The sequence below is a fragment of the Eucalyptus grandis genome, chromosome 10 (genome assembly GCF_016545825.1).
Source record: "Eucalyptus grandis isolate ANBG69807.140 chromosome 10, ASM1654582v1, whole genome shotgun sequence".
Classification (NCBI taxonomy): Eukaryota; Viridiplantae; Streptophyta; class Magnoliopsida; order Myrtales; family Myrtaceae; genus Eucalyptus; species Eucalyptus grandis.
The window spans coordinates 13,341,556-13,481,463 of NC_052621.1; the positions used below are offsets into that span (position 1 = coordinate 13,341,556).

At 40.3% G+C, this 139,908-nt stretch overlaps 14 protein-coding genes and 1 pseudogene across 24 annotated transcripts in view; 12 read left to right on the plus strand and 3 right to left on the minus strand.

Annotated features, from left to right (window-relative positions):
• Positions 1-5,071: 5,071 nt before the first annotated feature.
• Positions 5,072-8,282, plus strand: LOC104421869 (protein NRT1/ PTR FAMILY 5.4). Its single transcript, XM_010033999.3, has 6 exons — positions 5,072-5,307; positions 5,424-5,641; positions 5,969-6,220; positions 6,668-6,939; positions 7,149-7,563; positions 7,667-8,282. Exons 1-6 carry the CDS (start codon positions 5,199-5,201, stop codon positions 8,090-8,092), a joined length of 1,692 nt encoding a protein of 563 aa, XP_010032301.2. The 5' UTR covers positions 5,072-5,198; the 3' UTR covers positions 8,093-8,282.
• A 1,491-nt stretch (positions 8,283-9,773) lies between these two features.
• LOC104421870 (PH, RCC1 and FYVE domains-containing protein 1) lies at positions 9,774-18,010 on the plus strand. 2 transcript variants are annotated; one of them, XM_018864184.2, is made up of 9 exons: positions 9,774-10,438; positions 11,061-11,147; positions 11,962-12,051; positions 12,817-12,897; positions 13,043-13,234; positions 13,317-15,431; positions 16,029-16,175; positions 16,902-17,275; positions 17,542-18,010. In XM_018864184.2, exons 1-9 carry the CDS (start codon positions 10,367-10,369, stop codon positions 17,672-17,674), a joined length of 3,291 nt encoding a protein of 1,096 aa, XP_018719729.2. In that variant the 5' UTR covers positions 9,774-10,366; the 3' UTR covers positions 17,675-18,010. The 2 variants fall into 2 exon arrangements, with proteins under 2 accessions (XP_018719729.2, XP_010032304.2); XM_010034002.3 differs by having other exon boundaries at positions 9,775-10,438; positions 13,311-15,431.
• Positions 18,011-18,425: 415 nt separating this feature from the next.
• On the minus strand, positions 18,426-25,882 carry LOC104421871 (F-box protein At3g54460). The gene is given in 9 exon segments (XM_010034003.3): positions 18,426-18,788; positions 19,418-19,532; positions 20,681-20,711; positions 20,714-20,810; positions 21,430-21,489; positions 21,575-21,862; positions 21,959-22,166; positions 22,264-24,747; positions 24,948-25,882. Coding segments are annotated over 9 exon segments (4,173 nt in total). The 5' UTR covers positions 25,691-25,882; the 3' UTR covers positions 18,426-18,641.
• Positions 25,883-27,110: 1,228 nt separating this feature from the next.
• Positions 27,111-30,603, plus strand: LOC104421872 (reactive oxygen species modulator 1). Its single transcript, XM_010034005.3, has 3 exons — positions 27,111-27,322; positions 28,383-28,420; positions 30,244-30,603. The coding sequence occupies exons 1-3, from the start codon at positions 27,250-27,252 to the stop codon at positions 30,355-30,357; spliced, it is 225 nt and encodes a 74-aa protein (XP_010032307.1). The 5' UTR covers positions 27,111-27,249; the 3' UTR covers positions 30,358-30,603.
• Positions 30,604-33,538: 2,935 nt separating this feature from the next.
• On the plus strand, positions 33,539-35,087 carry LOC104421873 (uncharacterized protein At5g39865). Its single transcript, XM_010034006.3, has one exon. The coding sequence runs from the start codon at positions 33,895-33,897 to the stop codon at positions 34,711-34,713; it is 819 nt and encodes a 272-aa protein (XP_010032308.2). The 5' UTR covers positions 33,539-33,894; the 3' UTR covers positions 34,714-35,087.
• A 4,205-nt stretch (positions 35,088-39,292) lies between these two features.
• On the minus strand, positions 39,293-44,348 carry LOC104421874 (probable ADP-ribosylation factor GTPase-activating protein AGD11). Its single transcript, XM_010034007.3, has 10 exons — positions 43,913-44,348; positions 43,662-43,784; positions 42,450-42,533; positions 41,946-42,030; positions 41,491-41,566; positions 41,198-41,361; positions 40,877-41,114; positions 40,475-40,591; positions 40,265-40,360; positions 39,293-39,738 (listed from the first exon to the last, which is right to left on the minus strand). Exons 2-10 carry the CDS (start codon positions 43,714-43,716, stop codon positions 39,457-39,459), a joined length of 1,197 nt encoding a protein of 398 aa, XP_010032309.2. The 5' UTR covers positions 43,717-43,784; positions 43,913-44,348; the 3' UTR covers positions 39,293-39,456.
• Positions 44,349-45,378: 1,030 nt separating this feature from the next.
• LOC104421875 (protein LNK2) lies at positions 45,379-51,183 on the minus strand. Of its 3 annotated transcripts, XM_039303278.1 has the most exons (9): positions 50,927-51,183; positions 49,476-49,788; positions 49,259-49,388; positions 48,381-48,693; positions 48,210-48,296; positions 46,912-47,622; positions 46,679-46,833; positions 46,072-46,446; positions 45,381-45,975 (listed from the first exon to the last, which is right to left on the minus strand). In XM_039303278.1, the coding sequence occupies exons 1-8, from the start codon at positions 50,948-50,950 to the stop codon at positions 46,095-46,097; spliced, it is 2,085 nt and encodes a 694-aa protein (XP_039159212.1). In that variant the 5' UTR covers positions 50,951-51,183; the 3' UTR covers positions 45,381-45,975; positions 46,072-46,094. The 3 variants fall into 3 exon arrangements, with proteins under 3 accessions (XP_018719638.2, XP_018719639.2, XP_039159212.1); XM_018864093.2 differs by having other exon boundaries at positions 45,379-46,446; XM_018864094.2 differs by having other exon boundaries at positions 45,379-46,446; positions 49,259-49,385; positions 50,927-51,182.
• Positions 51,184-55,960: 4,777 nt separating this feature from the next.
• On the plus strand, positions 55,961-58,138 carry LOC104421877 (annexin-like protein RJ4). The gene is made up of 6 exons (XM_010034018.2): positions 55,961-56,173; positions 56,301-56,446; positions 56,956-57,174; positions 57,270-57,482; positions 57,604-57,693; positions 57,773-58,138. Exons 1-6 carry the CDS (start codon positions 56,041-56,043, stop codon positions 57,974-57,976), a joined length of 1,005 nt encoding a protein of 334 aa, XP_010032320.2. The 5' UTR covers positions 55,961-56,040; the 3' UTR covers positions 57,977-58,138.
• A 3,103-nt stretch (positions 58,139-61,241) lies between these two features.
• On the plus strand, positions 61,242-65,081 carry LOC104421876 (annexin-like protein RJ4). Of its 2 annotated transcripts, XM_010034015.3 has the most exons (7): positions 61,242-61,408; positions 62,910-63,011; positions 63,158-63,303; positions 63,768-63,986; positions 64,189-64,401; positions 64,574-64,663; positions 64,739-65,081. In XM_010034015.3, the coding sequence occupies exons 1-7, from the start codon at positions 61,336-61,338 to the stop codon at positions 64,940-64,942; spliced, it is 1,047 nt and encodes a 348-aa protein (XP_010032317.2). In that variant the 5' UTR covers positions 61,242-61,335; the 3' UTR covers positions 64,943-65,081. The 2 variants fall into 2 exon arrangements, with proteins under 2 accessions (XP_010032317.2, XP_010032319.2); XM_010034017.3 differs by lacking the exon at positions 62,910-63,011 and having other exon boundaries at positions 61,252-61,408.
• Positions 65,082-66,524: 1,443 nt separating this feature from the next.
• LOC104421882 lies at positions 66,525-70,142 on the plus strand. Of its 4 annotated transcripts, none has more exons than XM_010034024.3 (8): positions 66,525-66,982; positions 67,339-67,682; positions 68,442-68,594; positions 68,751-68,843; positions 68,973-69,031; positions 69,241-69,334; positions 69,447-69,576; positions 69,851-70,142. In XM_010034024.3, exons 1-8 carry the CDS (start codon positions 66,616-66,618, stop codon positions 69,895-69,897), a joined length of 1,287 nt encoding a protein of 428 aa, XP_010032326.1. In that variant the 5' UTR covers positions 66,525-66,615; the 3' UTR covers positions 69,898-70,142. The 4 variants fall into 4 exon arrangements, with proteins under 4 accessions (XP_010032326.1, XP_039159206.1, XP_039159207.1 ...); XM_039303272.1 differs by having other exon boundaries at positions 69,854-70,142; XM_039303273.1 differs by having other exon boundaries at positions 69,735-69,928.
• Positions 70,143-71,372: 1,230 nt separating this feature from the next.
• LOC104421881 (nucleotide pyrophosphatase/phosphodiesterase) lies at positions 71,373-77,255 on the plus strand. Of its 2 annotated transcripts, none has more exons than XM_010034020.3 (13): positions 71,373-71,856; positions 71,961-72,048; positions 73,343-73,609; positions 73,836-73,944; positions 74,078-74,195; positions 74,700-74,832; positions 75,136-75,323; positions 75,448-75,634; positions 75,723-75,790; positions 75,918-76,005; positions 76,092-76,280; positions 76,652-76,732; positions 76,995-77,255. In XM_010034020.3, the coding sequence occupies exons 1-13, from the start codon at positions 71,513-71,515 to the stop codon at positions 77,046-77,048; spliced, it is 1,914 nt and encodes a 637-aa protein (XP_010032322.1). In that variant the 5' UTR covers positions 71,373-71,512; the 3' UTR covers positions 77,049-77,255. The 2 variants fall into 2 exon arrangements, with proteins under 2 accessions (XP_010032322.1, XP_010032323.1); XM_010034021.3 differs by having other exon boundaries at positions 74,081-74,195.
• A 25,608-nt stretch (positions 77,256-102,863) lies between these two features.
• Positions 102,864-108,533, plus strand: LOC120288712 (annotated as a pseudogene).
• A 13,948-nt stretch (positions 108,534-122,481) lies between these two features.
• On the plus strand, positions 122,482-128,197 carry LOC120288713 (probable inactive purple acid phosphatase 27). The gene is made up of 13 exons (XM_039302825.1): positions 122,482-122,828; positions 122,933-123,020; positions 124,298-124,564; positions 124,791-124,899; positions 125,033-125,150; positions 125,656-125,788; positions 126,094-126,281; positions 126,394-126,580; positions 126,669-126,736; positions 126,861-126,948; positions 127,035-127,223; positions 127,595-127,675; positions 127,938-128,197. Exons 1-13 carry the CDS (start codon positions 122,482-122,484, stop codon positions 127,989-127,991), a joined length of 1,917 nt encoding a protein of 638 aa, XP_039158759.1. The 3' UTR covers positions 127,992-128,197.
• Positions 128,198-130,963: 2,766 nt separating this feature from the next.
• On the plus strand, positions 130,964-136,508 carry LOC104423571. 3 transcript variants are annotated; one of them, XM_039303231.1, is made up of 7 exons: positions 130,964-131,351; positions 134,797-134,949; positions 135,074-135,198; positions 135,329-135,387; positions 135,597-135,690; positions 135,804-135,933; positions 136,208-136,508. In XM_039303231.1, exons 3-7 carry the CDS (start codon positions 135,130-135,132, stop codon positions 136,315-136,317), a joined length of 462 nt encoding a protein of 153 aa, XP_039159165.1. In that variant the 5' UTR covers positions 130,964-131,351; positions 134,797-134,949; positions 135,074-135,129; the 3' UTR covers positions 136,318-136,508. The 3 variants fall into 3 exon arrangements, with proteins under 3 accessions (XP_039159165.1, XP_039159163.1, XP_039159164.1); XM_039303229.1 differs by having other exon boundaries at positions 135,106-135,198; XM_039303230.1 differs by having other exon boundaries at positions 135,106-135,198; positions 136,211-136,508.
• Positions 136,509-137,827: 1,319 nt separating this feature from the next.
• Positions 137,828-139,908, plus strand: part of LOC104421879 (probable inactive purple acid phosphatase 27) — a 5,765-nt gene continuing 3,684 nt past the window's right edge. Inside the window, exons 1-3 of the mRNA XM_039303228.1 lie at positions 137,828-138,229; positions 138,334-138,421; positions 139,670-139,908. The exon at positions 139,670-139,908 is cut by the window's right edge and continues 28 nt beyond it. Coding sequence (XP_039159162.1) covers positions 137,880-138,229; positions 138,334-138,421; positions 139,670-139,908 — 677 coding nt within the window. The 5' untranslated portion in view covers positions 137,828-137,879. The remainder of the gene's footprint in view (positions 138,230-138,333; positions 138,422-139,669) is intronic.

The following is a 139,908-nucleotide window of genomic DNA, read 5'->3' on the forward strand; positions in this document are numbered from 1 at the left end:
TGACCACATCAACTCGAGAATCCCATTTTCAATCGGGATCCAAACTCATGTATTCTCAAAGAATTGACACTTAGTGGCCACAACATCCAGCCTCAAATACAATTGGTCATTACAAATGCAACCCTACATGTGATTTACGTAAGCAGAGGATTGAACTCTGTAAAGCTTCAGACAAAAGTGGAGGTTGAGTCGCGATTGGCATCATCAGGGGGTGGGGAACGTCGGTATACTTACCCAATTCACTTAACATAAGTCAGTGCGCCACAATAATTTTAAAAAACACAAAGTCGGCATAAAGAGAAGATGATGAAGAGGGAGACTTTTTTTATTCTTGAAACCGAACGTGGAAGATAAAAAGGGAGAGAGGATTGACACAGGTACATTCGCATGAATCAAAATAGAATATTGTAGGATTGGCTTCGTTCGTCCTTGGTCAGTGTATCATGTTGATGACGACTTTGGTGGCGAGCAGCACCAAGCTAACACAGCTCATGGCAGCAGTACTTGATCTTGATACGTGCATTGAATCGTGGAATCTTATGTCATCCAGGGTATGAAAGAGCTCTATGGTGATCCTTCCTTCTTTTTTTGTTCCTTTTGGCTAAATCGAATCCTTTCAGCTTTGGTAATTAGCAAGTGTATCCCCCCCAACCAAAAAAAAAAAACCTTTGGTGTTAAGTATGATCGCGCATCGTTTGATAATGCAATTGCAACGTGCCTCATATATGTATAGCCTCCTTTCACCCATTGTTTGGAACTCTTGGATTGAACATTTTACATAATATCATAACATAGATTACAAGCATAGATTACAAGTTCGAATCTCAACGATCCATTCTCAAACTCTTTGCTCACACTATAGGAGGTGTGCCCGTTTCACAAGATGAGCCAATAAAATCAAGCATGACATACAAGGTAGTGGCTTACATATCGCTTGAATAAGCGATCGTAATGCGTCTTATGTATATATAATCTTCTTCCCATATACTGATATAAGTTTTTGGATCGAACATTCTTATAGTTTGTAATTTAAAGTTGGAATAATAGTTGAAGTGGCAAGACCCATGTTTGCCGTGTAAAACATCGTCTCCAATACATAGTCTAGGCTATGTTTGTATCACAGAAAATCAATGATTTTTCTAAAAATAATTGCTTAAAAAACAAATAAATGAACAATGTTTTTTGAGTCCACGAAAACTATTAGGTTTAAATTGCTATCGATAGTGAAAAAAATTTCACTAACTAATCATTTCAATCGATAAAGTCAATAATTTTTAAAATAATGTTTTCAAAATCATTCATTTTTCACGAAACAAACGAGCCTTAATTAGATATGACCATATTAGTGAAATATATAATTCAATCTTTCTTGTGGTTAGAAACATGGCCAAGAAGGATAAGTCAAGATTTGTTTAGTAACATGCTTCAAAGTATATCCAAAGATAAGCATATTTCTTTTTCCATAGATTTTTTTTTTGGTCGAAAGAAAGATACCATTCATTTATCATACTTGAGAGGAACATAGAAAACTTTCAAATCTAATGAATCTCAAATAGTTGCATAACAAATCAAAAGCCAAAAAGTGAATAACGAAGCACAATTAGTAGCAAGAAGCATATTCTTATCTCTCAAAAGCATATCTAACACTATAAACAATCGGTGACCATTCAATGATGAGCATACGCCGATATCTTTCCCCCTTTTGCAATGGCTTCCAATGTGCATCTAGATTCAACGTCCTCATCACCATCCCCATATGGAGACACCAACATCAAAATGTTGAAAAAACACAGATCAAATACCTGTAATAAACTCCTGGTTCTATATTTAGATCTAGTTCAAGAGAGTGAAACCCTCAAAACTTGACCTAAATCTAAATCGGTATAGGAGAGCGGCCTAATTTTGAAGAGATTGTGCAATCGCGTTATGAATATCCTTAGTGACTGTCGAATGGACGAATGACTAAATTGGTCATTATGTTCACCCAAAATTAGCTGTAGAAATTAATTCGCATGCAAACTCTTAGAATAGATTGGGAGAGGAAAAAAGATGAAAAACTTTAAAAGAGGGAAGAGGAAGAGGAGAGGAGGGCTCCCTCCCCCTCCCCCTCAGTTTTCTCCCTTCCTTAGGGATGACACTCCCTTTCTCCATAGGTGGCAAAGTGATACTCATACCTAAAATAGAACAATTCTCTCCTTAGTTATTTTGTCCGTAGGTATGGCAAATCTCTACCTTTTAGCGATTAAGTTCTAAGATTAACATAAAGTAAATATCTTATGTGGAATTTATTATGAGCAAAACTATGTTATAATCATCCATGTCGATAGTGATGGAGGTGACGCTTGAGCTATAAATAGATTAAATAGACCATGTACCAAACGAAAACCCATATTTCAACCCTGAAAACGAGATAGTTACGTGACCTTGTTCACAATCGGGGGTACGGAACTAGCCTATGGTTGTGAACAGTGCTGTAAGGCATGCTAACTTCATAGTGGGCTTTTCACCCACCTCTACTCACCCTAGGCACGGGTGGTTATTATACCAGCCTACTAGAGTGTGCAAGCACATCATGACATGGAATCTACCTTCCTTACCGTAGGGCCTACTAATCTTCTGTCTATTTTTGTCTTCTCAACAAAGAGGGGATACGGAGGATAGCACGGGATCTCCCACCCCATGGCGGTTCTTCGCCTATTTCCTCCTTAGGCCTTTTAAGGACTTACCCAAGTCCATTCTGTGGAATTTCTTCTGAGCAAAACTATGCTATAATCATCCATGTCGATAGCGATGGGGATGACGCTTGAGCTATAAACACGTTAAATAGACCACGCACCAAACGAAAACCCTTATTTCAACCCTAACAATGAGAGAGTTACACAGACTCGCGTTCTTTCAGCTAGCGTTTGCAATTGTCGAAGTAAGCAAATTGCATATAACTCCCGTGACGCACAGAAACTATTTCCTCACGTTTTTGGAGGAACAGGTCAGATCAGGCTGTTGCATGCAGTCCGCAATTCATGAATACACAGCCTTGATGAAGAAAGGGGCTGTGCTGGAGATTTAAGTATTTGTTTTGTCTCTTGGCATGGTGGGAAACGATTCAGCAACTACCTCTCATCCTTATCACAATGCATGCAATTTATGGGCATAATGACAAATGAAGAACATTTTCATGCGTTTTTCCAGGAGCACAAGGACAAATAAGTATATAAAAAGGATTGGATCCTATGAAATTCTGTATGGTTTCACATTTCATAAGTTAATTTCCATTTCGTGACTGCTCTACTAAACATACACATTTGTATAAATGAAAACCTCAAACCATAGTACTTTCTATTTGTCGGTACATTTTCTTTGGATTGCTATTTCCACTCTTGACTCGTCATGGTCCATTAAATGATTTCATAATAGTTGTTTAAGTTGACAAAGTTGAATACCACTTGTCGCATACTATGCACTCCACTTTTTCACTTTTCTAGTAAAAAAATGGAGAGGGATGGCCGACGCTATCGACCTCTTCTAGACTTTGTCATAAGGGTCCCATATGTACAAAGATGTTCAAGTTGAGAACTACTTCGCATTACCAATAACCTGAAGATTCGAGATTGACAAGCTCATCACCGCAATTCCATCAAAATCTTAGTAAATGGAAAGTTACTCTGCACGCGATATGGCGTAGCTAGGCAGCAACAACAACAACTATTTAGAGATTCGTTCGTGATGTGAATCGAATTTATGATATCATGAAAAACAAGTGACCCATTTACTATTAAGCCAACTATATCGTGATTATTACGCATTCAGCTTAGTTTGATGATAACAATTCACTTTTGGGTGGGTAGGCGACGGTACACCCTATAGGCTAGACTTACTCAAACTACCAAAGATTTTGAAGAGAAGTGGGGGATCGATCGTGTCATTTTCATGGAGTTGAATCCATGTAACTTTCATCCACAATTGCCTTTTGTTGCCTAAAGAACTAATTCTACCTACCAAAATTTACCGACAAACAGTAGAGCCAGAATCTCTCCATAGTACAAAGCAAACCAGGCACTGCATTCGATCCCCCAAACTTCAACTAAAGAGTTCTCTACAATGCGCATTAACTGGTTCGAATGGTTTCACACAAGGCAGTTCATACAGATTGAAGAAATTCGAGGTTTTTTTTTTTCTTGAGGTTCCACACAAAAGTGACAGGTCTACTATAACATCTAAGATGTGACGAAGTCTAGATATTCTCTATAGTTCCTCATATTTATTGGACGAGGTATCAAGCACAGAGAAAGCCTGCACTACGTGTATGCTTCTCTAGGGGAATCCTATGATTCTCGGGTTGAGGTCCACACGACCTTTTTAAAGGAGAGGACTTGATGGAAAGAGATGACCATATTGGAATATTGGAATCATAATCCCAAACCCACCCTTTTTCAGAATTAGGAAATGCCAAATGTTATGTGAACCCGATAAGAAAATAATTGAGATTCATCCTGTCGTGGCTAAAATTTTACTCAATTAGTCTTGAACCCATTATACGGATACCAATATAGTTTTAAAATTTTCAATTATACTAATTTAGAATTTTCACCCAGAAATCACTGATGTGGCAATCCAGTCATTGTCGGAACTACCACACGTTAACAATTTCCGTTAAAGATTGATCAGAAGAACTACATTAAAATTTTGAGTAATGATTTATGATTGAATTAACATAATTGAAAAATTTATGATTGCATAGATGTAAAGACTCATTGGGCAATTATGCTCCGTTCCTTCGTGCATATCCACATAAAGGAAACAAATCATGGGCCACTAATTATTGATTAACCTAACCAAGAAACAAATAGTCAAAAGGGCTGTGCTGGCATGCTTGAGCTGCCACTTCGCTCGATCTCATTGATATTGGGTGGACCATGAAGCTTCCCCTTCATTAGACGAGGGCGTTCTCTCTCTCTCTCTCTCTCTCTCTCTCTCTCTCTTATCCGAGAGTTGACTCGGCTGGACGCAACGCAATCAAAAGCCAAGAAAATAAGAGCAACTAGCAAGTGACGGGCAGCAGTATTAAAAGCTGACCCCCGCTGGACACGTCCATAGTCACGTTTTTGCGCTATACACGAGGGCGGCCCCTATAAAAACGGATCCCCGCAGATCAAACCTCTCCCTGCGTGTGCCGTTCTTTCTTCTTCTTTTCTGAAACGATGGATCGCGGTGCAGTTCCTGCTGCTGTCATCGGGAATGGCCACGAAGCTGCGAAGGTCCCTTCCAGAACCGGGAGAGGAGCCTGGCGTGCTGCCATTTTCATCATCTGTAAGCCGCTTGTTTGTTCGAACGATTCGTCCCATCTCGAGAATTCTCCCTCTTTCTTTCGTCGAACCTCTTCTTCTTCTCCTTCTTTTTAATTTTTTTTTTTTTGGAGATTGCAGTCGTGGAGGTCGCCGAGAGATTCGCATACTATGGGCTGGCCGGTAATCTGATGATGTACCTCACCAACCATCTCGGCGAGTCCCTGGCCGGCGCCGCTCAGGACGTGAACATGTGGGTCGGCGTGTCGGCCATCTTCCCGCTGGTCGGAGCATTCGTGGCCGACTCTTACATGGGTCGGCTCAGGACCATCATCATATCCTCTCTGATTTACCTCGTGGTATGTGGTCTGGACACTAATCAGCGTCCCTTTTTCGACGCCTTATTTTCGTTTTCTCCTCTCAAAGTTTGAAATTTTCCATCTATTTTCAAGCTCAAAAGCCTCGATCTTTTTTTTTTTAATCGGACCGTCCTACGTCCAAACCGAGTCTCTTAAAGCATCCGACTAAAATCAGTAGGTCAATATATAAATGCTCAATAACAGTGGAGTGCACAGTAAGCAGCTATAGAAGTTGCTTCAATGGATTATCAGCTTAGTGATTTCCAGGAATTTCTTTCTTTCTGCACCAACTAATCCATCTTTCCGTGGTTCTTTTGAATTGTACAGGGCATGATCTTCCTGACATTGTCGGTGTCTGTAATCCCGATAAGCCACCGCAAATCCACCTTCTTCACGGCGTTGTACATAATAGCGGTCGGAGAAGGCGGGCACAAGCCTTGCGTGCAAACCTTTGCCGCTGACCAGTTCGATGAGGACTTGCCGGACGAGAAGATGGCCAAGAGCTCCTTCTTCAACTGGTGGTACCTGGGCATCACTGCCGGCGCCACAACTGCCGTCTTCCTCATCCCTTATCTGCAGGTAGCTAGGGGAGCGCTTTGTGCGCGCTGCTCGGGTGCATTCCGGCATTTTCCACAACTTCATAGATAAAATTAATCTCAAAGATAAAAAGAATAGCTTACACCTACCATTCCGTACAACTCCAGTAATTTTCCATAAGAGTAATTGCAAAGATAATCGGTACAGATATCAGTATTTATGAACCCTGAATTTGGTCTGTTCATTGATGCAGATAGTCCATCCAAAGGAGCAGTCTTCTTTGATTTATAGCCGCTCTCTAATCAATTTTTCCTTCATTTGGTGGAGACGATGACTTCTCTCCACGACTTTTTTTTTTTTTGACCAACTCTCCACGATTTCTTTTTTCTTTTGGACTAAAACTCTCCACGATTTCGTAGAGTGGAAATTATGTGCATTTATTGTCGATTTTGACTATGACAACTCATGAAAGATCTTGCTTGCATAAAGGAACATGTTGCGTGGAGCGTGGGCTTTGGGTTGCTGGCCGGAATGGTGGCAATGGGGCTGGTGATTTTCCTGATGGGCCTGAAAATTTACCGGAGGCAGGGCCCCCTCGGGAGCCCGTTCACGAGGGTCGCACAGGTGTTCGTGGCAGCGGCTCGGAAGTGGCACGTGGAGAAGGAGGCAGGCGAAGGCCGCGGCAGCGACATGTATTACAACGGCGAGGATGAGCAGAGAACGGCTGGAGGCCGGTGCTTGGTTCACACTCCGCAATTCAGGTACGTGGGGCTTTCGATTTCCTTTTCGTGGTTAGAGGGTGGGCTTTCACGTGCATCAGTTGAGGATGGATCAGCAAGCATGGCCCAGGGAATAGATGTGACAGCATCAATTGCTCAAGTTGCGTCTTGGAAAGCTGTGGTTTTGGTAAGATGAACGGAGATGATGAACAAGTCTCGCGTAAGTGTGTCTGAACGCTTTGAACATGCAGGGCGTTGGACAAGGCGGCGGTGATCGACGCGGTCGATGCGGCGAGCAAGACTAGGAATCCATGGCGGCTGTGCACCGTGACCCAGGTCGAAGAAGCCAAGCTGATCCTACGCCTCACCCCGATCTGGTTCTTCTGCCTGATGTTCACGGTGGTCCAGGCCCAGATGCACACCTTCTTCACCAAGCAAGCCTCCTCCATGTCCTGGTCCCACTTCCGCCTCTCCCCGGCCTCGCTCCAGGGCCTCGTCGGCCTCACCATCCTCGTCTCCGTCCCGCTCTACGACCGGGTCTTCGTGCCCCTCGCTCGTAAGGTCACCAAGCACCCCTCGGGAATCAGCATGCTGCAGAGAATCGGGTTCGGCCTGTTCTTGTCGATCCTCAACATGGTAGTCTCGGCGATCGTTGAAGGCAAAAGGGTAACGCCAGCAACATCTCCACAACTGTATACTTATCTCGACCACAAAAGCGTCCGTTTGAATTTTTTTCCATTTTCCGGTTCGGAACGTCCTGATCCTGCAGGTGCAAGTAGCAATCGAGCATGGCCTAGCGAGCTCCCCCAAAACGCCGGTGCCCATGAGCGTGTGGTGGCTGCTTCCGCAGTACGTGCTGTGCGGGATATCTGATGTGTTCGCCATCGTGGGGCTCCAGGAGCTGTTCTACGACCAGATGCCGGAGGAGATGAGGAGCATCGGGGCGGGTTTATTCATAAGCGTGGTGGGGTTCGGGAGCTTCGTGAGCACCGCCATCATAAGCGTCGTTCAGGCGACGAGCTCGAGAGCCGGGAACGAGTGGCTGGGCAACAACATCAACATGGCGCACCTCAACCACTACTACTGGGTCTTGGCCGGGCTGAGCGGGTTGAACTTGTGCGCTTATGCGGTGGTTGCCAGCAGGTTCGTGTACAAGAGAGTCAGCGATAGCTTGGGTTTCAAAGGAGATGTGTGAAGGCAAATGTTGGTTTGATAAAAGAGCATGAAAATGTAGAACCCTATATATGTTCTAGCTGTTGTAGAGTAAAGAAATGGAGCATTGAGTCCCTCGCACATGTCTGGTCATTTGATCCCCAAATCCACAACTAGACTCTCTCCAAGGCAACAAGATATGCAAGCTCAGATTCCAACTTTTTTTCTGAATACCCGTTTGTGCAAAAAGTTTGAGCTACGACCCACCTTTTTTTTTTTTTTTTTTTTTTTTTGAGGATTGGTAAGCTACGACCCACTTAGCCATCATGGATTCACAACATCTGCTAGCGCACATCCATAATAATTTTTACTTGGACTTGATTTGGTGATGCTGCTTGGATCTTATATGTTAAGAAGAGTAAGATCTTAAAGTTCGATTTGATATCTTGAAAGCACGGAGATAAGAAACTAATTTCCTATCAAGTTATTTTACACTGGTGTGAATGGTTTATCTTTTATTATGGCTGTAGAGTTAAGCTCATATGGTCAACTGAAAATGGCATAAATCATTTTACCGCGATCAAGACGAGAGAGAAAAGACATTTTTCACGCACGATCTTATCTTTAGAAAAAAGTGAAGATTATGCCAAAACAAAGGTAATGATATTTAAAGGACAGGACATCTCAAAATTTTGGTCAAAGTAGAAACTAGATTATTCTAGTCACTTTTGGGTGGGCGACAATGACAATTAGGGGTGAGTATCTTCTAACTAGGAATCAGCCTGTTCTAGTTAGTTTCCAATTTCTAAAACTTAAAGTCAGAAGTTTCCAATCTAGTCCTCGATTCTAGGTGCAGAATTAAACCTATTAGGCGAATTGATATGTTTTTCGTCTATTTATAATTCTTTTTCTTTTAAAGAGTAAAGATACTTGAGTTGCATTTCTTTTCAACCTCTAGTGGAAATTGGAAAATGACTACAAATATGTTGGTCCATATATAATATTTTATTATTCAACATATATTAATAGGATACTACGCAATAGATTAATGACTACATAATCTAATGTAAGACTAGTCAATTATCAATTAGTGCCGCACCCTCAATCATGAAAACATTTATTGAATGTAAAATTGAAAATAATTCTTCTTATTTTCTTTTAACGTTGGACAACTCTCACTTGTGAATCTTTAACCAAGGAGAAGCATATATAAGGGGCAAACAAAAAACTGACGCGGAAAAGAACAAAATGGAAGGTGAAACCTTTTGAATTCATACTGCGGGTGGAATCATTCCAGCAGATAGTGGAAGCAACATCACCAAATGCAAACAAAAGACAACATCAAACTTTTGGAGTTCAAGACACGGGGTAAAAACAAAACGAAAAAAGAGGAAATACTCATTACAGGATTGGTCCTGGAATCGAATCAGGCCAACTCTTAATTCCACAAGTCAAAGACAATCCTATCAGTAATCGGTCAATTTTGAGGTTTTCGGATGGGCGCTGACTATTCCAAGACCGATCACCCCATTCGACGATCTAACGGAGGGTGCGGGCCCACACACGGGAGATCCGATGACGTGGCGTGGCAGCGGTGGGCGTTTTGACTCCGGGGCGTCACAGTCAACAAGTCAACGGAGACGCCAGGGAGAGAGAGAGAGAGAGCCAAGAACCCTATAATCTCGCTTCCCTTCGCTTCCCCTCTGCTTCAACTTTCTCGCTCTTTTCTCTCTCTCTCTCTATCAGTATCAATCATTTTCACTTTGCCTTTTTCCCCCCGCTCTTTAATTTTCCTCCTTTGCTGCCTCCTGTCCTCGGCATCCATCCTACATTCACTCTGTCCCTCCCTCCCTCCCTCTGTGATTTTCTCTCTCTATTTTCCCGCATTTTCCCTCACTTTCTCCCGGCATTTTCCCCCCTCGCTTTCTCGCACCTCCTTGGACTGAACGGACTGCGGGAGGAATCTTTGTAAACGTCAATCTCGCTTGTCTTATTTTCCCTCGCGATTTTTTGCTTCCCGTAGTCGGCGCTTGCTTAGGTTTCCTCGGATTCCGTGGCCGCGGGGTTGAGGAGCCGCGATCGGCATTCTCCTCCGCAGCTGCGCTTTGGAGCCGCGCGATTTCTCGATCTCGACGGCGGAGTTCGCGCGCGCGGGGCCGGGGCCGGGGCGGGGCTCTGGCAATGTGGAGAGGCTGATTGGTCGGAGCGGCTCGAGTTCGGGGGGCGTGGTTTGGAGAGACGGACGAGTGGAGATGGTGGAGCGGAGTGTTGGTTTTGGTCGCTGCGTCGGTGTTTTGGAGAGGTGGCCTTGAGATTCATGCGCGCGGCGATGAGGATGACGGCCGCGGATCAGTCCAAGGTGGGGCCGCTGGAGAGAGATGTTGAGCTGGTGAGTTGTTAGATTGTTGAAGTCGTCGGAGTTTGGTGCCGCGTGCTTAATCTGTGGTCGTCCAGCACTCGTAGTGATTTTTTCTCTTTGGTCGATGACTTCAGTCATTGGTTCGTGGAAACGACGCTTTGACCTTTTTTTGTTTGTTTGTTTAGTAACAGTTGCCATGTGCAGTCATTTCCTTCTAGATTGTTAGAAGAAGATTGAATCATGGAGGCCTAGTGATTTGGAAGAAAGAACTGGTTGTCCGGTATCTCTGCTAAAGAAAACTATATCTGTTCTCCAATTTTCCTATAATTGCCAATGGTGAACTCTTTTGCCGATGAGAAGTTGAAGCGCGATTGAGGAGCTCCGGCTTTACTGCTCGTGCCTAACGGAATTGATTGTTTCGAATTTGTGAACATCACCTACTGCTCTACATCTCCTAAATGAACATAGGATGGCATTGGCTCGTGCTAGCACGAAATTAGTAACGATATTTTGGTTCTGCATCCAACCGAGATTTTTTGTGCCGTATTCTCCTATATCGAACAAAGCTCTATGCAGTTTTGTTTCGGTGCTATTTTAGACTATCAGAGATTTCTATGAACTTGATTAGGAATACTTGTTTGCCATACAACAGGCAATTACCGCATTGAAAAAAGGTGCATGTCTGCTCAAGTATGGACGCAGAGGGAAGCCCAAATTTTGTCCCTTCAGGCTGGCCAATGTAAGATTACGCCTTTCCTTTTTCTTCCTTGATATCTGACATTGACCTTGCTCTGCTAAAAAAAAAAAAAATAAAAATAAAAATTAGCTGGTGTTCCATGTATGTTTCTCAATGGAACTTCTGAACATGAATCAGGCTATCTATAGGAGTATTGCAGACCTCCCTCTGCAAAGTTGCCTTGGGAAATTACATGCATATTACCGACTTCTTTTTTTGCATTATTCTTAGATGTTCCCATGCTAGTACATGGTGATTTATCTTGGATCCTGTTATGTGTCATGATTCAAGTTCACAGCCTGGGGTGAAATGCAGGTGGGTGGAAACTATGTAGACTTTTAAGGTATATCTGATACATTGACCACACACTGTAGAATAGCTAGGACTTAGATGGTGGCTCCTATATGCAGAAAAGTTCTATGCATGCTGGGTACATCTCTGCATCACATTGAATTTAGATCCATTCAGAAATCCTATGTTCAGTGATGAAACTTCTACACTTGTTACCTCTGATTGATTCACTGGAATTAGACCCACACCTCCACGGGACTTCTTCTGGGCTTCTCCATTTGCCATAATTCATATCTAAAAGGGGTGCTTCTAACCTATATTTACATTGGAATGCATATAATTAAGTATTGTTGACATCACATCTCTACGTATACATACACATGTAGTCTCTTGATGTACAATCACTGGAATCATGCCATGCCTTCCAAATTATCCAGCCAATTATAAAATCTTCCAGAGATGAGTTATATCTAGGTTGTACTCTTTTGTGGCTTCTGAAACTGTCTACATTCATAAATCTTTGCAGGATGAATCTGTTTTAATATGGCTCTCAGGCAAAGAAGAGAAGCATCTAAAGATAAATCACATCTCCAAAATAATACCAGGGCAGCGCACTGTAAGTTTCTTCTTAGGTTCTCTTAATATTTGCACAATCAATGTTGATAATATATCTTGTCAGCAATGAGGAGAAGAATAAGGGGAATGAAATTCAAGGTCTAAAATTGCATCTATCACTCCAAAATTTAGCCTGGGCAATGAATGTTGTGTCAAAATTTGGAGCTTCAGTTCAGTCCAATACCTTAGATAAGTTTGATACAACTAGGAAAATTATGCGATTTGCATAAATTTCTCCAAGTAAAATAATCTTTTTGTCAAATTGACCGAGGTTGTCAATGCTTCCTTGCATCATGCAGATTCTTCCAGCACCCCAGAAAAGTCCTTTGTAGTTTTTGTTTTGTTTGTTTTTTTTTTTTTTTTTTTGAGTAGTTCTTCAGATCTATACATGTATGTTTTTTTTGTGATTCTCTTTCTCAAGGTCTTTTCCACCATTTTTTGCCTGTGAGTTGGCAAACATATTTTGCTGAAGTTCTTAGATTTTTTAATAGATTAGCCAGATGCTCATAGTTTCATGTATGTGTTTTCATGAGAAAGCCATATCATGCTTTCGGTCCTATTGGATTGCGTTTCTCCATGTACCAAGAACTAATAAAGAATGTTCATTTGTTAATTAATTGGCATCCCCTTGATGCGGTTTCACTAATTGCCTTTACTGGTTGAACAAAAAGCTGATGTAGGATCTCAGTGCCACCTTCACATTGAAAGAATGCTCTTCTCTACTTTGTGATATACATACTAATTACTCATCATCTTGTTCTGACAGCCAATATTTCAGAGATATCCGCAACCTGAGAAGGAATATCAATCATTTTCACTCATATATGATGACAGATCTTTAGATTTGGTAATTTTATTTATTATGTTAATCTTTGTTCTCATGTGTCTTTTTTTGAATCTTTAATTCCATCCTTCTATCCATTGAATTAATAATTTGACTTTAAAGCTGACATTTGTTCGTCTTTTAACGTTTTCTTGATAATCTCCATCAGATTTGCAAGGATAAAGATGAAGCTGAAGTTTGGTTCACCGGTCTGAAAGCATTAATAACACGTCGCAATCATCAGAAGGTGAGAGGAGGATCAAGAAGTGGAGTTTCATCTGAAGCAACTAGTCCAAGAGCACAGGGGCAAAGTAGTTCAGCATTTAGCTCACCATTTGCTAGTGGTGATAGTTCGCAGAAGGTGCATTACTTTCTGCAAGTTTTGTGCATATCTAGACAGTTTTGCATGGTGATAAAACTTTATTTTTTGGTTCTAGGATCAGACCGACAATTCTTGCCTACATACACCAGTTGAAAGTCCAACAAAAATTGGTTTATCAAATGGATTGTCAGATGTGTCCTTATGTGCTCTTCCTCCCAAGATTTTCTATCCTTCAGAAACTGCATCTAGCTCTATTCACTCTCGCTCATCAGGAGGATCAGATGGAATGACTGGACGCATAAATGGAAACAATGTGGATGCATTTAGAGTGAGCTTATCAAGTGCTGTCAGTTCATCAAGCCATGGATCTGGTCATGATGAGGGTGATGCTTTGGGGGATGTTTTTCTCTGGGGGGAAGGCACTGGAGATGGCATTATGGGGGGTGGCATCCATAGGATTGGTAGTTCTTCTGGGACTAAGGTGGATTCCTTGTTTCCCAAAGCCTTGGAATCTGCTGTAGTCCTCGATGTTCAGAATATAGCTTGTGGTAGACAGCACGCTGCTTTAGTTACCAAGCAAGGAGAGGTTTTCTCCTGGGGGAAGGAAATAGGAGGCGGACTTGGACATGGTGTAGATTCTGACGTTGCACATCCAAAGCTTATAGAGGGACTGAAGAATGTGAATGTCGAGCTTGTTGCCTGTGGAGAGTACCATTCTTGTGCCGTTACCCTTGGCGGTGATCTATACACATGGGGTGGAAATTCTAGCAATTTTGGGGTCCTTGGACATGGAAGCAAATCAAGTCAGTGGATTCCCAAAAAGTTAAATGGACCCTTGGAAGGAATACATGTCTCATCTGTTTCATGTGGACCATGGCATACAGCGGTTGTAACTTCTGCAGGCCAATTGTTTACTTTTGGTGATGGAACTTTTGGTGTATTGGGACATGGAGATCGGACTAGCGTGTCAGTACCCAGGGAAGTGGAGTCCCTCAAGGGTCTTCGCACTGTCCGGGCAGCATGCGGTGCTTGGCACACGGCTGCTGTTGTTGAAGTTATGGTTGGGTCTTCAAGTTCCAGTAACTGCTCTTCTGGGAAGCTTTTTACCTGGGGTGATGGGGATAAAGGTCGACTTGGACATGGCGATAGGGAGACAAAACTAGTGCCCACTTGTGTTGCAGCACTCGTTGATCCAAACTTCTGTCAGGTGGCTTGTGGTCACAGCCTAACTGTTGCACTAACCACGACTGGCCATGTTTACACCATGGGAAGCCCTGTTTATGGTCAGCTAGGAAATCCACAAGCTGACGGAAAGCTTCCTAACCGAGTTGATGGAAAACTTTTAAAGAACTTTGTTGAAGAAATAGCATGTGGTGCTCATCATGTTGTGGTTTTAACTTCAAGAACGGAGGTTTATACTTGGGGAAAGGGCTTGAATGGTCGATTAGGTCACGGGGATACAGATGACAAGAATATGCCGACTCTTGTAGAGGCTTTAAAAGATAAACAAGTGAAAAGTGTAGTCTGTGGTGCTAATTTCACTGCAGCTATATGTCTTCACAAATGGGTCTCAGGTGTTGATCAATCAATGTGCTCAGGTTGCCGTCTTCCATTTAATTTCAAAAGAAAACGTCACAATTGTTACAATTGTGGACTTGTCTTTTGTCACTCATGCAGTGGTAAAAAGTCGCTCAAAGCTTCCATGGCACCAAATCCTAACAAAGCATATCGTGTGTGTGATAGTTGTTTTGGAAAACTTACTAGATCCCCTGACACTGACTCATCGTCTCATTCATCTCTGAGTAGGAGAGGAAGTATGAATCAGGGGCTAAATGGACTTATTGAAAGGAATGATAAATCTCATATTATGGTTGGAAGTAATTTTTCTGTAGATTTGAGTAAGAAAGTGGAGACAGAACCTTCCAGTAGGTACAAGAAGCTGGATGTTAATGTAGGTCGTGTCTCACCCGTTCCAAATGGGGTTATGAACAATGGATTATTGAACAGCTCAAGGTCTTGGAATCCAGTGTTTGGAACGTCCAAGAAGTTTTTCTCTGTTTCTCTTCCTGGATCAAGAATTGTTTCTCGAGCAACATCGCCAACGTCCCGACGTTCAAGCCCACCCCGTGCTGCAACACCAACTCATTCAGTTCTTACGCCATCAAAGGCTGTTGATGATGATGCCAAAAAGACAAATAGTAGCCTGAGTGAAGAAGTTCTTAAGCTAAGGTCTCAGGTATGGAAATCTTTTTTAACTTCAATCTGTGTGGGGAACCTTTCCAACTGTTCTTAGTTATATGGACTTCATTTTAGCTTGAAAGCAAGAGCTTGCCATTTTTATGGACATGGTTTGTTTATACCTTGCCATGTTACTCATATTAGAGTCTTCTGTGAAATAGGAGAAAGGGTGCATTGGCAGAAACAACTGACTTGTAGTTGCAAGTATTGTGTTTTCTACTGATGACACCTAAGGTTCTGTGAGATTGGAGATTTCTTTCAATGCAATTTCTCACCTGGGTTGTCTGGCTTGTTTTATCAATGGGTCTATGACCCTGTAGTGATGGGACAGGAACCAAAGACAAGAAAGGTCATAATTATTAGGACCTGGGAATTTGCTAGCTCAATACGACATGGAAGGCACTTGCATGACGGGATAACATTGGCTTTTGCATTTGCCCCTTCTTTGTTTTGTTGTGAGCATAACTCTTTTGCTCCATATATATATATATGCTAGTGTAACATAGAGACAGTTTATGAGATTAGTGTTTAAAAGTGCACTGTACTTTAGCTTTGAGAGATATCCTTTTATAATTTGCCTATGATTGTGATGCAGGTTGAAGATCTCAATCGGAAAGCACAACTTCAAGAAGTTGAGCTGGAACAAACTAGAAAAGAGCTGCAAGAGGCTATGAGGATAGCTGGGGAAGAAAGTGCAAAGTGTAAGGCAGCTAAGGAAGTAATTAAGTCCCTGACAGCCCAAGTAAGCAAATGCCTTGAAGTCTTTGATCAGTTTATGACATTTCAGAGGGTGCAGCATCTTTTGTTAGAATCAATTTGGGTTTTGGTTAAAATAGGAAACTCAAGCAGGATGATTTTCATGACTTTAGTTCTCTACCATCTTTTTGTTATAACAACTCAGAATACTTTTTCCCTCAGTTCTCTTGACAACTCTGGAAGGTTGAAACGAGCAAGTTTGAATCTAAAAGAAGGAAATAAAAGAAGGAAACATAAAATTTTTCTTTTGACTTTTTTGGACATCAATTATTATGGAGGTATTACTAGATTGAATTCAGATAAATCAGGCAGTCAGAGCCTTGTGTGCCTTTTTTTTTTTTTTCATATATATATAAATTTCCTTTTCAAATTAAATCTCTTCGACATTATTGAATATTAAAATATTGATAAGCTTTTTTATTCAATGATGTCGAAATTTTGATAAGCTTAGTGAGATATTATGATGTTAGCAATGTACTGTCCATAAGGTATCGGTGCAGCTCCACTTTTCCCACGTTTTTTGCAATTGCCGTCAACTTTTGAGATCATGCAGCAACATCTCCGTGGTTTTTCCTGGGTATTTACTGAAAGCTTAGAAAACAGCTGTCCTTGACAAACATCACTGACTATAATAACTCCAGTTGCTGTTGTCACTGACCTCTGGTGGGTAAGTGACGCAAACTAAATGCAAATTTACTCTTTTCTTATGCAGTTGAAGGACATGGCTGAAAGGTTACCTATGGGAACCGCAAGAAATTCACCTCCCTCCGGTTTGTCTAGTGTCATTCTTCCCAATGATGACAAGTTCAGTGGAGCTAGTGAGCACGCGAGCTATACTGTTAGTTGCCATGAACCAGATGAGAATGTATCAAATGGGCTTGTGATGCCTGACCCCTCAAGTGACAATGGTAACTCCATTTCAAAGCACACTGACCAGGCATTAGAAGCAATGGCGAGGAACAAAACTAGAGGGTTAAAAGCTGAACCTGGGAATGGAGATTGGGTTGAGCAAGACGAGCCAGGTGTTTACATCACCTTTGTGTTGCTACCCGGAGGCATCAAGGATCTTAAGCGTGTCCGTTTCAGGTATATTGAACTGATAAACCAACACTACCCTGCAAACCCCTCTCTCTCTCTCTCTCTCACACACACACACACACACACACACACACACTCTTAGGATCATGTTTGCAAACTGAAAACAGAGCTTCTAGGTCACAATTGACTGGATTTTCTCATATCAACTGGAGAGCATTGTATGTTTGATCTTTTACTGTCTTTACCTAGGATTTACACTGCCCGTTTGTGCTGGCAATTGCTAATTGTTTCCGATTTTCTTCTTCCTGCTCTAGCCGGAAGCGCTTTACCGAGAAACAAGCAGAACAATGGTGGGCAGCTAACAGGAGTAGAGTTTATCAGCAATACAATGTTCCGATGGCAGACAAGTCCTCCACTGTTTTTGGGAAGGAAATGCTTGCTCACTGATATGAGGTGGATGGAGGCTTCGGAAGAAACCCGAAGTTAAATGATCCTCCAAGGTCGTTTCATCTCGAGGAAAAAGAATTAATCTCTTCAATTTTTGTTTCTTGAGCGAGTGATGGCGTGTTTGTTTTTTCCTCCCCCCATCCGCCTCGTGCCCGTTCCGTCCATTTGCCCGTCCTCTCTGCCACGAAATTGACCCCTTTGCTATAGGAAATCGGAATTTGTAAATTCTTTGTAAGTAGGCCTGTGCACTTAACTCAGAACGCTTAATTGTAAATTCGTCACATGAATCCCAATCTTTTTGATCTAATTCCTCGTTTGGATGTTGGTTGTGCCTGAAGAAGCTCTTGGTCGGTCGGATGAACTTCAGCTGATTTTGTTGTGGATAATATGTTCTAAGTTTCCACTGGTCAGACTTCGTAGATTTAATTGGATTTCTGTTTTTCTTCATTCGGTACATTAATCTTTTCTCCTTGACGTCCCTAAGTGGCCACGAATTCATGCATCGAATGGAACCACGCTGACGTAACATCTTCTGATGACAGTGAACTTAATAACATCTAAAATAGCAACTTCGGGGTTAAGCAATAGTAGACGGGAGACCTGTTTGGAACCACGCTGACGTAACATCTTCTGATGACAGTGAACTTAATAACATCTAAAATAGCAACTTCGGGGTTATTTCTTCCGTTAAGCAATAGTAGACGGGAGACCTGTTTGAGAAGTCTCAACATTGACTTGGCGAGGTACAGTAACAATTCGTAAAAGAAATTAGAATATAAGATCAACCCTTCGTGTTTTGAAGCAGATAAGCACAAAGAATATCAACAAAAAGTATCAACAGCTTGAAGCCAAAATAATTGCCTATGATTCCTAGAGAAAAGAATGATAACGATCTACCCAATGCTAGAAGCTAAAACACAAGGGTTGCTTTGAATGAGGTGAACCAATTAAAACTCTCTAAGTTAGTTCATAAGTCAGGCTTTGTCCGAACACATTTAAGACGCAATAAATAATTGCTTCCAGCAAAGTCGTGCAAGGTACGATGAGCTCGTGGTCCCTCTTGATCAGAGTTACATGCTTGCTCTTTCAAGAATCTTCCACATGAATCTGCATCCTGAAGGATCATGAGCGACCACAGGAAACGGGTGACAAATCAGTGCATAATTGGAGAAAAGTGTCTGATAATTAAAATGGAAACAAGCAGACAGGCGAACTATTCTACATGGACCACCGCTCAAAAGAAGATATCGAAATGGAAGTAGAATATAAGAAACTAAGATGCGGTATATGGCCCTGGTTCCTGATGAATGGCCATGAAGAAGATTCATAGACCTACGTGGAAACATAGAAGGTACGTGTGTGGTCAACATCTCTGCCAGAGTAGTCTCACGTACAAATACGCACGCATTCCATGCAAAAGATATGTCGTGAACAAATCATACACTAAACTATTCAGACGAACACTTTCAAATGTGAAGACAATATGATTCGACACAATTGGCTCATGAAAAATCCAATAGAGTAGGTCTCTTCCAATGTTACTAGCATAAACTTCATGTCCCCAGGCTCATCCCTCCCTCTCTCCTCTTACATCATCCTGTCAGCCACCACTACTTCCGAAGATCAAGCAGAGATTCTTCCCAAAGGAATAACTACATCTCATCCAAATAAAGTAGACCACCATTTCCGGTCAAGTCAAACAAAAGAATACCTGTAAAAATTTCAAGTCAAACAAAAGAATACCTGTAAAAATTCCAACATTTGTTGTTCGATAGTGCCACACATTGTCAAAGTTTCCACGTAAATAGGACGAGTAGCACCCATTCGATGAGCACGACTGATAACTTGCTCTTCCATGCTGGGAGAGTTCAAAGAGAGGATAAGTCCCATTTCCACCAGTAAAATTTAGTTATAAGGGACTGGAATAAATGAGGGTAATCATTTGTCTATTCGGATTATGAAGGTAAAAACGTAATCAGAACTACAGGGGCAACTTGAAGGGCACCGCCAGAACTTGTATAAATGCAATATCAGTAGAGATTGGTCTATGGATATGTTGCATCTTGGCATATTCAATAGTGTTTGGATTCTGCCTAAATAATTGATTACCAAAGTCAAGTGAAACTTGATGAGTTTAAAGAGACATACAAAAGACAAAAAATAGAGCTGACAACCAGTTCACTACCATTCAGAATTCTCACGCACTTCTTGCTAGGATCTGTCAAATGGGTGGGTCGGATCGGATCGGATCGGGACGAAAATGATCCAACCCAAATAGACCTATCTTATCTGTTTGGACCCATTTACATGCAATGCAAATATGATGATCCATATCCAACCCAACCTGTACCAAACTCATATTTTACCGGTCCTACATTATTAAAACACTTCCGTATTTAATCCAATCTAGAAAAATTCATACCCAAACTAGGGTGAGAGTGCGGGGTGAGCAAACATGAGATCAAGTGAGGGCGAAAGAGAATGAAAAGAGAGTCATAGAAGTGGATTGGCTCTAAGTAAGTTGTAAACTCATATTAAAACCCATATTATGCTGGGATTTACCATTTTAAACTCATTTATAACCCATTTACCTAAGCTAACTAACCCACATAACAACTCAACCAATCATATATAGGTTAAGAAATGGGTCTATGACCTATTTTAATAGTTTTACTTCTTGCACAATGATTAGAGAAACCGACATTTTAAGCGTCTGTCAAAGTGGTAAGTGAATATTTGTATCCAGAGTAAAAAATGGAGTCATGCTTATATCAAGCTTGTGGCATAAGGGCCAGTGTGTGTTTTTTCTTCCCCATGCTCAGGAAAAGAAATTTTAACTTTTTGAACCACCAAATTTCAGCAGCAGTTGAAGTGCATCGACATCTTGTTTCACTTGAAAGACAATACTCGATGCAGGGAGTGTTCAAGAATGGAATAGGTGATAAGCAATAAAAGAATAACAGATGAGTACCAACTGACAAGGGCAAGATAATTCACATGATGTACCTCTTGTCCCAGATAGGTTCCATTAGAAAACATGTGTCACGAAACTCAAGTCTAGACCCAGTGCAGCACTTCCATCCATTAAGAGGGCCATGCAGCTCGCATCATGTTGGAATTTTGCCAGTGCCTTCATCTGAATAAGTAAAGAGTACATTAGTTTCACTGCATCAAATACAGTTTGACCGCATCAGATATTTTTGTCCGTTTGAAGTGGCATTTTTTACTTTCAGTATATCACGAGGAGCCCGCACATGAATTTTTGGAAACACAAAATGCTTGAAAATAAAAAATACTTAAAACTGACGTAAATTTGCATATAATTTTTTTTTTTAATAATTTCTAAAAAATTTCAATGCTTCTGTTAGCAAAGTGAAAATTTTGCTTTTAGCTTTTCTTTTAGCCAAAACAAACACTCCTGAATAAGTAATTGCAATATTGCTATTCTGTATAGACCACAACAAATTACTCTAAAAGCTTAACATTCCCCCTCATGTGTAGGCATGATGTAATATATAAATACTATAACATTGTCCCCCACGTGTAGGTTGGATTTTCACCTAAGACTAAAGCGTGAAAATATACAATGGGGAGGAAAACAAGAGGCCTGAAAAGATTTGAACTCAAAATTTCACGCTCTGACACCATGTAAAATTTTGTGGAATTACTGAAATCTGTTTTTAAAGCTTAGGCCATCAGATGAAAGTATTATTTAACCTTTGAATACTCCAACAATTACTGAAAGAAGAGCTTACCTTGTTGCTCGCGTGCATTGGACTATACATGCCAGCAAAGCTGATACCAGCAAGCATCAACTGGTCAAAGAAATAAAGCATGTGGTAATCACTAATATGTGGAAAATCATAGTCATTAATGTATGACCGTGCAAATGATAAGTACCTGCTGCTCAATTACATGTATATGCTCCAGAAACTGAGAGAAAATTATAACCTTCTCTGTGGTTATCCTGTGAGAATCTGTCATAGAACCGGACTGATCATCCTGCGTTAATGATACCTTTGAGCTATTCGAAATTGAAGGGGTTGCTTGCTCCTGAATGTTCACAGCACTCAAGTTGTCACTTGCAAATTGACAACTTCCAGTGGCACCTTGCAACCTTCTCAATTTCTCCAGCAGATAAGCAACTTTACTGCTTGATGTTGACTGCCAATCTGAATCCCAGTCATCCTGGATACCAACACACACGATGTATCAGCAGATATCATTCATGGAACAAATAAATAAGCACATGCAAAACTACTTTTCAAAAAAAAGACAGCCTGCCTGTTTGTAAGAAGGTTGTAACTCAATAAGATCTTTGGGCACAGGCCACTTCGGGTTTGGATTTTCTCGCCGGGCTTCAGGAGTCTCCATATCATATGAGTAACCACACCCAGGAGCAGTACATCTTTCACTGCTCAAAGCAACACAATCAAGGCAAAGGAGATGCCTACATGGGGTAATAATAGGTAGTCTACACCACTCCTTGCATCTAATGGGGGAGTAAAACAGAGGAGTCCAGGTCAGTAATCTATATTGCAATGACACAATTCACAAAGCCACGTGAAAAGGCAAAAGCAGAAATTTACCTGAGGCAATCACCACCATGGATGAGATAATATTTTAGCAGAGCGTACTCTTCGGAGAGAGGATCCAGACCATATTCCACTAGGAGATCCATTGTCTCTTGAATATCCTGGCCGGCATCCATCACCTTAACGTGTCCAGCAACACAGCAAGACAGCCTCACATTCCTAATGGTGTTAATACGGAGCTTCCATTGCTTTGGATTCAACAAGCTCTCAACATGTGACGGATCATTCCAGTCAGCCATTAGTATATTGCGACGGACAGTAACTACCAATTCATTGTAACTTTTAGCGTGTTGCTCAGTGAAGTTAAGAAATGTAACTTTCTTTACGCAAGGTGGAATGGCCAGCAAATCTTTCTTTCTTGCACTTATCATGCATCGACGAAGTATTTCCACCAAGCGTGATCGACCCTCCTCCATCTCTGCTTCAAATGGCCTGAGGATGCCCATTTCCCATGATTTCTGATTTTGCCCATATGCTTCCTCATGAAGGAACCTCAACATTATTTGAAGATGTGACAACTGACTGCTGGGTGTGTTCGGGGTGGGAGTTCCAGTCAGTATCCAACGACTGCAAGCCATCAATGATATAGCCATTTGCAGTTTATTTGTTAAATTAAGACTTGACCCCAGAGTGTGTCCCTCGTCCAACATGATCCTAAGCCAATGCACTTCCTTCAGTGCACTTCTCTTATGAGGAGCCCATTCTGCACTTAAACGGTTGAAGGTAGTTATAACAACGTCATAGTCCCACGCAAGGTTATGCGGAGAAATCCTTCTTCGGTCAGTCAAGACATAGACCCTTAGTTGGGTAGGTCTAACATGCTTCTGGATTTGAGTTTTCCAGTGGTCAACCAGATTCCGCGGAACAACTATGAGTGTAGCTCTGGACAAATATAACCTGACAGAATTCAATGGTTCAGAGAGAGCAGTTTTTAGAGCATGCACATCAAATTCCAAATGCTCGAGACCCTTTGGATAGTGCCACCTGCAAACACTCTTTTCCACCCTCCTCAAAAGGCCAAATGATTGGAATATTTGGTGGTAACCAGAAGCAAATTGAATAGATACTGTACAAGGGCTTCTTAGACCGATAGTCTCCATTTGTGATAGCTTGTCCTGAGATAGATTAGCCAACCAATGGAGAGCTTTTCTAGTGTGGGAATCTATCAACGTATAGTGATCCTTAAGCATGCTTTTGAAGAAACATATATTTTCATCCTTGCCCACTGTTGTCCCTTTCGAACAAAAACCTCTTAAGTCAGTAATCGGTTGGGAATTATCCCAAGTTTCTTCTGGAATGCTACAACTCTGATACATTGGGTCAACATTCATACTGCAAAACCATGCTGTACCCGCTTCAGCTACAAATTTCTCTGCAGCCTTGCGCCACTTGTGACAAGAATCGCACTGGATCCATGTGTCGGTGAATATTGGAGAATCCATCATAACATCAGCCGGCCTCTTGCGACCACGTGGCGGCACTAATGGAGTACTGTCTAGCTTTTCATCAGAACTACAACTACCAGCATCTTTGGCAGCACAGTCCATTTGACTTGAGTATTGGCAATGATTTCTCTCTTCAAATTGTTCTTCATATCTTGAAATCAGATTTTTCCGAATGCGATTCAAGTTCCTGGTGCAGCTGTTCACACCATCAGCATGCTCTGAATGCACAACCGGAGGTGTAGACCTTAGATTGTCAAAAGCCATCGACCAGGCTCTTTTAGGTGAAGGACCACCCGCATAACTACCACGAAGTTCATAATAACCGCACCTCTGATCTCCATTATGCTTACACCAAATCACCTGCTCCCCATCAGGTGGATCTGATAGCGTTCCCTGTGTTTTCAGAATAAGGGAAAGTGATGTTACGGTCTTGCCTAGACCTGGTTCATCGCAGAACATTCCCCCTCGGAAATCCTTAATTGTGGGTGCTTTCTCGGTTATGACTTCACCAGAAGCGGTATTCACAGAGAAAGTAAATCCATCTTCTGTTGAAAATTCTTTGTACAGAGGATGCGGCAGGGACTCTGCATTCCGTTCACGCTGTAACATCCACTCAACTGCAGCCTGCTGATGGGGAAAGAGTTTAAGTTTTGCACATGGCATGATAGACATGGCCAAGGACCTCAAATGTCGGCAAGTTGCAGCGGCCCTAATAAGGTCTAACGGGGCTAATACTGTCAATATACCAACAATAACGTCATCAGGCAATTCCCAAATACCAGATCCAAGAGAAGAATTTTCTGGTTGTATCCTTGAAGAATCAAGACCTCCTCTTTTGGCCAGACTAGGCAAACTCTTGAAAATTTCATGAAGATCAAATAGCCTTTTCTTTGAAGATTCAGGGATAAGAGTATGCAGGTTGCATCCAAGAACATGACAATCGGGGAGATTCCAGATGCTCTTGTCGTGCGAACAGGCCCCGTCAGAGTAATCTCCATTACAAAGCAAGGTACTCCTCTCTCCCCAGTCACACCTGCACAAAGGCATCTTTAATTTTTGCTAACGAGATGCTAAATTATTGATTAAAAGATAGACAAGCGTATGCATGAATGAATCAAAATGCAATGCCAAAAAAAAACTAACAGCTTTAGCAGCTTTTCTCTTGACTGAGTCTACTCGTTTCCGAGGCACCTATGAGTTCTCTAAGAAACATAAAGTAATCCAGGTAGAAACCTCAAATGTCGGAAAAGAGCACCCGCTATGGATCTCGAACGTGGGAACTGCCATCCGGACAGAACTGCCAGTGGTAGGTAAACATCGACCAAGACTACGACTCTCGTCTCCCCGTGGCCATCCACCACAGCCCGGACCACCCGTGCCATTACATTCAAGCACTTACCATTTGACAGCGCGTGAATCTGGCGGATTACGCTCATGCTCCCATGTACCAATCCAACTCTACTCGCTCTCCTGCTCCTTAAACCCCCGCTCTCCCTCTCGAAAGCCTCGGGTTTCACCGATCCTCCAGCCATCCGTTCCACGTCCATCCACGCCTCCGCATTCGAATTACAACTCCTCCCCCGCTCGGGAGGCACACTGCCGCCGCAATCTTCGCGCGGCGCGTCGGCGCTCCCGCTCCCCGGAGTGGAAATCTCACCGCCGACCGACGCTTCCCCAGTCACATTCCCCTCGCATTGCCGCGGCCGGCGACACTCGCCCGGCTCCTGGCCGGACACGTCGCGACTGGACCACTCCAGCCCCCGCCGCTTCGAATCGATCCCCCACAGCACGACGCCGCCCTCGGTCAGGAAGCCGACCTCGTCGCCCTCCCCGGAGAGGAAGCAGCGGGCGCCGCGAGGCAGGGCTACGGCGGGGTCGGCGGCGGCGGCGGCGGCGGCGGCGCCGTGCGGGGGTTCGGCTCGGAGGACGGCGCAGAAGAAGCCGCAGAGCTTGTGGTCGCTCAACCAATCGTCCATCGGGGAGAACTTCAGACGGACGGAATCAGAGAGCGGGGCTCACTCGTCGGAGAGAGTCGGTCCGCCATGCGCTCGATCGACGCCGGAGATCGAAGGTGAGGCGGCGGCGGACGGTGGCGCCGCCGTGGATTTTATCGGGAAGGCGGCTCGGCTCTCGCTTTGGAAATTGAAGGCGAAAGCCGTGTGCGATTTCGGGGGGATAACATAGAAAGAGGAGAGAGGGAGGGAGTTGCTTGTTTAAGAGGCAACGGGATGGGACCGTCCAAAACGGCGGCGTTTATGTGCTCCTCGAATTTGATCGCGTTGACTGCGATATATATTTTTTTTTTAAATTTGGCTTTTATATGACTTTCCAATTTCGTAACTTCCCTTATGGTCAAAACTCTCGAAATTGAACTTTTCTTTTTAATTGCTCTTGTGTTTCCTCTTTTTCTTATTTCTTCTTTTGGGTTTTTGCGAAACTTGATATTTTATCCTTTGCTTTGCAATGTCCGATTAATGTATAAAGATTAAAGAGGGAGATTTTCTCCGCTCCAAATTAATGATGTTAAAATTTTTCATAAATTAATCAAAATCTGTTATCTTCAATTATGAAAGAAAAATAATTTAATTCGATCATCATTGAAAATTTGAAAAAGGTAAAAATCACTAAAAACCTCAAATTTTACTAAGTATGACACATTTAACCTAAATTTATATAGTATGACATATTTGTCCCAAACTTTTTTTATGACACAAAAATTCTAAATTTATATTCACATGACAAATAATTTTGTATAAGTTTGAAGTTTTTGGTATCATAAAAAAAAAAGTTCGGTTCGGCATAAATTTGAAGTAAATATATCACACTTTGCAAAACTTGGTATTTTTTATATCACCAAAAAAAAAAGTTTGGTAAATGTGTCAAAATTAATAAAATTTGAGATTTCTTGTAACTTTTTCACATTTAAAAACCATCCAAAGATTACAATTTGGATCTATATTAATGCATTACATACTTAATTATATTTTTTAATAGATGAGTATCAATAATGGGTTCAAAAACAATGTGATATAACTTGTTTCGGATGTTACCAATTACTTTATGGATTTATAATAATACATCGCACATTCAATTGTATTATCTAATTAAGGAGAATCGACAATAAAAAGTGAGAGATAATGACGGGACTTCGATTCTAACAAACAATTATCAACAAGCAAAATCAATGAATTTTCAGTTATGAAAACTGGAACCGAGAAAATCAAAATTTCAAAGTAAATCCTCAACAAGCATATTCACTTGAGAAAAACAAAAGGAATATCAGAAAAAAAAAAAGAGTTAGAAATTCTCGTTTCGTTAGCATGACTAAAAAAACTCCAATAACAGTCGTAGGTTTTTGTCGAGCTGAAGACCCTTTCTTCCGGATAAGTATAAAGAGTACGGGCACTGGAGGGCATCCAGGTTTAACTCGCGCATCGCATCGGCGGCGTCGAAGCAGAGCTATAAAGAACGACGCGAAGAGCCGCCGACCACGCTCGCGAGGAGAAGGCAGGGACGCCGGCGAGGGTAGCGACCGATGGCGAGGGACAGCTGCTTGGCGCGCGTCGGAGCCGGCGTCGCGGTCGGCGGCGCGATCGGCGGCGCCGTCGGTACTTTCCCCTTCCCCCCCTCCTAACCCTAATCTCTTTCGACTCGACGAACCGTCTCTCGATCGCCTCATTGTCGCGGTGCGCTTTTCGAGGACGCTTGGGCTAAGATAGCCTTTGGAATCGGTGTTGAACTGTCGTCGTCGAAGAGGGTGTGCGGGTGTATAGATGTTCTTGTTCGGGGTCTGCCTCGTGGGTTTATGACTAGGGAGCGGTTTACTGAAATGATGTTTGGGTTTTGCGGGAATCTGGATTTGGAACAGAGCACGGGTTTAGAGCATTGCTGATTAGCAAACCTTAGAGCTAGATAAGGCGCGGCTGTTTCTAGTGTTATTGCCACGGGGAATACGTTTGCTGGTACTGACGATGCAACGCCAGTCTCTCTATGCCCTTTTCTTTTCTTGGGGGGAGAAAGTCTTAATCTTTTGTAGCATCTCTTCCAATCTGAAGGAGTTGAAGTGTTTGGTACCAGAGTTTACTGAATTTCTCCATCTGCAAAGCTTGTACCTTTGCTACAAAAGGCATTAACATTTGTTAGTAGGAACCACTTCCGTATTGGAATTGTTAGTCAGATATTGCTTCCGGGACGATTTAAAAATTGTCAATGCTGGAAAAATGCAATGAATTTGTATTAGTAAAGCTGACAGTCTGACAGGACAGTTATCTGTGTGAAGCTTTTGTTTTTTCTCGTCAGAATATTTGTGCTTATGTTTTATGGACATTGTGTTTCATGGTCGGTATGGTAGAAAGAGAAGATGGGTTTGTTGGGTAGGAGGAGAAAATGATGCTGCCTACGTTTTGCCCAATTTTATTGAGATAATCTCGAGGTAGCCTTAGCGAGCAATGCTTAGAGATATTAAGCAGTCTTTCTCGCTTCTGACTTGGCTTCCATGAGTTTTGGTGTTGGAAACCATTTGTTAGTTTAATGATCTGAACTTTTGTTCATTTTCTTACGTGGGAAGTTTGTGCAGCCGTGTCTTTATTATGTTTTGTGCTCTCTAAATTTGTTTCTATCATTATGGTAAAGATTTGACGTGCTTACAATGCGTGATGGCTGATGCAGGTGCTGTTTACGGGACATATGAGGCTATCCGATACAAGGTATGGTGTTCTATCCTCTTATCTTTCACATAATAATATTATTGCTGAATGGCCAATCTCTCCTTGTAGTCCTTTCCTCTATTTGGAACTCGGAAGATTAAATTTTTTTGTTCCTTAGACAAATTTCAGACTTTCATTCGAAGTCATAAATGTGAGAAAGCAACTGTTATTGGTTTTACCGTGCCTTTTCAGCTTACCTTCTAACTTGGGATTTGGAAGAAGGTGGCAATGCCTTCCCAACTCATGATGGTTATGAGCTTATTTTGGGCCTTTTGTATTAGCAATAATGACAATTACTCTTCTATACTAAGAAAAAGCACTCTTCATTTCAGCTTTGTTTGTTTTGCAAATAATGATCAATTTGGAAAACATTTTCCTAAAAATAATTGTTTACATACAAGAATGAATGAATGAAAATATATTTTCACCATCTACGAAAATGTTTAGACATAAATTGTTGTTGATAATGAAAACATGTTTCATCGACTAATTATTAAGCAAAATCAAGCAATTGTTTTTAGGAATATGTTCCAAATCATTTATTTTTTGGGAACAAGCTCACTCTGCATATGAGGGGGATCTGTTTTTATGTATACATGTATATGCTTTTTTTTTTTTTTTTTGCCTTTGCATTCCATAAATTCAGTTCACTTGTTCTGAAATATTGATACTGAGGAATATTGATATCCGGTTTCCTTTGTCCGATAGAGTTATTAACTTGTGGCTGTCTTTGAAATAATCATCTACATAGAATGTCATACTTGGTATGCTTTGTCTATGCTCAGCGACATGGAAATCTGCATCTAATAGTTTTACGCTCCTTTGCCCCAATGTCAACATCAGCCTGCCACTGAAGAAGGATAAGAAGAGAATATAAAGAGACAAGAAATTTACCCTGAAGAAAAGGAAAATTATACAAACCGTCAGCCCTTTTTTTTCATAGAACTATCAACCACTTGGTTTTCTCCTCCCTCTGAAGTCAATTTCTGGATGCTTTTTCCTCCACTTGTTACAAAAGTCAATGTCTTTCAGATGAGAATTATGAAAGGGTTAATATGATTCTTCTTTCTATAGCCATTCCTGTTAGTGTGTCAAACTAAGCGGTTGTAGCTGAAGCAACACCTCAGTCACCTAGCTAGAGTTTGTCTTATCGGTGATTATGAAATTCTTTCCAGAGGGAATGATTAATCAGAACTTTCTTTCCAAGTTTATTTTATATTATTTATTTTTGGGCATGGTAACAAATCATATATCGCGATATGACTATATTGGGAATGAAAAGCTATCATCTTCTGGGGCAAATTTTGATTTGCTTCGGATCCCCTTCTACTAGGAGGCCATTGCGAATTCGTATTGATGCACATTACGGATGTAGGTGGGTTTATGTCTGTTCCCATTGATTACACTGCCTGTGAGAATGTATACCAGGAGGCTTGGTAACAAATCATATATCATGATATGACTAGATTTGGAATGAAAAGCTATCATCTCCCCAGGGAAATTTTTAGTTGCTTCGTTCCCCTTTCTACTAGGAGGCCACTGTGAGGTCATACTGATGCACATTACAGATGTAGGTGGATTTATGTTTGTACCCATTGTTTTAATCTGCCTGTGAGAATGTATACCAGGAGGCATTGGTTGCGGAAAGTTTATGATTTAACTAAAAGTTATTAGGTAGGCAGACCGTGTTTTATCATTGTTAACTAAGGGTGGTCTTAAGAGTTGAGGTTAGCGTGTCGGAAAAATCAAGTATTTGGCATAAATTTTCTTCCATTTCATTGCAAATAGATTGTCCCTGAAAGATTGCCTTTGTTATTTTGCAGGTCCCGGGAATGATGAAGATTAGGTATGTGGGGCAAACTACACTTGGGAGTGCAGCCATTTTTGGTCTTTTCTTGGGTGCCGGGAGCTTGATACATTGTGGGAAGTCATACTAATTGTTCCTGTTGTTTCGAGGGACCGATGTAATAATAACTTTAATTATCTTGAGGCAGATTCTTTTTTGGCTCTCTCTCTCTCTCTCTCTCTCTCTCTCTCACAGCGGGTGTTTGCGTGTATATGTGTGTGTTGTCGGGTGGGGTATGTGCGTGTACATGAACCCTAATCCTCAGCGTATCCAACTACCGTCGTTAGGCTCCGAATTTGTGCAAGACAGTCGGATTGGACCATGTTATTTTCTTGGACATGACGCATGAGACTGATGGAGCTGGTGAAATCAGGCATATAACTATCATTCCATTGCAAGTGGAAGTCAGTCTCTTACGGCTTACAAGCAATAGCTTCGCAACATATTTTGGCTAAGGCCCGTCTCGTTTTGGGTGCTCCAAAAATTTAAATGCATGCCCCCCTCTTTCTAGCTCAGGCAGTGTATCTATGAGTGCTAAATCCTAGCCACATGAGAGAGAGAGAGAGAGAGCAGGACCAGCTGGTACATTCCATTAGATAAAATATTGCCTTTCCAGGTAGGAGCACGAATAGCCAACGATTTTTGGAAGTATTTGTCCTTGTTTTCTGGCCAGTGTGGCAGCACCCCGATAAATGTGACTCTGCTTATTATAATCATGTATTTGAGAGTGTAAGAAGCAGCATTTTTGAAGGTATATATCCACCTCTACAAGAGCAGATAGGACGTCACATTAGTGAAGGCTTTGTCCAGGCTCAGAACACGAAATTCTCCTCTCTTCTTCTTCATCTCGTGGAAACTTCTCCATCATCAGCAAGAACCCAAATTGTAAGTGGGTTTCCTCTAAAACCTACCTTTGCTAGAGGATCCTCTCCCCCTCTCTCTCTCTCTCTCTCTCTCTCTCTCTCATCCTCAGTTGACAATTTGCAGAAGAAGTGGTTTATCAGTAAATGAAGGGAGGAATGGCCGTGAGAAGCAGCATGATAATTTGGATGGCGATGCAGGTATGGGGAGCTTTTAGTGGATGGTTCTCCACTTGCGTTTTGGTTGCTGATGAGATTGCTCGTTCTCTGGAGACTCAAGAATACCATGTTGTTGTAGACTGAAAAATCATTAGAAAGTCCAGTTGCTCGATCAATCCTGCACGAGTTTGAGTTGAATTTACTGGATCAGAGGCAAAAGAACAGGTTTTTCATTATCTTGTTTGTGTGTATATGTTTCGACATTATTCTCTCAGCAACAGACAATTTCTTGCATCACCCATTTCTTGGCTTAGCAACAAGTGATTGAGAAGACAGAACCTCCATGAGAAATCATATGATTTTCCCCTGTTTTTGTCAAATATCTCTAATTAGTGATTCATTACTCAGGCCGATGATAAATATTCTTGCAATAATTAGTGGTTGGATGTCAGCCTTGATTGATATCTCCCATCTTTCATGAAATAATTGATGACTGTTACGTTTGTCCCTTGTTCGACGGATTCTCTGTTATTTGATGTTCTCTGTGGACGACCTAAAGATATGAAAGATTCAGACAGATTTGAGAAGAGAGACGCTCAACTCCATGCCTCTCAACATATGTCTAGGTCATCAGATCTCATTGGTGCCACCCAATTTGACTATTGCATTGATCAAATTATATGGTTTGAACAATAGCAGATGCACATACCAAGTGTGCACAACTTCTTTTCCTAGAAAGAAGATTCTATGAATCCTTTTTTTTTGGGGTCAGATATGGATCCTATTGAACTTATGATTCTTCATTAATAATCGATACTTTTTAGTAAATGAGGGTGATCTTACATATACGTTAGTAGTTTCATATTAATAACTTCCATCTTTGGGTTACTAACTTTCTCAATGCGCCAATAAATTGCCGATCATAAAATCAATCCTCCTTGAACATATAAATGGCAAGAGAAACATGCAATATATCCTACACTCCATAAAAAAAAGACTCGACTAAATTTGCGTAAAGTTAAGAAACTCACCATATCGTCTAGACATGCTCTTGTGTATAGATAATATCGAGGAGTCGGAATCTAAATTAAATTCCATAATAAATGATGAGGACCCCATATTATTTTGTATGTTGCAATATGATTCTATGCGGCAATTATCAAATGAGTCTCCTATTATTATTTTCAGATATTCTTCTCGTGCTATTTTTGAAATTATTGTAGATTCCTCGACTAGACAACAATTTTTTATGAAGAAAAGATGTAGATGGTTGATGTAATTCGTGGATAGGGACAATTGAATTTCACTGTCCCTTTTTCTACCTAACGAAATAGATGGCTATGAGATAGTGTGGGGGTCACAATAACATCAGTTGGAGAAACCGTTTCTGGCCGGTTGCAGCATATGGGAGAGATACAAGTCATACATTCGTATGCAAAGAACTTTGTTATAATTGAGGATAGGGAAGGGAATTCGGCTATGATGGAAAGCTATCCTTTTTACTAAAGACAACGTCACATTTTACTTATCGTTCTCCAGCAAGTCGAATAATGCTTTTACCGTTTCTCTTGGAAAACCCATCTCTAAGGAAAAATCTTACGTTTGATTAATATGTTTCTTTCACGTCTTATTTAAGAGCCGCGACTTCTTGAAATAACATTCGGCAGGTAGGCAGGGTATAATATATATCTTTATAAAAATGATGAGAAAATGTCTTTTGACTATTAGTTAGAATTTCGAGACGAGTCAATAAATTTCGGTTTCCGACTTTGAATAATAATTTCTACAAAAGTGATTCGGAATATTTTCCATAATATTAGCTATTTCTCAAATATGGTTGTAAACTTAGTAAACCGAATTTATACCATAGCCTTAATGCGCCTACCATTTTTCATGTCTGTAATTACCATAATCATCGGCCCAATAATGCTTATACCAATAAGAGCATTAGCATATATAAAAGCAAATGTTCGTGAACCCACCATGTAATTATGTTAACGAATCGCTAGATGCATCAACAGTCATCTTGCCATCTCCATTCGTGCACCAAATTTTGTCCTGATTTGAGAAGAAGTAGAAAATATAAAATTCTAAGGAGAGAAATGGTGAAAATCTTCACTGTATCTCACGCGCATTGCGAAAGAATTCAAAGGCAAGGAAAATTCAAAGAAGCCATCTTGTAATTTTGTCTTCATCGTTTTATGTTGGAGAAGGATTCAAAAGTTAGGCGGTGCCACTGCCTGCCTCCTCAAAACCTCATCATCATCATCATCATCATATCATTCATCATCTCTCCTCCACCACCCCCACGCCACTCCAAAAGTCTTCTCTCTCCTCTTTCTCTCTCTTCTGGAAGTCATTCGAAAGCTTCGTGCTTTCTCACGGCACAGCACAGCTTCGCTCCTTCAATCACGCCATTTCCGCAAGAAGCCATCTCCATCTCCATCTCCATCTCCATCTTCTTCGCCGATCAGTTGTGGCTACCGTCCCCGATCACCCTGCTTTCCGTGAATTTCGGGGTCGGGTCGCGTCGGGTCGGGTCGAGCATCGGTTCCGGCGGAGCACGGAGCCCGGATTTTTTTGGCCGATCGGCGGTGGGGATCCGGGCAATGGCGGAGGCGGGGAGGGACGAGGAATTGAGCAGCAAGCAGAAGAGCTCGTTCTTCGGTCGGTCTTTCACCATGCAGCAGCCCAAGGCTGTGGTCGATCACCATCCCTCCCTCGAGCGGGCCGGTTCCATCAGGAAGTTGTACAGTTCGATCGAGTCCTTCAAAGGTAAGGTCCTCAAGCTCCGCAATTTCTTCGACTCCCCGAAACCCCGCCCGTCCCCCGCCGCCGCCATCGCCGCCGCCGCCGCCGACATTTTCCATTTGCAAGCGCAATCCCAGCTCCAATCGCAGCTCCTTTCCAGGTTAAAGCCCACGAGATCGCTCGGCTCGAGCTTTAGCAGCAACTCGTCGATTCGGCTGCCCGGTACAGGGGATAGGATCGTAGTGTACTTCACTAGCTTGCATGGCATTCGGAGGACTTATGAGGACTGTTATGCGGTGAGGACGATTTTTAGAGGGTTTAGAGTGTGGGTCGACGAGCGAGACGTTTCGATGGATTTGGCATATAAGAAGGAGCTGCAGAGTGTGTTGGGTGAGAAAAGAGTGAGCTTGCCGCAGGTGTTTATTGGGGGCACGTACGTAGGTGGAGCCGACGCGATCAGACAGATGTATGAAACGGGTGAGTTGGCGAAAATCCTCGAACGTTTTCCCAAGAAAGCGCCGGGATTTGTGTGCGAGGGCTGTGGGGATGAGAGGTTTGTGCCGTGCACGAATTGCGACGGGAGCAGGAAGGTGTTTGATGAAGATGAAGGGGTGCTCGAGAGGTGCTTGGAGTGTAATGAGAATGGGCTGATGCGGTGTCCGGAATGTGGTTCTTGAATTTGGGCAAATAATTTTGGTCATGCTCAAAACTACGTGTTGCCGAGGAGGTTATTTCTTGACGTAAATGATAATCTGCAGGAGGCTGGAGCCGGCGATGATGCATCCCCTTAATGGTTCCAAGGTTGAATTTTTCCAGGATTTTCTGGACTCTTTTAGCAGGGAAGGAATGGTTCATCAACTCCATGAACTGGGTTAGTAAGTTATTGTATGTAAAGTCTAAGTGACAATTTCACTGTTGTTTTTGTATTTATGCAGGAGAGATTTACGCTCCTTGGAATGTACATAAATAATTTGACTTGAGAATGTTTGTGGTTGTTTTTCACAAATTATGATAAGAGGAGAGGGGAAATTGATATTCCTTTTGTGCTCGATATTGTCTATTCTCAGTGATTACCATTCTGAGTTATTTGGGGCAAATTCTGAAGAAGAATGTCGGTCAATGACATGCTAATGTCTATGTTACTTAGATGGACGTCCTATACTTGAGGCTTTTTGTGACTTTGAACTCCAGGTCAAAGTAGGATGAAGCTCATGGCCGACCATTTTTCTGCTAAGTGATATCATGAACAGCTTTACATCTGTATTACAAAGGATAATTTTCAGTAGGATGTTCACTAGATTTTCGAATGTTAATTGGAAGTATTGCTCTGCTTCCTAGGATCAGTCTTTTTCATGTTACAGTTACCATCGCTTAGCTACAATAAATGCAGTAGTTCCTGCAACTGTTCTGGATTTTGCATAACTACTTATGCTGATTGATGCAGAGATATGGTATGTTTAGTCTACATGAATTGTCTGTTAAAAAAAAAAAAAAAAAAAAAAAAAAAAAGTCTACATGAATTGGATTTGTGGTAAGCATCTATTTATTTTCAAAAATTACCTTGACCTGTGTATCATATATAGGTGTAAATGATGCTATTAGGAGAGTAGTGATGCTATTAAATTGCTTTCTTGGTTCTTCATGCTAAATTCTCCAATGGTAACTGGGAGTATGCCTGAAGTTTCAAATTTAGGACCTTTTTCGTCATCTATTTTGAAGATTTGTTAATTGATTCAAGTTACACAACTCTTGAAATTAGAAGGGTTGGGTATCATGATCATGCTAATGCATGCTGTTAGCAACCTGGAAATTTTGCTTCACATGGAGGGTCACTGGGAATTGCTCTTATTTGGGTTCTTTGTTGAATCAGTACGTTTGATAAGAGTTTGCTGATGGGGATATGCCTTCTAGTACTGCTACATGAAAGTCATGGGAGTTACTCCTCTGTATGCATTATCTGATGATTCAGGACTGAATCGATCTTGGCTTGTATTTTATGCTTCAATACGGAAATGTTTCAGCAATTTGCTGAGCTAAGTCGATAATGTTCTCAGTGATGGTCTCCTCGTTTTATTATAACAAGACTTAGGTGATCAAGATCTGATAGAATGATGGTGTATGGCTCAATGTTTAGTTCATTGTGATCCCTGGAGATCTATATACTTTCTTGACTAGTGTCGCTACAGGTGGATCAGAGCTACTCAAGTTGCACCGTTGGTATTATTATTTTTTTGGTCATTCTGTGAACATATTACTGTTCATTGTAGCCATTGTTGGTGGCAGAAGGTTGAGATAGTGAGTTATGCTTCGTTTGGATGTAGCAGGTAATCGTGTAAGCTGTTCTTGGATGCGAGGGAAATAAACATAATAAGGAAGACAGAGAGATAATGGCGATTTCTCATTGACTAGCAAGTTCGGTTAAAAGGTTGTGAACATTAACTGAATCTGGGAGATAATGCAGGCTATGGATTTTAAGTATCTTGTACACAACGTGGGGAACGACTGAAGGCCAACTAGTTACCATTCACGAACAATGTCTCGGATAAATTCTACTTGCCTAATGGTGGCTATGGTGCTTGCTTAAATAATGATGTGTAAGGGAGGATGAAGATCACACTGTATTTGAAGGAAATTAAAATTGCTTGGATTTCTAAAGATAATTAGTTGGTCTCCATGTGAATAAACTGTGTCAAAGGCGTTTAGTTGTTAGTCGCTTTGTTCGGACGAGTTAGTGGTGAAGTGCACACTGGTTAAAGAACATTCTCTCATTCAGTTATGTATTACCAAAGATTTGGTGAAGTGCACGTTGGTTCAAGTTAAAAGAAAATTCTCTCCTTCAGTTTTTATATTACCAAAGATTCATGACCTCCAATCAAAGGGTGTGGTAGCTTGTTGCTCCCTATGCAACTCTTCGTTTTTGATGTTCGATGGCCAATCAACCCGATGCTCTTCACTCATCACCAACCATCTTGTAGTCTACCTGCTCCTCTCACACGCTCACTAATTCATATTAGCTGTTGGAATCTGTCACTGTGCCTTGCGTATATTACCGAGTTATTCAGTGTATGCTCTCTACATAATAGCTTAAACTAAAGGAAAAGAAAAGAGAATCAACATCTTTTCATTAGATTTGGAGATAAAGCTGGCTTTCTCCTAGGGATGATCCGTTCCAGGGAAGTGCCCATTAAGGGCTTCCACAAAATAAGAATCGGAACTGCCCACTACTTCTTAGATCCACCTGAAAATTGGACCACTAGTCTAGTTCGATTTTCAGGTGGATCCATGAAATCTATCATGTCTTCGATTGTGGTGAATGTGCACTTTTGATTCGCATTTAAGTTTAAGGGAATTTTCGATTGTGGCGAATGTGCACTTTTGATTCGCATTTAAGTTTAAGGGAATTCTCGCTTGTTCCCGTGGTTTGATGTTGGCTTATAGATAAGCAAAATAAGATGAGATTGATCTAAAATGAAAATGAGTGAGCAAGGACTTAACTGTAGTTTGAATCTCAATGACAAATGTTGGCATGAGATTGTTTAGTGAATGTTTGGGAGTCTGCACCAAACTGCATTATGTGGAAATATGCTCGGAAGAAATAGGAGAAAAGCACAGGATTTCATCTATAGGATGTGTCATCCGGGTCACCCCCGCGACACCTCAACTCACGCCACCACCCGCCACCTAGCCTGCCACCGTGTCACCGCCACGTCGCGTCACTTAATCGCCATGCCATCTAGTGACACCGCGCCACCGCCACCTCTCCACACTGAGTCACCACCAACCCCCCGCCTCAACCGTGCCGCCCAACTCACCGAACGACGCCTCTCTCTAGCTGGCGTCCTTCCTTTGCTGCTGAGTCCAAGCAGCGCCACCTTCAACTCCTTTGGCGCACCATGCTGCTGCAAAGTCAACCACCAGGCAGCAGAGAGATAGAGAGAGAGAGAGAGAGAGAGAGAGAGAGAGAACCGGCAAACATAAATCAGCAAGCCATTCCTCTCCTTCCTCACTTTAGCAGCACCGTGACTCTCTACACTCCCTTTTTTCCTTTCCTGTTTCGCGCAAGACCATGGCCTCACGCCGTTCAACCGTTGGCGACGCCCTTGGCTCAGCTAACGCCGGCGCTGTCCTAGCTGTCTTGCATCATTCTGTGCGGGCTTCCTCGGTTTGTTTTGGACCGCCAAAGAACCAAGTGCAACCTTGGGACTTCTGACCCTGCCAAGTCGTGACAAAGGCTTGGGGACTTGAGGCAAGTGGATATCCTCCGTTCTATTCTATATCGATCGATTTTGTTTGACGAGGATAGTTTCCTAGAAATTTCCATGAACGTTATTTAGATTCCTGTCTAATCGGAAATTTTCACCAAGTGACCCAACTGAAATGTCGCGTTCGTAATAATTGAGTTCGTGGTTGGATCGTAGGAGTACGATATGTTGATATCTAGTGTATGCTAGGACTAGAAATGCCAAAAACTTGAGCTAAACTAGTGAAGGGATCTAAGTCAGGATCGGTTTTAGTCTGACCTTAGTTTTGTTAATTTTGTATTGACTTGTGATGCGAAATCCATAGGGCCTGCTTCAGTAAATTGTCCTTCATTAGCTATTCTATGACATGCTTTGGATTTAAATTTTTCGGGCTTTGCATGACAAAAATATATTTGGAAAACTATCGAGTGTGCAATCTATTTTTACTGCTACTGAACCGACCTTCCTCTGCTTTCCATTTTCAACAGAATTTTTGGGCAAGTACTTTAACTAACAGGAGTTTGAATGGACCTTCACGATTCTCCAGCTTATTTTGCCTCTTGTGCACTTCTACAGTGCATACTTTCTTTGTTAATTACGTTATTTTGGCACAAAAATAAAAAAAAATGGAGTAAACATAAAAGTTTATATATATAAATATATAATGTTTATTGATCCAAGTGAGCGGTTCCACACTCAAAACGGGAACCGGAACAGGAATGGTACTTGAGTACCAATTTATTGGAATTGGGAATTTGACTGATTTCTATAGAAACTAACTAGAATAGGCTAGTTCGGTCCGGTTTGGACGGTTCTTGGTTCTTTCGTTCACACATACTTTGTCTCACGAAATGCAGAAAGACTAATTAAAGGAAAACACACAAAATCTCACTGCGCAAAGTTTAGAAAAGAGAAGTACATTACAATCAAGGGGAGATTCATTGAACAATAATGTCCTTTCTAGTGACCGGACACTGACTTTTCCTTTGTATATTTATTATTCTATTTAGTGTGATTTGGAAAACCAACTCAATTTGTGGCTTCTAATCTCAATCACCAACAAACATTCAAACGAATTCTTCCAAGCAATGAACAAAAAAACCCTAGTAGTATATGTACCAAACAATGTGAAACTCTATTACACTTGTATCACTATAAACCAGTCGGACTAATTTCAAGCTACTGAGTGAGGGGAACACATTCAAGCTCAATATCAAGCTCTCCCCGCTCCACATTCTTCAATCTCAAAGTTATATCCTGTTTTACTTTACCATCCATTAAGCTGATGACACCATCTTTCACTAGGGTATTATCTCTGCTTGCGACCCATTTCCCCAGCTGCATTGACTCGTCAATGGTGGAGCTTTCATATGCTTTGGCGGCAGACAGTAGGGGCTGAATATCTATCTCGGCCTCTCCCATAAAATCATCCTGCTTGAATGTGTCCTTGTCATACACGAGCTGCATTTGCCAAAATACGTTATTCATGACTTTCAAGGCTAAAGCTGGACTTTGCTACATATTGACAGACAGTTTACGGACTCTGGCTAATTTATAACTATCTGTATCTCATGGTTAAAAGCCTGATAGAAACAGAACGTGCAAGAAAACTTCTGTCCACAAAATTATATTCAACTTGACGGCCACATAGAAGCTGAAAAGAGATCCGTGCAAGGCGGAGAATGCTGACATTGTCCTAATCATAAAGCAACAGAAACTCCCAGTTCCATTTCATGGTCATCATGAAAGAGCTTAAAGTGTCAAGGAGGTCCAACCATATAGTATACAATGAACTAACTTGTCTTACTGTTCTAATATTATTGAATGACTTTTCTAAGGGGTCAATCTGCACACGTATGGTGTCAATAGAGTATCAGTGCCAACAACTGTTAAACGACTCCAGAGAACACATGTTCAAATTATTTACTTCCAATGCCTCTCCATTTAATCAAACCGCAATAGGTCTTATAGGAAATAAGCTCCATACCACTTTTAAAGGAGGGACACTTTCCGGAATAGACAGCATCAGCTTCTCATTCCACACTGGATTCAGGTTGTTCTTTATAACACGCGTTTTCACTGACTGCAACAAGCCATTAACAAGACGAAATCAAATAACTCAATGGACTAACAATTTTATAGCTTCATACACTAAACCACAAGACCATTATCAACCAGTTCCAATTAGGAGGCTCACCTGGTGCCCCAAAGCAAGGATCACATAAGGGTCACTGGTCATCACATCCCGAATAACTAGGTTGGTGCCTCTTACCACGTTGACCTTTATTAGACCAACAAATTCAACCATTCCCGCCTATAGAAAAGTAGAAGTGCAAGCTATAAGGTTTTTGCTGCTGGATTCACAATATGTAACGTTGCGGTTCATTGCAACCCTTGGTTCTACCCAATCAATCATTGGGAAATAAATTCTTTCCAAGTAAAACCTCCACTAATTATTATCATTCCTTCCACTTTCAATTCCATTAAGTGCCAACAGAACTTGTTTTGGTGGAGTTGCTCCAACAAATAATCCAGATAACAAATCAAAAGCAGTTGAATTAGCCAGCAAATAAAAGGAGGAAAGACAGACAAATCATACTGATGAGCATTTCTTCTTGTAGGCCTTATGGTCGTTCTCCCTCCTTCCCCAGCTGTTACGAAATGCCTGTCCAATCCGATGCTTCGTTGGTTGTTTTTCAAACTGTCTCTTCTCTTGATTAGCGCTACTGCTAGAAGAGCTACTTTGGGACGACGATGGGTATCGATTATTAGATGATGGGAAGGGGCAGCTCATCTGTTCAGGAGAGTTTAAAAATTGGAGCAGCTCATATTTCCTCCTGAGTATTACAAGTACATTTTGCTTTAGGTTGCTGCAAAGTTCATGTTGAAACTTACTGTAAATTTTGCGCACTAGCATTACCTAATAAAATCAGACCGCTCCTCTATCGAGGAATCCGCTTTTGGTTTTCTGAGGTTACCCGGAATGCAAGCTTCATACTTCAGGTTTACTGCAGTGTTTCCACCCCTCACGACTAATGCTTCGACTTGCTCATCTGTCCACTCATCTAGTTTTACTGATAGAACCTGTTGCACTCGAAAACATAATTAGGGGCTCCTCTTTAAGTCGTGACGCCCAGGAGATACTACTGTTATCTATTATCAATATCGTCAGTAAGATTAGTCCTCAAACTTTAGCTCCAAGAGATGTCATACCTTTGAAATGTGCACTCCAAGGCCTCTGTGAACACCGGAGCACTTAATACATATAAATGCTCCTAGAGTCAAAGATCTGAGATGCACAAAGGAAATGTTCAATCATAATATATCTTCGGAAACATTGAAGGAAAGAACCACCTCTATGCAGTCTATGTATAAAACGATAAAAATAAAGTATGTTTAGAAGTTTGTGCGGTAATGTGGAAAATATAGTGCAGATAACTTCCAGAACTCCTCTTATCCAATCAGATCCATTGGATTTAGGAGTGAGAATTTATATTGATGTGCAGATATTTCATGGGTTAATAGATGGGAGTATTATGCCCATTTGTGGTTATGTTTAATAGTTGCTTTTCCAGAGAGGCTGATTTCTTGTGCCACACAAGTCCTCTTGCTATTGAAGAAAAATATGAAAGATAAAAAGAATGAATTTCTGAGTCTATAGTACTCACACCCATTTTGGATCTGGGGAGCCACAATCTGCACAGAACTCATTACCAGGCTGTGACATTAGTTTCTCCAGCCTTTGCTGTGCTTCTGTTAATGGGTACATAAACATACATGAGAAAATTTCTAATTCAAACCCATGATGACAATTTTGAGACGGCAGAGAACTATTGCTTTGTGCACTACAGATGACATTCAGCATGGATGCTTTCATCAAAGAGACAATTACAAAATAAAACTCAAGGAAGACGTAAAAGAAGTTCACAAGTGAAATAATTAGTCAGGATAATATGAAATGGGAAACTACTATCTCCTACTGTGGTATCTTATTAAATAACATCATGTTGGCAAATGAAAAAAGACTACATTCTGAAACTAAACTACATTATGTTTGGCATTTGCTGAAGTTCAGTAATTGACATGTAAGACTTGTGGAGAAAGAGACAAATATAGTGCCATTTAACCAGTAAAACAGAATAAGGAAAAGATATCACTTAAGCCGAAGATACCGGAATAAGATGTCTTTTTGTCACTTGTGTTTCCCCAACCAGGGTTTTCCGCACGCAAGAGATCAAAGAGGCAAGACCCCGTCCCTGTAAAAGCATTCGGGTATTTACCAAGGAATAGGACTATAAAATATAATCATTATCATGTTGTCAGAGGATCTAAAGTCAAATTAATTAGAAAGAATGCACGGGCCACCAATGTCATTGATCAATAGTGTGGTAATGAATTATCAGAAATTCATCTACAATTGACAGGACTTTTTCAGCAACTAAAGATAAAAGATTAACAAAGGTGATAGGTCTGAGATAGAAATGCTAAAGAGCAAAAGTGAGAGCTCTGTATCTCCCTGGCAACATGAATGAGGAAACACAGCGTTCATACCTCAGTGCCTCATTGTCAAACATATACGACCTATTCAAGGTTACAGACCTCATAGACTAAGCAGATCAAAATAAACAAGGCTGCTTCTCTTTGCAGATCAAGACAATCAGTGCCATGACACGACCTCCAGAGTCAAGGTTATGGCTACAAACTGTTTATTGAAAAAACCAAGAATTCTTAAAACAGCTATCAGTTTTGTGCAGTATCATTACAGTTGAATTAGTGCCAAGTACATTGAGCACCATCATCACAATCCCAATTTTTATTTCAATAACTTCGCAATAGCTAAAAAGAGATTCATATTTCCAATCCTTCAAATTGAGTCGAATCTTTCCATCACTTGGAAACACAACATTATGTATTCTTCCTTGCATTCTCTTCCTCATCACCAGCATCATATGGAAAGACCAACCTTGCCAACGGAACTTACTCTACCATGATAATTACCTAATTGATCTGCTTTTCGGACGCTCAACATAATAAGTTGAAAGGATGAAGGGTTCCATGCTTCATTATAAAGAACCAAAATCCTCTTATCAGACATTTGCCGACGTTGGTACTTGCAATAACAAAAGGGCACACCATCAAATTTCAGATTAAGTTTCTAACTTCACTTGAGCAATCTCAATTTTAACCAGCCAAATCTTAGAGCTTCTTCCAATTCACAGTGGCAATCTCAAAATCGCTGCCTTCATCGGCTTCCTGTTCCCTCCCCCCCCAACACGAAAAAAAAAAAAAAAAAAGGAGAGAGAGAGAGAAGCAGTATCTACATAATGCACTAGCTTCGATTATGTTATTGCGCAAGTAGTTTCGACATATTATCAAGCCATTACCTGAGACATCGCCGGAACCGGAATTATCTTGCTGAATAGACATGTCAGCTTCCATACATAGAATCCAACATACGAAACAATATTTGCTATAATCTGAATATTTCCATACAATCAGCTTCTTCTCTGCATCAAGAAACATGGGTTCGAAATAAAATCCATATCCATGTAATGAAGTGGAAACTAAGCAAAATTGAACAGACCATCCCACGCAAAACGAACCTGCACAAGAAAAAGAGGAAGATAAAACTAACCTTTTAAAAAGGGTCCTCAGAAATATAGATGATCCTCTCAGAACCCGTCGAGACTGATGCAATCTCGACGGAAATTCATCATCTTCATTGATGCTCAAGAACAATTGGACCGGGGAAGAAGGCAAAAGAGAACCCAAATATGTCCACCCAAAAAGAGAAAGAAACCCAGAAGCCGGCTGGAGTTAAAAAATGAGGAGGAAAGAAATCTGAAAATTCTTAGGAGCTAAATAATGATATCATCAAGAACCAATTGGGTGCGGATAGGGCATTGACCCTTTATATGTTTGGGCTGGAATTATTAGAATCAAGCGAGCAGAAGAAACAACTCAGGGCAATGATGACGGATACGATAGCCGAATCCGGGAAAAATGGTGGCTTTTTCCTTGTCTTTCTTCTCTCTTTTTTTCTTTTTCCTTATTCAATGTCTGTTTCTGATTTAATATTTGAATTTTTTTATTTTATTTTTTGAGCGAGAGCAATGAATGATGATGCGTACGGGCATAAAAAAGGCCAAAGGAGGGAAAGTTCGGTTTTGGGGAGAGGGGGAAGGGATGAGAGACCTGTGGGTTGGTGTAGTTAGTTCATCCTCAGAACCTTTGGAGGGAAATTCTCACTCCCACTCGCTTCTTGTCACGCGTGTAATCCACACGAGTGCTATTTTGACATATGCAAATTTTGCATGATGTGTGACAACTATACTTGTCATACCACATGCTCCAAGTTCTCTCATATTTAATTTGAGATCTTCTTGCTTACATATATAATAAAGACAATTGTCTCGCACAATCTTAAACTTTTAGGAATCCATTTTGGAGATAAAGGATCAATAATAGAGGAATGACGACCCCAAGTCCTTCGACTTATAAAATTATGGACATTACCTTCGAGCTATTGTGATGTTATTCAACTTCATTGATTGATCTTGGTGAAGTAAAAGCATTTGAGCTATCTAGATTCATAAAGAGATTTGTCATAACAAGACTAAGAGATAAACCATCCTCCTTGTATGTTCATCTTATTTTGAAAGTTTTAAGCTTGATAGTGTGCTCGAAAAATGAGATGAGGCAAATTTGCTTAACAAGTGGCATCATGCATTTACCCCGGTAAATTAATTTCCTTCCAATAATAAATGTGATCAGTTTTGCATGCCCTCTTCTTTATTCAAAATGTTTATAAACTGCATACATCAAAGACATATCAAAAGGAAAGTAGGGCGCACGTTAGTTTCACTCGCCGAAAGTCCAAAAGTAGTTAGCTCAAAATAAAAATACCGGAATATCCTTGTCCCCCCTTAGAAGCTCCATTTCCTGACGAAGTCAGATTGTAGGTAGATAGAGCTACGCACGTTGTTATGTCGTTTTCCAACGGCGCGGAGTGGGACCCAAAACTAAAGACACCCTTGTCGGCATGTCCGTACAAAACTTCACATTTTCTCATTTTCCTGTCCCAAAATACCCAAAAAGAAATAAGTTGAAGTCCGAATGAAACCGATTCAACATTGCCAAAGTCATTTGTTCTCTGGCTCATCCAAAGCAAGCAGATCATACCAAGCTGACAACACATTGAGTCAGCATAGAAGTCCGCAGGCAAGAAACAGAGGATCAAAAGATCCAAGTACTTCAGGAGAGAGAGATTCTAATCTGTTAAAAAGTTTGGAACCCAAAAAAAAAAAAAAATACTACATGAAAAAGAGTATCCTTCTGAAGATCGACACATCGTCCAGCGCTGCCTTGGTGAAGATGGTGCTAAGAAGCCGACTATCCTGAACTATCTTATTCAGGTTTATTTCAAGCTCATGAGGTCAAATGCAATTCAGAGACTACGAATACACCCATTTGCCCATAACCAGTGACATTGACTAGCTTGGCAATCAAACACAGAGTCGAACTATACAGATCATCTATGTTATGGTTGGAGACACCGCCCTCAGTTGTCAAGATGAAACAGAAAGGATGTCTAGTCATGATAGATAAATGACACTTCTCGCTGACGTGCTGAAAATTTTTCTTCTAGTTGCTTCCCACGTGGAGGATTCTCACTGTCACTTGATGAGATTTACTCGGCTGACAATAAGAGAAACCTCCAAATTACCAGTAGATCCGTATAACTAGCACGATAAATGTACACCTAGGCATCAAAGAGATAAAGGAAGGAATTACCCCTCATGATGTTGGCCTTTTCATCAGTAAGAAGCTTCAACCTCCATAGTTGCATCATCATTATGTCCATTGCTGGAGGTGTTCTCTGAAGCTTCAAACTGACCAGATTTCTGGGGCCCAGTATGCGTCCTTGTAGGAGTCTTTGGACCGTGACAAGGAATAATTTGTCTGGTGTTGGGACCAACTGGCAAGTCTACTCCCTGCAAGTTGCCCAACCCCCCAGCTTTTTGCTCAGAAGAAACATTAGTCGAAATAGATGATTCAGCCAGCCCTGATTGCTTTGATGCAGTTTCCAGAGGTCTGTGGAAAAGAAGATGAGAAACGGCGCGGTCTATTGGATTTGTTTCAGTTTCAGCAGTACCCATTTTAGCCTGCCTGCAGGCCACAGTGCAGATCGCAATTAGTGCATTGCTTGAGATCACACTGCAATTTTTTTTTTTTTTTTTTTTGGGGGGGGGTGTTAACTATGGGAAGGTAGACCAAAAATTTCCCAGCATAATCTGGACTCAATAAAATTTATACCATGGATTGTTCAATCATAAGGATACACAAGGCATAAGTAGTCTTCATTAGACCATTTGAAAAGCAGACCACGACCACCACTTACCTGTCACTAGCATTCACTTCTTTGACAACCATTTCGTGCTGTTGCCTGGTATTTGTTTTGGTTCTGCCAGTCTCACTGGTCTGTTGTCTTTGCATCACACTTTCTGCTAATCGAAACAAGCTATCTCTCATGCAAAGTATAATCCTGCTATCCAACTGCAGCAAGGCATTAGTACCATCGCAGGAAATATACAACATTGACCAGAAAATGAGCCAACTGAAAGTCTAGTATACCTCGGTGATTGCGTCTTGAAGTCGCTGAAGTACGGTATCCTCCACTGAATAGTCATCAACTGCCATAGACATTGAGTCAGAATAATCATATTCCAGCCGTGAGCTTGGATCGAGAGACGCAACAGGGCCCATGTCAGCAACTTCACCATTAGGTTTCTCAAGAGGCGGCACTTGATTCTTCTGGGTGCATTTCTCAGCAACTGAGTGACCAGAGACATGTTGAGTTAACTGCTGTTGCTGTTTCTGAATAGCAAACATTGCTTGTATTTGTTGCCGTCGTCTTAATTTTTCAATCTTTTCTTGGGGCGTCATGCTTAGACTTTTCTCAGGAATATCAACAGCATTGTTTACATGGCTTGCACTTCCAGAGGATTCTTCATAGCCAGACATCAGAGTATTCTTCTTGCATTCTCCGGATAGCGTTGGGGACACCAGGGGCATTAGTGGATAAGGATTCACACTATTCCCAACTGCAAGAGCCATGTAAGCATTTGATACGGGAATGTTATGCAAAGAGTCAGGATTCTGAAACTGTCTTGACCAACTTGAATCTGCTCTGTCATATGGCATTATGCTGGGCGCCAATTGGTGTTCATATGGTCCAGTTACATCTCCAGTAGAATACCAGGCCCCACTGACGTCTTCTAATGGTCTTACTTGGCTTCTTCCCTCCACTGCATCATCCTGGTTGCTTAACAGCCTCTTTTGAGACTACAGCAAGATGGTCATACAATGGGTCAACATTAAGACAAGGAGGGTCGCTGATGCTACAATAAAACAAGGCATGCAGCTCAGTCTAGGAAGAGCGTATGCTAGGCATTATTTTCATCACTGCAATATTGACAAGGTGACTTCTAGGTTGATAAAGTCCTGGCCTACACATGCATATTCTTTTAGAAAACCAATGAAATGTTGGAGGAGCTAAGTAATCCTTTTAATAATCGTTTGGCTCTGTGGATGAAGAAAAAGTAGAGCCCATTATGAAAAGGAAGTTATATCAGGCACCGGAATGTTCCTTTGTCCTACATCTGTTCAAGTTTCTAGTAGAGGATTTTCATAGTCTTGATGGAGGGACTATCGATAACATATTTCATCAGTCAATATGTGTAAAATTATATTATGTAATATTTAGAAACTTCCACAGGAATAATGATGCTTTGCGCCAGAGGTTTGGGTTTTCTATTGTTCTGACTCCTGATCATCTAGCAAAGCCTGTGACCACAGGCTGGAACCAAGCATTACTAATCCAATACAGTATAGCGGTTACAGGTGCATTTTGAATAGTCCCAAATGACTACCTTCTCTGCAGATTGAGCAGGAGTTGAAATATTGACAACAAAGCCAGAGTTCACTGCTGTGGCCTTTTCCTCCATGCCCACATTTGTCTGTTACACAGGACTAATGAGGAACATAATTTTAGCTGATAAACATCTTCATTCACATATAGTTTCCAAGTTGACAGTCGATACCTGATTATCTAGCCCAGCCTTACTCATACCCACGGGATCTTCCACTTTCTTCAGAATCTGTGAGTGCTGCAAGTGGGGGGATGCATGGTCATTCATTTCCTTGTAAGCAAGTCTAACAGAGTGGTCAGGTTGAACATATTCTGCTTTTACTTCTACACCCTCTGATGCACATATTAATGGTTTTGACCGCAGAGTAGGAGAATCCGCACATCCAGAGACTGACTTTATGGGGCTAAAAGTTACATTTTTGCTAGAAGACCATAGCTCATCAGCACTGTCAAGATTCGCACTGCCATATAGTGACTCATCATTGCTGCAAAATTGCCACTGGGGATATTTAGTCAAAAAGTGCCATTGGACATTACGTTTGTCGGCTAACAGAAACAGGGGACAGAGGCAAAACTCACTCAAAAAGAAGAACAGTGACACTTATTCTAATCAAACATTGCCAGGTCGTAATACGGATATTCTAGTAGCAAAATCTTCGGTAGATTGGGGCAATGCTATAAGCACAATAATGAAATCACAAAACAACGTAGATTAAAAAGAAAAAAAGAAAAAAAAAAGCGATGGTCATGCCAATAAGTTCAATATGTGCATTATAGGAAATGTAATTCGTTGGATAAAATTCTGGCAGACAGAATGGCACTAATTAATCCTGTTTGCCTCTTGCTCCATTGCCAATTCATGCTTCATCCAAAAGTCTGGTAAGGAATCGGTGCAATAATGTTGCTAGTGATATGATCAGTCATCTAATCAAGAAAAGAAAGAAACAAAACAAAGAAACAAAGAAACAAAGAAACAAAGAAAGAATGATGATGTAGCCTAACTGGGTAATCAGGGATAAGCCGATCAAACATTAAAACAAAATATATTACCTAAAAATCCGATCAAGATCTTCAAAGCTTCCAATGGTTGCCCAGCCATAGTCAGCAAATTCACCCTGTTCTTTATCTTCATGGGTATTTTTGGAACATCCAGAAGCCTTGTCAGGTTCACCTAGCCCTGCTGATTATGTCAGGAATAATTAGATAATTTAACAAATACTGATGAAATCATTATCTTCTGAGTATAGCAATAAGATGCTTTCACCACCTTTAAAAGAGCCATATCTTGGATCAATGGTTTGTGTATCATTTGTAACAGCATTTGATGGAGATATGTTAGGCCAGGAATCTAAGTCAAATGCAGATACATCTGAACATCTCTTTTTATTGATATTAGCACTACTTCCCGTTTTTGAGTCATTCAAGTCAATTTTCAGCCCAAGGATCTTTTCATCTGTGGGCTTGATTGGAGCATTTTCTTCGTTCCATTCTTTCTTCTTCTGATGATCTTCATTTCCTTCAGGATGGGGAACTATATGGTCATCGGTCTCCTTGGACTCGCCCCATATTATGCTAGCAAGCTGTGAACATCATTTTAAGAACTGCCATGAATATTGAGACAACTAAACTACAAAAGACATTGTGATTATCATAGATTGCAGAAGAACAACAGCATTCCATGCCAAAGATAGTAAAAAGATAGCTAGTCAAGTTGCCGGTAAACAGATGAGCTCCAAGCCAGCATCACCCTTAAGCAACTAGATAATTACCTACTTGTGTCCACAAGACAGCCAACAACTTTGAGTTTTGTAAAAATATTCTTGTATATATGCCTTTGGCTCGGATGACTGCCTAGTGCAAAGCAAATTCCAGCGTTTTGTAAGGTATGAGATGAAATCATGTTATCAGAGATATGTTGCAAATTACTTTATCGGCCTACTGCAAACCAGTATTATACTTTACAAGCTTCTCGGTGGAATTAGGTTTGATGGAAGGGTATGTTAATGAGTTCAGACTTCAGGTCTGACATGTACTGCTCTTTGCATCATTGGTTGCACAACTGTTGTTTAGACCACTTGGTAATATGTCATCGTGGGATATTGGATTTCCATCTCAAACCCCCCGGTAACAAGATATCAGAGTTTCTTCTCCTTACTCCTACACTTTCCATTATCACAACCATTTAAGCACCTCGAAAATCGACAACGCCACCCTTGGACCCCAGAAAGAGCGATTATATATGTACCTCCAATTTGGGTCGAACGTCAACTCTATGTCCAAGTTATATCTTCCCTGTGACATACCCACTTCACCCTTGAAGTGTCACCTCGAAAAACCAACATTTCCTCTCTGCGGAGAGCATGACGCCCTGAGTTGAGATCGCTACAATAACCAACTAGCTCAAGAGTCTCGAGACCGGTTTTTTAGCATCTTCAAATAAACTCGGTCCGGAAAGGCATCATTCTACTAGTAGGGCACAACTCTTAACAACTTAAATAGAGCCTCCCAGGAACTACAAGCAACTCAAAAAGAAGAGAGACCTCGTAAAAGTCGAAAACATTCAGCAAACACTGGACAGAGCCCTGATGAGCACATCCTGTCACGTTCAAGCTAATCCTAGCCATCAAACCACCGCATACAATCGCTCAGACAAACCGAAGAAAACGACGAGCAGTCAAGCAAGCGTGGAAGGAACGCCGGGCTCCCTGCCCGCCTTACCTCCTCGTCGTTCCAGTCAAACATATCTGAAGGAGTCGGAGCGGATCTTCAGGCGACAGCGCAAATCGACGACGCAGGCACGGGTCGCTCCTGGCCACATCCTCCGAGCTTAAACCGAAAACAGCAGGAGAAAGCAGATGATGCGCGATCAATGAGAGCACCGATTCTGCATCGCCCGAAATGGAACGGAACTCGCAGCTAGCAAGAGACGCGCAGAGAGAGAGAGAGGGAGAGAGAGGGTGTGTGACACGTGGGAAACCGGCGTATCCAAAGTAGTGGCTGCGAGCGTCTGGTCGATTGCCGCTCTGTCATCGGCCGGGGTGACGTGTGCAGCTCGCAAGTGGGGGCGCCACTGAGATTTGTGGCGGGAGTTGCTTCGGACGTCGCTTTCCTGTCAGGCTGGCCGAGGTGGGGCCCTCCCCTCCCCCGCAGGTTGCTGTGGCGTCCTCCTTATTATCTGGACTTTTGGATCAGGATGACGTCATTCGTTACGAGGTTTCCAACAAGGTTCTCGGGTCAGTCCCCGACCCGACCAGCCCACTTTCGAATGCGACGTCGAATCTGGGATTCTTTTTTTTGTTCAAGAATTGGGGATTGGAAAAAAAATATTGAATAGCGGAATTCTTATAATTAAGGCGGTGATTCAGCAAATTAAACCATTTTAATTGAAAATCTGCTTGATTTGAAGCTCGATATTATTATATTTTGGGTTCATAACGTGGGATACAATCGAGAATTAAATTAAAAATAAGAAATTATTGTGAATTGTAACTTTTTTTTATTAATTTTCGAAACTTTCTTTTCGTATTGTTTTTAACATTTAATTAAGGCATTGAAAGGGGCTCAAGCCAACTGTGCCCGAACCCGACATAAGGGCTTGGCACAGGAAATTCCTCTGCTTGGCACGATTTGATGGCCGGCCTTTCATCTAGTACTTTTTTTTTCATCAAGTAACTGCCAAATTCACATATCTTTCAGTTTGACGAGTAATACTATACTCCTTGAATGTAAATGCCGAAGGATGACCCGACTAACATGGCTTCTCATACAAACAAATGCACGTCCGTTCTCTGTTTTTTCTTGCCCGCACCTTCGTCTTTCGTCTCTTTCCTCCCTATTCTCCGCCTTGTCTTCTCCTCATCTAATGCGCTCTCTCGCCAAGTGTCTTACAAACATGGAAAAGAGTTCACTTGTTGATTTTTTTTTTTTTATTCTTCATAGCGATCCACCCTTCATTACGCATATTAAGGGTAATCATTTTCAAGATACATATGTTCTAGATCAAGAAGTGGAATCTATCTTATCAGAGTTGTTTTCTAACTTCAAGTAATATAAATATTAGCTTTCTAAGGGGTGAAATTATCAAAAAAAAAAAAAATTAAATCTATCGCAATTATGTCAATTTAATCATAAACTATTTAAATATGTTAATTCGGTCTTAAACATTTTGACGTTTTGCTAATATAATTTTTTTTTGGTCAATTTTGATTGAATAACGTTGACGTGATGGTCTGACCAGGTTGGTTATGCGAGTTGTCTTATGTGGGATGATCGATGTTAGTGTTGACAACTTTTTAAATTTTTTTTTTTTTTTGAATATCTTTCTTCTCTTTTCCTTTTCTTTTGCTTTTTGTAATTTTTTTTTTTTTTTGCTAGTGGCTGGCAAGGTTGCAACCCTTGCCAACAGCCGGTGAGGGTTGCTTGGCCTTCGCTCCCTATAATAAATAAATTAAAGGAAAAGAAAAGAAAAAAAAAATAAAATAATAAATACAAGTTGTAAAAATTATTCACATCATCATAGGCAATAATATAAGATGCTTATCGTCTATGTCAATAATTTCCTATTAAAATTGGTCGGATAGACTACATTGATAAAACTAAAATGTTTATGACTAAATTGTCATAATTGCAATAAGTTTAAACTTTTTTTTTTTTTTTTTTTTTGTAATTTTCCCACTTGATAGGTTCTTAACACATATTCAACATCCACAATTAAAAAAAAAACACACACATATTCAACATATAAAAAAAGAAGATTAAAAACCGGTTCTATGGAGAATCAACCTTAGAATAATCGGTTTACGATATAAAAGAAGGAACCAAACCCGTTAATGGCAACTTCCCAATTTTTTTTACCAAAAAGCTACCTAATCCTTATGAACTAAGATTGTGTTTAGCAGTCATGATAAAATTCAGGATACAATAAGATTGATCATATCTTACGTCTAATGCTTAATTAAGATAAGATAAAGTTAGATATAATGAGGATATAAGTCGGATAAAATTGTCTTATGAGCGAGATAGAATAAAAGTAGATAAGATTTCTAATATCTACAGTAGGAAAGTTAGGCCCTGCATGTTTTCATTTCTCAAATCTGTTTATGAACAGATTTTTTGTTTTTTTGTTCGGGAACAAAAAAGAAGCAGTAAACGCGTTTGGTTGCGTTTCTGTTCTTTTTTTTTTTTTTTGTTTTTTGTTCCCGGAATACAAAAAGAACAGAAGTGAGAAACAAAAAAAAAAAAATTGTTTCTTGTTCCGAAACGATTTTGAAGAAATGATTTTTGTTTCTCCTTTCTTCTTCTTCTCTCTTTCTCTTTTCTTCTTCTTTTCTCGAGGCCGGCGACCGGCCATTGAGGGCCTGGCGATGCCGTCGAGGGTCGGCGACCTTGCGGAGCGTCGCCGGCCCCCGGCGAGGCTCGGCCTCGCCCGCGCGCCGACGCCGAGCCTCGCCTTGGCCGGGCGAGCTCGGGCTCGCCTAGATTCGACGAGGTCGAGCCTCGCCATGGGCGGGCGAGCTCGAGCTCGCCTAGATCCGGCGAGGCTCGGCCTCGCCCAGGGCCGGCAAGCCTCGCCGTGGTTGGTCGAGGCTGCCGAAGAAAAAAAGGAAAAAAGGAAAAAATGAAAAATAAATGAAAAATATTAAAAAATTAAAAGAAACAAAAAAAAAATAAATTTACCAAACGTGTTTCTATTCATTTTTTATTCCCGGAACAAGTTTATCAAACACATCTTTTTGGTCAAAAATTGTTCCCCGGAACAAAAACACTTTTTTCTATTTCTATTCCTAGAACAGTTTTTGAACAAAATGTTACCAAACGCGACCTTAGTTTTCTCAAATTACAAACTTCTTAAATTAGCAAATTTAAAATTATATTTCAATTCTAATATTATATATTCAAAATAAAAATAACAATTTAGATTTTTAATTTAATGTTATTTTTATCTATATATTTGAATTTTATTTTGTTTTATAATATAAATATATATCTATAACATATTTGAGGTGTTTTAGTATTTTAGATATATTAGTACAGTTTTTTATTTAATAAAATTTTATTAGAGAGTGATGGATGCGGAAGAAAGAAATAAAAAAATTAATTAAAAAGAGAGGAAAATAGAATAAAAAAGAAAATAAAATAAAATAAAGTAGATTAGAGTGTCAAGAGATTTTTAACGTCTTCATTTGTAAAATTTGTGATTCATTTTTATTGATATGTTATTTACACCAAATAATATATATATATATAATATAAATATATCATACTTTATTATTGAAATAACTAAATAGTGAATGAAAACAATATAATAAAATCCCTAGATTTCATATTCTATTATATCAAGTTCTATTATAGTTAGAAATCTAGACAACTAAACATAGCCTAATTGGATAAAGCCTATTGAAATCGAACCAATTGCGCACCATTAATGCACATATACAGCGTGCCTCGACCCTAGTTTACTCAATAGAAGTAATGATAGCAGTCATCTTTGAACTTCTATTTACTTGTTCAACGCCGCTTCTTTTTAAAATTTTTCGTTTCAATTCAGTCCTTGATTCGTCTCGTTTTTCGTAGTCCAAGAGAGCACGAAAAGGGCACTTAAGAGGGATTTGTCGGTTCTCTTTCAAAAAGTTTCAACGGGACTTGTGGGAGTAAACAGTAACATACGTTTTTCAAAAACAAGTAACGTTTGCTTGCTTGCTTGCTTAAAAATGTGATCTCTGTGAAGCGGCACTGACACCAACGGTGGGTTTTGCATGTGAGAGACTGCTCTATAAATGGGAGGCTTGTGTGACCAAATTTCACGCCATCAGCTGTCAAAACTGCAATTTTATCCTCAATAGTGAGAAAGAAATGGCTTCTCTAGTTGCCCCTGGTCACTTCTCTCCCACTGAAGATGCTGAGGCTCTCCAAAAGGCGTGTAAAGGTACAACAACAACGTGCTCCCTCTTCATTAGATTAGAGGGTGTATCAAAAAGGAGAGTAAGCATCGACTAAGATGAGTGTTGGGTCCAGAGTGTAAGGGCGAGTCTTTAATCCATATGATTATGTTGTCCGCACGCCTTATAGTCACAGGTGTTTCCAACCTTAATTAGTGTTCATCACACACCGAAAGGTAATTCATAAGTATTGAGCATATACTTACCATTAAGATTTTGAATGAGTTATGAAAAAATAAAATGACTCAATATTTTAAAGAGTACAATGTCTCATACTCGAATTTAACTCAACTTTTGAAAATCCGATCACGAGGAGAGTACCTGGTTTTCTGCTCTCGATGCAAATGTCCTGTCTTTAGCAAAGCAAGTCGGTGAACTAATTTTATACGGGAGAGTTATTAAATCAATTTAGTGCCACCTAAAACCTTTAAAAGGAAAAAAGGAAGAGAAAAGAGAGTGTGATTAAAGAGGCCAAAGTAATGCATTTGTTTTCGTGAGATGTACATGACTCGGAAGTCACGACTTTCGGTGTCAATTATGTCTGAGGTCGAATTAAAATAGGATATCCAGTAGTACGGTTAGGCAATTGTTTTCTTCATGTTCACACCGCATGTTGTATACGTGACTAGCTAGGGAAGGCCACAACAACTACGCAAACGCTTGAGTAGGTTAAACTGCCGCTAAACCCAACCGAAACAACATTTGCTTGATGACTAAGTTGTCTACACGTGGTATTGCGTGTCCCAATATGCTAATTAAGAATAGGATCTGGCTATTTATTTATGACAACGAGCTTTGGGGGGAAATAATTGATTCTTTTAGGGGTCGATGTTTTCGATGTGGTTCTTGGCTTTGGTGCAAAGAGCGTAACGCTGTATAAAACGGGGATGGTGGATGCAATGGTTTTATCTACGTCACACTGCAGAGAGACTAGAAAGAGCGAGAGTGATAGTGATGGCTAGCCTTGTTGTTCCTGACCATTTCTCTGCTACTGAAGACGCAGAAACTCTAAGAAAGGCCTGTCAAGGTCTGAATCTCGCTCTCTGTTTTGATGCATTTGTTCAACTTCTACCGACGTGTTCGTATATTTGTCGAGATTTGCTATGATTTTATGCCGTTGAAAGGCTTGTCAATCGTTCTTTTCCTATTTTTAGGATGGGGAACGAATGAGAAGCTGATCATCAAAGTGCTGGGACACAGAAATGCAGCGCAGAGGAAGCAGATCAGGCAAGCCTATGAGCAACTCTACGAGGAAGATCTCGTCAAGCGCCTTGAGTCTGAGCTCTCCGGAGACTTCGAGGTTCTTTTCATTTTCTTTTTTAAGATATAATCTTCTTGGTAGAAGCGCTTTGAATGTTATATATTTGTTTATAAAGTGGTCGTCAGTTTCATCGAAACAGTTGTCAACTTTCCGTAGATCGATCGCACTTGGCGATTGATGTTGCATGGTTTGGACTCGCATGATGCTACCAAACGTTACCAATGGAAAAGGGTGGCAGCTAGCCTCAAAGGGTGACCCGCTTTTGACTCTATAGCTCATCTATGAAATGTCTTAGGTGACCTAACGAAGCTCAACCAAAACCCTGAATGTTGCGTAGGCTCTTGGGGGATAGCACCCACTCTGCACTGACAAACGTAAGGCGGAAAACGAAATTTGATGGTCTTGATCTTGTCAAGATCAAGCTCAGCTGCAAAAGATTAGATGAAATCATCGGAGAAAGGAAACAAACGATGCAATCTTGATGTTCTTTTTACCAGAGAAAATGATCTGAGAGTTTGATATATGTTTCGATAACTTCTTTTTTGAAGAAAGCGGTGTACCGTTGGATACTGGACCCGGTTGACCGGGATGCTGTGTTAGCCAATGTGGCTCTGAAGAAATCGAATCCTGATTTCCCCGTGATCATAGAGATTTCTTGCGTTCATTCCCCTGATGAGCTCCTGGAGGTCAGAAAAGCCTACAAGCTTCGCTACAAGCGCTCTCTGGAAGAAGATGTTGCTGCACATACCACTGGCGACATCCGCAAGGTACCGCCGAGAATTTGCCTAATATGTCTATGCTTTTGCTTGTGATCTGGAATGCAAATTTGGAGATTATTTTAGGGCTGGCTCTTGTTATGCAGCTCCTGGTTGGCCTAGTGAGTGCGTATAGGTTTGAAGGAGAAGAGATCAACGCGAGATTGGCGAACTCAGAGGCCGATGTTCTTCACAATGCCATAAGAGATAAGGCCTTCAACCATGACGAGGTCATAAGAATCTTGACCACCAGGAGCAAGGCTCAGCTCAGGGCCACTTTCAACCGCTACCGTGATGACCAGGGCACTTCCATCACTAAGGTACCGAATATGTTCATATACGACTTACGTAGCAAATTCCCTAATAAATCTTTTGCAAAAGACCTGCCCAAAATAATAATATTCACGTTGAATTCAATTTTTCTCACATTGTCGGGCTCAGAATATACTGGTTGAACATCCTGATGACTTCTTGGTGGCACTGCGCACGACAATTCGGTGCTTCAATGATCAACAAAAGTACTTTGAAAAGGTTAGAGCAAATTGTGTTACATTGCAATATATGCAATGCAGTATTAAGTAGGTTGATTAACCAACCGTGTCGAGCACAGGTCTTGCGCAATGCAATCAAGAGGGCCGGGACGGATGAGGATGATATCACTCGCGTGATCGTGACTAGGGCGGAGAAGGACCTGAAGGAGATCAAGGAGGAGTATTACAAGAGGAACAGTGCGTCGCTTGACCAAGCAGTGGCCAAGGAGACCTCAGGGGATTACAAGGCCTTCTTGCTTGCTCTCCTGGGCAAGGAAGAGTGATCAACCCGACTATTTTCCCATATGGATGTTTTCGTACTATGAACTTATTAATCAGTTTGAGCTTTGTGCAATTTCGGTCGGACTTTTTATGTGGACAATGCTTGTTACTTTATAATTGGTGTGTCTCAACTATCTATTTATGTGATATTTGTCTTTGCTCAAGCACTTCTTCCATAGAAAGAGCTCCTTCTTTGATCGATCACATGAAACTGCATCAAATTAAATATGAAGTATACCGAAAGGATTGAATACCGTGAGAATCATGGTTTTGGTTGCCGCTTTCGCTAAAAAATGGAATACGTAGAGCTCGGTACTGCAACAGCCTGTCGATTATTTCCCTTTTATTGACGGCTTTCATCTTCTTTTGCAAAGACATTAGAACAGCCATGCACAGAACAGATAGCAGTAGCTGCCAAGTCAACAACTTTGGTTAGCTTTCGATCAATGCCTCACTATATAGTTCTGCAGAGAGCGGAAGACAGCTGATGAGCTACATTGCCTTGAAGTGGCCACCATTGAACTTGGCCGATCTGGTTAGAGTGTCTTGCGCGAGGCGTCGACCCCACTGAGCACTGAAAGTCCATCACATGAAAACATCACATAAGAACACATTCACAGAGAGAAAGAGAGAGAGAGAGAGAGAGAGAGAGAGAGAGAGAGAGGCAGGGGGCAAAGGAAAGGGGACTTGCAAGATTGTTGTCGACAAGCATTGCGGAGACTCAGACACAGAGATTGGTTCTTGAGGTTTTGATAGCTGGTTCGAGCTATAACGTGAATGGATCTTATGGTCTGTCTCGGACTAGTCTTGCACAAACCTCGATCGGATGACTCTGTTTTCACTTTTATGACCAACACCAAGCTTTCCAAATTAAGAAGAAATTCAAGTTATTTTTTTCGCAAACAACAACAATTGGATTCATTGAACTAAGAGAAGCTTGGTATTATTGCTTTTATGATAATCTCACAAAAAATCTTAAACTTTTCCATAAGAGGCTTTTTTTTTCCTCACAAATATTCGAAATTTGTGCCAACAATTTAAAAGTAATTTCCGTTAGGGGCTTTTCCCTATTCAAATATGTTGCTATGTTGGAACTTTAATGGCTATCATGAACGGAATTGTGATGAAACTACTTTTTATCACTGGTACCATTTGGGACTACGGAGAAAATATTCCATAGACTCGACCCTCCACTTCAAATAAAATTCTCTTTACTTGTTGATTATCATGTGTTTGATAAGATTCACGTTTTAGATCTTTTAGAATGCCCTTTCTCAGTTACTTGCTCATTTCCATAAACACCCCTCAACTTTATCTTTATCGGCTTGATAAAATCATCATTGCCAATCTAACCAAAACCAACACTCTCCGCTCAAAACAACATTCTCTCTCTGCTTCATTTCTAAGTAACACTTTTGAATCTTGCTCACATAGACATTTAGTTTTGGCTTCGACCCTCCTCTGTTTCTCCCAATAAGTTCAAGACTTTCACTCCATATAATTTACTTGTTCAACCTCCACCTTTACACCCTCATGCCCACTTGCGTCTCTCAAACAGGCAAGTTGCCGAGATGACGAGCATGTTGTTCCCATCGCGGCCTCCAACTGGATTATATATGTGTATATAGATATTTTTTGAGACGTGTTTACTAGAATACCTAAAATTTATCGTGAAAATACAATTGAATATTAAGATTTTCAAAAATTATAATTAAATCTTAAAACTTATCAGATTGGTGTAATTAAGTTTTTCCGTTAACATCATTAATTTATCTAATGAAAAATGCGGATGTGGTATTTTTAAATTAATTTCTCTCTACTACAAGGCATTTTTTTAATTTTCTTATTCAAATATTATTTAAATTAATTAAAAAAATGCTAAATTAAAAAAAAATGAAAAAAAGCAGAATGAGCCTTGCCAATAGGGCGTCGCCGTCGCCGCTCATGGGCTTGTAAATATAGTTTTAATTAAATAGGAACCGCATCCTCTTTTCTTTCGTTGCATATGATTGCAAAATGTGAATCTTTCTTTTTTGAAATTTTTTAATTTAATTAAAAAATTAAAAGGGGCCGAAGCCAACTGTAAATAGACTTTTAATCAAATAGGAACCGCATCCTCTTTTCTTTCATTGCATATGATTGCAAAATGTGAATCTTTCTTTCTTGAAATTTTTTAATTTAACTACAAAATTAAAAGGGGCCTAACCCAACTGTGCCCGAGCATGACATGCGGGCCCGGCATAGGAAATTCCTATGCTTGGCACGATTCAATGGCCGGCCTTTTATCCGTTACTTTTTTTTTTTCAATAAAGTAACGGTCAAATTCATGTATAGTTGAATTTAGAGAAATGATTGAATTATAGTTTTTAATGTACTGTGAGAATAATAATTTATTCTAAATTATAAAAAATTAAATTACAAATAATTATAAATTATTGTGGAATTCACTTTTTCAAAAATTTGTGGGTCATAATATATTGTTATTTTCGCAGTACTCAAAGAACTATTATGCTAGCAAAACTCTTAAGTTTAACATACACATATCTTTGAGTTTAACGAATAATGTTACACTCCACGCATTCTCTGTCTTGTTCTTACCCGCACCTTCGTCTTTCGTTTTTTTCCTCCCTGTTCTCCACCTTGTCTTCTCATCTAATGCTCCCTCTTGTCAAAAGAGTCTTCCAAACATGAAAAAGAGTTCACTTACTGATTGTTTTCTCTTCGTATGTAAACTACCCATTATCACACATATTAATGGTGATTAATTTCAAGGTGAATAAGTTATACATCAATAACTTGAATCTATCTTTTAGAGTTGGTTTTCTGAGGAACCGGCCTAAAACCTAAAAGCCTGACTTTATCTAATATAAATATTAACTTTCTATGTTCCTGGCCCATCTTCAACATGTCTACATGTTTTTAAACAAAGAAAAGAAAAGAAAACAAAAAACCTAAAAACCGGATCTACATAGAATTGGCTTTAGAGCTACTGGTTTCCGGTATAATATAGAAATATTGATAGCAGTCTTCTTCTTCAGTCTTCTTTTCTTCTTTTTTTTTTTTTCAATTCGGTCCTTTTGATCTCGTCCTTCCTAGGCCTAGAGAGCACGAAAAGGGCACTCGGAATTCTTGTCTGTTCTCTTTCAAAAAGTTTCAACGGGATTTATGGGAGAAAACAGTAACGTACGTTATGGAGTAAGTAACGTTTGCTTGCTTAGGAACGTGATCACTGTGAATCGGCACTGATACCCATGATGGGTTTTGCATGTGAGGGACTGCTCTATAAATTGGAGGCTTGTGAGACCAAATTTTTCACCTTCAGCTGATAAAACTGCATTTTATCCTCAATAGACAGAAAGAAATGGCTTCTCTAGTTGCTCCTGATCACTTCTCTCCCACTGAAGATGCTGCAGCTCTCCAGAAGGCGTGCACAGGTACATAACAACGTGCTCTCTCTTCATTAGATTAGAGAGGATGGATCAAAAAGGAGAGTAAGTAACAACTAAGATCAGTGTTAGGTCCAGAGCGGAAGGGTGAGTCTTTGTCAATCCATATGATTATGCTGACTGCACGATTTACTAGTGTTTCTAACCTTAATTAGTGTTTGTTATGCACCGAAAGGTAATTCATAAGCATTGAGCTGATATCCATTATTAAGATTTGGGTGGATTTTTGGACTTTGAAGAGAAATAAAATGACTATGTATCTTAAAGAGTTTGAAATACCACAGCTCGAACTTCACTCAATCTTTTGGAATTCGATCTTGAGGAAGTAATTTTTCCATGATCTCGTACGCTTTGATGCGAATGTTCAGTCTTTAACTAAAGAAGACAATTTCATTAATTTTGGGCGGAATAACTATGAAATCAATTTAGAGATCACATGAACCCTACAAGAAAAGAGGAATGGGAAAGAGATTCTGAATAAAGAGGCCAAAGTCGTGCATTATTGATGAGACGTAAATGACTTAGACACCATGTTTTTTTTGAGAAAATATTACATACAGCTTTGATTCTATGTCACCTTTGAAAGAGTCCATTGACTGAACGACATATTTCATCAGCGCGGCCTACCATTAGAAATTTTGAAATCCCTCTCTTCCCTCTCTCACACAATGACGCTTTGCTCTCTCCCTCCGTGACGACACTCTGTTCTAGCTCTCTCCCTCCCGACTCATTACCTAGCTCTGATCTCTCTTACCGCCACCAACGCCTACGCCTTTGCCTTGTGTGCCGCCTCCACCTCATTTGCCACCCCCCTCGGGTCCAAGAACAAGCCCAAGCCCCCCGTCGTCATCACCCGTGACTTGAGCCCTCTCTTAGCCATTGCATCATTGAGGTCCCTTGTGGCCTCTATGTCGCCGCCTCCCTCCACAACTTCTAGATCTGGCAACCCCTCGTCGACTATGGGATCGGTGACTATTGTGACACCTTGGCCCGTGACCAGTCGCCGACCACATGCCAAAGGGAAAGAAAGGAAAAAATAATAGAGAGCAAGCGGAGCCATGAAGTAGGGGAGAGAAAGGGCTTTCAAAATTTCTGACTGCGGGCTCTCTAATAAAACATGTCGTTCAATTAATGGACTCTTATAAGGGTGATATGGAATGTATGCAATATTTGCTCACTTCTAATCGGTGTCAATTATGTCTTAGGCTGAATGAAAATAGGATATTAAGTAGTATAGTGAATGACATAACACCTAAGCAAACATAAACTGCTTCAAAAGCCCCACCGGAACCCATTTGCTTAATCGCTAAGTCTAAAACCGGGATTGCCAGCCCAGATGGCAGATATGCTAATTAAGGATAGGATCTGGCTATTCATTTATGACATGGAGCTTTTGGGGAAATAATGGATTCTCTATGGGTTGATCATGAATAATACTGTATAAAATGGGGATGGTGGATGCAAAGTTTTCCTTCCCATCAAACTGCAGAGAGACTAGAAAGAGAGAGAGTGATAGTAATGGCTAGCCTTGTTGTTGCTGACCACTTCTCTGCTACTGAAGATGCAGAAACTATAAGAAAGGCTTTTGAAGGTTTTAATTTCTCTCTCTATCTATCTATTGATACATATGTTCAAGTTCCACCTATGTATTGGTATATCTGTCGAGATTTGCTATGATTTTAAGCTGTCGAAAGGGTTATAAATCATTCTTTTTCCATTTTTATGCAATGACATTAGGATGGGGGACGAATGAGAAGGCGATCATAGAAGTGCTCGGACACAGAAACGCAGCACAGAGGAAGCAGATCAGGCAGGCTTATGAGCAACTCTACGAGGAAGATCTCGTCAAACGCCTCGAGTCTGAGCTCACCAGAGACTTCGAGGTTCTTTTCTTTTACCTTTTTCATTTCCTTTGAGATATAATTGTCTTGTTAGAAGTGTTATGAAATCATAGATTGTTTATAGCGTGGTCGTCATCTTCATCCACGGTCGTGGAATGTCGCATGCAAAGATACGTCCGAACGTTACCAAAGGAAAAGGCTAAGAGCTAGTCTCAAAGACTTGATCTATTAAATGTTTCAGGAGACCTAACCAAAGCTCAACCGAGAACACTGAATGTTGCGTAGGACTCTCTCCTGAGAGCACCAAATCTGTATTAACAAACGTAAGGCGGAAAAAGAAACTGGATGGTCTTGATCTTGTCGAAATTAAGTTAAGGTCGGCTGTAAAAAGTTAGATAAAATCTTTTGAGAAAGAAAATGAATCATGCAATCTCGATCGTTTCTTTATTAAAGAAAATGATCTTTGAACTTTATATATGTTTCCATGACATCTTTTTTTTCTGAAGAAAGCGGTGTACCGTTGGATACTGGATCCGGCTGACCGGGACGCTGTGTTAGCCAATGTGGCTCTGAAGAAATCAAATCCTGATTACCCTGTGATCATAGAGATTTCTTGCATTCGAACCCCTGATGAGCTCCTGGAGGTGAGAAAGGCCTACCAGCTTCGCTACAAGCGCTCCTTGGAAGAAGATGTCGCTGCACATACCACCGGCGACATCCGCAAGGTACGTTATAAAGGTACCATAACATTGAGTACTAATAGGCTACGCATTGTGGTATTTGAATTCGCCTTTACTTGGCCTAGAAAAAATGACGAGGTAACTATCGTTTATGTACCACTGAGAATTTACCTAATACTTTTATACTTTTGCTTGCGATTTGGCATGTGAATTAAGAGATTATCTAATGCTGGCTCTCGTTACGCAGCTCTTGGTTGGTTTAGTGAGTGCGTACAGGTACCAAGGAGAAGAGATCAATGCGAGGTTGGCGAACTCGGAGGCCGATCTTATTCACGATGCCATAAAAGATAAGGCCTTCAGCCATGACGAGGTCATAAGAATCTTGACCACCAGGAGCAAGGCTCAGCTCAGGGCCACTTTCAACCGCTACCAGGAGGACCAGGGCACTTCCATCACTAAGGTACCAGATATGTTCATATTCGACTTATGTAGCAGCAACTTTCCTAATAATCCTTTTGCAAAAAGACTTGCCCAAATTAATAAAATTCACGTGGCTACTTAAGTTACTGTCGATTATGTTTGTGTTTCTGGGGAGTTTTGAATTCAATTTTTCTCACACTGCGTGGTTTCAGAATTTGCTGGTCGAAAACCCTGATGAAATCTTGGTGGCGCTGCGCACGACCATTCGCGGCCTCAATGATCCCAACAAGTACTTTGTAAAGGTTAGAGCAGATCGTGTTACCGTGCAAGATACACACTTCAGTATCACTTGGCTAGTCTAACCGTGTTAAGCACAGGTCTTGAGCAACGGAATCAAGAGGGCCGGGACGGATGAGGATGATCTCACTCGCGTGATCGTGACAAGGGCGGAGAAGGACCTGAAGGAGATCAAGGAGGAGTATTACAAGAAGAACAGTGTGTCGCTTGACCAAGCAGTGGCCAAGGACACTACAGGGGATTACAAGGCCTTCTTGCTCGCTCTCCTGGGCAATGAAGAGTGATCAACCAACTATTTTCCCCATATTTGATATTTTGCGTACTATGAACTTATTAATCAGTATGAGCTTTGTGCGACTTCAGTCGAGACTTTTTTTTTTTTTTGTGGACAATGCTTGTTACTTTATAGTTGGCGGGTCTCAACTATCTATTTATGTGAGGTTTGTCTTTGCACAAACACTTCTTCCATGGAAAGCACTCCTTAATTTGATCAGTCACATGGAACTACGTCAACTGAAATATAGATTGAAAGAGTATGAATTTGAGTTTGATCGCACACACAATCGGTGTTGAGATTTGTATTATATTTATAATATGTACATGACCGGGAAAAATACAATTAAAGATTTCACAAAGATAATCTACAGAATCGGTAAAGATTGTTAAAGATTATTTTATCAACGGAATCGACGGAATTGACACAAATCATAGAAGATCTGTTCAATCGATGAGATTGGTACAGATTGCAGAAGATTGCTGTATCATGAAAGATTTATCATGAAAGATTTGCTTTATCATAGATAGTACACAAAAAGTATCGAACACCATAAGATTCATGATTTTTGTCGCAGTTTAATCGCTAAAAAAGTGAAATCCGTAGAGTTTGGCTCGGCAACAGCCTGTTTTTTATTGATGGCTTTCGCCTTCTTCTGCACAAACATTAGGACAACCGGCGACAGGACAGATGGTAGCAGCTGTATAGTCGACGACTTCCTGTCGACGACTTTGGTTAGCTTTCGATCAATGTCTGACGACATAATCGTACAGCTGCAAAGTGCTTTAACATTGACTCGAAGGAGCTACCCATTGAGCTTGGTCGATCTGGTGATGGTAAATCCAGGAGGTGATGATGATCCATAGAATTGCTCTCTCGTATTGCATAATCATTTATTCGAGATTTTTTTTAAATTTTTTTTTATTAAATTGCATCTTGAGTTAAATAAGTTTCATTTTTTGTGTGGAGGAAATGATAATATTCTATATTTCACGTTTCATTTATTTACTTGCCAAAAAAGCCATCCTCTAGAGAAAACATGATTTTCAATGACTAACATTTTTTTTAATGGAATTTCCCATGTCAATTGTCATTGACCATCATGCAAGTAAAATTAGGCACAAGTAGGGATAAATGGTTTTGAAGTTGGTCCAGATTTCACTTGGAACTTAAAACCTGCGATCTGATCGAGATTGGTTTCTAAGTTTTTGGAAACTATAAACTACTCTATCACATGTTTCAATGTCTACTCAAATTTCACTTATATTCATCATTGAACAATTTCGATGAATAAAGATTTGCTCTAGATTTTAAGTTCCATCTATGGTCGAAACCGATTCCTTAGTTTTTGGAACTTAGGACATACCTTGCATATCTCAAAACTTGGAACCAAACCCATTCCTTCTAATCCAGTTCTTCATTCCCAGTTCTGTCATAAAATCATGCTCGCCCCCTAGTCATAACTGTCAAGGGGGCATCATTTTACAAACAGGAGCTATTTCTGGTTCAATTCCCACAGCGGGCCGGACCGATCCGGGTCGGTCCGCCCATTTGTCACCTCCGTGGGGGAGAAGCGGCTAAACGATCGATACCAAACCATCCACTATCCAGTTAACGGCCTCACTCCCGCCACTAAAAACCGTCAATCCGCCATTCCTCCTCCTCTTCCTGCCTTAACCCATAATGGCCATGGCTTCTCCTCACCCTTCATTCCTCCCTCCCGCCACATTCCTCCTCTCCAAATCCCCCAAAAGATGTCATCTTCCCAAGCCCTTCCTCCTCAGAGTCGCCTCCTCTTCCTCCCCGAACCCGCCCGACTCCGAATCTGCCCCCGAACCCGCGGCTCCCGCGGACCCCGTCAAGCTCGCCTTCGATAAAGCTCGGGCGTACAAGAAGTCGCTGCAGCCCAAGCCGGAGGAGGGTGGATCCGAGGCGAGCGTGGTCGGGAGCCCCGGCGACCCGAGTGGCCGCGGCGATTCGGCCGGCGCCGGTCGAATCGCGACGGCCGAGGCGGCAAAAGAGTACGTCTTGGAAAGCGACGCTGATTCGGGTGAGAGATGTGTCGTTGGGGGGGGAGGGAGGGAGTTCTTCTTGTCTTTCTGTTTCGGTGGTTTGATTTGATTTTAGCTGATTCTGATTGTGGATGATGAGATGATTGTGCGAATTGGAAAGGGAGGGCGATTTTTGTTCCTCTTCTTGTGATAGATTAGCAAAGAACGTGAATTTAAAAGATTGTTAAGCATTCGGCCGAAACTGTGGGCGGATGATTCTGATCGATCTTCTTGCCATTTGCTGAACGCTTGATGTTGCAGAGGGATGATGTCTATTGCCTTGTATATAAAGTTCTTGCTTTTGCAGTTTTTATGGAGCTGAAAGAGTTGACTGTTTTTTGTTTTCTTAAATTAGGCTTGACAGGTAAAAATGGAGGGAAAATTGGTAAAGTAAATTCGGAGGAAAAAACGGATAAGGAACAGCAGCTGGTGGTTTCGAGCATTGATTTTGTGGGGCTCGACTTTGCGGACAAGAAACGGACCAGGGGACTTCCGCCGGGTTTAATTCCAGTGAGTGACCCTTTTCCAGAAGGAGACGTTCCTGAGGTGGAAATCATTCTCGGGGACACCACCAAATTCGATGATGTGACGGCGACGGAGCCTGCCGTCGCACCACCCCAAGAAGATAATTCAGATCTTTACAAACCCAAAGTTTCATCTTGGGGTGTCTTCCCAAGACCGAACAACATATCTGAGACGGTAAGCTGGTTACTGAGAGATCATATGATACAGAAGTTGATTCTTTTTCTGGCTTCTGCTGGTGCAGTTTGTTCTTGTAAAGCTTTTGAGCAATTTAATAGCAGAACAAATATGGCTATACATGCTTAGTAATTTCCACCCAAGATAGTTATTCCTCAAAGGCAGCAGCGGTTTACATTCCAATTGTCCCTAGACGTTTTGCTTGAAGTTTAATAGAACAAGAAATGAAAAATGGTTTTGTTCCTGCTTTAGCATGCTAATGGGATGGCACACCTACCTATCTTGTCTTGGATCTGGGTATTATCATAGCAATAGGACACGAGGTTCATATCATATGATAAATTTGAGCATAGTTTTTGAAATTCCATAATTTTTTTACCAAACAAATGTTATTACTCTTTCATGCTAAGTTGAATCACAGACCGTACTGAGGTGACAGACTTTGCCAGTCTGGGGAGAAACAAATACAACATAAGTTCTACTGGCATATTTTCAATTTTCCCCATGAAGATGATCTTTTATCTTTTTGTTATATCAAATGTTGCGTCTTCTGTTAGGATAATTGGCCCTCTGAAATTTTCATATGCTCTGACTGGACTTATTATCTAGTTGGTTGGTCGTTACATACAGATCTACAGACAGATCAGAAACACATATATATCATGCAGCTGTTATTTTCTGTGCTATCTCTCTGGTGTCTTTCAATGAATCAAATGTCAGGCTAAGCTTTTTTTTTTCATTTTCATTTTTATCGTTCAGTTTGGAGGTGGAAGGACCATTCGCCCGGGGGATGTGCTGGAAACAGCTGAAGATAGGGCTGCTAAAGATGCACGTACTAGAGAACTTGTTGCTGCTTACAAGAAAAAAATGGGCTTAAACATAGATGCAAAGTTGAAATCTGAGTGTGAGAAGGTACCTTCCTAGTAAATTATGTGTGATATGGGGTATAACTAATACTTTTAGACCTAGCCCTTTGTCTTAGTGTTTTTCTTTCTCTGCCTTTCTGTAGAGATTTACGAGACTATTTTTACTGTAGATTTAAAGTCATTGAATTGTTCGCTGTTGAAGGCTCTGAAGGATGGTGACTCTCTGATGGATGTTGGAAAACTAAAGGAAGCTTTACCATTTTATGAAGAGATCATGAATAAGCTGCCATTTCAGGTAACCCTGCCAAAAGTGTAAGAGTTTTTTTCGTTTGAGGGCCAAGTGTTACATGTGCTCTGGTGCGATGGTTGTTTGATTGTGATATTTTGTTTGATGGTTTGATCCCCTAATGATTTGTATATGCAGAGTGAACTTCATGGATTAGCTGCATTGCAGTGGTCCATCTGCCAGGACTCACTTACCAGGTAATTACATTTTTTCATATGGGAAGGAATTCCTAACAATACCAATCTTAATGAAGCTCAGGCAGGGTAAATTAAGGATCTCTGGGAATTAGAGTTGCTTCTGTGACTCCCTTCTTGCATCCCCTCTCGACTGCCACAGTAGGCTAGAGGCTTTGCATTCTTTTCTGTCCCATGCTTGAAAATAATGACATGCTCAACATGATTGGCAGACCAAATGAGGCTCGTATAATGTATGAGAAGCTTCAATCTCATCCAAATGCTAAAGTCGGCAAGAGAGCTATGCAATTCATGTTTAGCTTCCAGGTAATTGTTGATGGGATGTCAAAGGAGGTGTTAAGTACATCACTGTGAATTTGTAGGCTATTTCTAGTTGAAGAGCATCTAAAATGATGGTTATGGTGCAAATACCCTACAGGCCATGGAGATGATGAAGGTAAGAAGCTCAAAGCTTTTGGCAAAGAGCACAGGCTACCAAAACTACTTCGAGGCCTTCATTGACAAAAAAAGCAACTATTCTCTTGACAAGGATGAAGAGCTCGAAGAAGGTGCACTCTCTCAAGCCTTTCCGTACATAGTCTTTCTTCTTTCACCCATATTTGTTGTGCTATTTATTGCTGTCCAAAGAGGAATATAGTCCATGAAGATTATAGGATTACCTTTTGTTTGTCTTTTCCCCTTTTCTTGTTTTGGAGTTCCAATGCAGATTAATTATCCAAGTTGTTACTTCTAGCTGGGTTATTGTTCTGCCCAACCTCTTTGGAGTTCTATATAGAGAATTGGTAAGCACTTTTTGCTGAGATTTTCGTTTTTTTGTCACAGTAGAATTTAAGATGATAGACAGTGGTACTGTTTCCATGGATGCTTAAAGCTATATGAAGATTCTGAGCCAGTGCAAACCCGTGATGAGTACTCTGAAAGTTGTGGCTGATATCTCGAGTTATATACCGAGGATAATGTTCCCAGGAGGCACATTTATTACAGTCATAAGGACGAGAAGAGAAAGAAGTATACCGATATACTAATGGTCCATCCCTTCCAGGGGCTTACGCTTGTTTACAAGAAAAAGGCCGACAAATCAATAATTTACTAATTTCAGGCTGCTGGTAATGAAGAATATATTAGAAGACCTCTTACTAAGAACAAAACTGCTTGGTTTTTTTAATCTGATCATAATCGATCAGAAGCTCAACCTACACGCACTTCTGCTTATTCCCAATATTTTCAGGCACGGACGTGCATCCCCCTCCCAAGTTAGAACCGCGACAAAATGATCAATCCTATAGAAAAGTACTTTTGCTTTTAACGGAGCGTTTTGCAAGTATCCGTGGGGAGAAGCAAATGAAAGCTCAGACAATGACAAAAAATCTAAAGTTTTGCCAATCGAGAAATTATTATAATTTCATCCCAATTCAACTCATGAATCTTGCTAAATAAATTCAAAATAAAATGTGGCAGATTGAAATATCGCAAGCCGAAATTTACCCATAATTATAGGTAGCATGTGACAAGATACTCTATTAGAGCAAGCCCCACAGTGATGAGGACTTATCGGTGATGAGGAATGTGAAAGCAGGCCCGCGAGAATCGGCGGTATTAGCGACAGCCAAAGGCGCCTAGTCGAACACGTAATAAATTGATGATACGCTTGGACCAGCAAATAATAAAATGGACATGAAGCTTTCAAGAGTCCTCTTTTCATCACTCCATTATTCCGGAATCAGCGTCATCAGCACCTATATTTCCAAGAGCATCTAAAAGGAGACATTCGTTTCTTATAAGGTAGCCAGCTGCATTTATTGCACGCTCCTCGTGCATTCATATTAACCCCAATCCCATCATTTGACTTTAACACCACGCTAGGGTGCAAAACAGCCAGGTGGAGGAACCTCGACGAGCTCGTCCATTCAAAGTAACATCAACCATAAACTCAAACTTGTCATCTCTATAGGTTGCTGCTGGAAGCAGATCAAGTTCCCATTGGGCAAAGCTAACAAAATCCGACCTCTGAACTGAGCTTTTCGAAACAACTAAACTCGCTCTTAGTTGATAACAATCTGTTTTTGCGTAGATGTTTATTCTTTTTTGTTTTTGTTTTTGACGAACGTAGATGTTTATTCTATGCATATTAAAATGTGCAACACAAGAAGGACGAGAAACATGAAAAGGGTAAGGGACAGCTGGCGGCATCTGGAGCATCAGCAACTTTGCGTATGTGAACGTCAAGAAACATAGCACCCTCTTCATGTTTATTTATTTATTTATTCTTTAAGGTAAATAACACCCGCCACCTCTATAAAAACCACATATATTTAATGGCTATCCATAGGTATTAGATCCCACACATCCATCTCACACCTCGATGCTTCAAACAGTCCCTCTCTCTCCCCCCCTCTCTCTATACTAAATCCCGCCTCTCTTTCTTGTAAGTATAGAAAGAAAGCCTTCCTTTTTCATCCACCCAAAGCATTTTGCTTCTCCAACATGGAGCTCCACATTCCAACACAACTCGCAATCTTTTCCATTTCCATCATCCTTTTGACTCGCTCTTGCTCTTCTTCTTCTTTGCCGTGGTCGTCACTGTCGAATTTGCACCCGCTGGTGGTTGACTCCGCGCTTGAGCATCTCAACTATACCGCCATATCTGAGTTCCGGTTACTAAACAGAAGGCAAATTCTCCAGTGCCACGACCCAAATAGGTATCTCCAAATCAATGTCAGCGGCGACACCGCCCTTAAGGATGAAGAGTATCTCACGGTTAAGGTGACCGGAGTCTTGGTTCCAGCGGACTCCGACTGGGTTGCCATGATATCTCCATCGAACGCCGAGTATGAATCATCCTAACATCTAGTTTTGAACTGTATTCGTACATGTTAGCGGTTACTCATTCACGTTCCTTCTTTTCCTTTCGTTTTGTTCTTGTGGGGTGCAGTGTCTCAGATTGTCCATCAAATAAGGCTCGATATGCAGAGACCGGTGATCTTAGTAATCTTCCTCTTCTATGCCATTATCCTGTCAAGGTAACCTTATCTAACCTTGAATCATGCCTTGTTGATGACTTATCTTCCTTCTTCTTGATAAGTAATGGAAACATAAAGTAGTGAGGGGCTAAAGAAAAAATACTGGAATTTACAAGGGCCGAAGAGAAAAGCAACTGAAAAAGAACTCATGCGGCACATGCCTTGCTCCTTTTGCCAAGACTTTGGTTCGGTCCTCACAAGTGACCCCCAAAGTCATGTCATGGTGTTCATAGCATTCACGACACTATCATATTTCATTTGGTTAGGGACATTTTGAGTTGCAACATAACCAAAAAATTAATATACTTGATAAGACTCTTCCATGATTGTGTTGTGGTGGTAGATAAAATCGGATTAAAATGATAAAATATGTGAAATTCAGTTTACTTTTCGAAATATTCTATTGATGTTGCATTTTCTCTAAGTACCATTAACCTAATTTAATTAATTCAACTATATATATTTATACCAACCCAACCTCAAGCTTTAATGGTCGTAGCTGCTTTTAAGGTTTAAAGTATTCCTCGTCAAGTCTTCATCTGCCGAAAGAAGCGGAGAAGATAGGAGTCCTTTTTATTTTTATTTTTATTTTTATTTTTATTTTGGTCAAAAGTTTCTCCTTTTGGGTTCAAAAGAGAATCAAAAGAGTCTTTTGTTCAAAAATCTGCTAAAGTTTCAATCAATAAAGTCAGATTTGGTTCTGGTTGAAATATTTTGCGATGTTCTTTATCGAATTCTTTTGTCATTGTTATTTTCATTTAATAAATAAGTAATTGACTTATAGAACCATCCTTCAATAATTTACGTAACTTTTTTAACGAAATTTATGTACTTTTTTCATTGACCATGAAAACTCCAAACTTTGATGAGTACAGAAAATAATGAAAATACTTCTCAGAGTTGGTTTTTTATTAGTCAAATGAAGACATTCCATATGTAACTTAGCTAAAAAAAAAAAAAATTTGAGTAATGCCAGATATTAATGAAGGTTTACAATAGTTTTCTTTCTTTTTGTTGTTGTATTTTTTGGTACATATAAGATGCTGCATGACGCCAGTTACATTGAATATTTAAGTAGGCCCTTTTTTTTTTTATCATTATCAAAATGATTTAAAATTTCATTTATTGCAACCACCCTGGTATTATACCTACATCTTTTATTTTCTCTTTTTGCAACGTCCCAAATTCCCTAAATTTTCTGGTATACCTACCATCACTTGTCTATTTAGTTTTAGAGTAGGAGAAATGTTTCCACTTCAACTTTTTGGTGCACGCTTATGTGCATCATTTTCAGGCACAATACTTGAGCAAGGATGCGGACTATCTGAGCTGCAAGAAGAAGGAGTGCAAGAAATACAAGGACGGTCAATGTGTGGTGACAACATGCGGCGGCACCTTGACGTTTCACGTTGTAAACATCAGAACCGACATTGAGTTTGTGCTGTTCGCCGGGGGTTTTGCAACACCATGTGTATTGAAGAAATCGAACTCTTTGACTTTTGCTAACCCGAACCAACCGCTCTATGGCCATCTCTCCAGCATTGACTCGACTGGGACCTCGGTAAGCACTGAATTGGCTAACAATTGGTGTGTTGAGCTTGCGGGGGTCGTGTCGCCGACATTTGGCTCTATGAATGTCATGACAAATGTCAATTATATCATTAGCCCATGAAGTCGCGGTAACATGCCTGCATAACACACTGCGCCTGAGCGTGGAATAACACTACATAAAACACGCGAAAGCAATGCAGACTGCGACTCGTAATCATACATGCTTTAATCTGCAGATGAGGATTACATGGGTTAGTGGAGACAAAGAGCCCCAAGAGGTGCAATACGGAGATGGGAAATCACAAACTTCCGAAGTTAGTACATTCTCACAAGATGATATGTGCAGTGAGTTAACCTCAAACCCTTACTTGAAAACTCTGTAAATGCACTGGGACTTCCTTGTCACATGCAAAACAATTGAAGTGCCTTATGAAGACTCATTCTTCACTAAATTTAGTTTTGTTGGTCTAATTTTCAGCAGGTAATGTGCTACATAGTCCTGCCAAAGATTTCGGTTGGCATGACCCCGGTTACATTCATTCAGCCGTGATGACAGGACTGCAGCCTTCTACCTCTTATCCTTACAAATATGGAAGGTAGAATCTCCTGACTGAAGCTGTTTTGCTTATGAGACTGATCGGTCTCAGAGCAGCTTGAGGTATTCTTGCTGAGCATATTGCAATATCTCTGGCATTTCTACTTGATGCAGGGTCATCGAATCTGCAGTGAATGTGAATGAATGATATGCAACGGACTTGTTCCTTACAATAATTGATTATGAATTCACGACATTAGGTAGATGACAAAGCACCGGCAAATGCTTCTATATGCCTTAGTTCTTAAAGATGAATTGTAGCTGCATGTCTGATCGAGAGAGGATCAAGTACACGGCTTTCAATAAAAAGGAGCATCTTGTTATCATGACATTAGAGTAATACATCGCATGACACTGCAGATGAATTTCCACAAGTGGAAGTAGATGGAGTGATCTATTTTTCACTGGCTTGAATTAGATGGTTAGAAATTGAATTGATGAGAAACTCTTATATCATTTGTTGGCGTATCCGATTTATTATTGGCGATGGTTTTATGATATCTAGTGATTCAGCGGGTTGGAGTCAACAAGTTCAGTTCAGGACACCGCCAGCAGGAGGATCAAATGAACTCAAGTTTCTTGCATTTGGGGATATGGGAAAAGCCCCTCTCGATGATTCAGTCGAGCACTACATTCAGGTAAACATGCATTCCATAGAATGAAAAATCACATTTCTGATTGCAACATTGAAAAGTTGCTATCCATACTGGACGTACACTAGGAGGAATGTGTATCCTTCAAAATTTTAAGAATGCTGATGGAAGGGACAAAATGCCACGATTTGGGGGGAGTATCATATTGAAAACCGGCTCTCCATGAAACATTATTAGCACGTCACATTCATCTGAATTAACTGTAAAGGCACAGATTAAGCTGTTTGCAAGAATTCAAACTCCTGATTATGATGGTATCCTAAAATGCGACTTTATATAATTCTACAGCCAGGATCAATTTCGGTGGCGAAGGCAGTGTTGGATTATGTAGACTCTGGCAATGTGGACGCCATCTTCCATATTGGAGACATAAGCTACGCCACCGGCTTCTTAGTGGAGTGGGATTTCTTCCTCAACCTCATCAGCCCTTTTGCTTCCCGAGTTTCGTACATGACTGCAATTGGGAACCATGAAAGGTAACTAACTACTGCCAGTCGATATCCACCTCTTCCTGCATATTATGGAAGACTCAGTAAACAGCTGAACCAACATACTTAGCAGCATGCATTGAAGATGATTTATAAGTTTCTTTACATGAAGAGATTATGGGGGCTCTGGATCCATGTACTCAACTCCGGACTCCGGTGGGGAATGCGGTGTTGCTTATGAGACATACTTCCCAATGCCAACCCCAGCGAAGGACAAGCCATGGTATTCCATAGAACAAGCCAGTGTTCATTTTACTGTGATTTCAACCGAACATGACTGGTCCGAGAATTCAGAGCAGGTAAGGGTGATCGAGCTGAACCCTTTTGTTCTCACATTTGCATGTCGATGAGCTGTCATTTTATATCATGGGAATGTCATGTTGTCAGTATCAATGGATGAAAGGGGACATGGCTTCAGTCGACCGATCTAAAACTCCTTGGTTAGTTTTCACGGGGTAAGTACATTTGCTTCTGGGTAATTGTGAGTTTCACCACTTGATTTTGCGTACTCTCAAACGAAAAAAAAAAAAAAAAAAAAATCTCAAGAAAACAGAGATCAAGTGTATCGGTTGCCTCTTGCAGGCACAGGCCCATGTACACTTCTGGTTCTGGAGGAGGTGCTGACCATAAGTTTCTTGATGCTGTAGAACCGTTGCTATTGGACAACAAGGCAACATTCTATTTCTTACTCCGGTTCTCATGTAGAATAATCCGTTTATTTGTGAGATTGTACTCATCAAGCATTTGAAATCACAGGTTGATCTAGTTCTCTTCGGCCACGTTCATAACTATGAAAGAACATGCTCGGTTTACCAAAATGAGTGTAAAGCCATGCCAAAGAAAGATCAAAGCGGGGTTGATACTTATGATCACAGCAATTATAGTGCACCTGTGCAAGTGGTTATTGGTATGGCCGGGTTCAGTCTGGATAACTTCCTAGATGAGGTTAGAGTCCGTTCTCCCTCACACCGTTGTAAATAGTAAACCAACATAGCTTTTTGTCTAAACCTGCACAATTCTTTGGCAATTTCTGAAAATCCGTCCTTGTATTCACCAGTGCTTAATCCCAATTCCATTTCTTGCATTTTCTTTGGCTGAATGTTGCTTAGTCAAACAATGCCGTCTTAACAACACCTTTCCGATTTATGGGCCTTGAAATATCCAGATTCCAGAGATTTTTAGCTCGCTGTTAAGAAATTAAATGCTGATTCTGCTGCTCATATCATTCAACTTGATGCGGTTACATGGGGATTATCATTTATGTTGCTCCCATGAATAAGATCTGTAGAAGTGAAGGCCCGTTGATTTTTTTGCAGCCAAGTGACTGGAGTTTGATAAGGATTTCCAAATTCGGGTATTTCAGAGGACATGCAACTCCAGAAGAGTTACAACTAGAGGTCAGCACTCTCGAATTTTCCGTCGCCCTTCCCACAATCATCATTCGGTTTGGCTTTATGACTGCTTACTCGATTACATATGACTTCATTTATTGAGAAATTGTTCTAGTCTGTTGTGATGCTTTGAAATTAGAAACTATGTACAGTTTCTGATGTCCTGCTCTCTAAGTAGAGTTTGGAACATTAAGCAGCTACATGTTACTGCAATCATGACGACCATGCTTACAAGCTCATTTAACTTCAATCTACATCTTGCCTGCAGTATGTGAATGCCGGCACGAGGAAGGTGGAAGACATCTTCCGCATCACTCGATAACCCGACTTTTCAAGTCAACAGGAAGGCATTGCAGGCAATAACAAGCTGCCATAGCTACATAGTTATACACTTCCACATTGTACTTTACACATTCAAAACAAACAGATAACTTGTGCTGATACACTAGCAATAAATCTTGATTGTCCGTGCGACCTAATTGAATGCTCTTGATTTGTCAAGAAGGAATACAAATTCATGATTTCAGTACTCTTGTGAGCAATCTAACGAGATGTGTTTAATGCAAGAGTGGTCTCTCCTTCCGAGTGAGTTTAGAACCACGAACTCTTGATAGTTATCATAATCTTTCAAAAATTGTTATATATTTATGTAAAATTCAGTTATTTCAAGTCATGAATTTTCGGAATTTTCGTCATGAATGTGATGCAATGTAATAAAATTCAGGAATTGCTTAGTAATCCTAAAAAATTTTGAATTATTTAAGTCACTATCAATAATGAGTAATGACACTCGACCAACCAACCTTGGTCATGAATATGATCAGCAAAAGCATAATCTTCTAAATTAATGTCACTGACCTAATTGACAAAAATATCTCCCCTCTCTCATCCGAAAAACAGCCGTCCAATCCATACATACCACGCTCAACCGTCAATTTGAGAATCGTTGAGTCGCGACATATCACTCTATACCTTTGCTTAAGGATTTACTTCTCATTTGACTTGTCTCACCAATTCACGTAGTTGCAGCTGCAGCCACAACTCAATTACCTAGCTAGACATTTTTCTTATAGGTAATTTTTGAAATTCTTTCCAGCCGGAATGATTTATCACAATTTCCTTTGTGAAGTCGTATTGATGAAGTTCTAAGTAGTATTGACACCAACACATGACACGTGGTACGACACGACAAGCCGACACGTCGTTTGTCAAAAAACAGAGAATTTCGATACGTTGAGACGCTTTGTATATTAAACATATATTTTTTATATACATAATAAATTATCATTTTTATGATTTTTTCAATCAAATTAATTTTATTGAAATTCACAAATAAATAAATAATTAAAAAAGCCTAGAATGAATTTACACTAAAAACATTAATCCACCATTTATTAATATCATTATTGTTTCAATTTGACAAATTCAACTCTATTCAAATAATTCATTAAACTTGGAGAAAAAATAATCAATCGATATTCCGGACTCGCATGTTAGATTTGTTGGAAGAGTAAAAAAAACTTAAGGGGTGAATTGTATATCATGAAAAGTGGGAGTTAAAAGAGAAGAGAAGATTAGGTTTTTCTTCATTCTTCATTTATTTTTATTTTTTATTATTGTATTTCATTTTTTCACATATATACATTTTGACATCTCATTTATTGAAAATTTTTAAAATTGATCTCGATATCGGAATCACATATTAGAAACTTGTATGTTGGAATTCCAACTCGAGTGTCGGAAAGTGTTGGAAACATTGACCAGGTGTCGGATTTTCTGATACGCGTTGACCGAGTGTCGAAGAGTGTTGAACACGTGTCGAAGTGTCTGACACGACACGAAGGCTCTTAGAGAGTGTTGGTGTTTCATAGATGAAGTTTATTGGAACGCTAGCGGCATATTGCCTTTGTTTGACAACTTCAAGCTCTCGTGTTCGAGCCCGACCCACTTCATCCAAGTCCTTCACTACGCTCTACGATCTGTGAAGCACTTTGCGAAATCCATGGTTCGCAAGATGGAGACGGCGAATTGGAAATCGAACAGATCCGAAAATACCGGCTTTGTCCATGGCTGGTCGGTAATGTTGCAATTCACGGAGCATTGTCCATGGCCTCAAAAGTGAAAAAAGAAAAGGAAGAAGATAGTGAGAGGAGAGAGTAACGAGAGAGGGGGTGACCGGGGACAGAGAAAAGATCTGAAAAGTGGGCTCGGATTCACCATGTGTTAATCTCTGGATGGTTCAATGCAAATCCTACTGTGGTGTGTTTAATGCACATAACATTTTCTCGCATTGCGGGGTCCATCTGCCAGGGATTTCGCTTTCGGTGAGTACTTGTTTTCATATGTGAAGGAACTCGACAATATCAAGCTTAAAGAAGCTCGGGCAGGGTAATTTTAGGATATCTGGGGAATGAGAGATGCTTCCGTGACTCCCTTCTTGCGTCCCCTCTCCGCTGCCAGAGTAGTATCTGGTTGAGCTTGAAGCTTCTCGCACATCATTTGGCCTGCCAAAAGTCAGCAAGAGAGCTATGCAATTAATGTACAGCTTCCAGGTAATTGTGAATGAGATGTCAAAGAAGGTGGAAGTACGTCATAGTGAATTTGTAGGCCATTTCTGGCCGAAGAGCATCTAAAATGATGGTTGTGACGTCATGGAGCTGATGGAGGTAAGAAGCTCAAAAGCTCTGCAGAGAGGACAGGCTACCGAAACTACATTGAGCCTTTTTATCGAAGACAAAAGTAACTATCCTCTTGACAAGGATGAAGAATATACAACAAGCAATCGATTGAAGCTGTGGTCTCAAGGGAAGATATCTTTTTCCATCATTCTCTTATCCCTATTGTGACTTTCCCGGAGTTGAGCTAGGAAAGCTAATGAACTACTAAATAGAAACGAAGATTGGTCTCACGAGACAATCACTCCTTTAGCACGGACTATTTCAAACTTTACTAGTCGCTTGAACCCAATTCAACATGCATTTAAACTTATCTCTTAGATCTTCTACTAATCAGTTATTAGTTGATCGGACACCCAAGAAAAATGTAGGAATGCATTTTATTTTTACGAACTAGAGATTTAATAGATTCGTGGACTTGATTTTGTTAGATTAATTTAACGCTTTTTTGATGCATTTTCTTTTTATTTCGGAGATGTTTCTGCATGCAATCTTAATTAATTTTATCTGATGCCATTAACATATGAAGGATGATCATGTGGGTGCGTAATCAAGAACATAATACTCAATAATCAAAATAGTAAATAGATTGCAAAAAAAATTAAAAAAACTAGATGCCCTAAGAAAGCGAAGCGTATCCCTATTCATCACCAAAGATTCCGCCAATTATTACTATAAAAAATATGTAAATAGAATGGACGAATGTTATAATAACGGCTTACTAATATGCAACCTACACTAATTTTTTGTATATTTTATAACTTAATTAACATGTAGGACTTAGAGAACCCGCAACTGCATCCTAAAATTCTATGCGACAGGAATTGACTTACACGCACTAACTAGATTATGAGTTTTTCATGGGTGTTATTGTTGGCACTTCAATTTTATCATTTTATTTAAGACTTAATGTTATAGAAAATTAGGAATTAGTCTTTAACCCCTAAATAAAAATTAATTTTCATCAAATTGCATCACATAGAGATATTAGGAGCATTTACATTACTATCACTAATTAATAAAATTTTTAAAAAATAAAAAAATATCGAAAAAATCGAATTTTTTTAATTAAAAAAAAAAAGGTAGATTGGGCTAGGCCCGGTCCTTTTCCGTTCTCCTCTCCTCTGAATCTTTTTCCGCCTTGGCCCAAGCCCAACCTCATTTTCTTTTCCCCAAGCCCGGCCCCTTCTCTATTTCCTCTCTCCTTCACTCCCTCATGCTGGTCTTGCTTTTGGCAGTAAAGAAACGTACAAACCAAAGGAGGCAAGGAATCGTGAGGGGGAAGATGGCGGCGTGATCTACGGGTCGGCATCAATCTGACCGGCAAGCTGGCGGTGGCAGAAGCCAAGCACCCCGGCTGTGAGAGAGAGGTTTTTTTTTTTTTTTTTAGGTTATGGTTTTTTCTATAGATTTTGGCTCCGAGAGAGCTCGATTTAGAGAGGCAGACTGAGAGAGTGAGCAAGAAGAGAGAGCAAGCAGGCTGGTCCACTCGCACGAAGAAGGAAAAAGGGGCGAGATTTGAGTGTTGGAGAGAGTCGAGGGCGAGCTAGAGAGAGTGTGAGATTGGGAAAGTCCCTGGTCGTTGCCAGAGGCTCGGTCGTCAGTCGCCATCCGTCGCTACATGTCTCATCCAAACCAGGTTGGCCTCCTTGAGCTACATATGTTCATTTTTGAGGCGTCGGGCCGGAGCTCGCGTCCAACCGGTTTGCGCGAGCTCCGATTTGTCAGAAAAGGAGATGAAATTTCGTAAGAGGCGAAGATGAAGAAGAAGAAATTGTCTCCTTTTTTCATTACTTTGATTTCTGTACAACATCATGTATTTAATTACAAAGAAGAAATTAATAAAGGAAGTTAAAATTTTCATATCTTTTCCTATATTTCTAATCCTAAAATATACTTGATTCCCTATTAATACATATCACAAAATCATATCTTCCAACGCTCCCCTTCAAGCTGGTGGCTTGTATATGTCCAAGATGCCTAGCTTGTTTAGAAGATATGTATGTTGTCTTTGGTAAAGAGGTTTAGTAAATATATCAGCGGGTTGCTCCGAGGTCCTGATTCCTCTTGTCTCGACAATTCCTTCTTGAATCTTTTCTTGAGTGAAATGACAATCGACTTCTATATGTTTTATCCTCTCATGCAGTACAGGATTTGCTACAAGCTTGAGTGGTGAATCATTATCATAGAAGAGTAAAGTCGGTCCTTTAACGCGAGCCTCGAGATCCAGAAGTAGACCCCTTAACCAGACTATTTCACAAACAGTCTTGGCCATAGATCGGTATTCGGCTTTAGCTGAAGATAAAGATACAATAAACTGCTTCTTTGTCTTCCATGAAAGTAATAATTCCCCAAATTTGATGCAGAAACCAGTGATAGACCTCCTGCTCATAGGACATGTGGCATAATCTGCATCACAATAGGCCGTCATTTCCATGTTACACTTCCGAGAAAGAAGTATTCCCAAACCTAGACATGTCTTCAAGTATCTCACAATCTTCAAGGCTGCATTCATGTGAGATTACTTCGGACTGTGCATAAATTGACTAAGAGTCTGCACTACATAGCAAATGTTTGGCCTAGTCATGGTGAGATATATTAATTTTCCTACAAGTCTCTAATATCCTGAGGGATCTTGTAATGATGGATCATCCGAAGGAGAGGATACGCCAGTGTCATAGTCGACGGAGGCCAGTTTGGCATTTTGCTCGATAGGAATGACTGATGGTCTACAGCCTGATAATCTTGCTTTTAATATTATCTCCATCACGAATTTCCGCTAGCTTAATGAGATTCCCTGATCTGAACGAGCTGTCTTAATCCCAAGAAAATACTTAGGTGGCCCTAAGTCTTTGATATGGAAAGTAGAATGCAGATACTCTTTAAGTTTCTTTACAGCAGAATCATCATTCCTCATGATAAGGATGTCATCAACATAGATCATCAAGTAAATATATGACATACCTTTTGTCCAGGTGAATAAGGCATAGTCATACTTGGACTGATTGAACCCAGCGGCTATGAGTGCATTGGTAAACTTAGCATACCATTGTCTGGAAGCTTGCTTCAATCCATAAAGAGATTTGCGGAGACGACATACCTTCGACTCCCCCTGTTTCCGTAATCCTGGTGGAAGCTCTATGTATATTTCTTCATCCAGATTACCATGCAGGAAGGCATTATGGACATCCATTTGATGTAATGGTCAGTCACGAAAAGTAGCAATAGATAGAAAAGTACGAACCATGACATCCTTTGCTACGGGTGAAAAAGTTTCATGATAGTCGAAACATTCTCGCTGGGTGAAGTCTTTTGCCACCAACCGGGCTTTGTATTGTTCCACAGAGCCATATGCTCTGTATTTTATCTTATATACCTATTTGCATCCAATAGGTTTGCGATGATCAGGTAATGATACAACATCCCAAGTATGATTGTCTATCTGGGCATGTAATTCAAATTCCATGGCCTTCTGCCAACGAGGATCATCTTTTGCCTCATTATAACTAGAAGGTTCTTGATCTTCAGAAATACGGCTTATGCAACATAGGTGTTCCGATGAAAATCTATCAAATGAGACATAAGATGAGATAGGGTAACGAGTACTTGATGATCTTGAAGAACCGCATATATAATCTTTCGTCCAAGTTGGTGGTCGAGTAGCTCGATGAGAACGCCGCTAAGGCTCCTGTGGTGTTGTGGATAATTCTTTAGTAGTTATTGTTTCTGAAGTATCCCCCAGCTGTGCTGGTTCTTCATGCGATGACTCTTCTATATGGGGCTGCTCAATGGAATCTTCAATGGTATTCTCAAAAGGTGTTGGAGGCAAGATATCGACTTCTCTTGAAGGGGAAGTAATAATGAATGCTCCTCCAGAAGATGAATCTTCTTCCAACAAGAATTGCCCATTTGTCTTCTCATCTTCAGATAAAGATGTTAATGAAAAAGGAAAAACATCTTCATGAAAAACAATATCCCTATTGACAAAGAAATCTCCTGTAGATGGTGCATAAAGCTGATACTCCTTTTGCAATGTTGGATAGCCCATGAATATGCATTGTTTAGCATGCAGTGCCATCTTATCTCTATGGCCTACTGTAGTTACATAACATAAACACCCAAAAACTCTGAGATGACTCAGATCCGGTTTTCTCCCATATAATAACTCAAAAGGTACCTTTCCCTTTAGGATGCGTGATGGCATGCGATTGATCAGATATATTGCAGTGACCACACAATCTCCCCAAAATTTTTCAGGAATAGAAGTTTGAAATTTAAGTGCACATGCCACTTCTAAAAGATGGCGATGCTTTCTCTCAACAACTCCATTCTGCTGGGGTGTGTAAGTACAAGAACTTTCATGCAATGTCCCATTTACAGAGAACAAGGAAGCACATTCAGCATTGAAAAATTCTTTTCCATTATCAGTGCGTATCCGACGGATTGGTTTTTGAAATTGAGTTTTGGATAAGGAAAGAAAGGTCTTTAAATGAGAAAAGACCTGATTTTTGGATTGCATGAAGAAAATCCATGTAACACGAGTGTAGTTATCCACGATTGTGAGGAAGAACCTAGACCCATCATGATTTAAAGTATGATAAGGCCCCCAAACATCAGCATGAATTAGAGAAAGAATGTCATTTGCTCGAGAAGTGCTATTCTGGAAAGGAGCACGTGTTTGCTTAGCCATGGGACAAATGGGACATTTAGGACAAGGAAATGATGCATAGTGGTCCAATCTTTTATGATTAAGAAATTTCATACCATTGGTAGTAGCATTACACTGAGAATTATTGAATTCAACAGGAGATAATTTAAAAAGATGCGAAAAATCCACCCAAAAATATAGCACTTGGTTGACTCTACCCAAGCCCATCGGTTTGCCAGTCGAAAGGGCCTGAAAGAAACATTTATCATAATAGAAAAGAATGTGATATGAATTTTCTTCACAGGCTCAAGCAATTGAGATTAGACTGAAATGGAAATCAGGTACGTAGAGCACATTTTGAAGAGTAACAAGGGAACTAAGCTTTACAGTCCCAGTCATGGTGACTTTGGTGGTATTTCCATTTGGAAGTTGTACTGATATGGAGAAAGATAATTTTGTAATGTCTGAAAGAAAAACCTTATCACAGACTATGTGGTCACTAGCACCTGAATCAATAATTCATGCATCCTTTGAAATTGAGTTAATCAAACAATAGGATGTACCTATGAAGCTGCCTCCTTTATTAGAGGGATCCAATTTCTTCAAGGTTTCCATCAGCTCGTGATATTGTTCATGGGTAATTGATTTTCCCATTGGTTGACCCGATACTTGAAAAATTGAGGAGAATTTCCCTTTTTCTTTTTCTCCTGGCTTTCCATGCAATTTCCAGCAATTCTCAATTATATGGTGCGGGCGCTTACAATAATCACAATACATTTTACCTTTTCCTCTTGGCCCATTATTTTTTGCATTTGATGTGGGCCTAATGGTGGATTGAAAAGCTTGGGCCGAAATGGGCCCACATAGGTCGTCGGATCCTACAAAGAACGGGCCCTGCGAGCCATCCAGCCCATGAATGTTGGGTGATCGTGAGCTGTCTGATCCAATTAGATAGGTGCCACGCGAGCCGTCGGATGTGGTTAGATGGATGCCACGCTAGCCGTCGGATGCGGTTGGATGGATGCCACGTGAGCCGTCCGTCTAGTCGGTCCCTGGAAGAGGTGTGATCCGTCCGATTGGTGGAAGTAATCTCCACCATCCGTTCCTCTCCTTAAAACTGACCTAGGGTTTTCATTTTCGAAAAACCCTAGATCTACCTCTCTTCTCCCCGTGCTCCTCTGTGATGAGCGGAAATGGCTCCTGGCCGCTAGGACCATTATATCTCCTCCCTTGCCGTGGTCCACCGTCCTCTGTTGGCTCTCCTCCTATATGGCGAGTTGGTAGATACGGCTGAGACTTGGCAGAGGCTCCATGGTCAGTATTTGAGAGCGGAATGACAGGTATGCCTTGTTGAGAATGAGGAGGAACCTCGTCGCCTTCTCCCTTTCTCACATTTGTTTGTATTATTGTTGGATATGGTCGGGCTAGTCAAACTTTTCCTCGGCTGCCTCTAATTCATTCCATAGACCCGAAATTTTGTTGTACACCGTTGTGATGGTCATGTTCCCTTGTTTCAGATATAAAAATTTGTTGTATGAGAGAATTTTTTTTAACTTAATCGAGTTTTCCGTACATCTCCCTTATGTTTTCCAACATCTTTTTTGGATCCTTCATCAGGGGAAGCTTGGCTGCGACCTCGGGCGCGATGCAGTTTCCAATCTAGGTCCTAACTAGTTGGCTGCATCTCCTCCAGAGCCATGCCATTCTCTTGTCGAACGGAATCGGAAACGATCCGTCGATGAAAACCTCTTTGTCTTTCGTTACAAGTGCTTGCCGGAATTCGCGCGACCAACTTGAATAATTATCTTCACTTGTTAGTTGCTGACTTATGATCTTCAGTTCTGGTTCGTTGCTGTTTGTTGTATACAACGAATTGCTAGGTTCCGGCTGGCCACTGGTAGCGAGGATCTGGTATGGGAAGAAACCTGGTGCAGGAGTCGGGTAGGGATTTGTGCCCTGACCCGAATCGCCCAAGCCAAATCCGTGATCTGCATTTTAAAAACCCGGGTAGGGATTCGTTCCCATACCTGGTCCAGTCGACCTGCCTGTCTGCTTCGGGCCGATGGTAGGATTTGCCCCATCATTGGTTGGTAGACCTCCATCGGCTTGCACATTGTTGTGGTAGCCAGGCGATGATGTATTGGGGATAGACCCAGGATACCATGGATACGGTATCCATTGGTAGGGGTAGCCCGTGAATGGTTGCCTTGCATTAGCCTGAGCCTGCTGTTGCTACTGCACGTGCGGATGTTGGGTCTGGATTTGCCTTTCTTGTTGTTTTGATGTAGGGACTACAGTAGGCGAATCTTGGTCTCCCAAGGCTTGTATTGAAGCTTCTGTTGCAGATTGATCAATGGTAGTGGAGGTAAGATCTTGTGGTCTTGTCATGTTGGAAAAAAAAATTTGATTCCTCTATTAACTCCTTTTGCAGACGAGGTTCCTTTAGGCAATTAGACACTTTGATTCCTTCGGCAACACTGCTATGGAACTTGGAGTTTGCTTATGAGGTAATCGGAGCGGAAGCAAAGAAATTAGTTCAGAACCATAGATGGCTCTGATACCATGTCAGAAAAGGAGATGAAGAAATTTCGTAAGAGGCAGAAGACGAAGAAGAAGAAATTGTCTCCTTTTTTCATTACTTTGATTTCTGTACAACATAATGTATTTAATTACAAAGAAGAAATTAATAAAGGAAGTTAAATATTTTCCTATCTTTCTAATCCTAAAATATACTTGATTCCCTATCAATACATAACACAAAATCATATCTTCCAACAAGGTTTCATTGGTCCTCGGGTTGTGGCCGAAGCTGTTTGTCCTTCCTTCGTATCTATTCCAAATGCGACCAACTAGCCTCTAAGTTGATCTTGAACGTTTCTCGCGCATGTTGTGTTGATGTTTGCCTCGAATGAGTCTGCGTTTCTTGTTGGCCGTTGCATCCCAAGTGTTTGATAAAATGCTCGAAAGAGAACAGAAAGAATATTTCACGTTTTGACATGGGATCGATTTGTTCTTGCTCTTATATACGCAAAATTATATTTGTTTTGCTTGCTTCCATTGAGTTTTTGTACGTTTATCGTGAAAGAATCATGTATCGTCGAGTGGTCGTGTTTCTTTGTTCTGGCAAATGGGTTAATGGTTGCCAGAGTTCGTGGCCGACGGTGGTTGGTGCCGGTTGGAATGGACGACCGGTAGATGGTGGTGGTTCGGCGGTGGAACGCCAATTGCTTCGGTCGGTGTTGCCGTTTGGATGGGCTTCGGTGAGGAACAATATCTCGGTGAAGAAGGGGCTTCGAGCGTGCAGAGAACCCACAAAGAAGGAGAAGGCTAGAAGAAGAAAAGAAAAGATTAAAGGAAAAAGAAAAATGAAAAGAAGAATTAAAAATTAATATTGATATAAAAATGAAAAAGAAAACAAAAAAAAGGGTTTTATGAAATAGTTTTTGTCCGTCTTAGGTTATGTTCGGGTTGTTGGACCGGGCTTGCGGGTCGAATTGGGTTTATCTGGTCCGAACCCGTTTATCTGAACATAATAATGTTAAATATTAAAAATATATTAAAAAATTTCAAAATTCAAAAAATTTCAAAGAAATAAAAAATTTCAAAAAATTTCCGAAAATTCAAAAACTCTCTAAGAACATTAAAAAAATTCAAAAAAAAAACTTTCAAAAAATATTAAAGAATTCGATTTTTTTCAAATTTAAAAAATTAGAAAATTCAAAAAATTCAAAAAATTCAAAAATGTCAGAAAATTCAAAATTTCATTAAAAATTACAAAATCCCATTCCTTAAAAATAAGAAAAAAAGACTTTTGAGCTATTTTTTTTTTTTTTTTTACAAAAATAGAAGCTCCTTAACTCTAAAATTGTGCTAAAAAATTAAGTAAACTCTTAAGGATTTACTTTAGGGTTTTAATTGTCCCTAAAGACAATTACTCTTGTTTGCATGCTTTTGCTATTTGTGGCTCCCTTTAGTTACAATCAACATTTATCTTTTCCTTAACATTAAGTTCTAGCTATCCCATGAAATGTATTTGTCGCGATCAATTTTTCGGGTGTGGACCACCTAGGTTTTGGCTAATGGATTTAAGCCTAGACTTAACTCGGGCTCTCCCAAGCCCATATCAATTCGCGACTTAAGTTCAAGTTTTTTAACATGCAAATAGATTTTATCTAGGAGTCGCCACTAATTAGTTTACGGTAGGTCGATTAGACACCTACGTAAAATAATGGGATGATTATTTTACTCCTACGAACCAGAGACTTCAAAAATGTTACACTAGACTTTGAGTACGGGGACTTGGTTACACTAGATTTCTCTAATACCCTTTCGGTACCATTTCTTTTTATTTTCAAAAATGTTTTTGCAGGCAGCTTAAATTGATTTTAAATTGATTTTCCTAATATGTGAGGTAATCTTGCGGGTGCGCATTCCACCAATTTAACACCCAGATAAACAATAAAAAAAATTACAAAAAAAACTTACCTCAAAGCAATGAAAGCATCTGCGTTGTTAGATCATAATTTACATCAACATCCTAGATATGATTTCGAATTAACACACAATTTCTTTTTTGTTTTTTTTTGTTTTCACTTGATTAATGAAAATCCTGCAATATGCAATGTAATATTAACTAAATGAACTAACTCTAATGATATGCAATTTCTAATTAAATGGACCTAGTAACAATCACTAAATGACATGCATTTCATGAATCTAATCCTATATGACATGCGCATGATTTTTTGTATTTTTTTTATTCGTAATTAAAAATAACTAATAATAAAAATCTAACTAAAGTGAGATATTATCTATTTTAAGTTAGGAAATAGACTTATCTGAATCTTATCTTAACTTCGAAATTTATCTCGACATGCAATTTAATTCAAAGAAATTATCTAGCCTAGATACCATCTAAACATGCATTCTAATGTAACCAGAAAAGAATCTAATTATTCTATCATGCAATTCTATCAGGAAATTAATTCTAATATATATGATATGCAAATGCAATCTTTTTGTATTTTCGAGATAAATAAAGCAATTAAAAGATAAACACTAAATCATTCAGAATTATCACAGATATCATACATCATTTGAATAAGGGAATAATATCCAAATAAGCTTGATTATATTGCTAATAAAATTGATAAATTGATCTTAAGTCTTAAAGATCAATATATCAATTTTATTTCCACGTGATTAATTATTCCATCTAAAGCCTTATAGATGTAATAAAAAATCGGTGTGCGGTTGCAAATTAGGCAGTAAAATATAATTGGGAACGCATCGATAATTCAAATACGCACGTAAGATATTGAAAAGCATGTATTAGGCAACAAAATATCTAAATCAAATTTAGATATGATAATTACCTAATTCTGCCAATGATATTACCACCACAAATGATATTACCAAATTTGGATTGAGTGGAATCCGCTCAATGGGTGACTGGCGGTGCGTGGTGGTGCTTGGCCTCGGTTGATGGTGCGGTGAGGATCAGGGCTTTGTGACTCACGGGCGGACAGGATGGTTCGACATCGATGCCTCACTGGAAAATCTGCAAAAAGAAGAAATCTTCAGCAATTGTGTTCTTCGTGGACGTCTCTTTCTTCGAATGGGTTCTTCTCTGCTTGGACCAATGTTTATCATATCGTGCGTGTACTATCTCTGGAGAACAAGAATTTTGAGAAGCTTTTATGAATTTTGATCAAGGGGAAAGATTTAGTGCAGCCCTTTTACGCTTCTTGCAAAGAATAAAGACCAGCTCATAAGTCTTCTTCTGTACAAGTGGTGGAGGTCAATAAGCTTTTCGGAGTCCAAGCGGTGATTGAATCTTGACCAAGTTCTCCATCACAATTCAATCGTGATATAATCTTTAACCGATTTCCGTGCACCATCACGATGGACCTCCCTGAAATTTGACTAAAGAACACCTGCAATAAGACAAATTCAAGGGTGACAACGACAAAAGCTCTATGAAGAATGATCTCGGATGTGGGGGTTCAGCAGCCGCAGGAGCGTGATGTTGGGATTACAGGCAAGGCTCATCCGCAAGGCTTGGACAGCAGAGCGGCGGGGCTCCAATGTCAAGGTCTCGAACAGGGAGCAGCATCAACCGTCGCGTTAGTTGGGCCCAATTTTATTCGTACGAAGACGTTGTAGCTGTGCAGGGCTTCTCGTGGCGGGGAAGCAGTGTGGTCACCGAACAGGGAGGTCAGAACGGCAGCGATGTAGGGCTTTCTTGGTGCAAGCAGTGTTGTCTCCGTTGGTCAACGTGAGTGCCTCAGGGAATCTTGGAGGTGCTCTTTGCCTCTCACGATTTTCAACGAGCCAACCCCGCACCTCACAATTTTTTCTCCTCCATTCTCTCTCTATTCACGTATGTTCATGCTTTTCTCAGGTTTGTGGCCGTGTCTTAATTTTTTGGTGGCCCTCTGAATCCTATGGCTGCGTTTGGTCATCCAGATTTCTAAACGGGATAGGACTAGATATGATAGGATAAGAAATCCACAGATTTCTTCATATCCCATGTTGACACATATTTTTAGCAAATCTAGGAAAATAAGGAAAATAAAAATTGCATTGGAATAAATAAAAGGAAAAAATGAAAAAAATGGGGGAAATTTATTTGATTGATTATGCATGAAAATTTGAAATTTTGATGAGCATTCAGATTTCGTTAAATGTAGAAGCAATTTAAAAATCAAGTGAATAAGAGGTAAGAATCTTGCAAAATGGAAGAAATCTGAGTAGGATCGAGCTGATTGCGAAATCATGCTCTGATTTGCAGTTTTGATTTAATGCGACAGAAGATGGAAGTTTAAAATTTGCCATAGAAAGCGGCTGATCGAACTACTATAAAAAGGAGTTGACCTACACAGGGTGGAGGAGGGAGAATCCGCTAAAAAAATTTCGTGAAAAGAGCTAAGAGGATTCGTGAAAGTATGAAAAAAAGAGAGAGGAAATCCCATTTTCTCGTCCAAGGGTCATTTTCTGTTTTTTCCCTTCTGACAACCTGCAGAAGAAAAGAACGGGAAAAGTCAGCAAAAGAAAGAGAAAAAGTGCAGAGAAGTGACGTGTGGCCAGAAAGAAAAAAGCAGCAGGAGCTACTGTTCGTCTTCTTCGCGTGGAAGCCCCTGCCCACGCTCGCGTCGCACCTCCTCCGTCCGTGAGCACTGCACCAGCACCACCCACGACGCCACCGAAGCCTGCTCGCCGCCGCGCCACTGCAAGTACCGTCGTTGCGCCTTGCCGCCGACGCAGCAACCTCTCGCCGCTCCCTCCGAGCACCACCGCACCTCCGCCACCGTCGCCTCGCCGGATTCGCCCCTGACGTGCAGCAGACAGCCACTCCATTCGCCACTCCTCGTCGCTCCGCACCAGCAGCACCGAACGCCAGGCGCCCCGACGACCGCGCTCCCGCCCTCGCCGATGCCGCGCCACTGCAACACCCCTGCTCCGCCCGCGACGCCGCCCGTCGATCTCCGAGCTCCGCCGTGCCTCCGCACCACCACCGACGCTTGCAGCATGTCCCTCCGCTTCGCCTGCAACCCGCCGGTTCGCAATTCAGCCGGTCATCGCCGCGCCTCCGCGCACTAGCACCCGCAAGCCTCGCCGCGCAGCAACCTGCGACCCGCAGCAACTCGCGCACACCACCCGACGACCCTGCGACGCTGCAGCAGCCCGAGAACCCGCGCTGGCCATCGCGACCCGCTCCTGCCCAGGCGACGTCGGAGCTCCGAAGCCTGCCGCTCCCGACCTCGCCGCGCCACCGCGCCGCTCGCCTCAGCCAAGCACCCGGTGCCTTCGCCGCCCGTCTTCGCTCACCGAATGCCGCGCCTGCGCACCCGACGCCGCACCTCGAAGCCCGAGGCCTGCTCCGCTCCACTACTGTTCTGCAGCAACCGAGCTCTCACTATTCACCATTGCTGCCGCGACCCACGAGCCCGACGCCGCCGCACCTGCTGCTGAGTCCTCCGTCTGAGCGCCACCCCACAGCTGCCAAGCCCAATTTTTGAAAAAGAAAAAAAAAAAAAACACATTAGGTAGTTTTCTTTAGATTATTTTATTTATTTTATTTTACTTTATCTTGTTTTTTTAGTATAATTAGTCTGTAGTATATGATTGGAAATTCCAACATATCACCTAATTCGCAACCGCGCTAGGATTTTCTATTTCATCTATAAGGCCTTAGATGAAATAATTAATTAAGCGGGAATAAAATTGATATTTTGATCTTTAAGGTTTAAGATTAATTTATCGATTTTATCAGCGAAATATTATCCCTTGATTTGAATGATGTGTGATATCCTTGGTTTAGCTTGTCATAATCGCTTTGTTTATCTTGAAATGTGTTTGGGTTATAATATTGCATGTTTTAGGGTTTACATATTTAGAATAGGAATCTTATTTCAAATTAAAAAAAAAAAATCAAATCAATCAATTTAGGTTGCTAGATTTTTAATTTGGATTGCATGTTTAATTATTTGGCAATTATTAATTTCGAAATTAAACAAAAACAAAAAATCATCATATACATGTCATGTAGTGTTAAAGCATATTTTGCACGTCATTGCATATTAGGACTAAATTGCACTTAGTTTAATTCTAGATAATATTTTTCTTAATTTGTTATAAGTTTAGGTATTTTTAGATATATTGCATTTTAGGATTATTTAGGTTAAAATAATGTTTTAGTTTAAATTAGGATTTGGCTCAACCTAATTCCTAAAATAAATTAAATAGGATCTTAATCTAATTAGGTAAATTTCACACTTCACCTGAAAAATACAAAAAAATGTCATAGGTTAAATTAGTTTTATTATTTATGATAAAATGCATTCTTTTAGGAAAAAGAAAAAAAATGTCATATGCACGTCATTAGGGCTAGATTCACTGGGATGCATGTCATTTAGTATTTTTGCTAGGCCTATTTAATTAGAAATTGCATGTCATTAGAATTATGTCATTTAGTTAATATTGCATGATTTTCTTTAATTAAGTGAAAACAAAAAAGAAATTGCGTGGTAATTAGAAATCATATCTAGGGTTGTTGATGCGGTTTTTAACTTAATATTGTAGATGCTTTCGTTGCTTTGAGATAAGTTTTTGCAATTTATTTATTGTTTATCTGGGTGTTAAATTGGTGGATTGCGCACCCGCATGATCACTTCACATGTTAGGAAAATAGATTTAAAATCAATTTAAGCTGCCTTCATAAAACATTTTTTGAAAATAAAAGAATGGTATCGAAAGGGTATTAGAGAAATCTAGTGTAATCAAGTCCCCGTACCCATAGTCTCTAGTTCGTAAGAGTAAAGTGAAACTCCCGTTACTTTAATTGGGTTTCTAATCGACCCACCAAAAAATAGATTAGTGGCGACTCCTGATTAAAAAATCAATTGCATGTTAAAGACTTGAACTTAAGTCGCGAATTGGTATGGGCTTGGGAGAGCCCGAATTAAGTCTAGGCTTAATAATCCATTAGCCAAACCCTAGGTGGTTCACACCCAAAAAATTTGGTCGCGACATCCCATCAACTGTTTGGTGAACTACGGATTTAAAGTCGGATATTTTCATATTCTATCCAATCTACTGTTTGGTGAACTATGGATTTAAAGTCGGATATTCTCATATCTTATCAAATTTATCATTTGGTGAACTACATATTTAAAATTCGGATATTTAAAAAACAATAACATTAGGAAAGTACAAATTTGCAGGTTTAATATTCACAAAATCATCCAAAAAAATCTATCTTTTTCAAATTAACAGATTCTTATTGAATTTCATGATAATGCATTGTAATAATATTTTCCGTTCCTTTGAAATAATTTTTTGGATACCCTTTCAACATGAAACGTTTTTTTGAATAACCTCAATTTCAATATATTCACTTTGAAACATGAATTCTTTTTCTCTCAAGTTTTTCATTTGTTTCAATTTGTTTCAATCAACATCAAACGTTTTTAGAATAACCTCAATTTCAATATATCTTCCCTAGTTTTCTGTTTGTATCCAAGTTCATGGAACTGCTTTGCCACAAGAAACGATCTTTGTAGCTAAACCAAAATTAAAATGAATTTGTAGATGTCTCTCGTGTCATCATCTCAAACGATAACCCAACCGAAATAATATACATGAACCAAAATAAGCTTTCAATCTGTGTTATCACAAGAAGAGCAAAATGTACACTTGTTTTCGGTGACTTCTCAACAGATTGCAATAGTTAAATATGGACAAGAAAAAATGGCAAATTTATGTTTGTAGCTGCCCTAAAAGAAAGGCAAGAATTCTTTGCTTGCTGCTTCTTATTATCCTCTTATCATGGACAAACAAAAAGCCACTCATGATGATGGAAGCGGAGTAGCTCGGGCACCAAATTCAAGTGCATCTTTGTATCTCCTTGTAAGGAAAAATAAAGCAGCTGCATTGTGTGCTGCAACTTTTGAAGAGATCAACTTGAATCTCAAGTCCATGAACACATTGTGTGGAACATGTTCAGATGATGATAGTTTATCATTGTTGGCAATCAACTAGATACTTCACCGGAGTTCCTCCTGCTTGGGCCTTCTAAATCATCAAAGCTAGGCTGCTCACAAAGGCACACCAGAGGATTTGCATGAAAGTAATCCTCCTCCTTGGGCTTATGACAATAACTCTACGATGACTTGGCTTTGCCATGTTCTTCTCATGTGCCAAATGTACATCAACTTCAAAATTATTCTGTGAAAGTGTCCCATTTTGATGCAAATCCAGTAAAACCACAAGCCTTTGACGATCTAAGAGAATGATTCTCTTAAATCCAAGATACCTGCAGAAAAATGTCACGTTTTTTTTTTTTTTTTTGGTGAAAAAAAATGTCACAGTTTGTACACAACTTTTTGAAGGAAAAAGGGATGGGCCTAATTAAAACGACTTGTTCTTCCAAGGGAAATAATGGAAGAACGTCAATCAAGTTAACACACAAACAAGCAATCTCGAAGGTCCTAAGGCAATCAACAAATAACCAATCAGTTAACTCCCCATTCTCACATTCAATTGGGACAAATCTGCCGCAATCGACAATGACCATTTGTGATATCTCATAGTGTCCACTCAAAACAGGACAAACAAAAATCAATTCTTTGTCGCAACCCACAAAAAGACGTACATGAATCATGTTGGTGACACGAACTAAAATCATCATTAGCAGCGTGCTTGGCCATTGCATCGTCAGCTTGAAGTAATTGAATTCTCTTTAGTGGCCTCCGTCATCAGTCTCTTCGGCAATAGTCACCCCCAATCCCCACGACGAGAACCGCCAGGCAAAGGGGAGATGAAGAAGAAGCCATCGATGGAGAGAGAGACTGAGACAGAGAATCGAGTGGAGGTAGATTTAGGGCGAAGGAAGTGGAGGGTTGAGTGGGAGATGAAGAAGAAGCCATGCTTGAAAATAATGACATGCTCAACATGATTGGCAGACCAAATGAGGCTCGTATAATGTACGAGAAGCTTCAATCTCATCCAAATGCTAAAGTCGGCAAGAGAGCTATGCAATTCATGTTTAGCTTCCAAGTAATTGTTAATGGGATGTCAAAGAAGGTGTAAAAGTACATCACTGTGAATTTGTAGGCTATTTCTAGTTTTTTTTTTTAAGCAAGCATAATTGCATTACTAGGAAACGTTTGTAGCAAATACAACTCTAGCATCCACACACAATAGATCTAAAAGAGCTGACGAGGGGTTATTAATCCAATTCCTATTAAGACATCCCATTCGATGGGCTTTAGCTAACCAGTCAGCCACTTTGTTCGTGGTTCGACTACAATGGGCTAAAGTGGTACCTGATATGTGTTCCAGATTTCGCTTAGCCCGATCCACTAGTGGTTGTATCTCCCAGCTACATGTCTCTAAAGAGAGGACCCCATTCACCATCGTACTACAGTCAAAATGTATGAGAATTTCTTTTTCAGTTTTATTTGGGACCAACTTCAATGAAATAAAATCTAGGGTTTCCACCAAGGCCATTACCTCCGCTTGCTCCGCTGATATCACTTCCACAGATTTCGTAAAGCCATCAATAATTCTGCCCATCTCGTCCTCTAGATACAAGCTACAACACCTTTGAAGGGAGGGTGTCGCTGTTGAGATCCAGAGGAGAATTCGAGCTCTTGTTCGTGTTGTTCTAAGGTCGAGCTTTTTTCCTGGTCGTCTGCAAATTTTCCTTTTAGCCAATCTGTCCTCCCCTTGTTGCTGTACAAACTTTGAGATGAATTCGGTTTGTACACAATCAGTGGCATCCATTCCATTTTCAAAAAAGTTGAACAGATCCAGCAAATGTGTGTCTTTTCCTTTGTATTTGGAGCAACCAGTTGTCCTAGCTCTCTGTTGAGGTGCGGCGTAGTGCCGTTTGGAAAGGATTGTCGTATCAAAGTGCGTGAGATCCCGCCTTCTTCTTGTCTTTTCAGATTTGGGCTTATTTGCTGTTTGCTAGCACCTTCACCTTCTTTAAAATGCAGAGATGACCTCTCCCTTTGCTCTTCGTTGCTACTACTTTGTGTACTTGAGTTAGTATGTAAGAGGATATTGTTTGGGTTTTGTTTGCTCTGTCTTGTATAAACAGCTCGCCTGGGCAACCTGTGGAATAGATTTAAGGCTGATTTATTGAAGTCTTTGCCTTTTTTCTTCTTTGTGAGATCTAGTCTCGTAGGAATTGTTGTTGGCGGTAAAGCCGAGCCTTGTGGATTGTGGGTGGAACTCGTTGATTGACTGTTGTCATGCAGATGTATCTGGTCCTAACTTCCTTCATTTGCTTTTGGTGGTGTTATTACACATATTTCATGGTCTTCTTCAACCTCACTCCATGAATCGTCAAAATTTGGGAGGATGGAGGTAAAGGAGTCGGTGTTTGAGTCTTAAATCTCTTTGCTTGCTGGTTGTAGCTCCGGGGTTGATTATGAAAAACCCTCAATTCAGTGCAATGAAAGCTCTTGGTTTGAATGTAACTGTGATCTATCTATGCAGGTAGGCTCAAAAGATGCATCGATGTTGATTTTGAGAGCATCGGGTTTCGGGGGTTGCCATCTGTTGTGTAAGTTGGTTTCTTTCTTCTGATTCTTAGGTTTGGGATTCCATGTGATGAAACTGTCTTGCGAACTGATGGCTCTAAAAAGGGTATGATGTGAGTTGAGGGGACTCTTTCTGAATATATGGTGATTTTGATCCTTCCATATGCACCATAATACATTCGCAAGCAGTTCAAAGTTATGTGATAGTCTTGAGCTTATGTGCACCTGACATAACCAATCATCAAAGCGTGTTAAGCCTACTCGATTTGCTTGAACTTGTAGGGGTGGCTCAGTCCATATCTACGTAATCCATGGGCAGAGGATAAATATATGTTCTATTGTCTCCGGTTCCAATCCACATATTGAACATGTAGGTGCAGGTACTATTTTCCTTCTATACAAGTTCTCCATTGTAGGCAAAGCATTCTAACAAGCACTCCATAGGAAATTTTTTTATCTTAGGTTGTATATTTACGTTCCATATTCGTTTCCACAAGTCGGGGCTAACCTGGTAGGATGTTGTTGGCTGTTGATGTCGATGAGTCATTGTGTTTTTTCTATGCCGCAAATATCCACTCTTCACCGTATATCTTCCTGATTTATTATCCATCCAAACCAGTTTATCTTCCATAGATGGTAGGCCGAAAGGGGTGGCTAGAATTTCCGTCACTATGTTATGATCAAACATATCTCGCAATAGGTCTTCTTTCCATTCGGCATTTTCAAAGTCTATCAAATCTACAACTATGGAAGGTTCATTCCTTAACGTGGGTCCTCCTAATACACATGTTTTCAACCACTTATCTGTTTTGATTGAGATTTTCCGCCCATTTCCCACAGCCCACATTACTTGAGGTGCTATCGCTTCTCTCCTAGCTAATATACTTTGCCATCCCCAGGATGGGCGCGATCCTTTTCCTGCTTGCTAGAAGTCACGGTTAGGAAAATATAGACCTTTCATAAGTTGGCTCCATAAATTGTCTGGGTGTTGAGAAAGGCGCCAGGCTTGTTTTCCTAACATTGCAACATTGAAAGTGAGAAGGTCTTTGAATCCAAGTCCCCCTTCCTTTTTTGTGAGCTTAAGGAGTTCCCATTTTCTCCAATGAAGACCCTTCGTCTTGTTGTTGTTTCTCCACTAGAAGTTAGCAATCTTCCTTTCTATATCTCTTATAATAGATGCTGGAATTTTAAAAATAGACATAGCATATTGGGGTATGGCTTGTACAACTGATTTGAGAAGTGTCTCCTTTCTCGCTTTTGATAGCAAGTTTTCCTTCCAACTTTATATTTATTTTAGCTAGAATCCACGCGAAGACTTCTTTTTTAGAGGCACCCCAGTCCGAAGGGAATCCTAGGTATTTCCCTGTTTTCTTAATAACCGAAACTCTCAGCTCAGACGCCATATTTTCCTGCAGTTGTTCTAGACAGCCTTTACTAAAGAATATCCTTGATTTGTTAAGGTTGATAGCTTGGTTTGATGCATAACAATACTTATGAAGGATAGACGTCAAGTTTTGACATTCCAAGATTGTACCATTTAGAAAAAAGATTGAGTCATCTACAAATAATAAGTGTGAAAGAGTGGGACAGTTTCTGTTCAACTTGATTCCCTGAAGAGTGCCTGCTTGTATGGCTTGCTTTAACAAAAGGGATAGAACATTAGCCACAATAATGAAAATAAGGGGATAATGAATCACCTTGTCGAATACCCCGAGTTGGTTGAAAATATGGTAAGGATATACCATTAAGCCTGATGCTATAAGAGACAGTGGTAACACACTACATGGTCCATTTAATCAATTCTTCACAAAACCCCATCTTCCGCAAGCATGCTTGAAGGAAATCCCACTCTAGCGATCATACGCTTTTTGCATATCAAGTTTAAGGACCACTTGGAAATGTCTGTCGATCACGAGTTCTTACTCTATGAAGGACCTCCTGAACAATTAGGATGTTATCCTATATTTGCCGACCTCCCACAAAGGCGCTCTGTTCTGGTTCGATTAGGGTTGGTAATAGAGGTTTTAGTCTGTTCGTGAGGATTTTGGAAATGATTTTGTAGGCAAAGTTGCACAAACTGATAGGTCTGAATTGTTCTATGTTTTCTGGGTTTTGGATTTTGGGGATGAGAGTGATTTGTGTTTGGTTAAGGGCTGGATTTAGGGATCCGATCTCAAAGAATTGTTGAACCTCCCGACAGATATCTTCTCCAATGTCTCGCCAATGGTGCTGGAAAAATATGCCATTTAACCCATCCGGCCCAGGAGCTTTATTAGGTCCCAACTGATAGGTAGCATTTTTAATTTCTTCCACTGTGACAGGAGCAATAAGATATTGATTCATAGGTTCATCCACCAAGTTTGGAATATAATCCAGGATGGGCTGAAAGTTTTGCTGTCCACATGACATATATAGGTTTTTGAAGAAATTAATTGTCATGGCCTGAAGTGCCTCCTGATTATGAACCCATTCCCCTTGCTCGTTCAATAGCATGGATATTCGGTTCTGGTTTCTACGTTGAATAGTTGTAGCGTGGAAGAATTTTGTATTTCTATCTCCCCATTGTAGCCACTTTATTCGTAATCTCATGCTCCAGAACATCTCCTCTTGTCGCCAAAGGGAGTCGATTTCTTGATTAATTTGTTGAATTCTTTGTTGGTCATAGTCACTATCTTGACTATTCATCAAGGTCTGAAGTTCCTTTTTCAACCCTTCTATCTGTTTATATGCATTGGGATATCTTCTTTTACCCCATTCATCAAGTTTTGCAGCTACTAACTTTAGTTTCTCAACCATATTTTTGCCTTAGGAATCATCCCAAGTTCGTTTCACAAGCTTTCTACAATCTTCATCCTCGGCCCAATATGCTTCATACCTGAACTCTCGTCTTCTGTGATCTGTTTTAGGATTCAGGGACAGCAGGAGAGGACTGTGATCAGAGCCTATTGCTGGTAGGGCTATGACCTCCGCGGCAGGGTAAGCTATTCTCCACTCCAGGGTACATAATGTTCTATCCAACCTTTTCTTGACATTTTCCTGACCACTCCTTCGATTTGTCCATGTAAAAGCGCATCCTTTACTTTCTAAATCCATCAAAGAACATGCATGTAGGAAGTCTCTGAAGGCTGTAAGACGAAAGTTTTCTGCTAATCTCTTTCCCATCTTTTCCCAATGATACAAGATATCATTGAAGTGCCCGATACATAGCCAAGGTAGGTGATTGAATGTGCTTTCTCGTTGTAATTCTTCCCATAAGAGTATTCTAGCATTAAAACTGGTTGGAGCGTGTATAAAGGTGATTCTCATGAGTTGCCTATTTTCGTGAAGCCAACATTGCACATTGATAAAATTTTCAGAAGACGAATCCACAACTATAGTAACCATTTCATCCCAAAATATTGCCAAACCACCTGAAAAACCATCTGGATTCACCAAAAAGCTATTTTGGATATTTAGTCTATGTTGCCAATTTTGCACCAGCTGCTCTTTATTTTTGGTCTCCATTAAAAATAGAATATTTGGCCATTCTTGAGATACTAGGGCTCATAAAGCTTGAATTGTCAGGGGTGAGCCCAACCCCTGACAATTCCAACTGATAAGTTTCATGGCTGACCTGGTGGCTTGTTAGGGCTATAGGTTATTTCTAGTTGAAGAGCATCTAAAATGATGGTTATGGTGCAAATACTCTACAGGCCATGGAGATGATGAAGGTAAGAAACTCAAAGCTCTCAGCAAAGAGCACAGGCTACCAAAACTACTTCGAGGCCTTCATTGACAATAAAAGCAACTATTCTCTCGACAAGGATGAAGAGCTCCAAGAAGGTGCACTCTCTCAAGCCTTTCCGGACATAGTCTTTCTTCTTTCACCCATATTTGTTGTGCTATTTATTGCTGTCCAAAGAGGAATATAGTCCATGAAGATTATAGGATTACCTTTTTGTTTGTCTTTTCCCCTTTTCTTGTTTTGGAGTTCCAATGTAGATTAGTTATCCAAGTTGTTACTTCTAGCTGGGTTATTGTTCTGCCCAACCTCTTTGGAGTTCTATATAGAGAATCGGCAAGCACTTTTTGCTGAGATTTTCGTTTTTTGTCAAAGTAGAATTTAAGATGATAGACAGTGGTACTGTTTCCATGGATTGCTTAAAGCTATATGAAGATTCTGAGCCAGTGCAAACCCGTGATGAGTACTCTGAAAGTTGTGGCTGATATCTCAAGTTATATACCAAGGATAATGTTCCCAGGAGGCGCATTTATTGCAGTCATAAGGACGAGAAGAGAAAGAAGCATACCGATAAACTAATGGTCCATCCCTTCAAGGCTTACGCTTGTTTACAAGAAAAAGGCCGACAATCAATAATTTACTAATTTCAGGCTGCTGGTAATGAAGAATATATTAGAAGACCTCTTACTAAGAACAAAATTGCTTGGTTTTTTTAATCTGATCAAAATCGATCAGAAGCTCAACCTACACGCACTTATGCTCATTCCCAATATTTTCAGGCACGGACGTGCATCCCCCTCCCATGTTAGGAAGCCGATTTCTTAAAGTGCCGTGACAAAATGATCAATTCTATAGAAAAGTACTTATGCTTTTAACGTAGCGTTCTGCAAGTATCCATAGGGAGAAGCAAATAAAAGCTGAGACAATGACCAAAAATGTAAGTTTTGCTAATCAAGAAATTATTATAATTTCATCCCAATTCGACTCTTGAATCTTGCTAAATAAAATCTGTGGCAGATTGAAATATCGCAAGCAGAAATTTACCCATAATAAAAAGTAGCATGTCACAAAATAGTCTATTAGAGCAAGCCCCACGGTGATGAGGACCTATCGGTGATGAGGAATGTGAAAGCAGGCCCGCAAGAATCGGCAGTATTAGCGACAGCTGAAGTCGCCTGGTCGAACACGTAATAAATTGATGGTACGCTTTGACGAGCAAATAATAAAATGGACATGAAGCTTTCAAGAGAATATCCTCTTTCCATCATTCCATTATTCCGGAATCAGCGTCATCAGCACCTATATTTCCAAGAGCATCTAAAGGGAGACATTCGTTTCTTATAAGGTAGCCAGCTGCATTTATTGCACTCTGCTCGTGCATTCATATTAACCCAATCCCATCATTTGACTTTGACACCACGCTAGGGTGCAAAACAGCCAGGTGGAGGAAGCTCGACGACCTCGTCCATTCAAAGTAACATCAACCAGAAACTCAAACTTGTCATCTCTATAGGCTGCTGCTGGAAGCATATCAAGTTCCCATTGGGCAAAGCTAAATCCGACCTCTGAACTGAGCTTTTCGAAGCAACTAAACTCGCTCTTAGTTGATAACAATCTCGAACAAGTGATGAGCATTTTGCAAAGCCCGTCAGGCGTTATCTGTTTTTGCGTAGATGTTTATTCTATACATATTAAAATGTGCAACAGAAGAAGGACGAGAAACAAGAAAAGGGTAAGCGACAGCTGGCGGCATCTGGAGCATCAGCAACTTTGCGTATGTGAACGTCAAGAAACTTAGTACCCTCTTCATGTTTTTTTATTTATTCTTTAAGGTAAATAACACCCTCCTCCCCTATAAAAACCACACATATTTAATGGCTATCCATAGGTATTAGACCCCACACATCCTTCTCACACCTCGATGCTTCAAACAATCCCCCTCTCTCCCCCCTCTCTCTATACTAAATCCCGCCTCTCTTTCTTGTAAGTATAGAAAGAAAGCCTTCCTTTTCATCCACCGAAAGCATTTTGCTTCTCCAATATGGAGCTCCACATTCCAATACCACTCGCAATCTTTTCCATTTCCATCATACTTTTGACTCGCTTTTCTTCTTCTTCTTCTTCTTTGTCGTGGTTGTCACCGTCGAATTTGCACCCGCTGGTGGTTGACTCCGCGCTTGAGCATCTCAACTATACCGCCGTATCTGAGTTCCGGTTACTAAACAGAAGGCAAATTCTCCAGTGCCGCGACCCGAACCCATATCTCCAAATCAATGTCAGTGGCAACACCGCCCTTGGGGATGAAGAGTATCTCACGGTTAACGTGACCGGGGTCTTGGTTCCAGCGGACTCCGACTGGGTTGCCATGATTTCTCCATCGAACGCCGAGTATGAATCATCCTAATATCTAGTTTTGAACTATATTCGTACATGTTAGTGGTTACTCATTCACGTTCCTTCTTTTTCTTTTGTTTTGCTCTTGTGGGGTGCAGCGTCTCAGATTGTCCATTGAATAAGGCTCTATATGCAGAGACTGGTGATCTTAGTGATCTTCCTCTTCTATGCCATTATCCTGTCAAGGTAACCTTATTCATGCCTTGTTGATGACTGATCTTCCTTCTTCTTGATTAGTAATGGAAACATAAAGAAGTGAGGGGCTAAAGAAAAAATACTGGAATTTACAAGGGCCGAAGAGAAACGCAACTGAAAAAGAACTCACGCGGCACATGCCTTGCTCCTTTTGCCAAGAGTTTGGTTTGGTCCTCACAAGTGACCCCCAACGTCATGTCATGGAGTTCATAGCGTTCACGACACAATATCATATTTCATTTGGTTAGGGACATGTTGAGTTGCAACATAACCAAAAAATTAATATATTTGATACAACTCTTCCATGATTGTGTTATGGTGGTAGATAAAATCAGATTAAAATGCGAAAAAATATGTGAAATTCATTTTACTTTTCGAAATATTCTATTGATGTTGCATTTTCTCTAAGTACCATTAACCTAATTTAATAAATTCAACTATATATATTTATACCAATCCAACCTCAAGCTTTAATGGTCGTAGCTGCTTTTAAGGTTTAAAGTATTCCTCGTCAAGTCTTCATCTACTAAAAGAAGCGGAGAAAATAGGAGTCCTTTTTATTTTATTTTTGTCAAAGTCTCTTTTTGGGTTCAAAAGAGAATCAAAAGAGTCTTTTGTTCAATAATCTGCTAAAGTTTCTATCAATAAAGTCAGATTTTGTTCTGGTTGAAATATTTTGCGACGTCCTTTATCGAATTCTTTTATCATTGTTATTTTCATTTAATAAATAAGTAATTGACTATAGAGCCATCCTTCAATAATTTACATAACTTTTTTTACGAAATTTATGTACTTTTTTCATTGACCATGAAAACACCAAACTTTGTTGAATATAAAAAATAATGAAAATACTTCTCAGAGTTGGTTTTTTATTAGTCAAATGAAGACATTCCATATGTAACTTAAATTTGAGTAATGCCAAATATTAATGAAGGTTTACAATTTATTTATTTTTTTGTATTTTTTGGTACATATAAGATGCTGCATGTACTCCAGTTACATTGAATATTTAAGTAGGCCATTTTTATCAAAACGCTTTAAAATTTCATTTATTGCAACCACTAGTATTAAACCTACATCTTTTCTTTTCTTTTTTTGCAACGTCCCAAATTCCCTAAATTTTCTAGTATACCTACCATCACTTGTCTATTTAGTTTTAGACTTGGAGAAATGTTTCCACTTCAACTTTTTGGTGCACGCTTATTTGCATCATTTTCAGGCACAATACTTGAGCAAGGATCCGGACTATCTGAGCTGCAAGAAGAAGGAGTGCAAGGAATACAAGGACGGTCAATGTGTGGTGACCACATGCGGCGGCACCTTGACGTTTCACGTTGTAAACATCAGAACCGACATTGAGTTTGTGCTGTTCGCCGGGGGGTTTCGCAACACCATGTGTATTGAAGAAATCGAACTCTTTGACTTTTGCTAACCCGAACCAACCGCTCTATGGCCATCTCTCCAGCATTGACTCGACTGGGAACTCGGTAAGCACTGAATTAGCTAACAATTGGTGTGTTGAGTTTGCGGGGGTCGTGTCGCCGACATTTGGCTCTATGAATGTCATGACAAATGTCAATTATATCATTAGCCCATGAAGTCGCGGTAACATGCCTGCATGACACACTGCGCCTGAGCGTGGAATAACACTACATAAAACACTCGAAAGCAATGCAGACTGCGACTCGTAATCATACATGCTTTAATCTGCAGATGAGGATTACATGGGTTAGTGGAGACAAAGAGCCCCAAGAGGTGCAGTACGGAGATGGGAAATCACGAACTTCCGAAGTTAGTACATTCTCACAAGATGATATGTGCAGTGAGTTAACCTCAAATCCTTACTTGAAAACTCTGTATATGCACTGGGACTTCCTTGTCACATGCAAAACAATGAAATGCCTTATGAAGACTCATTCTTCACTAAATTTAATTTTGTTGGTCTATTTTTCGGCAGGTAATGTGCTACCTAGTCCTGCCAAAGATTTCGGTTGGCATGACCCTGGTTACATTCATTCAACCGTGATGACAGGACTGCAGCCTTCTACCTCTTATCCTTACAAATATGGAAGGTAGAATCTCCTGACTGAAGCTGTGTTGCTTATGAGACTGATCGGTTTCAGAGCAGCTTGAGGTATTCTTGCTGAGCATATTGCAATATCTCTGGCATGTCTATTTGATGCAGGGTCATCGAATCTGCAGTATATGTGAATGAATTGATATGCAACGGACTTGTTCCTTACAATAATTGTCTATGAATTCACGACATTAGGTAGATGACAGAGCACCGGCAAATGCTTCTATATGCCTTAGTTCTTAAAGATGAATTGTAGCTGCATGTCTGATCGAGAGAGGATCGGGTACACGGCTTTCAATAAAAAGGAGCATCTTGTTATCATGACATTAGAGTAATACATCGCATGACAATGCAAATGAGTTTCCGCAAGTGGAAGTAGATGGAGTGATCTATTTTTCACTGGCTTGAATTAGATGGTTGGAAATTGAATTGATGAGAAACTTCTATATCATTTGTTGGCATATCCGATTTATTTTTGGTGTTGGTTTTATGATATCTAGTGATTCAGCTGGTTGGAGTCAACAAGTTCAGTTCAGGACACCGCCGGCAGGAGGATCAAATGAACTCAAGTTTCTTGCATTTGGGGATATGGGAAAAGCCCCTCTGGATGATTCAGTTGAGCACTACATTCAGGTAAACATGCATTCCATAGAATGAAAAATCGCATTTCTGATTGCAACATTGAAAAGATGCTATCCATACTGGACATACACTAGGAGGAATGTGTATCCTTCAAAATTTTAAGAATGCTGATGGAAGGGACAAAATATGCCACGATTTAGTGGGAGTATCACATTGAAAACCGGCTCTCCATGAAACATTATTAGCACGTCACATTCATCTGAATTAACTGTAAAGGCACAGACTAAGCTGTTTGCAAGAATTCAAACTCCTGATTATGATGGTATCCTTATATGCGACTTCATATAATTCTACAGCCAGGATCAATCTCCGTGGCAAAGGCAGTGTTGGATTATGTAGACTCCGGTAATGTGGATGCCATCTTCCATATTGGAGACATAAGCTACGCCACCGGCTTCTTAGTGGAGTGGGATTTCTTCCTCAACCTCATCAGCCCTTTTGCTTCCCGAGTTTCGTACATGACTGCAATTGGGAACCATGAAAGGTAACTAACTACCTCTAGTCGATATGCGTCTCTTCCTGCACATTATGGAAGACTCAGTACACAGCTGAACCAACATGAATCGAAGATGATTTCTAAGTTTCTTTACATGAAGAGATTATGGGGGCTCTGGATCCGTGTACTCAACTCCGGACTCAGGTGGGGAATGCGGCGTTGCTTATGAGACATACTTCCCAATGCCAACCCCAGCGAAGGACAAACCCTGGTATTCCGTAGAACAAGCCAGTGTTCATTTTACCGTGATTTCAACCGAACATGACTGGTCCGAGAATTCAGAGCAGGTAAGGGTGATCGAGCTGAACCCTTTTGTTCTCACATTTGCATGTCAATGAGCTGTCATTTTATGTCAAGGGAATGTCATGTTGTCAGTATCAATGGATGAAAGGGGACATGGCTTCAGTCGACCGATCTAAAACTCCTTGGTTAGTTTTCACGGGGTAAGTACATTTGCTTCTGGGTAATTGTGAGTTTCACCACTTGATTTTGCGTACTCTCAAACCAAAAAAAAAAAAAAAAAAATTCTCAAGAAAACAGAGATCAAGTGTATCGGTTGCCTCTTGCAGGCACAGGCCCATGTACACTTCTGGCTCTGGAGGAGGTGCTGACCAAGGGTTTCTTGATGCTGTAGAGCCGCTGCTATTGGACAACAAGGCAACATTCTGTTTCTCACTCCGGTTCTCATGTAGAATAATCCGTTTATTTGTGAGATTGTACTCATCAAGCACTTGATATCACAGGTTGATCTAGTTCTCTTTGGCCACGTTCATAACTATGAAAGAACATGCTCGGTTTACCAAAATGAGTGTAAAGCCATGCCAAAGAAAGATCAAAGCGGGGTTGATACTTATGATCACAGCAATTATAGTGCACCTGTGCAAGTGGTTATTGGCATGGCCGGGTTCAGTTTGGATGACTTCCTAGATGAGGTTAGCGTCTGTTCTCCCTCTCACCGTTGAAAATAGTCAACCAATATAGCTTTTTGTCTAAACTTGCACAATTCTTTGGCAAAATCTGAAAATCCATCCTTGTATTCGTCAGTGCTTAATCCCAATTCCATTTCTTGCATTTACATTGGCTGAATGTTGCTTAGTCAAACAATGCCGTCTTAACAACACCTTTCCGATTTATGGGCCTTGACATATCTAGATTCCAGAGATTTTTAGATCGCTGTTAAGAAATTAAATGCTGATTCTGCTGCTCATATCATTCAACTTGATGCGGTTACACGGGGATTATCATTTATGTTGCTCCCATGAATAAGATCTGTAGAAGTGAAGGCCCGTTGATTTTTTTGCAGCCAAGTGACTGGAGTTTGATAAGGATTTCCAAATTCGGGTATTTCAGAGGACATGCAACTCCAGAAGAGTTACAACTAGAGGTCAGCACTCTCGAATTTTCCGTCGCCCTTCCCACAATCATCATTCGGTTTGGCTTTATGACTGCTTACTCGATTACATATGACTTCATTTATTGAGAAATTGTTTTAGTCTGTTGTGATGCTTTGAAATTAGAAACTATGTACAGTTTCTGATGTCCTGTTCTCTAAGTAGAGTTTGGAACATTAAGCAGCTACATGTTACTGCAATCATGACGACCATGCTTACAAGCTCATTTAACTTCAATCTACATCTTGCCTGCAGTATGTGAATGCCGGCACGAGGAAGGTGGAAGACATCTTCCGCATCACTCGATAACCCGACTTTTCAAGTCAACAGGAAGGCATTGCAGGCAATAACAAGCTGCCATAGCTACATAGTTATACACTTCCACATTGTACTTTACACATTCAAAACAAACAGATAACTTGTGCTGATACACAAGCAATAAATCTTGATTGTCCGTGCGACCTAATTGAATGCTCTTCATTTGTCAAGAAGGAATACAAATTCATGATTTCAGTACTCTTGTGAGCAATCTAACGAGATGTGTTTAATGTAGGAGTGGTCTCTCCTTCTTAGTGAGTTTAGAACCACGGACTCTTGATAGTTATCATAATCTTTCAAAAATTGTTATATATTTATGTAAAATTCAGTTATTTCAAGTCATGAATTTTCGGAATTTTCGTCATGAATGTGATGCAATGTAATAAAATTCAGGAATTGCTTAGTAATCCTAAAAAATTTTGAATTATTTAAGTCACTATCAATAATGAGTAATGACACTCCACCAACCAACCTTGGTCATGAATATGATCAGCAAAAGCATAATCTTCTAAATTAATGTTGCTGACCTAATTGACAAAAATATCTCCCCTCTCTCATCCGAAAAACAGCCGTCCAACCCATACATACCACGCTCAACCATCAATTTGAGAATCGTTGAGTCACGACATATCACTCTATACCTCTGCTTAAAGATTTGCTTCTCATTTGACTTGTCTCACCATTTCACGTAGTTGCAGCTGCAGCGACAACTCAATTACCTAGCTAGACATTTTTCTTATAGGTAATTTTTGAAATTCTTTCCCGACGGAATGATTTATCACAATTTCCTTTGTGAAGTCGTATTGATGAAGTTCTAAGTAGTATCGACACTGACACGTGACACGTGGTACGACACGATAAGCCGACACGTCGTTTGTCAAAAAACAGAGAATTTCGACACGTTGGGACGCTTTGTATATTAAACATATATTTTTTTTATATACATAATAAATTATCGTTTTTATGATTATTTCAATCAAATTAATTTTATTGAAATTCACAAATAAATAATTAAAAAAGCCTAGAATGAATTTACACTAAAAACATTAATCCACCATTTATTAATATCATTATTGTTTCAATTTGACAAATTCAACTCTATTCAAATAATTCACTAAACTTGGAGAAAAAATAATCAATCGATATTCCGGACTTGCATGTTAGATTTGTCGGAAGAGTAAAAAAAACTTAAGGAGTGAATTGTATGTCACGAAAAGTGGGAGTTAAAAGAGAAGAGAAGATTAGGTTTTTCTTCATTCTTCATTTATTTTTATTTTTTATTATTGTGTTTCATTTTTTCACATATATACATTTTGACATCTCATTTATTGAAAATTTTTAAAATTGATTTCGATATCGGAATCACATATCAGAAACTTGTATGTTGGAATTCCAACTCGAGTGTTGGAAAGTGTTGGAAACATTGACCAGGTGTCGGATTTTCTAATACGCGTTGACCGAGTGTCGAAGAGTGTCGAAGGCTCTTAGAGAGTGTCGGTGCTTCATAGATGAAGTTTATTGGAATGCTAGCGGCATATTGCCTTTGTTTGACAACTTCAAGCTCTCGTGTTCGAGCCCGACCCACTTCATCCAAGTCCTTCACTACGCTCTACGATCTGTGAAGCACTTCGCGAAATCCATGGTTCGCAAGATGGAGACAGCGAATTGGAAACTCAACGATCGAACAGATCCAAAAATACCGGCTTTGTCCATGGCTGGTCGGTAACGCTGCAATTCACGGAGCGTTGTCCATGGCCTCAAAAGTGAAAAAAGAAAAGGAAGAAGATAGTGAGAGGAGAGAGTAACGAGAGAGGGGGTGACCGAGGACAGAGAAAAGATCTGAAAAGTGGGCTCGGATTCACCATGTGTTAATCTCTGGATGGTTCAATGCAAATCCTATTGTGGTGTGTTTAATGCACATAACATTTTCTCGCATTGCAGGGGTCCATCTGCTAGGATTTCGCTTTCCAGGTGAGTACTTGTTTTCATATGTGAAGGAACTCCTGACAATATCAAGCTTAAAGAAGCTCGGGCAGGGTAATTTTAGGATATCTGGGAATGAGAGATGCTTCCGTGACTCCCTTCTTGCGTCCCCTCTCCGCTGCCAGAGTAGGCCTAGAGGCTTTGCATTCTTTTCCGTCCTATGCATGAAAATAATGATGTGCTCGACATGATTGGCAGGCCAAATGATGTGCGAGAAGCTTCAAGCTCAACCAGATACTAAAGTCAGCAAGAGAGCTATGCAATTAATGTACAGCTTCCAGGTAATTGTGAATGGGATGTCAAAGAAGGTGGAAGTACGTCATAGTGAATTTGTAGGTCATTTCTGGCCGAAGAGCATCTAAAATGATGGTTGTGACGTCATGGAGCTGATGGAGGTAAGAAGCTCAAAAGCTCTCTGCAGAGAGGACAGGCTACCGAAACTACATTGAGCCCTTTTATCGAAGACAAAAGTAACTATCCTCTTGACAAGGATGAAGAATATACAACAAGCAATCAATTGAAGCTGTGGTCTCAAGGGAAGATATCTTTTTCCATCATTCTCTTATCCCTGTTGTGACTTTCCCGGAGTTGAGCGAGGAAAGCTAATGAACTACTAAATAAAACGAAGGTTGGTCTCACGAGACAATCACTCCTGTTTAGCACGGATTGTTTCAAACTTTACTAGTCACTTGAACCCAATTCAACATGCATTTAAACTTATCTCTTAAATCTGCTACTAATAGGTTATTAGTCGATTGGACACCCAAGCAAAATGTAGGAATGCATTTTATTTTTACGAACTAGAGATTCAATAGATTCGTGGACTTGGTTTTGTTAGATTAATTTAACGTTTTTTCGATACATTTTCTTTTTATTTTGGAGATGTTTCTGCAAGCAATCTTAATTAATTTTATCTGATGCCATTAACATATGAAGGATGATCATGTGGGTGCGTAATCAAGAACGTAATACTCAATAATCAAAATAGTAAATAGATTGCAAAAAAAATTAAAAAAACTAGATGCCCTAAGAAAGCAAAGCGTATCCCTACTCATCACCAAAGATTCCGCAAATTATTACTATAAAAAATATGTAAATAGAATGGACGAATGTTATAATAACGGCTTACTAATATGCAACCTACACTAATTTTTTGTATATTTTATAACTTAATTAACATGTAGGACTTAGAGAACCCGCAACTGCATCCTAAAATTCTATGCGACAGGAATTGACTTACACGCACTAACTAGATTACGAGTTTTTCATGGGTGTTATATATTACATGGGTGTTATTGTTGACACTTAAATTTTTTCATTTTATTTAAGACTTAATGTTATAGAAAATTAGTGATTAGTCTTTAACCCCTAAATAAAAATTAATTTTCATCAAATTGCATCACATAGAGATATTAGGAGCATTTACATTACTATCACTAATTATTAAAATGTTAAAAAAATAAAAAATATCGAAAAAAATCGAGAAAATTTTAATTTTATTTTTTTTTTAAAAAGGCAGACCGGGCTAGGCCCGGTCCTTTTCCGTTCTCCTCTCCTCTGAATCTTTTTCCACCTGGGCCCAAGCCCAGCCTCATTTTCTTTTCCCCAAGCCCGGCCCTTTCTCTATTTCCTCTCTCCTTCACGCCCTCACGCCGGTCTTGCTTTTGGCAGGAAAGAAACGTACAAACCAGAGGGGGCAGATGGCGGCGTGATCTGCGGATCGGCATCAATCCGACCGGCAAGCTGGCGGTGGCAGAAGCCAAGCACCCCGGCCGTGAGAGAGAGGGTTTTTTTCTTTTGGGTTCTGGTTTTTTTTCTGCAGATTTTGGCTCCGAGAGAGCTTGATTTAGAGAGGCAGACCGAGAGAGTGAGCAGGAAGAGAGAGCAAGCAGGCTGGTCTACTCGCACGAAGAAGGAAAAGGGGGCGAGATCTGAGTGTTCGAGAGAGTCGAGAGCGAGCTAGAGAGAGTGTGAGATCGGGAAAGTCCCTGGCCGTTGCCAGAGGCCCGGCCGTCAGTCGCCGTCCGTCGCTACGTGTCTCATCCGAACCAGGTTGGCCTTCCCGAGCTACATCTGTTCATTTTTGAGGCGTCGGGCCGGAGCTCGCGTCCAACCGGTTCGCGCGAGCTCCGGTTTCGTCGGTCCTCGGGTTGTGGCCGAAGCTGTTTGTCCTTCCTTCGTATCTGTTCCAAATGCGACCAACTAGCCTCTGAGTTGATCTTGAACGTTGCTCGCGCATGTCGTGTTCATGTTTGCCTCGAATGAGTCTGCGTTCTTCTTTTTGGCCGCTGCATCCCAAAAGTTTGATAAAATGCTCGAAAGAAAACGGAAAGAATATTTCACGTTTTGACATGGGATCGGTTCGTTCTTGCTCCTATATCGGCAAAATTATATTTTTTTTGCTTGTTTCCATTGAGTTTTTGTACTTTTATCGTAAAAGAATCATGTATCGTCGAGTGGTCGTGTTTCTTTGTTCCGGCAAATGGGTTAATGGTCGCCGGAGTTCGTGGCCGACGGTGGTCGGTGCCGGTTGGAATGGACGACCGGTAGATGGTGGTGGTTCGGCGGTGGAACGCCGGTTGCTCCGGTCGGTGTTGCCGTTTGGACGGGCTTCGGTGAGGAACAAGATCTCGGTGAAAGAAGGGGCTTCGAGCGTGCAGAGAACCCACGAAGAAGGTGAAGGCCAGAAGAAGAAAAGAAAAGATTAAAGGAAAAAGAAAAATGAAAAGAAGAATTAAAAATTAATATTGATATAAAAACGAAAAAGAAAACAAAAAAAAAGGGTTTTATGAAATAGGTTTTGTCCGTCTTAGGTTATGTTCAAGTTGTCGGACCGGGCTTGCGGGTCGGATTGGGTTTATCTAGTCCGAACCTGGTTTTCCGAACATAATAATGTTAAATATTAAAAATATATTAAAAAATTTCAAAGAAATAAAAAAATTTCAAAAATTTTCCGAAAATTCAAAAACTCTCTGAGAACATTAAAAATTTTTAAAAAAACTTTCAGTAAATATTTAAAAAAATCAAATTTTTAATTTTTAAAAAAAAATTAGAAAATTCAAAAAAATTCAAAAATGTTAGAAAATTCGAAATTTCATTAAAAATTACAAAATACCATTCCTTAAAAAAAAAAAAAAAAGGACTTTATGAGCTATTTTTTTTTTACAAAAATAGAAGCTCCATAACTCTAAAGTTGTGCTAAAAAATTAAGTAAACTCTTAGGGTTTTACTTTAGGATTTTAATTGTCCCCAAAGACAATTACTCTTGTTTACATGCTTTTGCTATTTGTGGCTCCCTTTAGGGAAAATTACCAAAAAAGTTCTAAACTTATTACAATTGTGCCAATTCAGTCATAAATATTTTTTTGACTAATTGAATCCTAAACCTTTTACTATTATTCCCGATTAGTTCATCGGCCAAAAATGGTCGGCCGACGCCGACGACATTTTTTTAATAATATTTTATTTTTTGAAATATTTTATTAATTATTTTTATCTTTTTTTCCTTTTTTTTTTTTTCCCTCTCCCTCCTTCCTCCTCCTCTCCTCCTTCTTCCCTGGGCTCCGTCGACCAGCCAGAGGGGAGGGCTGGTCGGTCGCCGGATTGGGGCGCTCAGCGGGGCGAGCCCTCGCCAGATCCGGCGAGGGGGGCCTTGCCGTCGTTGGGTTTGGCGTGGGCTCGCCTCGCCAGTCGGCGCGCACCTAGTGACGGCAAGGCGAGCCCTCGCCGGATCTGACGAGCCCTCGCCGGATCTGACGAGCGAGGCAAGCCCTCGCTAGATCCGGTGAGGGGGGCTCACCAACGGTCCAGGAACTGATCTAGAGGAAGAAGACCTTGGAGTCGCCGACGGAGGCGGCGGGAGTCGAGGAGGCCGAGGATGCCGTCGTAGATCTTGGAGAGCTCGGCCTCGATCTTGGCGCGGTAGTCGCGGATCGCGTCAGCGCCGGCCGGCCATTTTTGGCCGGATGGACTGATCGGGAATAATTATAAAAGGTTTAGGACTCAATTGGTCAAAAAAATAAGTTTATGACTGAATTGGCACAATTGCAATAAGTTTAGGACTTTTTTAGTAATTTTCCCCTCCCTTTAGTTATAATCAACATTTATCTTTTCCTTAACATTAAGTTCTTGCTATCCCATGAAATGTATTTAATGCTTTCTTTGGTGACTGATTATTATTTTGATGATTACGCACCTGCATGATCACCTCACATGTTATTGGATAGATATAAAATTAATTTAGACTGCCTGAGAATTTTTTTTTTTTAAATGAACAAGATTAGGTACCAAAATGACAGTAATTGGTTAATTAATGTAATCAAGTTTTTGACCTTAGATTCTTAGTTGCGTAGGAAGTGGGGTACACTATTATGCCTCACTTGGTTTCAAGTTGACCTTAATAGGCTAGTGATGACTCTTTATTATAAAATTCTTATCAACATCCTAATGTCGCATGAGGTATGGATTTGGGAGAGCCTGTGCCTGATCATGGGCAATAGGCCCGTCTTTAGGCAATACCCTTAAACCTATTCCCTCCCCGAGGGGTAGGTCATGATAGTTATGTGCACCCCTTGACCAGCGAGAAGACTTCATTGAGTTACTATGCGCTAGTTTTTCAATCACTGTCAATATCGAGCTAGATCGGACGAAGCCCTTGATAGCCAGGACCTCTCTTTCCGTTTCTTCGCAAACTATGAGGTCAATGAAAAAAAATCTCTTTCTGTTGAAATTGGCATCCAAGGCAGGTTTATTAGGTTTTTCTATGTTCATGTACATGTTTCCCTTTGGTCTTTGTATTTTGACTTCATTCACCAAAAGAATGATCTTTGGCCACGGCAACTTGCGGGCACGGCATTATGCAAATTGGTTTTTTGGTACCAATAGATCTGCCTGCCAGTAAAGTTTAGTGACATGCTCATGTGCCCTCGCAATTCGACTTGAGCTGAAGGCACGCACTATTCGAACGCGTGTCCTGACCGATACCATCGCGACTCGACACGATTGACCGTGTTTATTCTGCTTGTTGAATGGTCATAAAAGAAAATAAATGAGAAGTTTTGCATCTTAAGAATTGTTAAGTAGGTTTTCAGGCTTCCAAAGCCCACGGGAACCACCCTGTTTGTATCCCCATAGACCTTAGCAGAGGAACTCGAAGTGCTCTATTTCACCGATGCCAGAAGTAGCAAGACCTTCATTTAGACAGTGTCAGTTTTCAATAGAAAAACTACATATGACATGCATGATTCAATGACTCTTCTTACATAGTGCGGAGGATTACATGGCCCAAATGTATTTAGACAAATGAATGGTTGTTGCTGAGTTTGTCACGCCCCGACTCTCGAGCGTGTGCATATCCCACTGCAGTCGATACAATTGCGACTTCCCAAGACTAGCTGTCGACCCTTTCATTTTTAATGCACATGTGAAAGCGAACAATAATCCTGACAACAAATAACACGGGATAGGAAAGCAGGACAACATTTCACAAAAGCACACTTTTATAAACAACTGGGTTTAGATACAAAAAGAGTTTAGGTAAAAGCCTACAAAATGATCATTCTAAAAAATATGCTGATCCTTCATACTCCACCTCCACAGACTCCGAGGCTTTGGTTCTCCACGACCACCATCTAAGGATCTGAAAATGGTTATACAATAACTAGTGAGATAATGTCTTAGCAAATCCACCCTCTAAACCCTTATTAGGAAAGAAATACGCCTCATGACACCCTAACCACACAACCACACAATTAGAGCTGGGGTCTTACCTCGCCTCAGTTCCTTCCTGCACATTAGTTCATATCCCAAATGCATATAATTAATGCACACAACAATTGAAACGCTTCATCCACTCAATCAATCAAGTTCCTATCATATGATAAATTTCAGCAAAGTTTTTGAAATTCCATAATGTTTTTACCAAACAAATGTTATTACTCTTTCATGCTAAGTTGAATCACAGACAGCACTGAGGTGATAGACTTTGCCAGTTTGGGGAGAAGCACTGAGGTGATAGACTTTGCCAGTTTGGGGAGAAGCAAATGGAACATAAGTCTATTGGCATATATTCAATTTTTCCCGTGAAGATGATCTTTTTATTATATCAAACGTTGCTTCATTTGTCAGGATAGTTGGCCCTCTGAAATTTTCATATGCTCTGACTGGACTTGTTATCTAGTTGGTTGGTCATTAAATGCAGATCAGAAAACATATATATTATGCAGCTGTTATTTTTTGTGCTATCTCTCTGGTGTCTTCCAATGAATTAAATGTCAGGCTAAGCTTTTTTTTTCATTGTTATTTTTATCGTTCAGTTTGGAGGTGGAAGGACCATTCGCCCGGGGGACGTGCTGGAAACAGCTGAAGATAGGGCTGCTAAAGATGCACGTACTAGAGAACTTGTTGCTGCTTACAAGAAAAATGGGCTTAGACATAGATGCAAAGTTGAAATCTGAGTGTGAGAAGGTACCTTCCTAGTAAATTATGTGTGATATGGGGTATAACTAATACTTTTAGACCTAGCCCTTTGTCTTAGTGTTTTTCTTTCTCTGCCTTTCTGTAGAGATTTACGAGACTATTTTTACTGTAGATTTAAAGTCATTGAATTGTTCGCCGTTGAAGGCTCTGAAGGATGGTGACTCTCTGATGGGTGTTTGTCGCGACCAATTTTTTTCGGGGTGTGAACCACCTAGGGTTTGGCTAATGGATTATTAAGCCTAGACTTAACTCGGGCTCTCCCAAGCCCATACCAATTCGCGACTTTTGGTTCAAGTTTTTTAACGTGCAATTGATTTTTAATTAGGAGTCGCCACTAATCTATTTTTGGTGGGTCGATTAGAAACCCAAGTAAAGTAACGGGAGATTTACTTTACTCCTACGAACCAGAGACTATGGGTACGGGGACTTGGTTACGCTAGAATTCTCTAACGCCCTTTCGGTACCTTTCTTTTTATTTTGAAAAATGTTTGGCAAGCAGTTTGGATTGATTTTAAATCTATTTCCCTAACATGTGAGGTGGTCATACGGGTGCACAATCCACCAATTTAACACCCAAATAAACAATAAATAAATTGCAAAAACTTACCTCAAAGCAACGAAAGCATCTGTAATGTCAAATTAAAATCCACATCAATAATCCTAGATATGGTTTCTAATTAACACGCAATTTTTGTTTTGTTTTCACTTAATTAATGAAAATCATGCAATATGCAATGCAATATTAACTAAATGACCTAATTCTAATGACATGTAATTTCTAATTAAATGGACCTAACAAAAATCATTAAATGACGTGCATTGTATGAACCTAATTCTATATGACGTGCACATGGTTTTTATTTTCCTAATAAGCATGCAATCTATCATAATATGCAATGACGTGCAAAGAATGCCCTAGCTCTACATGACATATGCATGATGACTTTTTGTGGTTTTTCCTTTTCTCTTTTATTATTTATTTCGAAATTAATAATTGCCAAATAATTAAACATGCAATTTAAACTAGTGAAACAGAAATCTAACATCCTAAATTTATGTTTTTGGTATTTTTATTTAAGAAATTCGAAATAAATAAATTTCCTATTCTAGACATGCAAAATAACCTAAAACAAGTAATATCCTAACATGCATCTAATCTAACTCAAATGCCTTTTTTATTTTACGAGGACAAACAAATAAAGGCATCAAGAATAGCACGGCAACAAATCAAGCAAGATATCATCAATGCCCTTTTAATTTTGGGAAATAAATTGACGAATCGTACCTCGCGCATGAGATCGAATTAGCCAATTTTTAAATAAAATCACGAATCGTATCTCGAGCGTGAGATCGGATTGGTGATTTTTCCGTACGATCGCGGGTCGTATTTCGAGCATGAAATCGGACCGTCAATCATATGTACGTTGCGAAATTAGGAAGATTTTCCAATTTAAAAGGCTATTCGGGGAACATGGGACAAGATAACATCATTCGGGGGTTTAATCAAGAATGCAATACCTCAATTGAGCAAACGAAACATTCAAGAATTAATTGAGATAGGAATTTTACCTACCTTGATTGTTGTTTCCTAGTTTGGACGGGTATCAGATCGTAGGAGTCATGATCAACTTTGCTTCACGGTAGCTGGCTCACGATAATGGAGAATCGCTCGCGGCACTCGACGTGGAAAGGGCTCTTGGCTCAGTGAGGGCTACGTTGATTTTGTCAGACACAATCGAAAGTCTTCAAGTGGACTTTCCTGTTTGCAAGACGTCCCCTCTTCGGATTGCCTTACTATATTTTAATATAACCCCCACTAGAGCTTTTTGACCACCGTTTGAAGTTCTCCTCTTAACCTGCAGAGGCACAAAAATTTAATGCGAAAAGCACCAAGAGGCTTTCGGTGTGACGACGTTAGCAACGTCGTCGACGGAGAATGGAGCAGCTACAATTTTTCTGGTGCGAGGTCACGGGCAACTCAGTCGTCACAATACGGGTCTTCTCGAATCAGCACGAGTAGTAAGGACGCCTCGAGGCTGGCGTGGATGGAAGCTTAGCAAGGATCACCAAGTAATAACTCGTCACGGACAAGGCTCGGGATGATGATCAGAGCAGCAGTGCGGTGGGGGAACAATCTCGATCGTCCCCAGCGAGGGAGATGGATCACGAGCAGCAGCTATTCGGGCTCGTGGCAGCGGCACAAGTAGTGGACCGGCAGCAAGACTCAGCAGTATCGGTGTGAAGCTCGCAACAAGAACACAACGTCGGGCTGTGGAGATGGATGAAGCCAGTCGCGGTCCTCTGGGGAAGAAAGACGATCGACTTCTCCTCCCTTTTCCTCTCTCTCAATATGCCGTGCTTTGAATGTATTATCACCCGAAAAAATCCCCCCTTGTTCCATTCTGTGGCCTTCCCTTTTATACTGCCTACCTTGTATTGCAAAAGAGGAAATTTGTATAAGAAAAAGAATCGTTGAAATTCACATTTCCTCCATTACCTCTTGCATGCGTATCCTGTTTTTCCCTCAATATTTTCCCTTGCGTTTCCGAATTGGAAATACCAATCAGAGTGAGCGATATTTTGTCGTCGCCTTGCTTCTCCTTCACATTCTATCGGTACGAATTCATCTTGAATTGTGGGAAGCATAATTTGTTATTATATTATTTCACGATTCCCACACCTCTTGCACTTTGCCGAATTATTCAATTGCCCTCTTTGCTTCAAATCTATTCAAGACAAACCGGATATACTGTTATAGATATGTGTGAAGAGAATATACATTTAGTATCTCCAAAATTTCATTTTTCTTCGTTATCTTCCTCAGCAGAAACATTGGTCACCCCTTTGGATTTTTTGATGCCCACGCCAATTTTTTAAAGTTCATACGTGAGTGGGCTCCTTGTCCGCAATATTGAATGTCCATCTCCGAATTTCGCGCGAGTTCCATGCAATGCAACTTTGCGTGGACTCATTATTATGATAATGCTCCTAACGTCCATGCAATTAACTTATATTTTTGCTTAGGGGTCGCGGTTGATCCCTAACTTTTTTATGTGATCAATGATAAAATGGATTGCCAAAATTTAGGTGTCAACAGTGTTGGAAAACTAAAGGAAGCTTTACCATTTTATGAATAGATCATGAATAAGCTGCCATTTCAGGTAACCCTGCCAAAAGTGTAAAGTTTTTTTCGTTTGAGGGCCAAGTGTTACATGTGCTCTGGTGCGATGATTGTTTGATTGTGATATTTTGTTTGATGGTTTGATCCCCTAATGATTTGTATATGTAGAGTGAACTTCATGGATTAGCTGCATTGCAGTGGTCCATCTGCCAGATTCACTTACCAGGTAATTACATTTTTTCATATGGGAAGGAATTCCTAACAATACCAATCGTAATGAAGCTCGAGGCAGGGTAAATTTAGGATCTCTGGGAATTAGAGTTGCTTCTGTGACTCCTTCTTGCATCCCCTCTCGACCGCCACAGTAGGCTAGAGGCTTTGCATTCTTTTCTGTCCCATGCTTGAAAATAATGACATGCTCAACATGATTGGCAGACCAAATGAGGCTCGTATAATGTATGAGAAGCTTCAATCTCATCCAAATGCTAAAGTTGGCAAGAGAGCTATGCAATTCATGTTTAGCTTCCAGGTAATTGTTAATGGGATGTCAAAGGAGGTGTAAAGTACATCACTGTGAATTTGTAGGCTATTTCTAGTTGAAGAGCATCTAAAATGATGGTTATGGTGCAAATACTCTACAGGCCATGGAGATGATGAAGGTAAGAAGCTCAAAGCTTTCGGCAAAGAGCACAGGCTACCAAAACTACTTCGAGGCCTTCATTGACAAAAAAAGCAACTATTCTCTTGACAAGGATGAAGAGCTCGAAGAAGGTGCACTCTCTCAAGCCTTTCCATACTGATGGTCCATCCCTTCCAGGCTTACGCTTGTTTACAAGAAAAATGGCGACAATCAATAATTTACTAATTTCAGGCTGCTGGTAATGAAGATTATATTATAAGACCTCTTACTAAGAACAAAACTGCTTGGTTTTTTTAATCTGATCATAATCGATCAGAAGCTCAACCTACACGCACTTCTGCTCATTCCCAATATTTTCAGGCACGGTCGTGCATCCCCCTCCCAAGTTAGAAAGCCGATTTCTTAAAGTGCCACGACAAAATGATCCGTAGGGAGAAGCAAATGAAAGCTGAGACAATGACTGAAAATGTAAAGTTTTGCTAATCGAGAAATTATTATAATTTCATCCCAATTCAACTCATGAATCTTGCTAAATAAAATGTGGCAGATTGAAATATCGCAAGCCGAAATTTACCCATATTTATAAGTAGCATGTCACAAAATAGTCTATTAGAGCAAGCCCCACAGTGATGAGGACTTATCAATGATGAGGAATGTGAAAGCAGGTCCGTGTGAATCGGCGGTATTAGCGACAGCCGAAGTCGCCTAGTCGAACACGTAATAAATTGATGTTACGCTTGGACCAGCAAATAATAAAATGGACATGAAGCTTTCAAGAGAATATCCTCTTTCCATCATTCTATTATTCCGGAATCAGCGTCATCAGCACCTATATTTCCAAGAGCGTCTAAAGGGAGACATTCGTTTCTTTTAAGGTAGCCAGCTGCGTTTATTGCACGCTGCTCGTGCATTCATGTTAGCCCCAATCCCATCATTTGACTTTGACACCACGCTAGGGTGCAAAACAGCCAGGTGGAGGAAGCTCGACGAGCTCGTCCTTTCAAAGTAACATCAACCAGAAACTCAAACTTGTCATCTCTATAGGTTGCTACTGGAAGCAGATCAAGTTCCCATTGGGCAAAGCTAACAAAATCCGACCTCTGAACTGAGCTTTTCGAAGCAACTAAACTCTCTCTTAGTTTATGTCAAAAAAAAAAAAAAAACTCGCTCTTAGTTGATAACAATCTCGAACGAGTGATGAGTTTTTTGCAAAGCCCGTCAGGCGTTATCTGTTTTTGCGTAGATGTTTATTCTATACATATTAAAATGTGCAACACAAGAAGGACGAGAAACATGAAAAGGGTAAGGGACAGCTAGCGGCATCCGGAGCATCAGCAACTTTGCGTATGTGAACGTCAAGAAACATAGTACCCTCTTCATGTTTTTTTATTTATTCTTTAAGGTAAATAACACCCTCCTCCTCTATAAAAACCACATATATTTAATTTCTATCCATAGGTATTAGGTCCCACACATCCATACTTACGAGAAAGAGAGGTGGGATTTATTTAGTATAGAGAGAGGGGGGGGACGTTCGAAGCATCGAGGTGTGAGATTGGTCCTAAGCATGAGCACCCTGACACCCAGGTCGGCGGAAAAATAATGACCTGATGCAGGTGGCTCCCGGGGGTGGTCAGGCACCCCGCCCTTCCCCACAAAGGAAGGGAATGAAATAACGACTGAGGGTTGCAGGCCGCCGGAGTTGCCCGGACAGGCGGACCCAAAACGGGAGGGGAGGCTAGATCTCCCCATACAGCCGAGGGCCTGGCAAGGGTAATGGTAAAAGCCCAACGTTCCCTCTCTTCCGCCGCGCCCCCGCGCCCGCGCCCGCGGCCCCCCAACTAAATAAATCCCACCTCTCTTTCTTGTAAGTATAGAGAGAAAGCCTTCCTTTTCATCCACCCAAAGCATTTTGCTTCTCCAATATGGAGCTCCACGTTCCAGCACAACTCGCAATCTTTTCCATTTCCATCATACTTTTGACTCGCTTTTCTTCTTCTTCTTCTTGTTTGTCGTGGTCGTCATTGTCGAATTTGCACCCGCTGGTGATTGACTCCGTGCTTGAGCATCTCGACTATACTGCCATATCTGAGTTCCGGTTACTAAACAGAAGGCAAATTATCCAGTGCCACGACCCGAACCCGTATCTCCAAATCAACGTCAGTGGCGACACCGCCCTTGGGGATGAAGAGTATCTCACGGTTAACGTGACCGGGGTCTTGGTTCCAGCGGACTCCGACTGGGTCGCCATGATTTCTCCATCGAATGCCGAGTATGAATCATCCTAACATCTAGTTTTGAACTGTATTTATACGTGTTAGCAGTTACTCATTCACGTTCCTTTTTTTCCTTTCGTTTTGTTCTTGTGGGATGCAGTGTCTCAGATTGTCCATTGAATAAGGCTCTATATGTAGAGACCGGTGATCTTAGTGATCTTCCTCTTCTATGTCATTATCCTGTCAAGGTACCTTATCTAACCTTGAGTCATGCCTTGTTAATGACTTATCTTCCTTCTTCTTGATTAGTAATGGAAACATAAAGTAGTGAGGGGCTAAAGAAAAAATACTGGAATCCACAGGGGCCGAAGAGAAAAGCAACTGAAAAAGAAATCACACGGCACATGCCTTGCTCCTTTTGCCAAGGCTTTGGTTCGGTCCTCACAAGTGACCCCCAAAGTCATGTCATGGAGTTCATAGCGTTCACGACACAATATCATATTTCATTGGTTAGGGACCTGTCGAGTTGCAACATAACCAAAAAATTAAAATATTTGATAAGACTCTTCCATGATTGTGTTGTGGCGGTAGATAAAATCAGATTAAAATGCGAAATATATGTGAAATTCAGTTTACTTTTCGAAAGATTCTATTGATGTTGCATTTTCTCTAAGTACCATTAACCTAATTTAATAAATTCAACTACATATATTTATACCAATCCAACCTCAAGCTTTAATGGTCGTAGCTGCTTTTAAGGTTTAAAATATTCCTTGTCGAGTCTTCTTTTTTCTTTTTTGGTCTGACTCGTCAAGTCTTCATATGCCGAAAGAAGCGGAGAAAATAGGAGTCCTTTTTATTTTTATTTTTATTTTGGTCAAAGTGTCTCTTTTTGGGTTCAAAAGAGAATCAAAAGAGTCTTTTGTTCAATATTCTGCTAAAGTTTCAATCAATAAAGTCAGATTTTGTTCTGGTTGAAACATTTTGCGATGTCCTTTATCGAATTCTTTTATCATTGTTATTTTCATTTAATAAATAAGTAATTGACTATAGAACCATCCTTCAATAATTTACGTAACTTTTTTTACGAAATTTATGTACTTTTTACATTAACCATGAAAACACCAAACTTTGTTGAATATAAAAGATAATGAAAATACTTCTCAGAGTTGGTTTTTTATTAGTTAAATGAAGACATTCCATATGTAACTTAAATTTGAGTAATGCCAGATATTAATGAAGGTTTACAATTTTTTTTTCTTTTGTATTTTTTAGTACGTATAAGATGCTGCATGTACTCCAGTTACATTGAATATTTAAGTAGGCCATTTTTATCAAAATGCTTTAAAATTTCATTTATTGCGACCACTGATATTATACCTACATCTTTTCTCTTATTTTTTTGCAATATCCCAAATTCCCGAAATTTTCTAGTATACCTACAATCACTTGTCTTATAGTTTTAGACTAGGAGAAATGTTTCCACTTCAACTTTTTGGTGCACGCTTATGTGCATCATTTTCAGGCACAATACTTGAGCAAGGATCCAGACTATCTGAGCTGCAAGAAGGAGGAGTGCAAGGAATACAAGGACGGTCAATGTGTGGTGACCACATGCGGCGGCACCTTGACGTTTCACGTTGTAAACATCAGAACCGACATTGAGTTTGTGCTGTTCGCCGGGGGTTTCGCAACACCATGTGTATTGAAGAAATCGAACTCTTTGACTTTTGCTAACCCGAACCAACCGCTCTATGGCCATCTCTCCAGCATTGACTCGACTGGGAACTCGGTAAGCACTGAATTGGCTAACAATTGGTGTGTTGACCTTGCGGGGGTCGTGTCGCCAACATTTGGCTCTATGAATGTCATGACAAATGTCAATTATATCATTAGCCCATGAAGTCGCGGTAACATGCCTGCATGACACACTGCGCCTGAGCGTGGAATAACACTACATAAAACACTCGAAAGCAATGCAGACTGCGACTGGTAATCATACATGCTTTAATCTGCAGATGAGGATTACATGGGTTAGTGGAGACAAAGAGCCCCAAGAGGTGCAATACGGAGATGGGAAATCACAAACTTCCGAAGTTAGTACATTCTCACAAGATGATATGTGCAGTGAGTTAACCTCAAACCCTTACTTGAAAACTCTGTAAATGCACTGGGACTTCCTTGTCACATGCAAAACAATTGAAGTGCCTTATGAAGACTCATTCTTCACTAAATTTAGTTTTGTTGGTCTAATTTTCAGCAGGTAATGTGCTACATAGTCCTGCCAAAGATTTCGGTTGGCATGACCCTGGTTACATTCATTCAGCCGTGATGACAGGACTGCAGCCTTCTACCTCTTATCCTTACAAATATGGAAGGTAGAATCTCCTGACTGAAGCTGTGTTGCTTATGAGACTGATCGGTTTCAGAGCAGCTTGAGGTATTCTTGCTGCGCATATTGCAATATCTCTGGCATTTCTACTTGATGCAGGGTCATCGAATCTGCAGTGAATGTGAATGAATTGATATGCAACGGACTTGTTCCTTACAATAATTGTCTATGAATTCACGACATTAGGTGGATGACAGAGCACCGGCAAATACTTCTTTATGCCTTAGTTCTTATAGATGAATTGTAGCTGCATGTCTGATCGAGAGAGGATCGGGTACACGGCTTTCAATAAAAAGGAGCATCTTGTTATCATGACATTAGAGTAATACATCGCATGACACTGCAAATGAGTTTCCGCAAGTGGAAGTAGATGGAGTGATCTATTTTTCACTGGCTTGAATTAGATGGTTGGAAATTGAATTGATGAGAAACTTCTATATCATTTGTTGGCATATCCGATTTATTTTTGGTGATGGTTTTATGATATCTAGTGATTCAGCTGGTTGGAGTCAACAAGTTCAGTTCAGGACACCGCCGGCAGGAGGATCAAATGAACTCAAGTTTCTTGCATTTGGGGATATGGGAAAAGCCCCTCTGGATGATTCAGTTGAGCACTACATTCAGGTAAACATGCATTCCATAGAATGAAAAATCACATTTCTGATTGCAACATTGAAAAGATGCTATCCATACTGGACATACACTAGGAGGAATGTTTATCCTTCAAAATTTTAAGAATGCTGATGGAAGGGACAAAATATACCACGATTTGGGGGGAGTATCATATTGAAAACCGGCTCTCCATGAAACATTATTAGCACGTCACATTCATCTGAATTAACTGTAAAGGCACAGATTAAGCTGTTTGCAAGAATTCAAACTCCTGATTATGATGGTATCCTAATATGCGACTTCATATAATTCTACAGCCAGGATCAATCTCGGTGGCAAAGGCAGTGTTGGATTATGTAGACTCCGGTAATGTGGACGCCATCTTCCATATTGGAGACTTAAGCTACGCCACCGGCTTCTTAGTGGAGTGGGATTTCTTTCTCAACCTCATCAGCCCTTTTGCTTCCCGAGTTTCGTACATGACTGCAATTGGGAACCATGAAAGGTAACTAACTACCTCTAGTCGATATGCGTCTCTTCCTGCACATTATGGAAGACTCAGTACACAGCTGAACCAACATGAATCGAAGATGATTTCTAAGTTTCTTTACATGAAGAGATTATGGGGGCTCTGGATCCGTGTACTCAACTCCGGACTCCGGTGGGGAATGCGGCGTTGCTTATGAGACATACTTCCCAATGCCAACCCCAGCGAAGGACAAGCCCTGGTATTCCATAGAACAAGCCAGTGTTCATTTTACCGTGATTTCAACCGAACATGACTGGTCCGAGAATTCAGAGCAGGTAAGGGTGATCGAGCTGAACCGTTTTGTTCTCACATTTGCATGTCGATGAGCTGTCATTTTATGTCATGGGAATGTCATGTTGTCAGTATCAATGGATGAAAGGGGACATGGCTTCAGTCGACCGATCTAAAACTCCTTGGTTAGTTTTCACGGGGTAAGTGCATTTGCTTCTGGGTAATTGTGAGTTTCACCACTTGATTATGCGTACTCTCAAACCAAAAAAAAAAAAAAAAATTCTCAAGAAAACAGAGATCAAGTGTATCGGTTGCCTCTTGCAGGCACAGGCCCATGTACACTTCTGGTTCTGGAGGAGGTGCTGACCATAAGTTTCTTGATGCTGTAGAGCCGCTGCTATTGGACAACAAGGCAACATTCTGTTTCTCACTCCGGTTCTCATGTAGAATAATCCGTTTATTTGTGAGATTGTACTCATCAAGCATTTGATATCACAGGTTGATCTAGTTCTCTTCGGCCACGTTCATAACTATGAAAGAACATGCTCGGTTTACCAAAATGAGTGTAAAGCCATGCCAAAGAAAGATCAAAGCGGGGTTGATACTTATGATCACAGCAATTATAGTGCACCTGTGCAAGTGGTTATTGGCATGGCCGGGTTCAGTCTGGATGACTTCCTAGATGAGGTTAGAGTCTGTTATCCCTCTCACCGTTGAAAATAGTAAACCAATATAGCTTTTTGTCTAAACCTGCACAATTCTTTGGCAATTTCTGAAAATCCATCCTTGTATTCGTCAGTGCTTAATCCCAATTCCATTTCTTGCATTTACATTGGCTGAATGTTGCTTAGTCAAACCATGCCGTCTTAACAACACCTTTCCGATTTATGGGCCTTGACATATCTAGATTCCAGAGATTTTTAGCTCGCTGTTAAGAAATTAAATGCTGATTCTGCTGCTCATATCATTCAACTTGATACGGTTACACGGGGATTTTCATTGATGTTGCTCCCATGAATAAGATCTGTAGAAGTGAAGGCCCGTTGATTTTTTTGCAGCCAAGTGACTGGAGTTTGATAAGGATTTCCAAATTCGGGTATTTCAGAGGACATGCAACTCCAGAAGAGTTACAACTAGAGGTCAGCACTCTCGAATTTTCCGTCGCCCTTCCCACAATCATCATTCGGTTTGGCTTTATGATTGCTTACTCGATTACATATGACTTCATTTATTGATAGATTGGTCTAGTCTGTTGTAATGGTTTGAAATTAGAAACTATGTACAGTTTCTGATGTCCTGTTCTCTAAGTAGAGTTTGGAACATTAAGCAGCTACATGTTACTGCAATCATGACGACCATGCTTACAAGCTTATTTAACTTCAATCTACATGTTGCCTGCAGTATGTGAATGCCGGCACGAGGAAGGTGGAAGACATCTTCCGCATCACCCGATAACCGATTTTTCAAGTGAACAGGAAGGCACTGCGGGCAATAACAAGCTGCCATAGCTACATAGTTATACACTTCCACATTGTACTTTACAGATACAAAACATACAGATAACTTGTGCTGATACACAAGCAATAAATCTTGATTGTCCGTGCGACCTAATTGAATGCTCTTGATTTGTCAAGAAGGAATACAAATTCATGATTTAAGTACTCTTGTGAGCAATCTAACAAGATGTGTTCGATGCAGGAGTGGTCTCTCCTTCCGATTGAGTTTAGAACCACGAACTCTTGATAGTTATCATAATCTTTTAAAGATTGTTATATATTTATGTAAAAACCAGTTATTTCAACTCACGAACTTTCGGAATTTTCATCATGAATGTGATGCAATGTAATCAAATTCAGGAATTTCTTAGTAATCCTAAAAAGTTTTGAATTATTTAAGTCACTATCAATAATGAGTAATGACACTCGACCAACCAGCCTTGGTCATGAATATGATCAGCAAAAGCATAATCTTCTAAATTAATGTTGCTGACCTAATTGACAAAATATCTCCCCCTCTCATCCGAAAAATAGCCGTCTGATCCATACATACCACACTCAACCATCAATTTGAAAATCGTCGAGTCGCAACATATCACTCCATACCTCTACTTAAGGATTTACTTCTCATTTGACTTGTGTCACCATTTCATGTAGTTGCAGCTGCAGCGACAACTCAATTACCTAGCTAGACATTTTTCTTATAGGTAATTTTTGAAATTCTTTCCAGAGGGAATGATTGATCACAATTTCCTTTGCGAAGTCGTATTGATGAAGTTTATTGCAACACTAGCGGCATAGTACCTTTGTTTGACAACTTCAAGCTCTCGTGTTCGAGCCCAACTCACTTCATCCAAGTCTTTCACTACGCTCTACGGTCTGTGAAGCACTTCGGGAAATCCATGGTTCGCAAGATGGAGACGGCGAATTGGAAACTCGACGATCGAACAGATCTGAAAATACCGGCTTTGTCCATGGCTGGTCGGTAACGCTGCAATTCACGGGGCGCTGTCCATGTCCTGTCCATGGCCTCAAAAGTGAAAAAAGTAAAGGAAGAAAATAGTGAGAGGAGAGAGTAACGAGAGAAAGGGGGTGACCGAGGATAGAGAAAAGATCTGAAAAGTGGGCTCAGATTCACCGTGTGTCAATCTCTGGATGGTTCAATGCAAATCCTACCGTGGTGTGTTTAATGCACATAACATTTTCTCGCATTGCAGGGGTCCATCTGCCAGGATTTCACTTTCCAGGTGATTACTTGTTTTCATATGTGAAGGAACTCCCGGCAATATCAAGCTTAAAGAAGCTCGGGCAGGGTAATTTTAGGATATCTGGGAATGAGAGATGCTTCCGTGACTCCCTTCTTGCGTCCCCTCTCCGCTGCCAGAGTAGGCCTAGAGGCTTTGCATCCTTTTCCGTCCCATGCATGAAAATAATGATGTGCTCGACATGATTGGCAGGCCAAATGAGGCTCGTATGACGTGCGAGAAGCTTCAAGCTCATCCAGATACTAAAGTCAGCAAGAGAGCCATGCAATTCATGTACAGCTTCCAGGTAATTGTGAATGGGATGTCAAAGAAGGTGTAAGTACGTCATAGTGAATTTGTAGGCCATTTTTGACTGAAGAGCATCGAAATTGATGGTTGTGACGCCACTACCCTATAGGTCATGGAGATGATGGAGGTAAGAAGCTCGAAGCTCTCTGCAGAGGGGACAGGGCATTGAGGCCTTTTATTGACGACAAAAGTAACTATCCTCTTGACAAGGATGAAGAATATACAACAAGCAATCAATTGAAGTTGTGGTCTCGAGAGAAGATATCTTTTTCCATCATTCTCTTATTCCTGTTGTGACTTTCCTGGAGTTAGAGCTAGGAAAGCTAATGAACTACTAAATAGAAACGAAGGGTGGTTTCACGAGACAATCACTCCTGTTTAGCACGGACTGTTTCAAACTTTACTAGTCACTTGAATCCAATTCAACATGCATTTAAAGTTATCTCTGCTACTAATCGGTTATTAGTCGATTGGACACCCAAGCAAAATGTAGGAATGCATTTTATTTTTATGAACTAGAGATTCAATAGATTTGTGGACTTGGTTTTGTTAGATTAATTTAACGCTTCTTCGATACATTTTCTTTTTATTTTGGAGGTGTTTCTGCAGGCAATCTTAATTAATTTTATCTGATGCCATTAACATATGAAGGATGATCATGTGGGTGTGTAATCAAGAACGTAATACTCAATAATCAAAATAGTAAATAGATTGCAAAAAAAATTAAAAAAACTAGATGCCCTAAGAAAGCGAAGCGTATCCCTATTCATCACCAAAGATTCCGCAAATTATTACTATAAAAAATATGTAAATAGAATGGACGAATGTTATAATAACGGCTTACTAATATGCAACCTACACTAATTTTTTTGTATATTTTATAACTTAATTAACATGTAGGACTTAGAGAACCCGCAACTGCATCCTAAAATTCTATGCGACAGGAATTGACTTACACGCACTAACTAGATTACGAGTTTTTCATGGGTGTTATATATTACATGGGTGTTATTGTTGACATTTAAATTTTGTCATTTTATTTAAGACTTAATGTTATAGAAAATTAGAGATTAGTCTTTAACCCCTAAATATAAATTAATTTTCATCAAATTGCATCACATAGAGATATTACGAGAATTTACATTACTATCACTAATTATTAAAATGTTAAAAAATAAAAAAAAATATCGAAAAAAATCGGACAATTTTTAATTTTTTTTTAAAAAAAGGCAGACCGGGCTGGGCCCGGTCCTTTTCCGTTCTCCTCTCCTCTGAATCTTTTTCCGCCTGGGCCCAAGCCCAGCCTCATTTTCTTTTCCCCAAGCCCGGTCCCTTCTCTATTTCCTCTCTCCTTCACGCCCTTACGCCGGTCTTGCTTTTGGCAGGAAAGAAACGTACAAACCAGAGGGGGCAGATGGCGGCGTGATCTGCGGATCGGCATCAATCCGACCGGCAAGCTGGCGGTGGCAGAAGCCAAGCACCCCGGCCGTGAGAGAGAGGGTTTTTTTCTTTTGGGTTCTGGTTTTTTTTCTGCAGATTTTGGCTCCGAGAGAGCTTGATTTAGAGAGGCAGACCGAGAGAGTGAGCAGGAAGAGAGAGCAAGCAGGCTGGTCCACTCGCACGAAGAAGGAAAAGGGGGCGAGATCTGAGTGTTCGAGAGAGTCGAGAGCGAGCTAGAGAGAGTGTGAGATCGGGAAAGTCCCTGGCCGTTGCCAGAGGCCCGGCCGTCAGTCGCCGTCCGTCGCTACGTGTCTCATCCGAACCAGGTTGGCCTTCCCGAGCTACATCTGTTCATTTTTGAGGCGTCGGGCCGGAGCTCGCGTCCAACCGGTTCGCGCGAGCTCCGGTTTCGTCGGTCCTCGGGTTGTGGCCGAAGCTGTTTGTCCTTCCTTCGTATCTGTTCCAAATGCGACCAACTAGCCTCTGAGTTGATCTTGAACGTTGCTCGCGCATGTCGTGTTCATGTTTGCCTCGAATGAGTCTGCGTTCTTCTTTTTGGCCGCTGCATCCCAAAAGTTTGATAAAATGCTCGAAAGAAAACGGAAAGAATATTTCACGTTTTGACATGGGATCGGTTCGTTCTTGCTCCTATATCGGCAAAATTATATTTTTTTTGCTTGTTTCCATTGAGTTTTTGTACGTTTATCGTGAAAGAATCATGTATCGTCGAGTGGTCGTGTTTCTTTGTTCTGGCAAATGGGTTAATGGTCGCCGGAGTTCGTGGCCGACGGTGGTCCGTGCCGGTTGGAATGGACGACCGGTAGATGGTGGTGGTTCGGCGGTGGAACGCCGGTTGCTCCGGTCGGTGTTGCCGTTTGGACGGGCTTCGGTGAGGAACAAGATCTCGGTGAAAGAAAGGGCTTCGCGCGTGCAGAGAACCCACGAAGGAGGAGAAGCCCAGAAGAAGAAAAGAAAAGATTAAAGGAAAAAGAAAAATGAAAAGAAGAATTAAAAATTAATATCGATATAAAAACGAAAAAGAAAACCAAAAAAAGGGTTTTATGAAATAGGATTTGTCCGTCTTAAGTTATGTTCGGGTTCTCGGACCAGGCTTGCGGGTCGGATTGGGTGTATCTTGTTCGAACCCATTTTTTAGAACAGTATTAAAAATGTATTAAAAATTTCAAAATTCAAAAAATTTCAAAAAGTTTTCCGAAAATTCAAAAAATCTCTGAGAACATTAAAAAATAAAAATAAAAATTCAGAAAATATTTTAAAAATTCGATTTTTTAAAAATAGAAAATTAAAAAAACTGTTAGAAAATTTCATTAAAAATTACAAAATCCCATTCCTTAAAAAAAAAAAAGATTTTATGAGCTATATTTTTTACAAAAATAGAAGCTCCTTAACTCTAAAGTTGTGCTAAAAAATTAAGTAAACTCTTAAGGTTTTACTTTAGGGTTTTAATTGTCCCCAAAGACAATTACTCTTGTTTGCATGCTTTTGCTATTTGTGGCTCCCTTTAGTTACAATCAACATTTATCTTTTCCTTAACATTAAGTTCTTGTTATCCCATGAAATGTATTTAATGCTTTCTTTGGTGACTGATTATTATTTTGATAATTATGCACTTGCATGATCACCTCACATGTTACTGGATATGTATAAAATTAATCTAGACTGATTGATAATTTTTTTTTTAAACGAACAAGATTAGGTACTGAAATGACACTAATTTGTTAATTAGTGTAATCAAGTTTTTGACCGTAGATTCTTAGTTGCGTAAGAAGTGGGGTACATTATTATGTTTCTTTTAAGTTGACCTTAATAGGCTAGTGATTGACTCTTTATTATAAAATTCTTATGAACATCCTAATGTTACGTGAGGTATGAATTTAGGAGAGCTCGTGCTTGATTATGGGTAGTAGACTTGTCTTTAGACAATATCCCTAAACCTATTCCCTTCTCGAGAGGTAGGTCATGACAGATATGTGCACCCCTTGAACAGCGAGAAGACTTCATTGAGTTACTATGCGCTAGTTTTTCAATCACTGTCAATATCGAGCTAGATTGGACAAAGCCCTTGATAGAGGACCTCTCTTTCCGTTTCTTCGCAAATTATGAGGTCAATGAAAAAAAATTTCTTTCTGTTGAAATTGGCATCCAAGGCAGGTTTATTAGGTTTTTCTATGTTCATGTACATGTTTCCCTTTGGTCTTTGTATTTTGACTTCATTCACCAAGAGAATGATCTTTGGCCGTGGCAACTTGTGGGCACGGCATTATGCAAATTGGTTTTTTGGTACCAATAGATCTGCCTGCCAGTAAAGTTTAGCGATATGCTCATGTGCCCTCGCAATTCGACTTGAGCTGAAGGCACGCACTATTCGAACGCGTGTCCTGACCGATGCCATCGCGACTCAACACGATTGACCGTGTTTATTTTGCTTGTTGAATGGTCATAAAAGAAAATAAATGAGAAGTTTTGCATCTTAAGAATTGTTAAAGTAGGTTTTCAGGCTTCCAAAGCCCACGAGAACCGCCCTGTTCGTATCCCCATAGACCTTAGCAGAGGAACTCGAAGTTTTCTATTTCACCGATGCCAGAAGTAGCAAGACCTTCATTTAGACGGTGTCAGTTTTCAATAGAAAAACTACATATGACATGCATGATTCAATGACTCTTCTTACATAGTGCGGAGGATTACATGGCCCAAATGTATTTAGACAAACGAATGGTTGTTGCTGAGTTTGTCACGCCCTGACTCTTGAGAACGTGCACATCCCACTATGGTCGATACAATTGCGACTTCCAAGACTAGCTACCGACCCTTTCATTTTTAATGCACATGCGAAAGTGAACAATAACCCTGACAACAAACAACATGGGATAGAAAAGCGGGACAATATTTCACAAAAGCACACTTTTATAAACAACTGGGTTTAGATACAAAAAGAGTCTAGGTAAAAGCCTACAAAATGATCGACTCTAAAAAATACACTGATCCTTCATACTTCACTTCCACATACTCCAGGGCTTTGGTCTTCCACGGCTTTGGTCTTCCATGGCTACCACCTCCACAGACTTTAGGGCTTTGGTCTTTCACGGATACCATTTAGGATCTGAAAATGGTTATACAACAACTAGTGATGTCTCAGCAAGTCTACCCTCTAAACTCTTATTAGGAAGGAAATACGCCTCATGACGCCCTAATCACACAACCACACAATTAGAGTTGAGGTTTTACCTCGCCTCAGTTCCTTCCTGCATATCAGCACAGTTCACATCCCAAATGCATATAATTAATGCACACAACAATTAAAATGCTTCATCCACTCAATCAATCAAGTTCCTATCATATGATAAATTTCCGCAAAGTTTTTGAAATTCCATTATGTTTTTACCAAACAAATGTTATTACTCTTTCATGCTAAGTTGAATCACAGATAGCACTGAGGTGATAGACTTTGCCGGTTTGGGGAGAAGCAAATGCAACATACTTTTCATAGCTATTGGCATATATTCAATTTTTCCCGTGAAGATGATCTTTTTATTATATCAAACGTTGCTTCATTTGTCAGGATAGTTGGCCCTCTGAAATTTTCATATGCTCTGACTGGACTTGTTATCTAGTTGGTTGGTCATTACATGCAGATCAGAAAACATATATATTATGCAGCTGTTATTTTCTGTGCTATCTCTCTGGTGTCTTCCAATGAATCAAATGCCAGGCTAAGCTTTTTTTTTTGTCATTGTTATTTTTATCGTTCAGTTTGGAGGTGGAAGGACCATTCGCCGGGGGACGTGCTGGAAACAGCTGAAGATAGGGCTACTAAGGATGCGCGTACTAGAGAACTTGTTGCTGCTTACAAGAAAAAAAATGGGCTTAAACATAGATGCGAAGTTGAAATCTGAGTGTGAGAAGGTACCATCCTAGTAAATTATGTGCGATATGGGGTATAACTAATACTTTTAGACCTAGCCCTTTGTCTTAGTGTTTTTCTTTCTCTGCCTTTCTGTAGAGATTTACGAGACTATTTTTACTGTAGATTTAAAGTCATTGAATTGTTCGCTATTGAAGGCTCTGAAGGATGGTGACTCTCTGATGGATGGTGGAAAACTTAAGGAAGCTTTACCATTTTATGAAGAGATCATGAATAAGCTGCCATTTCAGGTAACCCTGCCAAAAGTGTAAAGAGTTTTTTTCGTTTGAGGGCCAAGTGTTACATGCGCTCTGGTGCGATGGTTGTTTGATTGTGATATTTTGTTTGATGGTTTGATCCCCTAATGATTTGTATATGCAGAGTGAACTTCATGGATTAGCTGCATTGCAGTGGTCCATCTGCCAGGATTCACTTACCAGGTAATTACATTTTTTCGTATGGGAAGGAATTCCTAACAATACCAATCGTAATGAAGCTCAGGCAGGGTAAATTTAGGATCTCTGGGAATTAGAGTTGCTTCTGTGACGCCCTTCTTGCATCCCCTCTCGACCGCCACAGTAGGCTAGAGGCTTTGCATTCTTTTCTGTCCCATGCTTGAAAATAATGACATGCTCAACATGATTGGCAGACCAAATGAGGCTCGTATAATGTACGAGAAGCTTCAATCTCATCCAAATGCTAAAGTCGGCAAGAGAGCTATGCAATTCATGTTTAGCTTCCAGGTAATTGTTAATGGGATGTCAAAGAAGGTGTAAAAGTACATCACTGTGAATTTGTAGGCTATTTCTAGTTGAAGAGCATCTAAAATGATGGTTATGGTGCAAATACTCTACAGGCCATGGAGATGATGAAGGTAAGAAGCTCAAAGCTTTCGGCAAAGAGCACAGGCTACCAAAACTACTTCGAGGCCTTCATTGACAAAAAAAGCAACTATTCTCTGGACAAGGATGAAGAGCTCCAAGAAGGTGCACTCTCTCAAGCCTTTCCGTACATAGTCTTTCTTCTTTCACCCATATTTGTTGTGCTATTTATTGCTGTCCAAAGAGGAATATAGTGCATGAAGATTATAGGATTACCTTTTTGTTTGTCTTTTCCCCTTTTCTTGTTTTGGAGTTCCAATGCAGATTAATTATCCAAGTTGTTACTTCTAGCTGGGTTATTGTTCTGCCCAACCTCTTTGGAGTTCTATATAGAGAATTCGTAAGCACTTTTTGCTGAGATTTTCGTTTTTTGTCATAGTAGAATTTAAGATGATAGACAGTGGTACTGTTTCCATGGATTGCTTAAAGCTATATGAAGATTCTGAGCCAGTGCAAACCCGTGATGAGTACTCTGAAAGTTGTGGCTGATATCTCAAGTTATATACCGAGGATAATGTTCCCAGGAGGCGCACTTATTACAGTCATAAGGACGAGAAGAGAGAGAAGTATACCGATATACTGATGGTCCATCCCTTCCAAGCTTATGCTTGTGTACAAGAAAAAGGCCGACAATCAATAATTTACTAATTTCAGGCTGGTGGTAATGAAGAATATATTATAAGACCTCTTACTAAGAACAAAACTGCTTGGTTTTTTTAATCTGATCATAATCGATCAGAAGCTCAACCTACACGCACTTCTGCTCATTCCCAATATTTTCAGGCACGAACGTGCATTCCCCTCCCAAGTTAGAAAGCCGATTTCTTAAAGTGCCGCGACAAAATGATCAGTCCTATAAAAAAGTACTTCTGCTTTTAACGGAGCGTTTTGCAAGTATCCGTAGGGAGAAGCAAATGAAAGCTGAGACAATGACCAAAAATGTAAAGTTTTGCTAATCGAGAAATTATTATAATTTCATCCCAATTCAACTCATGAATCTTGCTAAATAAAATGTGGCAGATTGAGATATCGCAAGCCGAAATTTACCCATAATTATAGGTAGCATGTCACAAAATAGTCTATTAGAGCAAGCCCCCACAGTGATGAGGACCTATCGGTGATGAGGATTGTGAAAGCAGGCCCGCAAGAATTGGCGGTATTAGCGACAGCCGAAGTCGCCTAGTCGAACACGTAATAAATTGATGTTACACTTGGACCAGCAAATAATAAAATGGACATGAAGCTTTCAAGAGAATATCCTCTTTCCATCATTCCATTATTCCGGAATCAGCGTCATCAGCACCTATATTTCCAAGAGCATCTAAAGGGAGACATTCGTTTCTTATAAGGTTAGCCAGCTGCATTTTATTGCACGCTGCTCGTGCATTCATATTAACCCCAATCCCATTATTTAACTTTGACACCACGCTAGGGTGCAAAACAGCCAGGTGGAGGAAGCTCGACGAGCTCGTCCATTCAAAGTAACATCAACCAGAAACTCAAAACTTGTCATCTCTATAGGTTGCTGCTGGAAGCAGATCAAGTTCTTATTGAGCAAAGCTAACAAAATCTGACTTCTGAACTAAGCTTTTCGAAGCAACTAAACTCGCTCTTAGTTGATAACAATCTCGAACAAGTGACGAGCTTTTTGCAAAGCCCGTCAGGCGTTATCTGTTTTTGCGTAGATGTTTATTCTATACATATTGAAATGTGCAACACAAGAAGGACGAGAAACATGAAAAGGGAAACGGACAGCTAGCGGCATCTGGAGCATCAGCAACTGTGTATGTGAACGTCAAGAAACATAGTACCCTCTTCATGTTTTTTTTATTTATTCTTTAAGGTAAATAACACGCGCCTCCTCTATAAAAACCACATATATTTAATGTCTATCCATAGGTATTAGATCCCACACATCCATCTCACACCTCGATGCTTCAAACAGTCCCTCTCTCTCCCCCTCTCTCTATACTAAATCCCGCCTCTCTTTGTTGTAATTATAGAAAGAAAGCCTTCCTTTTCATCCACCCAAAGCATTTTGCTTCTCCAATATGGAGCTCCACATTCCAACACAACTCGCAATCTTTTCCATTTCCATCATACTTTTGACTCCTTCTTCTTCTTCTTCTTCTTCTTCTTTGTCGTGGTCGTCACTGTCGAATTTGCACCCGCTGGTGGTTGACTCCGCACTTGAGCATCTCAACTATACCGCCATATTTGAGTTCCGGTTAGTAAACAGAAGGCAAATTATCCAGTGCTGTGACACAAACCCGTATCTCCAAATCAACGTCAGTGGCGACACCGCCCTTGGGGATGAAGAGTATCTCACGGTTAACGTGACCGGGGTCTTGGTTCCAGTGGACTCCGACTGGGTCGCCATGATTTCTCCATCAAACACAGAGTACGAATCATCCTAACATCTAGTTTTGAACTGTATTTGTACATGTTAGCGGTTACTCATTCACGTTCCTTCTTTTCCTTTCGTTTTGTTCTTGTGGGGTGCAGTGTCTCAGATTGTCCATTGAATAAGGCTCTATATGTAGAGACCGGTGATTTTAGTGATCTTCCTCTTCTATGCCATTATCCTGTCAAGGTGACCTTATCCAACATTGAGTCATGCATTGTTGATGACTTATCTTCCTTCTTCTTGATTAGTAATGGAAACATAAAGTAGTGAAAGGCTAAAGAAAAAAATACTGGAATCCACAGGGGCCGAAAAGAAAAGCAACTGAAAAAGAACTCACACGGCACATGCCTTGCTCCTTTTGCCAAGAGTTTGGTTCGGTCCTCACAAGTGACCCCAAAAGTCATGTCATGGAGTTCATAGCGTTCACGACACAATATCATATTTCATTTGGTTAGGGACATGTTGAGTGGCAACATAACCAAAAGATTAATTAATAAATTGATAAGACTCCTCCATGATTGTGTTGTGGTGGTAGATAAGATCGGATTAAAATGCGAAAAATATGTGAAAAATTCAGTTTACTTTTCGAAATATTCTATTAATGTTGCATTTTCTTTAAGTGCCATTAACCTAATTTAATAAATTCAACTATATATATTTATACCAATCGAACCTCAAGTTTTAATGGTCGTAGCTGCTTTTAAGGTTTAAAATATTCCTCGTCAAGTCTTCATCTTGCTGAAAGAAGCGGAGAAAATAGGAGTCCTTTTTATTTTTATTTTTATTTTTGTCAAAGTGTCTCTTTTTGGGTTCAAAAGAGAATCAAAAGAGTCTTTTGTTCAATAATCTGCTAAATTTTCAATCAATAAAGTCAGATTTGGTTCTCATTGAAATATTTTGCGATGTTCTTTATCGAATTCTTTTATCATTGTTATTTTCATTTAATAAATAAGTAATTGACTTATAGAATCCATCCTTCAATAATTTACATAACTTTTTTTACGAATTTATGTAGACCATGAAAACACCAAACTTTGTTGAATATAGGAAATAATGAAAATTCTTCTCAGAGTTGGTTTTTTATTAGTCAAATGAAGACATTCCATATGTAACTTAAATTTGAGTAATGCCAGATATTAATGAAGGTTTACAATTTTTTTTTTTGTATTTTTTGTATTTTTTGGTACATATAAGATGCTGCATGTACTCCAGTTACATTGAATATTTAAGTAGGCCCTTTTTATCAAAATGCTTTAAAATTTCATTTATTGCGACCACTGGTATTATACCTACATCTTTTATTTTCTTTTTTTGCAACGTCCCAAATTCCCTAAATTTTCTAGTATACCTACCATCACTTGTCTTTTAGTTTTAGACTAGGAGAAATGTTTCCACTTCAACTTTTTGGTGCACGCTTATGTGCATCATTTTCAGGCACAATACTTGAGCAAGGATCCGGACTATCTGAGCTGCAAGAAGAAGGAGTGCAAGGAATACAAGGACGGTCAATGTGTGGTGACCACATGCGGCGGCACCTTGACGTTTCACGTTGTAAACGTCAGAACCGACATTGAGTTTGTGCTGTTCGCCGGGGGTTTTGCAACTCCATGTGTATTGAAGAAATCGAACTCTCTGACTTTTGCTAACCCGAACCAACCGCTCTATGGCCATCT

Coding starts and splice junctions, on each gene's coding strand:
- LOC104421872 (XM_010034005.3), top strand. CDS start 27,250: ATGGCGAGGGACAGCTGCTTGGCGCGCGTCGGAGCCGGCGTCGCGGTC. Junction 27,323..28,382: donor CGCGATCGGCGGCGCCGTCG/GTACTTTCCCCT, acceptor TGGCTGATGCAG/GTGCTGTTTACGGGACATAT. Junction 28,421..30,243: donor ATGAGGCTATCCGATACAAG/GTATGGTGTTCT, acceptor GTTATTTTGCAG/GTCCCGGGAATGATGAAGAT.
- LOC104421876 (XM_010034015.3), top strand. CDS start 61,336: ATGGCTTCTCTAGTTGCTCCTGATCACTTCTCTCCCACTGAAGATGCT. Junction 61,409..62,909: donor TCTCCAGAAGGCGTGCACAG/GTACATAACAAC, acceptor ATCAAACTGCAG/AGAGACTAGAAAGAGAGAGA. Junction 64,402..64,573: donor AGGGCACTTCCATCACTAAG/GTACCAGATATG, acceptor GCGTGGTTTCAG/AATTTGCTGGTCGAAAACCC.
- LOC104421882 (XM_010034023.3), top strand. CDS start 66,616: ATGGCCATGGCTTCTCCTCACCCTTCATTCCTCCCTCCCGCCACATTC. Junction 66,983..67,338: donor GGAAAGCGACGCTGATTCGG/GTGAGAGATGTG, acceptor TTCTTAAATTAG/GCTTGACAGGTAAAAATGGA. Junction 68,595..68,750: donor TGAAATCTGAGTGTGAGAAG/GTACCTTCCTAG, acceptor TCGCTGTTGAAG/GCTCTGAAGGATGGTGACTC.
- LOC104421875 (XM_018864093.2), bottom strand. CDS start 50,950: ATGTTTGACTGGAACGACGAGGAG. Junction 48,694..49,258: donor GATCTTGATCGGATTTTTAG/GTAATATATTTT, acceptor GCAATTTTGCAG/CAATGATGAGTCACTATATG. Junction 48,297..48,380: donor AGGCTGGGCTAGATAATCAG/GTATCGACTGTC, acceptor CCTGTGTAACAG/ACAAATGTGGGCATGGAGGA.
- LOC104421881 (XM_010034020.3), top strand. CDS start 71,513: ATGGAGCTCCACATTCCAACACAACTCGCAATCTTTTCCATTTCCATC. Junction 72,049..73,342: donor TATGCCATTATCCTGTCAAG/GTAACCTTATCT, acceptor CATCATTTTCAG/GCACAATACTTGAGCAAGGA. Junction 75,635..75,722: donor GGTCCGAGAATTCAGAGCAG/GTAAGGGTGATC, acceptor TCATGTTGTCAG/TATCAATGGATGAAAGGGGA.
- LOC104421874 (XM_010034007.3), bottom strand. CDS start 43,716: ATGGAAGCTGACATGTCTATTCAGCAAGATAATTCCGGTTCCGGCGAT. Junction 42,031..42,449: donor CAAAAAGACATCTTATTCCG/GTATCTTCGGCT, acceptor ACCCATTAACAG/AAGCACAGCAAAGGCTGGAG. Junction 40,361..40,474: donor TCCTTGCTTTGGGGCACCAG/GTGAGCCTCCTA, acceptor GGCTTGTTGCAG/TCAGTGAAAACGCGTGTTAT.
- LOC104421869 (XM_010033999.3), top strand. CDS start 5,199: ATGGATCGCGGTGCAGTTCCTGCTGCTGTCATCGGGAATGGCCACGAA. Junction 5,308..5,423: donor TGCTGCCATTTTCATCATCT/GTAAGCCGCTTG, acceptor TGGAGATTGCAG/TCGTGGAGGTCGCCGAGAGA. Junction 6,221..6,667: donor TCCTCATCCCTTATCTGCAG/GTAGCTAGGGGA, acceptor GCTTGCATAAAG/GAACATGTTGCGTGGAGCGT.
- LOC120288713 (XM_039302825.1), top strand. CDS start 122,482: ATGGAGCTCCACGTTCCAGCACAACTCGCAATCTTTTCCATTTCCATC. Junction 124,900..125,032: donor CTCACAAGATGATATGTGCA/GTGAGTTAACCT, acceptor TCTAATTTTCAG/CAGGTAATGTGCTACATAGT. Junction 126,737..126,860: donor CCTTGGTTAGTTTTCACGGG/GTAAGTGCATTT, acceptor TGCCTCTTGCAG/GCACAGGCCCATGTACACTT.
- LOC104421877 (XM_010034018.2), top strand. CDS start 56,041: ATGCAATGGTTTTATCTACGTCACACTGCAGAGAGACTAGAAAGAGCG. Junction 57,175..57,269: donor CCACTGGCGACATCCGCAAG/GTACCGCCGAGA, acceptor CTTGTTATGCAG/CTCCTGGTTGGCCTAGTGAG. Junction 57,483..57,603: donor AGGGCACTTCCATCACTAAG/GTACCGAATATG, acceptor TGTCGGGCTCAG/AATATACTGGTTGAACATCC.
- LOC104423571 (XM_039303229.1), top strand. CDS start 134,863: ATGCGCGTACTAGAGAACTTGTTGCTGCTTACAAGAAAAAAAATGGGC. Junction 135,388..135,596: donor TGCCAGGATTCACTTACCAG/GTAATTACATTT, acceptor CATGATTGGCAG/ACCAAATGAGGCTCGTATAA. Junction 135,934..136,207: donor GGATGAAGAGCTCCAAGAAG/GTGCACTCTCTC, acceptor TTTTTGTCATAG/TAGAATTTAAGATGATAGAC.
- LOC104421873 (XM_010034006.3), top strand. CDS start 33,895: ATGGCGGAGGCGGGGAGGGACGAGGAATTGAGCAGCAAGCAGAAGAGC.
- LOC104421870 (XM_010034002.3), top strand. CDS start 10,367: ATGCGCGCGGCGATGAGGATGACGGCCGCGGATCAGTCCAAGGTGGGG. Junction 11,148..11,961: donor GTCCCTTCAGGCTGGCCAAT/GTAAGATTACGC, acceptor AAATCTTTGCAG/GATGAATCTGTTTTAATATG. Junction 12,052..12,816: donor TAATACCAGGGCAGCGCACT/GTAAGTTTCTTC, acceptor TTGTTCTGACAG/CCAATATTTCAGAGATATCC.